This window comes from Chlorocebus sabaeus, chromosome 24, assembly GCF_047675955.1.
Source record: "Chlorocebus sabaeus isolate Y175 chromosome 24, mChlSab1.0.hap1, whole genome shotgun sequence".
In the NCBI taxonomy this organism is placed as follows: domain Eukaryota; kingdom Metazoa; phylum Chordata; class Mammalia; order Primates; family Cercopithecidae; genus Chlorocebus; species Chlorocebus sabaeus.
In genome coordinates, this window is record NC_132927.1 from 28,651,346 (window position 1) to 28,795,524 (window position 144,179).

Sequence of the window (144,179 nt, forward strand, 5' to 3'; positions counted from 1 at the left end):
TATAGATTCAATGCCATCCCCACCAAGCTACCAATGACTTTCTTCACAGAATTGGAAAACACTACTTTAAAATTCATATGGAACCAAAAAAGAGCCCACATTGCCACGACAATCCTAATCCAAAAGAACAAGCTGGAGGCATCACGCTACCTGACTTCAAACTATACTACAAGGCTACAGTAACCAAAACAGCATGGTACTGGTACCAAAGCAGAGATATAGACCAATGGAACAGAACAGAGCCCTCAGAAATAATACCACACATCTACAACCATCTGATCTTTGACAAACCTGACAAAAACAAGAAATGGGGAAAGGATTCCCTATTTATTAACTGGTGCTGGGAAAACTGGTTAGCCATATGTAGAAAGCTGAAACTGGATCCCTTCCTTACACCTTATACAAAAATTAATTCAAGATGGATTAAAGACTTAAATGTCAGACCTAAAAGCATAAAAACCCTAGAAGAAAACCTAGGCAATACCATTCAGGACATAGGCATGGGCAAGGACTTCATGTCTAAAACACCAAAAGCAATGGCAACACAAACCAAAATTGACAAATGGGATCTAATTAAACGAAAGAGTTTCTGCACAGCAAAAGAAACCACCATCAGAGTGAAAAAGCAACCTCCAGAATGGGAGAAAATTTTTGCAATCTACCCATCTGACAAAGGGCTAGTATCCAGAATCTACAAAGAACTTAAACAAATTTACAAGAAAAAAATCAAACAATCCCATCAAAAAGTGGGCAAAGGATATGAACAGACACTTCTCAAAAGAATACATTTATGCAGCCAACAGACACACGAAAAAATGTTCATCATCACTGGTCATCAGAGAAATGCAAATCAAAACCACAATGAGATACCATCTCACACCAGTTAGACTAGCAATCATTAAAAAGTCAGGAAACAACAGGTGCTGGAGAGGATGTGGAGAAATAGAAACACTTTTACACTGTTGGTGGGACTGTAAACTAGTTCAACCATTGTGGAAGACAGTGTGGCAAATCCTCAAGGATCTAGAACCAGAAATACCATTTGTCCCAGCCATCCCATTACTGGGTATATACCCAAAGGATTATAAATCATGCTGCTATAAAGACACATACACATGTATGTTTATTGTGGCACTATTCACAATAGCAAAGACTTGGAGCCAACCCAAATGTCCGTCAATGATAGACTGGATTAAGAAAATGTGGCACATATACACCATGGAATACTATGCAGCCATAAAAAAGGATGAGTTCCTGTCCTTTGCAGGGACATGGATGAAGCTGGAAACCATCATTCTGAGCAAATTATTGCAAGGACAGAAAACCAAACACCGTGTGTTCTCACTCATAGGTGGGAATTGATCAATGAGAACAGGTGGACACAGGGTGGGGAACATCACACACCAGGGCCTGTCGTGGGGTGGGGGGAGGGGGGAGGGATAGCATTAGGAGATATACCTAATGTAAATGACGAGTTAATGGGTGCAGCACACCAACATGGCACATGTATACATATGTAACAAACCTGCACGTTGTACACATGTACCCTAGAACTTAAAGCATTAAAAAAAAAAAAAAAAAAGAAATGGAATGGAATTTGACAGCAGGGAATTGTAACTGGACAGCTTAGCTTCAAACCCTTTTTTAAAATATTTTTTGCCTCTCTCTTGGGTTTCAAGACAGAACCTTGAAGCAAACTGCAGAAGCCTTTTACCCCAGCCTTAAAATAGACTGCACGTCCCTCCCCTTCCCACCCATAGACACTCTTTTCACATTTATTTAACTGTGTATTGGTATCTAATTGTGTGCCTTCTTAAAAGTTCCAGGGGCTAATCTTGAGACACACAGGCCAAGCCCGGAGACTCAGTGGCACAATTCCAAAGACTACGTCTAGCTGGCTAATCAGTAACTCGGCCGTTGTTGAGATGTCTCCAGATATCTCCAGCCCATGATCCAGGTGGACTGGGACCCAAGAGAGCCACCTGAACCAGACACACATTGTACTTAGCCCAATTCTTACATGCCTTCCTCATCAAGTTTTCCCTTTTTAAACCCCTGCCTCCCCCCAACCCTAAAATCAAAACTTTGAACAGGAATCCAGTTACTTCCCCTTTCCTGGTTTCCGCTAATAGTCACTTTCTTTCTACCAGAGCTCCCTCTTGTTAATTGGACTCTGTAAGTGGTGAGCCTCTGCACCTGTGTTTGGTTATAAGCTGAAGCTACAAACTTACAGTAAAAAACAGAGTAATTATATACTTAAGTTACATTTTATGGCAAGCCATATTGTAAATATTTACTCACCATCTGCCTTATGTATCTAAATAAAGGCTATTTGGTAATCCAGCAGTTTCAATGCTTTCAACTCTCAAAGACACTTATATCAACAACTTCCTGCAGTTTTCCCACAAGTTCCTGTTTAAAAGCAATTTGCACTCTGTGTGAAGTATAATTTTAATCAAGGCTGAATCAAAGATATTGGGGCATACAATAATTTATTTCCATATATACAGTCTTAAAACAGTTTACCCATACAATATTAATTTCACTGATTGTATCTCTAAATCAAAGAGTAGTTTACACAAAATTGTGTATCTGCTGTCCTTTTTATTAAGTATATTTCATGTTATGGTTAAGAATACCTAAACATTGATATTATAATTCTCTTTTTTCCTTGGGAGTCTGAAATTTGAATGTAAACCAAAGGAGATACAGAAGTATCAAAATGAGGAGAGTAAAAGCCCTAGACTGCTGAATTTGAATCCAAAGTATCAATATGAATCCAGGACATATTTTATCGTCACTTTATAAATATAGTGTCCCAAAAGTTTTAGGGCAATATTAAGTTTTAAAATGTCAGGAAAACAAATGTTAGGAATTTATAAAACACATCCTTTAAAACAGCAGTCCCCAACCTTTTTGGCACCAGGGACCGGTTTCATGGAAGACAATTTTTCCACGGACAAGGAGCCCAGAGGGATGGTTTCAGGATGAAACTGTTTCACCTCAGACTCAGATAATCAGGCATTAGATTCTCATAAGGAGCACCCAACCTAGATCCCTCGCATGTGCAGTTCACAATAGGGGTCACGCTCCTATGAGAATCTAATGCTGCCACTGATCTGATAGGAGATGGGTCCACAGTCTGGGGGTTGGGAACCTCTGCTTTAAAAGCTCAAGTATTTAAATTTGTTATACTTATTTAATTTTGTGAATTTTGAATAATAAATTTGCATTCTCAATTAGAAGGATTACTGATGAGAAAACAAAGTACCACCTGTGGCCTATCAAGGGGTTTGAATCTGAGTTGGAACAATCCTCTAAATCTAGCTGCCAGGGAAGAGAAGTACCAGAGGACAGAGGAACAGGCTAAGCTTCACTGCGAGTGTGCAGTTGCAAAATCCAGACTGTGAGAAACTACACGTTAAAGCGCCTGGGTTCCTCAACAGATAAATTGTCAGGAAAAGAAAGGGACAGAGTGGAAATCTGTGGATTATGAGCTTAAAAGAAATAAACTTCAAAAATTAGCAAGTCTAAGTTACAGTAGCTAGGGATTCTGGTATGCGGGAAGCAATAGAGGCAATAGAAAGCAAGATATTACTCACAAGTAGATAGACCATTTCTGCTAACATTCTATTGATCAAAACTAGGTCACATGGCCACATCTGTCCAGCTCCAGCCGAGGCCTGTGAATGTCTCTAGCTAGGCAGCCATGTGCCTTGCTAAAATGTGGGGGTTTGATTATCAGAAGAAGAGAGAGTGGATATTGGTGAACAATTATTAATCTCTGCCACTCCCTTAAAAATGGAATACACAAACTAGCACTGTGATTTCTAACTTACACTGTACAGCTTCTCTGAATTATTCTAGAACTTAAACTTGTGCTTGTCTTTACTTGTTATTTGGAAAGTATCTAGAGCCTCTCTTGATTTTCTTTATTTTCTCCCGGACAGCATCAAGAAAGTCAGAATCTCAATCAAGCCAGGGTCTAAATAGAAACGAAGACTCGAAGAAGTAATTTGCATTGAGAGGAGAAAGGAGATATGCAGAGATAGGAGACTACCAGAAAGGGAAGGAGGAGGAAGGAGAAGGTTGTGCCCTGAGGACTCTCCATTCCCATGAGGCCCGGGGTGCTTCCTGCTTTGCATTCTGTGCATATCCCTTAAACACCTTCTTTTTTACTTAAGCATCCTCAGGTGCATTTCCGTGCCTTGCAAACAATCTTCCGGAAGTATATAGCAACCTGTTCTAACATACTTGATCCCAGGTAGAAACAGTTTTATTTCCAGCAGGATTACAGGAACATTGCCTTATTTTGTATAAAAGTCTCCCCCAGGGACCCCCGTTTATAGTGAAAGCTAATTGGCTTAGGTTTGGGTTATATCAAATAAGGTATTTTATGACTAAGTAAAAAATATTTTCATTGTGCTATTTATAGTAATTATGGTTAAATTTCCTTTGTTGTACAGCACTTTACTTTTCTTGGAGTTAATTGCCTTTTTTTTTTTTCATTTTCTTTTTTTTCTATGTACCCATTAATTCATTGATCATTAAACCTTTCAGCAGGACTCAACTGTGAATCCTTTCTTTGCCTCTTGAGACGCTTTTCCCTGCAGCTTTTATCATCTTGCTGCGTTCAGGCGTAGTTTCCCTAGAGGATTTCTGGGTGTTCTTCCCCCATTATTCTGGGAATTCCATTATTGTTTTCTTGTGCCAGATCACCTCTTTCTTGTATCCTATGTCTTCTTTTTGCTTTTTAACCCCTTGTGTTTTTGAGACACATCCTCTATTATCTTCTTGTAAAGGGTGCATGGCAGGTAAAGTTTTTGAAAAATTGGGTGTCTAAGACGTTTTATTCTGCACGCCTTCTTGATCAATAGTTTGGGCAGTATTTCCCTGAATGTTGAAGTCATTTCTTCATTTGCACCTAATTTTCAGTGTTGAAGTCAAGAAGTCAAAATCTGATATAATAAAGTTAACCATTATACTTAGTGATCTAAAATTTCGTAATGATATGCTCTGGTGTGGTCTTTTTTTAGCCATGTTGCTGAGTACTCAGTGGGCTCTTAAATTTGAAAACTTCTATCCTAAAGTTCTGCAGAATTGTCTTGTATTCTTTCTCTGACAGTTTTTTCCCCCTCCATTTTTTCTGTTCTCTCTTACTTTTGTGCCTATAAGACTAATATTAGACCTGCTGGATTGATCTTTAATTTGTTCTTTTCTCTCCTATTGTCCATCAAGTCTTCTTGCTCCACTTCCCATTTAAAGTTGATGTTATCCTCTTTCTTGCTATTTCTGAAAATCCCCTCTTTACATAACGTCTCAATTATTTTATTATAGACAGTATTGCTCTTCTAATCTAAAGTGTTCTTCTGTTGCATTGTCTCTGCTTTCTCTGGGAGGTTTCTTCTTGATTATTTTGTTCTCTATCCTAAATGTTGAAAGATTTTCTCAAATATCTGGATGTCCCATGGATGCTCGGTTATATTTAAGAGTGAAGCATTGGAAAAAAGAGATTGGAATCTCTACGTGCTTGGGCAGAGATTGTCTAAAGGAGAGGGGCTGCTTCCCTGGAGGGTGACATGGGGGGACGCTGCTTTTATTTCAGGGGATCACTATGTGTCAGTGTTTACAGGTCTTTTCTATTCAACCTATGCAAGATGAGATTTTGTGTTGCATTTTAGACATGAATATTTTATAAACTCCATCTCATATTTCACCTACACAACTACAAGGAGGAAGTATCTAGGAAATTTACATGGTAAATACTTAAAACTTTGTAACAAGTATGGTGATAATTAGTGGCTTAATTATAACAAAAACAAGACAAAAAATTCAATTTCCCATGATTAATAAACTTTATAACACAAGTGAACAAACAGCTATCTCTACCAAATAGAACTTTCTGCAGTATACAGTCTCAAGATTATAAATTATAATTGTTGTATTTAGATGTTGCTTGTCATGGAGATTCTCTGCCCTTAGTAAGCAAATATTTAATAGTAAGTATAATTATATTTTCAAAGGTCGGAGCACATGTAAACAAAAAGCCAAACTACAGAGAACTTCACCTGTTTGGCTTCGAATTTTTAACCATCATGTCCTTGATATAATGAAATGTAAGAATCTTTAATTATCCATGTCTCATTAACACCAGGCATTTAACTCAATCCTGATTCTAAAGTACTTGTTTCAACCAAGTTCTTATTTCTCTGTGTGTTGTGTTGTGTTTGTTTGTTTGTTTGTTTTAGAGACGGAGTCTTGCTCTGTCGCCCAGGCTGGAGTGCAGTGGCGTGATCTCAGCTCACTGCAACCTCCACCTCCCGGGTTCAAGCAATACTCCTGCCTCAGCCTCCTGAGTAGCTGGGACTACTGGCGTACACCACCACGCCCAGCTAATTTTTTGTATTTTAGTACAGACGGGGTTTCACCGTGTTGCCCAGGCTGGTCTTGAACTCCTGAGCTCAGGCAATCCACCTGCCTCGGTCTTCCAAAGTGCTGGGATTACAGGTGTGAGCCACTGCGCCCAGCCATCTATGTTTCTTTTTACATACCTGTATGCCTTGTGATCTACTCATTTCCTTTCTTTTTAAGCTAGGCTAAAGTATTTTCAAGTTAATATACTTTTACAGGCCAGTCATCTTCTCCTGGCTGGTGGGACTATGGGAAAGTGGGGGCTAGAGGTGATAAATCTGGCAGTCAACTTTTTTTGTAGCCAAGAGGAGGAGACTAGGAAGGAATCTCACGATTCGATATACAGTCTTTCACTTCATCCGCCTGATCTCATATGGTACCTCACTCCCACTTGCTTGTTTAATTTATTCAGCATCATTATAGTGGAGTTTTGGGAGAGAGCAGATATAAATCTGTGTTCCATATAGTATGTTTAACTGGAAGTTTTGATAGATTTCTTTGGAAATAGCATCTTCACTAGATTATTTGTGGGAGTAAGAAAATGATTCTTGACCTTTCCATTTTTTGGAGATATCTCAAAAGTTCTATATATTGCTTCTGTTTACTTTTCATTGATAAGAATTTATTCAAATGGCTAGATATAGCTGTGAAGGAGGCTGAGAAATGCCAGTCCAGTCTCAATTACACCATCTGTTGATTGGTAAATTAAACAGGATAAAGCCTGTAAAGTACTGAGAATATAACTATACAAGTAGATGTTAGGTAAATTGTAGTCATCATCTATACTTTTGTGCTTGATAATCAGCTAGATTTTCTTTTTTTAAGATGAAGTCTCCCTCTGTCACCCAGGCTGGAATGCAGTGGCGGCATGATCTTGGCTCACTGCAACCTCCATGTCCTGGGTTCAAGCAATTCTCCTGCCTCAGCCTCCTGAGTAGCTGGGATTACAGGTACCACCATGCCTGGCTAATTTTTGTATTTTGAGTAGAGAGGGGATTTCACCATGTTGGCGAGGCTGGTCTCGATCTCCTGACCTCAAGTGATCTGCTCGCCTTGATAATCAGCTAGAATTTTATTTTGGCAGATTAAAGGCAATGATTAGTAATAGTGTCACTAAAGTCCCACCTGGAGACAAACTGGTTTGATAAAACAAGTTCTACATATGCTGATCCTCTCTGGGAAGATTAATATTCACCCAATATTGAAAAAGTCGATCTGTGAGAAAGGTCTGGGAAACCTTCACTCTATTCCAATTAGGGACCCATGCTATAAATTAATAATAGAAATTTTGCTTAATATGAATTTAAAGAAGGGAATTTTCCATAACGTTGAAGCAAAGCATCTCCCTCTAATTCTGATCCTTAGACAGACCAGGGTCAGCACCTGTTTATACCCTTTAACCAAACTCTCCCTAGACTAAGACAGAACAAGAGAGCCCTGAACTCAGTAAAACGCTGTGTTAGTGATGATTTAATGCTCTTCTAGAAATGCCTTTTGAGAGAGGTTCTCTGAATGTTTTATACCAACAGACTTTGACAGACTGAAATCAATCCTGTTTGTTCTTCCTTAGGCAAACATGGGCCTTGTCCTTGTAACTCCAGGGTGGATAAAAACTACTAAGGAGAAACTATCATTCCATAATAAAACTTGGCAAATCTGTCTGTAAAACAGCACCCAGAAAACATACTGCTCCATGCCATGCACAGAAGCCTAACTGGGTTCTCGTTTTGCAGAGCAGCAAAGAACACTTGGTCATCGTCTCATGAGCAGTGACCAAGAAAAGGCACATCAGCACATTTTAGAGCACTACATCTGTCAGTCATGCCAAAATGCTAAGCAGCTTCCGTGGCTGTCTGTCCAGTGCCTAGAATACAGCTTGGCTCAGGATTGCACATAATATTTTTTTGAATAATTTTAAGCTTAGAGAAACCAGGGTGCTATAACGCAGTTGTCACCCAGAAAAGGTGAACTCTAAGACCACAAGTCTTATTTTAAGGTAAACTGAATTGTACTATACTATTTCAAACTACTTTGTTTAAAAATTAGTTTACGCTATCCCATCCCCTGAAGAGAAAGACTTTTATTTAACTTTATTCATCTGTTTTATGTTTTCATTTTCTGCAAATTAATTTTGTACAGCCACTGGAAAATGAACATTGTAGTTCATTTGTTAGTCATTTGCCTTACAAAACATAACAAACTCCTTTGACTTAATTTTTCTATTGAATTGGCCTGTTTGAGGTACCCAACAGAACTAACATGCAATCCACACTGTATTTGGTATTTTAAATCCAAAGCATTTAAAACCCTCCCATATCCTAGGAAAAGCATGGACCAAAAAGAAATGCTCTAGAAAGAGAGCCATTTAGCCAAGGCCAGAGAAGAGAGTCCTTTTCCACCCCTCTATGGGAGTGAAGGTCACAAAGGGACTGAGCAAGATGATGTTTCCGTCCTTCTAAGGCTGTTTTGACAATGGGACTTCATTGCATTTCAAGGGTCAGTTTCACTATATATAGGGATATTGTCCTACTTAGTCGGGGCCCACTTTTGCAAGAAAAAAATACCCTGACACAGTGGCAGGAATCACCACCTCTCTGCCTGAGTTCCTGTTTCTCCTCCAGGATCCCTGAACAGGTGTAGAGGTGCAGTCAAAGCAGGGAACGATGAACTGACCTATTGCCACATACAAGTCTGGGATGTGATGTTTTACTGACATCAACAGTGCCTACACAAACCCCATGGCTTTGCTGGTTGTGTTCTCATAACCAAGCCCAGCATTTGCAGTGTTAATTCTGAGCAGAATGTGAAAAACTTAACCTTTCTTCCCTTGCTTTGTTAGAAATCTTTTGTTTCATCCTTGCGTGGATTTAAATATTTTTCTCAGCCCTCAGGGAAAGTAACTCTCTCAGGATTTTAGGGATGGTGAAGCATTTATGTGCTAAAAACTGGGACTCCTTTGGAGCTATCTTTTCTGAGGGGATGGTACCATATGTGTTCCATTTGCTTCCCTTTACTTCCCTACCCCCTTGCAGTTCGGCATGGCCAAGTGACTTACTTTGGCTGATGAAATGTGAGCAGAATTGATGTGTCACTTCTGGAAGGAAGCATGTAATTGCCGGTACTCAAACTCCAGCCTGCTCTTCCTTTTCTTGGTCTTCAGGACAGCACGTACTGAGAAAAGCTTCCCCAAGCCTGTCATCCTAAGTCACTGTGATGAGCAGAGCCCTCCTGCCAATCCATGTTAGACATGGAAGGGGCAAGACATAAACCTTTGTTACTTTAAATCACTGACATTAAACAAAAAAAAAAAAAAAAAAAAAAAAAAAAAACCTCTATCATAACCTAATTCATTCTAATAGAGGGCTATTAAGGGTACATTAAGGACTACTGTGTATTTGGAGGAGGAAGTGGAATGAGGGCTTTTGTGGATGAGGGAGTAAAGAGAGAAGTGGTTGCCCCAAGGGAGAGGCTGGGGAACATGTTCAAGAGCGGGTCCAAGGGTCCTGGAATGGGCAGCTGGGCTCTCTCTGTCTCTGCAAGTGACTGCAAGTGACTTCCTCTGTCCCTGCAGGTGACTCTCTTTGGTAGTCAGTGGCCAGAGAATGCTGAGGTCAAAAGCAGGATGCTTGCAAGGGAGAATCAGAGAATTGACCTAGTCCAAGAAGCCTGTGCCAAAGAAGCTTCCGGGTTCAGGGGAATGGTCACTGCTAACAATTCTAGGTGCTGGACACAGTCACAGGAAGGTGGATTCATGGTCTGCATTAATCTGGGTCTCTAAGAAGCAGATGCTGTAAGGAGATTAAGATAAGCAAGAGATTTGTTAGCACAATACCAATGAGAAAAAATGGGGAGGGAGCCAGAGCCTGAGGAGGTGGGAAGAACAAGCAGACCACAGTGAGTTCTGAGGCCTCTGAAGGAGAGAGGGAAGGAAGGGAGGGAGGGAAGCCTTCAACTGCTGTGCAGCTCTAGGAAAGTTTCAGCATGACTGATGAGTCCTCGAGCCAAAAATCACCCTTTAGAGGAATCCTGTGTTTCTCATGTCTTAGTATCCTTGCCACAGTTATGATTGGCTGGACTAAGACCCTAGAAAGCATGGCCTGGGGTTAATGCTGTGAGGAATTTCAGATGGCAGCACTGAGACCCTCAGTTAACAATGCTCCCGTGGTAGGAGATCTGAGAGGAGAATTTCCAAAGAAACCACACAGTTGCCTCACCATTCTTTATACCACTTACAAAAGTCTAATAGGAAGAAGATCGCTTATTACCCATAACATGTAGAACATTATCTTGGTGCTAACAATCCTACCATATATTTGTTTCAAGGTTTACAGCTTATCCTGGGCTTTCACATATCTCCTCTCATTTGAAATGGTCAGGGTGGCATTCCCTCCTTTATAAGGGTAGGAATTCTGAAGCTCCCTAGGGCACCTGACCACGCAGAGGGGAGGAGAGTCAAGCACTTGGCCCTTTCACCTTAGTCCAGGGCTCAGTCCACCGTATAATAGAAACACCTGCTGACAGCCAGTGCTCCCAACATGTTTGTCATGTCTTTAAATGAAAATTAACCTTGGCCAGGCACAGTGTCTCACACCTGTAATCCCAGCACTTTGGGAGGCCAAGGTGGGTGGATCACCCGAGGTCAGGAGTTTGAGACCAGCCTGGCCAACATGATGAAACCCCGTCTCTACTAAATATACAAAAATTAGCCTGGCGTGGTGGCGCACACCTGTAATCCCAGCTACTTGGGAGGCTGAGGCAGGAAAATCGCTTGAACCCAGGAGGCAGAGGTTGTGGTGAGCCAAGCATGCACCATTGCACTCCAGCTTGGGCAACAAGAGCGAAACTCCATCTCAAAAAAAAAAAAAAAGAAAAAGAAAAAGAAAATTAATACCAGGCCACTTCCTTAATAGACTGCTCCAGAAAGAAAATACACTTCAAGAAGGCTCCCCCTCTGTTTGTTCTGTCAGTAGAGGTAGCATTTATAGGATGAGAACAAATCAAACATGAAACCGAGGGGTTAATTTGATAAGGTCGGCTTGCCCTGCTTGCTTTTGGTTAATTGTTTTTTAGGTTGTTTCCTCCCCCACCTTTTCCACGAAGCTGAAGGCCACAGTAGCTGAAGGCCTCACTGCTAAATGCCAAACCTTTTTTTTTTTTTTTTTTTTTTTTTTAACACTGTCACCAGGGCTGGAGTGCAATGATGATCATAGTTCTCTGCAGCCCTGAAATCCTGGGCTCAAGCAATCCTCCTGCCTCAGCCTCCTGACTAGCTGGGACCACAGGTGCACACCACCATGCCCAGCTAATTTTCAAAAATTATTTTTTGTAGAGATGAGGTCCCACTATGTTGCCCAGGCTGGTCTCAAGCGATCCTCCCACCATGGCCTCCCAAAATGCTGGGATTGCAGGTACGAGCCACCACGCCCTGCCTGAACACTGAAACTTAACCTTCACTGGCTACTTTACAGATAACACATTTATAGGTCACCATGGTAATGGTTGCTTCAGTTGTTGTTCAGGAACCTGAGCCAGCTCCTGTCCAGTTTAAACCAGTTGAGACCACCGACCCTTCAACTGGGTATGCCCAAGAGGTGGCCTTTGATGTCAGAGGTCCAAAAACTCCAACCTCAGATCATGCTAACACCATCATTGTCTGCACATATGTCTTATGAAATGCCATAAACCCCAACCACACTGTGCAGAACGAATCCGTTACTTCGTTTTTTTCCCACTGCCAATCACATTTCCCCAAGGCTTAGATCATCCCACTTCCCTAACCCTAAGCCTTATCTTTGGGGAGGTGAATTTGAGAGCTGTTCTCCTGCCTCCTTGCTTGGTGCCCTTGCGAACAAATCTTTTCTCTTTTGCAAAACCTGTGTCACAGTGATTGATTTACTGCATGCAGGGAGAATGGACCTGGACGGTTGTAAGGTTTCTTATCTACAAGGAAACTTTTTTTTTTTCTTTTTGAGACGGAGTCTCACTCTGTCACCCAGGCTGGAGTGCAGTGGCACAATCTCGGCTCACTGCAACCTCTGCCGCCCATGTTCAAGCGATTCTTTTGCCTCAGCCTCCTGAGTAGCTGGGACTACAGGCACCTGCTATTGTGCCCGGCTAATTTTTGTATTTTTAGTAGAGATGGGGTTTCACCCTGTTAGCCAGGATGGTCTTGATCTCCTGACCTCGTGATCTGCCTGCCTCAGCCTCCAAAAGTGCTGGGATTACAGGCATGAGCCACCACGCCCGGCCCCCAGGAAAGTCTTTATGAGAGGACTGTCCATGGACTAGAGTCTCTCATTGCCAGAGCAGCCCAGTGTGGCTGCAGGATGGGGGCGGAGAGGCTTCTGGGCTGAGATATCTTCCCTGTAAATGGAGAGATGGTCTGGGTTAGAGATGCAGATTCTGCAGGAAACCCCTCCCAAAGCCATAATACCTTTCTCAGCCTTTCAACAGGCTTGTTTTTGTGGGACTAGACCAGCATATGCTTTTATTTAACATTAATGAAGGTTTTCTTCTTTCCATAAAGAAAGAACTAAAAACAGTGAAACAAGAACTACCCAGACCATGGGAAAAATCCAAATCATAGTTCCACTGCATGAATCGGCACAGCTCAGGAGGGAAGACGAAGATGTAGACTTTGCACAAAGTTTCAGTGTCAAAGAGACCAGGCAGCCCAATAAATGAGCCATGGCAAGTGAAATGAAAATAACTATGAATGCTTCAAGTACCAAGAAAAGAAGAATATAGTATGTCAATTCAAGGATTGTTGATTATATAGAAACCATCTGAAAGTACTGATATTTTCATTGGTTATCAGAAAAACACCCAAGAACAAAGACCTTTTAAATTATGAAATTATCTCCCAGAGGAATAAAATGTGAAACATTTCCATTCCCATAGCACACTTCATCCAACTTCCTTTTAGAGTAGGATGGAAACAAATTGCACTTTAGATCTGTTCATATTTGCTTCCAACAAGAAGAAAATGTTATGGGTCCATAAAACAGCACTGAACCTGACATTTATTTGATACTTAAGAATCACTTATTCAGGGGTAGGAAATTGCTTTCCTTTCATAGTGAAAGCAATTGCCCTGGGTAGTCAAATTGGAAACAACAGGGTATTGGGCTGGAAAAGGGTCCCTAAGTTCTAGTACTGATGGCCACAACTAGGTCACGTTGGGCAGGTCATGCAACCACCCTGTTTCCTTATTTATAAAATAAGAAAGATATTAATGGTTCAAAGTGTTTTTGCTCCTCCAATTGGCCTGGGAGCTTTGAATGAATACAGATGACTGGGACTTTCCCCAGAACTACTGAATCAGAATCTCTGGGAATCTAGATTTTTAAAAAAATATCTCCCTGGTGAAATCACCAGGTAGTCATTCTGTAGACCAGTGTTTTAGGAGCAACTAGACAAGAAGCTCAATTCCGCTCCCCCACCAACAGTTCTGAAATTCTGTGACAGGGAAGAGGTAGGAAGAGAGAGTCAGGGAGAGGCCATTCTTCTATACATAGAGCACCTATGCACATCTGTGTTAGAAATGCAGGGTGCAAAGTGTTGGGATGCAGGCATGAGCTACTGCACCTTGGCCAAGTGCGGTAGCTCACACCTGTAACCCCAGCACTTTGGGAGGCTGAGGCAGGTGGATCACCTGAGGTCAGGAGTTAGAGACCAGCCTGGTCACCATGGTGAAACCCTGTCTCTACTAAAAATACAAAAATTAGCCAGGCATAGTGGGATGCACCTGTAATTCCAGCTACTTGGGAGGCTGAGACAGGAGAATCGCTTGAACCTGAGAGGTGGAGGTTGCAATGAGCCACAATCGCACCACTGCACTCCAGCCTGGGCAACAGAGTGAGACCCCATCTCAAAAAAAGAAAAAAAAGAAGAAGAAGAAAAGAAAAAGAAAAGAATTGCAGAATCAGGAACCTACTGAGTTAGAAACTGTATTTTAACAAGAACCCTATGTGGTTCACAAGCGCTTTAAAGTCAGACAGTCCTACTCTATTCCACATAATCAGGAGTGCGCCTATGTACCTGCGTGCCAACCAATCATTTTCCTACCCAATCTCTGTGGCTTGGCCAACCCAGGAACATATCACAAAGGAAACATTCCCAGGTTTCCTGGGAATTTCAGGTGATATCACTTACTGGCTGCCATTCTCCTGAAAGCATGAGAATTTGGGACATCACCAACTCACTGTAAGTCTCTTATTAAACTTGGCTTAAGTTCCCATGAAGGCAGAAGAATGAGGCCAAAGTGAGAGAGCTAGGCTGTGTGTGTGTGGGCGGGGTGTGTGTGTGTGTGCGCGTGTGTGTGTGATAGAGAGAGAGAGATTACTATTAACGTTCGTGTGTGTGTGTGTGTGTGTGTGTGTGTGTGTGTGTGTGTGTGTGTGTGAGAGAGAGAGAGAGAGAGAGAGAGAGATTAGTATCATTAGCCAGGCAAAATTTTTCCAGAGGAATTCTGGAGGTGAGGATGACAGTCTCAGGGAGAAGGAAATTTTAAATTGTGTTTGACTATTGTTATTTGATTGGAGTAGAGAAAAATAAAATATATTGCAGCTCAAACTTCCTCAGGTGCTTGCTATCCTTACCCACATCCTGTCTTGAGAGTTCATTACCAAATAAAGAGAAAAAACATAACATCCCCACATGGAAAAATATTTATTTTTGCTTTTGGAGAAAAGGGAGCAGTCCAATTTACAAAAAGCCCCTATAGTTGGTCACTTTCTCACAGAAAGCCCTGCTGATCTACTTCCCAGTTTACATAACTTCAGTGCTTTCACAAAGCAGGAGGTGGTCAAGGAATGTGTATTAAATAAGTTCATTTGATACCTGTCTTCATACCAGTTATAATAATGATGCCTACCTCCTCTGCCAGAGAGAAAGCTTCATCTAGTTTTTTGTCCAGTATACCCTCAGCATCTGTTGTGTGGCTCACAGTTGGCTCCCAATAAATACCTGATGGATGAATAACTAAATAAATACTTCTTCTGTATCTCACAAAACATCCAGGATATCATGAGAAAACATTTGATTGACTGCTATTTATTGAAAGCAATGTTTCTGGAAAGTAAAACTTTTCTGGAAACCGCAGTGCTATAAGTCTCCATTGTTTCCCTTTTCAGCTCACTGAGTGACATTTTGCCATTTTCTCAAGCATAAAGCAGCATCAGTAATGTGTATTACTATGGGAAGAATGTTAATAAAATTAGTGAGAATATGAATTAAAAAAAACAACAACCATGGAGCAAAAGAAACCACAGAGCACTAAATGACAATGGTCAGTGAAGGATCATTTCCTGCGGCTCCCCATCCTATGATATATGTGCCAAAATAAAGAAGGGGAAAAGGCCATATTTTAAGATAGAATGTGAAAAAAATAATGACTCAGTAGTATGATTCAAACATAATGCAAGAGGAACTGATTAAAACAAAGGAAACAAAGGTTTTCATTGGTGGACATTATTATACAAAACTGTGCTTAAGCAAGGCTGTCTGATGAGGATGGCAGTACATTGGTTCCAACATGTGGAAAGTCCCCAAAATGCAGGTTAGTCTGCATTAAAGGTTAACGTTCATGCAATGATCAAAATCCCGCAAACAATCAGCTGGGTTTTGTTCTCTTCCCCTCATCAGGACAAGAGTCAAGCATGGGGTGAAGGTGGGGAAAACCAGATATTAAAAGGAATTGACTCTACAGAGGAAACCAGGAATTCAACAGACAGTGACAACACAGTACGAACATCTAGACCAGAGCTAATCTCAAAACAGGGTTTAATGTTTTTCTTTGGAAGCATTCTTCATTCTCTAGTCAGACTCAGATTGAATAAAACAAAACAAAAAAACTTTTTGTCTGACTGGAACTCATTTTGCAATTTAAACATATGTCCTAATTTGGTTCTCAGTAGCAACAGAAAATAAGTTAATTTCTTCTTCATGAGGAAATTCAAGCTAATCCAAATTACAACTAAACCATTCAACTTTTCTTTATTGAATCCATTTTCTATAACCCTTTTGTAAATTCCTGAATTAAGGTTACATTCTGAATCCTATTTAAATCATAAATACCAAAACATATTTAAATGTTTGTATAACTAATGACTTAGGAAAGAAGAGTAAGGAAAAGCATTACAGCATACACAATTAAAAATTATTTACAAAATGTTAAAGTCCACAGAGGGGATTTTGTATTTGTAAGTATATTTTCCAACTAAAGTTATTAACCCTTTGTTTTTCATATATATTGTAATTATTTTTCTCTGTTTGTTTAACTTCCTTGTTTAACTTTCATTACATATTAAAATATTCTCTCAAACTATAAGAAGTTAAAGCACTATAGTCCTGACACAGACGTAGATGAATAGATCAACAGAATAGAATAGAGTCCAAAAAAATCCATTTATACTAAAACTACTGATAAACCATAATGGCACCCAACACCATGAAACTAGTCAATGCCCCTTGGTGCCAATGCCGTAAACTGTGTCCATGAACCCTCACCAAGGCAGGCAGAGTTACTCAAATCCAGACCTCTCAGACCCCCAAATCTACACTCTTTATAAAAATATACTAGAGTCTTCGTTTTGTATCAGCACTATTTAAAACAATTACAGAAGAGGTATTGGAACAGTCTGCTAAAAACTTGAGGAAAAGTAAAGTTAGATTACTCTCTTGTATCATTAAACCTTTTTTAGGTGGACTAAAATCTGAAACATAAAAAAATTAAGTACTATATTAAATATAGAACAGTTTTATAATCTTAAAGTAAATAAGACCATTCTTAGAATGATATCAAGGTCAGACACCATAGAGGAGAACTGACCCGTTTGACAACTTAGATGAAGGAAGACACTATAAAGAAAGTTATACAAACCTAGAGAAACACTTGCAATGTATGTGAAAAACAAAGGGTTAATATCCTCAGTTAGAAAATGCACTAACAAATAAATATGAAAAATATCAACATTTCAATCAAAACTGAAGAAAAGATATGAATAGACATTTCATAAAGAATGAAAATAAATTGCCAAGAAATACATAAAAATATGTCCACTTTCACTTATTAGTGTTATAAAACACAGAAAATAACCAGAGCTAGTGAGAAACTGTGTGCAGGAACAGGCACTCTTGTACACTGCTGATAGATGCATAAATTGATACAAAGAAAGATACATTTCCTTATCCAGGAAATAAAGGAGGTAGATTAAGTCATCTCTAAGATTCTTTCAAGATCTAAACTTCCTAAGGCTCTATATTTCTCTGAGTTGTGTCAATGATGTATTAAAGGATGTAGGAATCAATAAAATATGTTTTTGTAGAAATAAGATATGTTTTCCTCTCCAGTGATTTAAATCTATTTTGAGAATTTATATGATTTATATCATAAACCTTATTGCACTCAACACAAATATGTATCAAGGCAAGCATATGGAAGCACCTGGGGTTTTAGAGTTGTTTTAGTCTGTTCTCACGCTGCTGTAAAGAACTTCCTGAGACTGGGTAATTTATAAAGGATAGAGGTTTAATTGACTCACAGTTCTGTATGGCTGGGGAGGCCACAGGAAACTTATGGATCGTGGTGGAAGGGGAAGGGGAAGCAGGTACCTTCTTCACAGGGTGTCTGCAGACAGAATGAATGAAGGAGGAACTACCAAACACTTAGAAAACCATCAAATTTTGGGTTGGGCTGGTGGCTGATGCCTGTAATCCCAGCACTTTAGGAGGCGGAGCCAGGCAGATAACCTGAGGTCAGGAGTTCAAGACCAGCCTGACCAACATGGAGAAATCCGGACTCTACTAAAAATATAAAATTAGCCAGGCATGGTGGTGCATGCCTGTGATCCCAGCTACTTGGGGGCTGAGGCTGGGAATTGCTTGAGCCCGGGAGACGAAGGTTGCGGTGAGCCAAGACCACACCATTGCATTCCAGCCTGGGCAACAAGAGCAAAACTCCATCGCAAAAAAATAAAATAAAATAAAATAAAAATAAAAAATAAAAGAAAACCATCAAATTTTGTGAGAACTCACTCACTATCACAAAAACAGCATGGGGGAAACTACCCTCATGATCCAGTTACCTCCACCTCGTCTCTCCCTTGACACATGGGGATTATGGGGGATTATAATTCAAGATGAGATTTGAGTGGGAACACAAAGCCTAACCATATCAAGAGTCAACCAGGAATTGACTCTGCAGAAGAAACCAGGAATTCAGCAGACAGTGACAACACAATGTGAACATCTAGACCAGAGCTAAGCACGGGCTGTGGGGGCACATGAGACAGGCATTTAATCCAGGCTTGGTGATAAGGAGTGTCAGAAAGATTCTCCACATCAGCACCATGTGCAAAAGTGAGCCCCTGGAGGGGATGGGGAGTCCTAGGAGCTACTGGGTTCACCAAGGCTGGAGAGGTGGACAGCTAAGAGCCCAGACAGGAAAGAAAAGTTTTATATGTCATCTTAAGGAGCTTGGATGTTATTCTTACAGTAAATGTAAACCACCACAGAAATTTAAGTAGGAAAAAGACCAAATCAGATTTGCGTTTGAGAAAAATCACTCTAGGAGATTCCCATTTCCAGTAAGACCATACGCTGAGAGAGCCAGAAAAGGTTTCACATAAAAAATATGAAAAGGGTAAAAGTTTTAAAAATTAGTTCAAAACCATAATTGATACCACAGAAAAAGAAATTAAATCCTGAGATACCAAACATAGAGGGAACTGAAAATCAGAATGGTGAGTGCCTGAGCAGATGCGACACTCTCTGAATAACAGTAGGAAGTTTTGTCCTCCTTCAAGAACTTAAACTTAACTGACACTCGATGAAGCTTGGGCCTCGGAGGAGCAGGGAGTTAGAGCAAAGACTCTGAAGAGTGACCCCTTCAGTATCTCTTTCCTTCTCAGCTCCTTCAGGACGTCACTCCAGAGGTGCTTCTGTCTCATGCTTACATCATCAATCTGTTTCTCCTACTGGATCATTCCTGACAGCATGCTAATAAGCTGTTATCGCCCCCATCTCAAGAATCCTTTCTTTGATCTCAGTTCCCCTGCCAGCTAACACCCCATTAGTCAGCTCTTCTTTGCAACGAAACTCCTCGAAAAGTTGCCTATACTTAGCACGTCCAATTTCCATCTATTGTCAAGTTTACCAGTGAGCTTCACAATACTATTGGCTAAACTGCAGACCTTATTCACATCTCACCCATTGTTCCATTCATTTTCTTTTTCTGTTCCAGAATTTTATCCAGTTCTCATATTGCATTTACTTGTTATTTTTTCTTACTCTTCTCCAATGTGTGACAGTTCCTTAGTATTTACTTGTCTTTCATGACCTTGACACTGAGATCTGGTCAGCATACGTCAAGTGAAACTTGAAAGTTTCAGGTAGAAGGTTGAATGTGTGTGTGTCTGGAACACATAAGCATATTTGAGAGGTATCAGCATCTGGAGGAGGGTTGAAACCATGGGTCCAGATGGGTCATATAGGAAGGATACCGAGAGCAAAATGAGAAAAGACGAGTTGCTAGAATGGACTACTGAAGGAATGAAGCTGAGAAAGGGTGGCTAGAGAAGTAGGAAAAAAGCTATGGTGGTGTCTTGACAGAATCCAGGAGATGAGAGAACATTAAGAAGAAAACTTGCAACAGTGACAAATACTAGCAAAGTGAAGTCCTCCCTGTTAAAGCCATACAGGCAAATAATCAAGATCAATCTATTCTCCTTGCATATAGTAACTTCAAGGCAGTAAGATTTTATCCTGACAAATTCATTCCTTATTTGTACACTCATTGATATAGTACGGACATTTGTCTCCTCCAAATCTTGTGTTGAAATGTGATCCCCAACATTGCAGGTGGGGCCTAATGGGAGGTGTTTGGGTCATAGAGTCAGAGTCCTGATGAACGGTTTGACGCCATCCTCTCAGTAATTACTGAGTTCTCTATTAGTTTTCATGGGAGCTGACTGTTGAAAAGAGCTTGGCACCTCCCTGCCCTCTCTCTTGCTCCCTCTCTCCCTTTGTGATACAGGGGCTCCCTTTTGTCTTCCATCATGAATAGAAGCGGTCTGAGACCCTCACAAGAAGCAGATGCTGGTGCCATGCTTCTTGTACAGCCTGCAGAACCATGAGCCAAATAAACTTTTCTTTACAAATTACTCAGCCCCAGGTATTCCTTTATAGCAACACAAATAGACTAATACATTCATATTTAGTGAAGACTGACTGTGTGTAGGATCTGTCCCAGCGTCTCTCTTCCCTTCTTTTCTCCTATTGAGACAAATCCAAACTCTCTCTTGGTTGTTTCCTGAGCTTCCAGAAACAAGCATGGACTTGACACATAAACTTATCTTTTGTACTTGGTTAATTCCTAAATCCCCTGGGCTTCCCATTCCATTACGTGTATGTTAAAGTCAAATAGATTTTTGTGAGATTATAACCTTCGGTTTCCTAGATATTATCCCCAGTGTTTTATAATCATTAAAAACATATTAAAAATCCATGTGCTCATTCTTTTGGTTTTCCCATATATAATCTTGTTTCACAATTCTCTAAGTCAACTTTATTTGGTACTCTCTTGGGATCATCTATATACTTTGTAAAGACATTTCCACTGAATCTCATCTAATGCTTTCCTCCCTGGATTAGCACACATGGTCCTAAAGCTCCTTCACTATATTCCTGCATTAATGGCCACCTACTATTAAACACCTACTAGTTGTTCTTTTTTCCATCAAGGAACTTAAATCTTGTAAGAAAGATAAATCATCAGATTAAACAATTGTAACACAATGCAAAATATGCCAAAAGAATGAGCAAAAGACTATGAGACTTTACTAGAGAAGAAATCACCTTTGGCTTGAGCGACCTGAGAGGGCTTGAGGGAAAAGGTGGCATTTAAGTGTGGTCTTAAGTGGAGAGGCCGAGTGCAGTGACTCATGCCAGCAATTCCAGCAGGTTGGGAGGTCAAGGCAGGAGGACTGTTTGAGCCCAGGAGTTTGAGACCAGCCTAGGCAACATTAGTGAGATCCCGTCTCTACAAAAAGGAATTTTAAAAATTAGCTGGACATAGTGGCAGGTGCCTGTGGTCCCAGCTACTTGGGAAACTGAGGTGGAAGGACTGCTTGAGTCCAGTATTTCAAGGCCACAGTGAGCTGTGATCACACCACTGTACTCCAGCCAGGGTAACAGAGCAAGACCCTGTCTCAAAAACAACAACAACAACAACAAAAAGATGTACACGGATTATGACAGGTGAGGTAGGTGAGGATGGAAGGATGGAAGAGTGATGGAGGGGCAATGGTGTGAGCAAGAGCAGCAAGGCAGGAAAGCACAGACAAAGTCTAGAAAGTGATGTGTAGGTATACTTGGTGGAAGACAATGTATCAGAGCCAAGAAGATGGAGAAAATAATGGTAGCTAACTCTGAGCTCTTATTACAAGCCTGGCAGCCTAGAAAGTGCTTTGTATTCATTCATCATGCCATTGAATCGTCACAAAACCCAAAGGGCAGATATCATTCCATTTCCATTTAACAGGTGAGGAAACCAAGGTACAGCAGGATAAAGTGACTTGTCTAACATGGCCCAGATAGGAAGCGGCTGAACCAGGATTTGGACACAGTAAGTGATTTTAGAGCTGTACACTGTGCTGTGTGGCCAGAGAAGGCAGAGGGACTGAATGAACATGGGGCCCAGATCCAGGGAAGCACTGAGTAGTCACGGATATGAAGAGAGGAAAGAGTTTCAAGAAGGCAGAGGTTGTTTTTATTCATAAATCCCTCCAAGAATCCATGGTCCAGGACATAGAAAAACCTTTGAGGGATGAGTAGTTGGCTACTGGAGACCTTCTGGAGAGCACTTTCAGCAAAGCAGTGGTGAAGAAGCCCAACTGCAGAGGATTAAACAGGGAGAGGGTGGGAGAATGGGGTGTGGTGACCAGAAAACCACCTTATCAAAAAGAGAGAGGACAGTAGTGAGAAAAGAGGGATAAACTTATGATTCTTTTTCAGGTTAATGATACTTGGGCTCATTTATATGTAGAGGATAAGTTAGTGGAAATTGTTAGAGAAGAAAGATAGCTGAAGTGACAAAGTACTTTTTGAGGTGGGAGGTAAAGTTATCAAAGATGTGAGAAAGGCTCAGAGCACCACAGAGAGAAAGGAAGACAAGGGGAAGGGAAGGGAGGGCCTGTGAAGATGTATTGTGAGGTCACGAGGCACAGGCTGAAGAAGTCTACTTTGGATGACCAAACGCGGTGGCTCAAGCCTGTAATCCCAGCACTTTGGGAGGCCAAGATGGGCGGATCACGAGGTCAGGAGATTGAGACCATCCTGGCTAACATGGTGAAACCCCGTCTGTACTAAAAGAAATACAAAAAACTAGCTGGGTGAGGTGGCGGGCGCCTGTAGTCCCAGCTACTCAGGAGGTTGAGGCAGGAGAATGGCGTGAACCTGGGAGGCAGAACTTGCAGTGAGCTGAGATCCGGCCACTGCACTCCAGTCTGGGTGACAGAGCAAGACTCCGTCTCAAAAAAAAAAAAAAAAAAGGAAAGAAAGAAGCCATTGCCAGTGCTAAAAGTAGCAGGTTCAGCTGGAGGTAGAGATTTAAGGATTGTAGCACTCATTCACAACAACCTGTGGAAAGTCAACAAAAGTTGTGTTGGGTCTGGCCTGGTATAACCAATGGAGCAGGCTCACACCTCTCTTTATCTAGCTGTGATGCCAGTCCCTGGAGAGCACACCAAGCAACACACTCACCTTGCATGTGCTGCTTTCCAGAACCAGCCCCTTGCACCACAGACAAGGGGAATGAACATCCAGGTGAGATGGAGCAGGGCAGAGAACAAGAAATCTCAACAAGATATAGCACATCCATTAAGGAAAAACAAAACATTATGAGAGAGACAGTTTTCACAGTTAGATGCCCTTTCTCATTTATATGAAAATCTATATTTCATATTTCAGTATATCTAATTAAAAATGCATAATTAAGACCCAGGCATGGTGGCTCATGCCTGTAATCCCAGCACTTTGGGAGGCCAAGGCAGGTAGATCACTTGAGATCAGGAGTTTGAGACCCAGCCCAGACAATATGGTGAAACTCTGTCTCTACTAAAAATACAAAAAAATTAGCAGGGCATGGTGCTGCACACCTGTAGTCCCACCTACTCAGGAGGCTGAGGCACAAGAATCGCTTGAACCTGGGAAGTGGAGGTTGCAGAGAGCTGAGATCTCACCACTGCACTCCAGCCTGAGTAAGAGTGAGACTCTGTCAAAAAAAAAAGCATAATTAAGTGTTCATATTGAATATTTAAAGTATATGTGATATTTAAGTATATCTAATTGAAAATTCCTAATTAGTCTAAAAGGATATGAACTTTAACAAATGTGCAAGTACATGTGCTGTAAGCTACCTACAAATGTCTCCTGAAAATAAACAGTTGAAAAATGCAATGTAGGCATCAGCACTTTTCTCTTTTTCTTTCATATCATTTAACCCAATGTACTCATTCATGGTAAATACTATGTAATTGCAAAGTTGTTTGGGGTTAAATCAAGTTGTGCCCCTTTTAGCCAAAACCTACTGCAGGATTTATTTTTAATTTTTTTGCTGTTATTTGGGGCCTAAGTACCTATTTAAAAACATGATTTAAATAATTTAAAAAGTATTTTAAACAGGTTTATGTCTATTGTGGGTCCAGCTTAAAGGACCACATTAGATGACTTAGTCTTAGTCTTATTTTTAGTTTTAGCAGGGGTTCTAATGATTTGCTAAATCTTCTACTCTCTTTGTTTTCATCATCTTGACACCAAGAACCTTACTGAACATATATGTGGAACTTTGGAGAAAATTTGCCTGAATCACTCTTTGCCATTCAGTCCTGTTCCGAATTATTTAGATATCTAAACATCTTGGGACAGTGATTTTTTTTTTTACAAAATTATTAAACTAGACTTCATTCATCATGATGCCACTGCCATGTCTTTTTGATGGACTAATGCTGCTCTTTTCAATTACTTTGCCTTGTAAGTTTCTCAGAGTTTCAAAACTATAAGTTTTGGGAAGCCATAAGCAATGCTTGAGATTACCATAAGATGTCTACCCATTTCCATTTCCATTTTCCCTGAAAACAACAGTAAGGGGAAGACGTGAAAAACAGGCATCTGCTAGTCCATATATACAACTTTATGTGAGGTGAAAGCACACCCTTTTCTATGGGAAGATGCAGCTCACTGTGGGGATCATGGCTTAGGGAGCAGAGTTATTGGTGTGATTTCAGCCCCCACTAACTCCCTCAGACCATGATAGCTTCATAGAGATTACAAGCCAGCCTCTAGTCAGCTCAGAGTCTGAATGGATTAACACAGATAACTGTTAAATAAAGAGTCCAAAACAAAATTCCTCAGGTTATAATGGGGTTCAGAAAGAAACTATGAACAAGTCCAACCATAACACCCAAAGGGAACTCATCCTTTGAAAAAACAACCAGACACAGGCAAAGAAAGCATGTCAGTCTCAAAGCAATCAGCTTCTCCTTCAATTCATTTACTAAGTTGTGTTTGAAACTCATGTTTTTAATTTCAGAAAATTTTTTTGGGTTACACTTGAATTGCCTTAAGTGCTTTTATTATTGACTTTTGTTAGTTCAAATTACAACCAGTCCCATTCTGTGGCTCTGGTGTGTTAGAGCCTGTTTTAGTTGTTCTTCCTCTCCACTGATGCTTGGCTCTTTGGGTTTGTTATTTCTCTTGGTGCTGCTCATAGAGACTCAGTTTATATATATTCCCTAGCAATCTGTGCTATTTTATAGCAGGCAGCTTCCAGGAGGAACTCATTCTCTGTTCCCTGGTTTTCTCTTGCTCTCCCATGTTAGCAAGGTCTCATGCATCTTCATTTCCTAAGAACCCAAAGAGCCTGGTGATGTTTCTCAGAGTTGATATTACTCATCCCTCAAGGGTCAAGGATTCCTTAAGCCAAGCAATCCCAGACATAAACATCCATGGTTCCTTACTCAAGGCTCTCCTACTGTGGTCTTCAAGCTCTCGTTTGGACCATAGAGAAGGGAGCCCAGCTACAACTTAGTTTTGAAAATGATGAACTATCATTGTCATTATTGCTTTTGTTGTTTCCATTTTATAATGAACTCATTTTAAGCCACAGATCCATTATTTCAATGGCTCCATCTTTTTCACTGTGGACCCCAAAGTACACATTTAACAAAGAAGTCTTCACTGAGCTTTCATTATTACATTTACCACTGATAGACGTGGAAAAGTTAGTACACACAAGCATAAGATCTGAAAAATACATCTACTCAGAATATGAGTAGGGAGTTAACTATTGCCTTGATGGTTTTATTGGATTCTGTGGGCCTACATCACTACAATATGCCATGCGGTAAAACAATTCTCCTACAGCTTTTCTTTGTTGGAACAAGGTGAAACATTTCTTCTTACACTGTGCCATGACATAAGACCTCGGCACCAATGTGATTGTAAAGAGAAGCCAATGGGAACAGTAAAAGGTCACACTGATTACATGAGCCAGAAGAGATTTATATGCATGTTTAAAATTATTTAAATGAATAACATTAAAACTTCTTATGGAATTTGTTCATCTTTGGGGATATGGGGGTTCAAGTTTGAGAAACTTGCAGTGAAGATTGCCCCTAAATGGTCTCTAGCTGTGAGTCTCAGAGCCTACACTCAAAAGCCTTCCTAGTTTTAGAGTAGTTTGCATTCTTTAGAAGAAATATATATGTATTATACTTTTTTTTTTTTTTTTTTTTTTTTTTTTTTTTTTTTTTTTTTTTTTTGAGACAGAGTCTCGCTCTGTCACCTAGGCTGGAGTGCAGTGGCACAATCTCAGCTCACTGCAAGCTCCACCTCCCGGGTTCACGCCATTCTCCCATCTTAGCCTCCCGAGTAGCTGGGACTACAGGAGCCCGCCAGCATGCCCGGCTAATTTTTTGTATTTTTAGTAGAGACGGGGTTTCACTGTGTTAGCCAGGATGGTCTCGATCTCCTGACCTCGTGATCTGCCCACTTCTGCCTCCCAAAGTGCTGGGATTACAGGCGTGAGCCACCGCGCCCAACCAAAAAAAATATTTTTTCATATACCCTTGTGACATGCTACCAGCTCCAGTTCTGTTTTTAGATATTTGCAGTTCACTTTACGGGATTTTTTTCATCAGCATTTTTCTGGAGAAAAAAAATTGAATTGATATGCTAACTTATAACTTTCTTTTCTCAGTATCTTGAAATATTAATTACCTATCTCCTATGCAAATGTTTAAGTACAAGCCTTCCCCAAAGGCTCTAGACTTCAATTTTTTAAAGAGTTGTAATTCTTTTCCTTTTCTTTGGTTTTGTTTCCTCCCATTCCCCCATCTCCTCACTGCTGATTGATGTTTCAAACCTTGGGAAACCTCATTTGGAAAGACAAAAGAGCAGGAGTGAGCTTGACTTACTTGTGGTTTGCAAAGAATACTTTGCTTTTAATCTCATTGTAAATGAACATAAATAGATTCCTAATATTCTTAGTTTCACTGTACCTACTACGTGGTTGGTATGTGCTTCTATCCAGTGAGAAGCAGCTTAATTTTTTTTCAGATCAAAAATCTGTAATAACTTTAGTTCATTTACATTTAATGGTATTCATGATATGTTTGTATATATATCTACCATCTTCCTATTTTTATTGATCCCACTTGTTTTGTGTTTTTCCTTTTTTCCTTCTTTTGAATTTGCACATATGTTATTGCATTTTCTACTTTATTATTATGTATTCTTTTACTCTTACTTAGCAGTTACTCTACAGATGATGACACGCATTCTTTATTACTACGTGGTGTATATTAATATTTTAATCACCTCCTAGACAATGTTAAAACCTCAAAACATCTTAACTCCATTCGCTACCTATCCCCACCCAGTGCCTTTTGTGTTACTGTTGTTATACATTTTAGTTTAACATATTTTTAGGCTACACAAGACATGATTACTATCATTGTATAGAGTGTACATTCATTTGGATTTATCCACATGTTTACTCTTTCTTTCCTGCATCTCTGTTTTTCTGTCTGGGATCATTTTCATTATGCCTGAGGAATTCCTGTTAGTATTCCTTTCAGTGTGAATCTTCTGGTAAATAATTATTTTAGCTTTTATTTGCTGGAAAATGTCCTTGTGTTTTCTCTTACTGGAAGAATATTTTCACTAGGTATAGAATTCCAGGCTGGGCGCGGTGGCTCATGCCTGTAATACCACCACTTTGGGAGGCCGAGGCAGGCAGATCACATGAGGTCAGGAGCTCGAGGCCAGCCCAGCCAACATGGTGAAACCCCATCTCTACTAAAAATACAAAAATTAGCCTGGCATGGTGACACATGCTTATAATTCCAGCTGCTCAGGAGGCTGAGGCAGAATTGCTTGAACCCGGGAGGCAGAGGTTGCAGTGAGCCAAGATTGTGCCATTGCACTCCAACCGGGGCAGCAAGAGCAAAACTCTGCCTCAAAAAAAAAAAGAAAAAAGAAGAAGAAGAAGAAGAACTCCAGGTTGGCACCCTGGGGTATTTCTCAAACCCCTGTCCTCACTCCTAGGATTTAAAAAACTTGCATTCACTGGCAAATTTCTTTTCAGCAGACATCAGTACACTGCTGCTCAGGCAGCTCTGCTATTTCCCCGCTATGGTGTCAGAAATACAGGTGCAAGACCCAGGAAGACTTTGCTTCGGGTTCTCTTAATTTCCCCTGGCTGCATCCCAAAGGCTCTTCCCAGGCTCTCATATACTTCACCTCCCTTTTCTCTTCACTACTTTCCCATTAATCTTCAGTATTGGTGACTTGCAACCCACATATACATTATTCAACAGTTTCTAATTGTTGGAAAGGTATTGAGAAGTAAATGGGTATGTACTTAATTTTTGTGAAAAGAAATTCAAGGTTGAGAAGGGCTTGCTATATTTCAGACTAGATAACTGCATGAGTATTAAGTAATCTGACTTTCCGTCTGATTACTAACTTGATTAGTCAGGGGAAGAAATGCTAGCTAGCTGCTAAAACAAACAAACCATTTATCTCAGAAGCCTAGCCCAGTAGAATTTTACTTTGTACTCACAGAGTTCATCTGAGTTTCCAGTGGGCAGCCTTCCATGTGGAAATCAGGGATGCTGCCTTCTTTAATCTCTGTACCTCTGAGGCCTCCTCTGCATTCAGCCAGCAGAAGAAAGAAGAGAGTAACTGGAGGCTTATGCAAGGCTGCTTTTCACAGGCTGAGTATCTAAGCAGTGCACATCAGTTTCACCCACCTGCATGGGTCAGGACTCAGTCCATGGCCACACCCAACTTTAAGAGAGGCCAGGAAATGTCATCAAGCTATGTGCCCAGGAAAAGGAAGAAACTGGTCTGGCAAGGAGTTAGTCTCTACCATAGTAATTAATAAGAATTCAATCGAAAATCATTGACTTTTTCCAAACCCAGCTCAAGAAGAATTATTTAATGTACACTTAATTTGTGTTCAAATTAACTCAGATATAATAAAAATTAACATAAACTAAATACTGAAGTGTTATTTATTCCTGTTAGTGGTTTTTTTTTTCTCCTTAACATTCATAAAAAGAATAAAACTAATGGCTTTTAAATAGTCCACTATAGACTAGAATTTTCACTACTGTGGATCATTATTCCAAAATCCGCTACATATAGCATTAGGAGCAGCATAACCCCCGGTCTGTCCCAAGTTTTGTTTTTCCATTCCTGCCCTGAGGTCACGAGAAATTAAAGGAACTGTGCTAAGGGACCCTCATACTCACTGCAGTTGTGCTGTCAGCTGTTCTTGGCCAACTGCCACCACCACAACCATCACCGCCACTCTGTCACCTCCTAACAATGCCTAAGGGCCTTCCCCACATTGGCTGCTCCATTCTTCTCCTAATTCTTCATACCCCTGAGATTCCTTATTTTTAAGACAAACTCATCTCTTCCTATTTGCCATTTCTGTTCGATGACCATCTCTCTTTTCACAAAGGTAGGGACCACATTTTCCATGTTCACAGCTCTATCTCCAGTGATATCTGGTAGATTAACAAATGAGGCTATTTGAGATCAGCCAAATAGGTACATCATGTACTTCACTTTTGTATCTCACTTTTCACCTCAAAACATCTGTCTCTATATATAGCATTTTCACATTCATAACTCCTGTCATGGAGATATGGAGATGATCTTTCTATGGCTTATCTTTTTTTTTTTCCTTTCTTTTTCTTTTTTTTTTTTTTTCTTTTTGAGATGGAGTTTCGCTCTTGTCGCCCAGGCTGGAGTGCAATGGTACAATCTCGGCTCACTGTAACCTCCACCTCCCAGATTCAACCAATTCTCCTGTCTCAGCCTCCTGAGTAGCTGGGATTACAGGCACCCGCCACTATGCCCAGCTAGTTTTTGGTATTTTTAGTAGAGACGGGGTTTCAGCAAGTTGGCCAGGCTGGTCTCGAACTTCTGACCTCAGGTGACCTGCCCGCCTCAGCCTCCCAAAGTGCTGGCATTACAGGCGTGAGCCACTGTGCCCGGCCTTATCTCTTTAACATCATGTCCCATCCTAATATCTTTGAGCCTTCCTCCCTCAATCATTTCCTCTTTCTCTTTATGCTCTCCTTTTCCACTGGCTTTTCTTTTTTTTTTCTCATCTAAAACAAGTCTATTTGAAAAGCAAAGTACTTTCACAATATACTGTCATTTCAGCATTTTTGCTTCTAGAACATGAAGGACATAAAGTGCACAAGTATCTAAAAAAGTGTCTGGCTCAGAAAGCACATCAGTAGGTCTTTCATTTCACAGATCAGAAAACTGAAGCTCAGAGATTACAACTATATCCCCATAATCAAAAAGCAGTAAATTATATATAGCCAAGTCTCTCTACCAAATCACAAGACTCACCCAAGAAAAACTAAATGACACATTCATTGTTTAGTTTCTCAAACAAAAGTTGATGCACGTGGTACAGCCACTTCTTTTAAAAACAGTGTGGCAGTTCTTTTGAGAGTTAAACATACACCTAACATGCGATCCAACCATTTCACTCCTAGCTTAGCCAAAAGAAATGAAAGCACATGTCTGTATATTTCTGTAAAGACTTGTACAAAAATGCTCACAGTAGCTTTCTTGTTAACAGCCAAAACTTACGAAGTTCAGTATAGGTCACTAAAGTTGTCTTTTTAAAAGTTTGTGCACATACTTGATATTTGATAGAATTTCTTTCTCAACTGGTTTCAATCAAGTAAAAAGCTCTTCACTTTTACTCAGTAGAAGATGTTATAAAAACTTAACACATCTCCTTCAGTAAATGTCTTTAGGTCATTGAAGGTCATCCCGGGTGGCCCATTGGTGTTTCCTCACAACATTCTGATAAAAACTTCGGCATGACTGGGAGACATCTGAAGAGTCTCTGCCTTGGTAATCATGGAGTCTGAGAAGTCCAATATGCGGACACACTGGAGGACAAGGAAAGCCATTGTTGTATTTCAATCCAAGTTCCAAGGCCTGAGAACCAGGGATAATGGGTGGGCGGGGGTGGGGGGGAATTGGAGAAAGGTCTGGAATTCAAAGGTCCAAGAACCAAGAGCTCCGATGTTGGATGTCCCATGGGAGCGATACTATTTTTTCCTTGTCAGCCCTCAAAATATGAAGTTTTTGACCCATTTTTAAAACATTCATTTTATCCCTCTGCTTCTCAAGCTTTTAATTTCTTTTACACCAAAGTTACATTGCTGCCTCCGTGACACATAACCCATGCACTCCATCTTCTGTGATCTGATAATTACCCTACTCTGCACTCGTAAAGGTCATCAGTGACTCCTTGTTGCCAAATTCAATGATCTTTTCTCAGTTCTCATTTTCCTTGATCACTCTGCAAAATCTGAACTATTGCATGCTGTAGCAGAGACTGCAGGTTGACCACCAAATATCCCATTCTCCCTTTCTTCCTTAACAACACAATTCCAATTTTATTCAAGATGGTAATCTGTCCAACTGAAGGACAACATTCCCCAGTCTCTCTTGCAGTAGAGATGGTCTTACTAAATGTAAGCTGACATGCTTATATTCATTAGGTTAATGCCCACTGCTATAACGAATTCTAAATTCTCATCAGTATAACACAATAGGATATTTTTGCTTGCCTATGTTCAAAATGCATATTCCTGGTCACCAGTAAACATTCCACATTGTCACTCTGGGGTCCAGGATCCTTTAATATATTTCTCCATCATTTTCTAAGACCTCAGAGTCCTCCACATCCAGCTGGCAGATGGGGAAAGAGGATGAACAGCAGCATGTGGGAGAAAAGAACTCAGCTATATGGTGATACATTACTGCAAGGGAGGCTGAAAAATGTAGCTTACGGGACTGCTCAAGAGCAGGAAATGGATTTTGTGAGAAACCAGCTGGTCTCTGCCAGATGGCTAAGGTCGTTCAACTAACGGATTCTAACCCGGCCAGATCTGCAGGCATGATTGGAACAGACCACAGTCACTGCTTCCTGACTGGGTGTATCCTAGGGCAGAAAACCTCACTTGATCAGTCCCTAAAGCCAAAGATCAGTGTTTCCTCTTCACTCTCCACCATAACAAGTGTATTATTCTTAACATCTTCTCTTCTTCTTATTGCTGTGTTAACCCACAAGTTAATTTTCACTTTTCCCAAACAAGAACTCTTCCCAATCACAATCAGACTCATGAGCTTTTACAGCTATGAAAAGTGAAGTTTGAGAAGTAAATACTGAGATAAAGGAATAAATTAATAAGTTGTCCATAAATGTGCAATTTAAAATTCCCAAAGATAAGCAAAATTACAAAATTGGACTGATGTTGGTTATTGTCCACAATAATGTTTTTTACCAAGTACAAAAAAAATACAGATGATGTTGATAAACATGCAGAGATCACAGATCTGTCTCACTGCCCAGATCAACAACTCTCTTGTTAAGTTTAAATCACTCTGTAGAATCTAAATCAAAGTCCTCCCCAGCATTTGCTTACCATGTTTACAGCCTTAGATGAAGTTTGCTGTCTATTCTTGATCCATTGGTTAAAAGTGTCACACCTATAAATTATCCTTCATCCAGCTCAGATTTCTGTCTAGTATGAAGACAATTTAATCTGTATTTAAATTCAAGCTTATCATAGAAACATTTGGACCAGGTAATTTTCTCCTCCTCTCTCTCCAGTTTTATTAACAGTAATGATAATCATTCTTAAAGTTGGACATGTCCAACTCTTCCAATTGTTTATTCTCAAAGCTTTCTTGCTTTTTTAAAAAAGTGTGTTTTTTAAATAATTTATCTTTTATAAAAATTTGCACCAGCTGATGTCATAGAGAAAAACAATCAATTTCAAAAGTCAATTTCAATTATTTACTTTATGTCTTCCTCCAGAGCCACATCCAGGTATATAAAATAATTTTGAGTCCCAGACTTGTATTTGCATACAATTTGTGTTTATTTAACCTGGGCTCTCTGCTTGGTGGTTGAACAGAAGAATACCTTTGCTTCTTAGATAAGATACCAAATTGTTTAACACTCAAAAATAGTCTTTCAGGACATGGACAAATAGTAGAAGGTATTATTGTTGTTCATTCATTCAGTAAACATTTATTGAGAATCTATTGTGTGTCTAGCAGTGTGTGCTGGGACAGAGGGGCACAAAGTTGAATAAGGAATCACCCCTGCCCTTGAGAGACTCACACCCAACATGCAAACAAACACACAACATTATACAGCAAATGCCTGGGGCATTTGAAGGAATCCAAGGGACTGGGTAATGTAGGTTTGGAATGAGGGTGAGGAATTTCTGGGAAGAACCTGAAGAAGATTGCTGAGTGATCAGAGAGATGAAATAAAAATTCAAGACTCTGCTGAGAAAAGGTAAATCAAAAACAGTGACATTGTTTGGATATCTGTGTGCACCAAACCTCATGCTGGAATGTAATCCCCAATGTTGGAGGTGGGGCCTGGTGGGAGGTGAATGGATCATGGGGGCGGATCCCTTATGAATGGTTTAGCACCATCTGCTTGGTGTTGTCCTCAAATAGTGAATAATTTCTCATGAAGTCTGGTTGTTTAAACATGTGTGACACCCTCCCCCCACCCTTGCTCCCACTCTTACCATGTGACGTACCTGCTCCCCCTTCACCTTCCTCCATGAGTAAAAGCTCCCTGAGGCCTCCCCAGAAGCCAAGCAGATGTCGGCACCATACTTCCTGTATAGCCTGCAGAACTATGAGCCAATTAAACCTCTGTTATTTATAAATTACTCAGACTCAGGCATTTTTTTTTTCTTTTTTTAAAATTGTTTAATGTTGTCTGTCACTGTGAAAGTTATTTCTTTATAGCAACATAAGAACAACCTAACACAAACAGTATGAGTAAAACACAAATTAGTATTGGAATGCTGTGGCCTAGGCAGTGGCTTCACTTCCCTGGCTCACCAAAAAGGTGTTCAGGGAGGGTCCTTTAAACCAGAGGTAGGTATAGTGGGCCTTAAGGGCCCACAGCCTCTGAGTCTCAGCTGAGATGCTCACCAGCACTGCCATCAGTACTGGACACTGTAATGTGCCACTCAGATCCCATTCAGGACTAAAAGGCTTATTCCCCACCCTGTGGCACAGTCCTCAGCCATCAGCCCCCACCATGTATTGCCTTGGCTGAGAGAGCTGCAGCACCCAAGGCTCTATGCCCTTCCCCAGGGTAACATGTCCCTAGTCTCTGGCCCATTCAGGGATACAAAAGCCTAGTACCCTTACCTTCAACTCAGCACAACTTTGAGGGGCCTTGTCAGCTTCTGAGTTTCTAGTCAGGTTGGTTAAGGTCTTTCACTGGAACTATCACAACCCAATTTCTCAACTCAATCCTGTTTCTGTTCCTTCTTTTTCACAGGTGTTAATCTCAAAAGCACTTCCTAATAAGTATGCTACATATCCTATCCTCATCTCCATCTCAGAGTCTGCTTTTCTCAGGCAACCAAACCAGACACACCTGCCAACACCTTCTCTTGGAAGCTTATGCAAGCTGCTAGAAAAGCTCAGCAATGAATGAACCCTCACAACTTATGATCAGGTTACAAATGGATTATTCCACCACTTCTTTACTCTCAGGTCATCACCCAAAGACGTTTTCAAAAAATTCATGTTGATCTTTTGAAAGTACATTTTCTCAAATTCCTACACGTACAGAGATCCTGATCCTGATTTACACATGGACAGAAGTCCACACTGCTATGCTACCACTCCACGTCATGGACAGAAGTCCATGTGTAAATCTCAATTTAGCAGCCAAAGATCAAAATGGAAATTCTTGCTAGACAAAAGGTTGGGGAAGCCTGAAAAGCAGGAATAAGAATCAAACAAAAACGAAGATTTTATTAAACTACCTGCAAATAGCAAACAGATGTCAAAATATTTGGGCAGACCACCACAAGACATTGTATGACCACAGAAACACAGGGCACTGACCTGTGGTCTGTCCCTGGTGGTAGTTCTGCCTCTTGACTTCTGAGCAGATAGAGGAAGTTGCAGGGTCCCTCCTTTCTCTCTGACTCTCTGGTCTTCTCTGCAATTCTCTTTCTCCAAGGGAGAGGCTTGGGGAATCCAAAAGACCTGGATGCCATTCGAGACTCATCACATACCAGTTATGTGAACTTAAACAAGTTATTAACCTCTCTGAGTCTCACTTCCTTATGCAAGAAAACTTCTGCAGTGCAGTCAGCAGGAATAAAAACATTAATGAACATCACTTACAGAGCCATGCAGAGCAGGCCACAGCACAGTGCTTAACATTCTCACCTTAGCTGCACACTGGGGAACTTCAAAAAAATACTGAAGCCTGGAGGGCACCCACAAAGAGTCTGATATCATCAGTTTGGGGTGCTGAAGCATCAGAAAGGTTTAAAGCTCTCCAGTGGATTCCAAAGTGCAGCCAAGATTGATAACTGTTGTTCTATGCAGATTATTTTATTTAAGCCAGATACTACCCTAAGAGTTCAGTCCAATTATCCCCCTTCACCCTCCTTCCCTCATTTCTACAGACAAGGGGATTGAGGTTTAGAAAGGTTAGAAGATTATGCAAGGGTACAGAGCTAGCAAGGGTCAAAGCTGAGATTTAAGTTCACACAGCATGACTCCCAGGACCTAACACATTATGGCCACACTGCTACACTACCACTCCATGTCCTGAATGTGAAGAAATGTCTAGCATGGTCTCTAGCATGCAGAACATGCTCCAAATTTGAGAGCTAAGTTTGTTTGTTGTTTTTTAGCATCCCTCCTCTCCATTTCTTGTTCTTCACAATCCCCAGCCCAAAATATCACTTGGAGTTCAGTAGAAGTGAGCAATGGATAAGATTTAGAAGCATAGTTAGAATGGATCTAGAAAAAAAAAAATGTTCTTTTTTCCTTTTTTCGCCTTCCTAAATCCCTACCGTAAGTACACACTTGTTGTATCAGTCTGTTCTCATGCTGCTAATAAAGACATACCTGAGACTGGGTAACTTATAAAGGAAAGAGGTCTAATTGACTCACAGTTCCACATGACTGGGGAGGCCTCACAATAATGGCAGAAGGTGGATGAGGAGCAGTCACATCTTACATGGCGGCAGGCAAGAGAGAACTTGTGTAGGGGAACTTTATTAAAAACCCTTTATAAAACCATCAGTTGTTGTGAGACTTATTCACTATCACAGAACAGCACGGGAAAGACCTGCCCCAATGATTCAATAACATTTCACCAGTTCCCTCCCATGACCACGTGGGAATTATAGGAGCTACAGTTCAAGATGAGATTTGGGTGGGGACAGAACCAAACCATATCACTTGTTTTACATTTAATTTAAAGTCTTTTAAAATAATTATTACAAATATAATATTGAAAATATCAGACTCTAAGGAGACATTTTTCTACCATCCCTTCTCAAGTGTAAATGAATGCTTTCATTTGCCTATGTCAGCTTCTGAGCCTTGTCCATGAGCATCTATGATTTTTATGTTTACATTGCCATAATATAATTATATATTTAAAATAGTCATCCACATGATGTCATATATTTTCAGAAGATTTGTCCTATAACCCAATTAAGCAGCCTGGTACAGCTCTGTAGATAATGGAGGTAATTTTACCATTAACTTAGCCTAAGATATTTTCATTAAAGGTTTCCCTTTTAAGGAAAAAATGTACTTAACCTGGTTACTCTGAAAGCTAATATAAAAATGCATAAGCCTGTAGAGGTCACACAACATGATGTTTGCCTTTCCTTATCTGCTGTATGTCCCTCAGTGCCCACATGCTTCATCCCCCTCACCCCCATGCTTGGCACAGAGCAGGAGTTCAAAAAATATTTGACGCATGAACAAATGATACTTTTCTTGGTTGTACAGTGAAATTACAAAATAGGATTTCTCAGGAACTGGGGCAGAAGACTCCAAAGTTAGGCTTGAGAACAGGGTAGGGTGGACAACAGCAAAGCAGGCAGGAAAGGCAACCGGAAACCCCATCATAAAGGCCAGCTACAGTGCCTGAGAGGAAATGTGTGGTTTCCTGAATTGCACTTGTTCAAAACCTTCAACCTTAAAGCATGACATATGTAAACCTTGTCAAGGACCCACAGCTGGCCCAACAGTCATACTTTGGGGTTGTTTTCTTTAAAAGTTACTTATAATCTTAGGGCTCCTAGGATAAATACAGAGTTGTAAGCCACTGTAACATGAAAATAAAGCTGCAAAGAATTGAAGTAGGTACGCTTCAGAAGAACAACCCATGCAATATTCCTAGAGGAAGGATTCTTAAGCTAGTGTCCATTGGGTCTCCTCTGGGTACCATAGAGGGACTTCAGGAAATGGTGAACAGCCTCAGACTGATGTAAAGTGTATGTGTGTGTCTGTATGTGTGTGTCTGTGTGTGTGTGCATGTGTGTGTGTCTGCCTATGGAGGAGACCACAGCTTTCATCAAATTCTCATGTCTTGTGGTTATAGGGCCTGCTCTTCCTTTCACTTCATTAAGTCAAGTGGGGCTCTTCTAAACCCATTCTTATGTGCTAGGGGCTAGAGATGAGAATGAGAGACAGTAGGTAGAAGACAGGGGAACTAACCCTATAGAAGGCCTTCTATTGAGTCAATATAAGTGAAAGGCTTAGAGAGTGTCCAACCTGCATCAGGGCCAATAAAAATTAGCTCTTATTATTATCAAGTTCAGCATAAGTCCCATATTCCATTAGGTTGAACAATTAACCCAGGGTCACATAGCGAGTTCAGAACTATCTAATTTCAAAGCTTAGATTCTTCTTCTCCACCCTGTGGCCTGAATTACTGGCCAGACTTTCAGTCTGGAGGCAGCCTCTCTTTCTGCCCTTCAGGGTTTCACATCTAAAGCCCAAGGGTCTTGCTCTTTCCCTGAGTCTGTCCATTAGAACAGGCATGAGGCCTAAAACTGAGCCCCTTCAAGCCAAGGCATAATCTACTTGCTTACATAACAAAATCTTAGTCATCCCATTGAGATTCCACACTCAAAGCCAATTTCTCTCACAGGTCATTGGGTGCTAGTTACAGATATAAAATCACGCTTATCTCAATTAACTCCCTTGCCTTTATGATGCAGCCAAGTCAAAGCCCAAACAGGAATAAATTTTTTCTAGTAGTCACAAATCAGAGGCATGAGAAAGCTCTATGCCAAATCCACCATTTTCTGATTTCAAAATCCATGCTAAAAACTGCAGTTAAACATTAGCTACCAAAACACCCTTCTATCAAATGAGAATCATGGTGATTGCATGTATTGAGCACTTTCTATGTGCTTGCTCTTTATGTGTTATTTCTATGCCTCAAAAGAGTCAGGCAGGTCAGATAGATGCTACTGATTGAGAGGATAAGCAAGTCCCACAAGGTCACACACACAGTGAGGAGCAGAACCTGGACTCGAATCCAGGCCTATCTGATGACAGTAACAGTGCTGCTAACCATGCCCTTCCCACCAACTCTCTACAGTCACTGTGATTCATGGTACCCAGAACCAACACTGGCTCTTGGCTTTCCCACAAACCACTGCCCTGAAATCTGGACAACTTCTTGGGAGGAGGAGCCATGGGAACAGGACAGATGAACTCCAAAATAGAAGACCTGGTGAGAGGTCCAGCTCTGCTACTTCTCTAGCTCTGTCACCACGGGCAGATCACTTAACTTTCCAAGGCCTCAGTTTCCTCGCCTACGCAATGGAGATGACCGTGAATGCCCCACATTGCACTGATTTAGAAGAGAGGAGGAGCTAAGGCTTAGGGGCTTTCCAGAACGAGTTATCTTTACCCTTCCTTAACTCGCTAATTCAAGACAACTAGGTGGAAGCCCTTTCTCAGCTTCCCCTCTTCGCTCATCTTCAGAGTTCTTGGCCACCCCAGTTCCACCACCAGCACCCCTCGCACTGCCCTCCTCCCAGGTGGCTGCTGCTTAATTTCCCCTCCATTTCAGTAGTTCTTCTCTTGCCTCGCTAGAAGGGTTGGTGTTGGCTGTTTGGAATTCTGGCTATTTTCCTCCTGCCCCTCCTCGGCACCAGTCTGTCTCTACTGAGAACGCAGCAGCGCATCCGGGCTGAGCTCTTCACTGGCCTGCTCCGCGCTCCTCAATGCCAGCGCCAGGCGCTCACCCTGCAGAGCGTCCCGCCTCTCGAAGAGGGGTGTGACCCACGAGTTTAGATAGGAGGTTCCTGCTGTGGGGAACACCCTGCCGCCCTCAAAGCTTTATCTGTGGTGCAGCCTCTCTGTCCGAACCACGCGCGGAGCTGCCGGGGGCTCCTTAGCACCCGGGCGCCGGGACCCTCGCCCTTCCGCAGCCTTCACTCCAGCCCTCTGCTCCCGCACGCCATGAGGTCGCCCTTCTACCGCTGCCAGAACACCACCTCGGTGGAAAAGGGCAACTCGGCGATGATGGGCGCGGTGCTCTTCAGCACCGGCCTCTTGGGCAACCTGCTGGCCCTGGGGCTGCTGGCGCGCTCGGGGCTGGGGTGGTGCTCCCCGCGTCCACTGCGCCCGCCGCCCTCGGTCTTCTACGTGCTGGTGTGTGGCCTGACGGTCACCGACTTGCTGGGCAAGTGCCTCCTAAGCCCCGTGGTGCTGGCTGCCTACGCTCAGAACCGGAGTCTACGGGTGCTTGCGCCCGCATTGGACAACTCGCTGTGCCAAGCATTCGCCTTCTTCATGTCCTTCTTTGGGCTCTCCTCGACACTGCAACTCCTGGCCATGGCACTGGAGTGCTGGCTCTCCCTAGGGCACCCCTTCTTCTACCGGCGGCACATCACCCTGCGCCGGGGCGCACTGGTGGCCCCGGTGGTGAGCGCCTTCTGCCTGGCTTTCTGTGCGCTACCTTTCCTGGGCTTCGGGAAGTTAGTGCAGTACTGCCCCGGCACCTGGTGCTTTATCCAGATGGTCCACGAGGAGGGCTCGCTGTCGGTGCTGGGGTACTCTGTGCTCTACTCCAGCCTCATGGCGCTGCTGGTCTTCGCCACCGTGCTGTGCAACCTCGGCGCCATGCGCAACCTCTACGCGATGCACCGGCGGCTGCAGCAGCAGCGGCGCTCCTGCACCAGGGACCGTGCCGAGCCGCGTGCGGACGGCAGGGAAGCGTCCGCGCAGCCCCTGGAGGAGCTGGATCACCTTCTGCTGCTGGCACTGATGACCGTGCTCTTCACTATGTGTTCTCTGCCCGTAATTGTGAGTCCCCGGGCCCCGAGGCAGCAGGGCACTGGCACTGTCCGGCCGCGGATGCGGGGCGGGAAGGATGGAGCGGAGTGGGACGGACGCGGCGCCAGGCGAGCTGCGCCCTGGGCAAGGAAGGTTTGTTGCTGAGTTCCCAAAATTGGATTCCCTCCACAGCCCCGAGATATAACTCAGTTTGCGGAGCGAAATGAGGGAAAGTTAGAGAAAGGAAGGGAAAGACTGAGCCTGGCTGTGTCTCCTTAGCCCAGCAAAACCTTCTCCATGTGGCAGAACTCCTTCCTCTCTGCTTCCTTCTGGGGAGATCTCGGGGTAATTTTTGCGCCTTAGGAGGAGCAGAACTTAGTTCCTCCTTGGCAATAGGAGTCCTCTACTTCCCGACGCCTGGGTGATGTTTTATTTTGTTAGACCTGCTCATGACTTCAGTGGTATCAGAAATGGGCGAATGGCATCTGGGAGGATCTTCTCCCTGGTGTTGGCACAGATAGGGAAAAAGAAGTTTAATCCAGCCAGAGTGATTTGCAGGTGCATAGTTTCAATTTAGAAAAACGTGTGCGTAAACTTTGAGGCGCCACGGCTGCTGTTTCTGGTGCTGCATCTGCCAGGGATTATGGCGATGGAGGCCAAGGCTCTTTGTATGTTTTAGCTGCTGGTGTCGTTTTCATAACCTGGCTTGACGGGTTTTGAGTGTATCTTGGCAAGTGAGGTGACACGAAAGCCATTATCTCTGGTTTCAATTTAGTAATGAGGATAGCGATGGAGATGAAATTACCTCCTCGTTCTGAAGGCATTTGTTCCTGGAGTCCCCGCCAAGACACCTGGGAGTAGGTGAGACTTGAGGAAACTTTTTCAGTGTTGCTTCTCTCCTTTCTCCCACCCCCAAGGTACCTGTTCAACAAAAACAACACTAAAAGAAATTCCATTGCCAATCCCATGTTCTCAAAATCCTGAGACTTCTGTGAATAGGAAAGTTGTTAAATTTCTTCTCACAGTGTAGCAATTTTGGATACTACTTTCAATGGTGAATGAAAGGGAAATACAAAGCGATTTTCCTTTAACTGAAGGCCTTACTGTGTGCGGGAAAAGAAGTCTGGGGCATGAGCATGCAGGGATGGGAACAGTATGCCTTCAGAAAAAATGAACACATGAATCTATATCTGTCTAAATATGGACATAGGCACAGATGATATATAGCAGTGGTTTTCAAACTTTAACGTGCTCAAAATCACCAGCAGGGCTTCTAGAAAAAAGATGGCTGGACCCCATTCCCCGGAGTTTCTAATTCAGACATTTTTAAAGAACTTTCATTCTTAACAAGTTCCCAGGTGATATGCAAGCTCAGATTCAGGGTTCACATTTGTAGAATCACACTCTAAAACCGGAGTTGGCAAACCACAGCTCACAGGCCAAATCTATCCTGGCCACTGTTCCATATCTCCCTGGAGTTAAGAATAATTCTTACAAATGAATCTCTGCAATCAGTTTAATAAGGCCCAAGAGCTTTGAGCTTCAATTGAGCCAAGTACTATTTCAAGAAAAATACTGTTCCAAGAAAACATTTTATTCTTCTCCTTAGTAGATATATATTACAAAAAAATTGTATTCAGCCGGACATGGTGGCTCACACCTGTAATCCCAGCACTTTGGGAGGCCAAAGCAGGCAGATCATGAGATCAAGAGATTGAGACCATCCTGGCCAACATGGTGAAACCCTGTCTAAAAATACAAAAATTTGCTGGGCATAGTGGCAGGCGCCTGTAATCCCAGCTACTCGGGAGGCTGAGGCAGGAGAATTGCTTGAACCTGGGAGGCAGGGGTTGCAGTGAGCTGAGATCGCACCACCGCACTCCAGCCTGGGTGACAGAGCAAGACGCCGTCTTAAAAAAAAAAAAAAAAAAAAAAAATTGTACTCAATTATTAATACATTTTGATTTCCATCAAAAAAATGTGGAAATGTGTTTTCTCCCATGTTATATTAGTACCTATCAAATATTTATGATTTTGTCTCTTGGCCCATAAAACCTAAAATAGTTACTATCTGGCCCTTTATAAAATCTTTTAGGAGCTCCTATTATAAAATTGGGGCCTCACTTATCTATGCTGTGATAAAGCAGACAGTAGCCAAATGCATGGAAATTTTGACCTTAGTTTGAATGTTTTAGTTAGACCAATGCAGAAAGCAGCACCATACAGTGGAAAGAACACTGCATTTGGACATGTCTCTAAGGGGACTTGGATCACTCATAGGGTAATGTGAGAATTGAAGGAAATAATGGAGTTGAAAAAGATTTTCTAAAAAACTTGCAAAGTTCCAAATATATTTAATGTTGACAGCATTCTTCACAAGAACCACCATTTTCTAGAAAGGATAAGGGCTTTAGCATCAGACATGGGTTTGAATCAGGCTGCATCACTTACTAGCTATGGTAGCAGCTAATTTACCCTTTCTGACCTCAGTTTCCTCATCTGTAAAATGATTATAACCATACTTGTTCTGTAAGATAGTTCTGTAACTTGTTCAAATCTATAAGATTTGAAATTATATACACAATATATACATTCATCACCTAGCCCAGTGCCTTGCCTCAATAATTAGCATCATTATTATTACTATTTATAACTTCCATGTATTACTGTTGCCTGCTGGACAGAAAAAAAAAAAATCAAGAACTACTATCTTCTCAAGAGATAGTGCTATATGCTAAGGCAGTGGCTCTGAAACTTTTTTTGGTCTAAGGACCCCTTTATACTCTTAAAATTATTAATGACCCAGACAGCTTTTGCTTATGTGAATTAAATCATCAGTGTTTCTCATAATAGAAAATAAAACTAAGAAATTCTAAAAATGTGGTTGCAAAACAAGATAAAATGTACCTCTTGTGTTTTCCATATGTACAAGGAAAATGTGGGGATTTCAAAATGATTTAATGATAGTGAAGTTACAGAGATTATAGCAAGTAAAGTGGAAAAATCCTGTTAAGAGCACAAAAGTACTGAAAACATCTCTGAAAACTCACATGTGTACCTTCAACCTACTACCTTAAAAAGTCTAGAAGACACAACGATACACAACCACATATTCTATTATTTGTGAAAGTGATGTCATCATTTGTTATCTAGCCTCCATAAAATTCACTGTACACCTGTGAGAGAATGAAGGGGAAAAAGGCAAATCATGTTTTTAATGACAGTAGCTTTGACCTACTGGACACATTGAATAGGCATTGGAGATTTTACACTCTTCTAAGTAATGGACCTAGCAATTGTACCTTTATCTGAAGGGGGAGACATGGGTGACAATAAGCTATATGGTTGACTTAAAAAGAAAACACTTTACCTGAGTTTGTTTTCCATTTGCCCCTTTCTCCTCAAAGTGGAGTGTGGCAAAATATAATTCCAACTATTTGAGAATGCTTGATTAGTTGGGATCTAGACAACTAAATGATACTAGCATAATTAAAACAAATTATTTTATTTTCTAGCCAGCATTTATCCACGTCAAATCCATTAGGTTATTTTGACTTTCAAGTCACTGGATTAGTATTCGAAATGTATTGTTCACTGGGGTGTGGTGGCTCACACTTGTAATCCCAGCACTTTGGGAGGCCAAATCAGCAGGATTGTTTGAGCCCAGCCTGGGCAACACAGTGAGACCCTGCCTCAAAAAATAAAAATAAAAATAGTTAGCCAGGCATGGTGACACGTGTGTGTAGTCCCAGCTACTTGGCTGAGGTGGGAGGATTGCTTGGGCCCAGAAGGTCAAGGCTGCATTGAGCCTTGATCATGCCACTGCACTCCAGCCTGGGTGACAAAGTGAGACTCTGTCTAAAAAATAATAATAATAATACACAGGCATTTTTTAAAAGTGCTCAACATCCAGAAAGAATTGGTGTGAGAAGAACGCCCTCTGATGGACATGGGAGGCATTGAAATAATGTTGCTGCCAGCTCCTGGACATCCCTGCCCAGCAGCCCCCTCTGGCGTCTGATGCCCTCTTCTATCCAGTCCACGCACTGTAACACAACAGACCTTGCCCTTTGCTCTTTAAATCTACCTCAGACCCTTTCCCTGGGCCCATCCCTTGCCTGTTATCCCTTACAGGCCTCCAACAGCCTCCTTTGAAACTAGCATCACACCCATTCTTTCTGCTCCCTAAAATAGCATACACCTGAGAGCTGTCTCAAGCACTCAGGGCGTCCTCTGTCTCTTCTCTGACTTCACGGATCCTGACAAGTGATTAAATAGCTTGTACTTATCTTTACCTGGCTTATAGACCTCTCTCTTGTAACACCTAATATATACATGGACATCCTCTCTCATCCATCCCTGCTCCCCCACCAACCTCCAGAACATTGTGGTTTTCTAAGGTAAAAATAATTTGGGTGAAAACAGGTTTTTTTTTGTTTTTTTGAGAGACTGTTTTGCTCTTGTCGCCCAGGCTGGAGTGTAATGGCACAATCTAGGCTCACTGCAACCTCAGCCTCCCGGGTTCAAGCAATTCTTCTGCCTCAGCCTCCCGAGTAGCTGGGATTACAGGCGCCCACCACCACGCCTGGCTGATTTTTGTATTTTTAGTAGGTGTTTCACCATGTCGGCCAGGCTGGTCTCAAACTCCTGACTTCAAATGATCCACCCGCCTCAGCCTCCCAGAGTGCTGGGATTACAGGCATCAGCCACCGTGCCTGGCCTGAAAAAATGTTACATGACTTAGAGAATGCACTGCAAGCTGCCTTTGAAGCTCATGCCATATTCTCTACACTTACACTTTCTTCCTATTGTATCAAACTGGAAATTTGAAAATTCAATCGAGTAAAGTGTTCAGTATTAAAGTGAATTTTAAAAATCATACGCCAACAAACTTTGCATCAAGCTTAATGAAATACAATATTTATGTTATGGAGAAGTTGTTAAGATTCCCTCTGCCACTGCCCGACTTCAGATGGGCGAGGGCATCCAGATTAAACAGCCGAGTCCAATGTAGGGTGTCTTCCTAAGTGCAATAGATTGGAGTGGCTGAGCCCACTGAAATGCTCTATAGAGAAGAAAGTAGAACAGTAAGGAAATGTTTATGGGAAAAATGCATCTTCTCCAGGAGATGCTCTCTGATTGCCTCAAATAGGTCCAGTCTCTTATCCATATCCTTTCTTACTAATGTTGAGTTTGCATGCTTCCTGTTCCATTAGAGTCCATTTATCCTAATATGTATTTAGAATCGTAGGCATAGATAATGTAATGGAAAAAAAAAAACAAAAAGAAGTGGCCAGCCTTAGGCAGAGTGGAAAGCGATAGTTGTACTAGGTCTAGAGATCAGTGTTGACTGAATAGGAGGAAAAGCTGTTGTTTGAGGCATTTTGCAAGGCTCCAAGGAGGCTACAGAGATCCCAGGGAAGATCAGACAATAGGAGTTGGTTGGACCTAGGTAAGGCAGTCTTATATTTTTGTGCATGTTTTTGCCTTCTAGATTGGGGGGAAAAAAAAGAAAAAAAAAAAAAAGGATGTCACCCATGAAAAGGTTAACAATCTGTGCTAAGAAAAAGTAGAGCAATTTACATGAGTTGAACAGTATTTTTTTCCAAGTCATCTCAGGTCTTTTCATTGTCATATTTCCTGTTTCTTCACTTTGATTAAAAGCTTCCATTCTATTGGTGTCTGCGTACATGTGACATTTCACAGGTGTGACTTATTTCTAAGAGAACTAATAGGAGACGATAGGAAGCAGGGAGAAGAAACGAGAATTGAAGAAAGTATGTGCAAGGACGCTAGCTAGAAGGAGACTCTGTATGAAAGCATGGTGACCCTGTTTGTAAAAGAGTCAGCAAATCTTCTTGGCCTGGCAGGGACCTAGAAACTTGAGCCTAGCAGGTAGAATAGCCTTCAGGAACTTAATCAGACTGGGTCTCCGACAAGTTCTCAGCTTCTGCCCCACTTCCCAGGCCGGGCCACACCCCACCTTCCCACGTCCCCACTTGCACCCATCAGCTGCAGTGGCCTTAGCTACTTGTAAATGTACCAAAAACGAGTGTTCCAAGCTAAGCTGCCATGTTCTTACAGAAACTTAGGTGAAGTAAGTGAATTGATTGCTGCCATTAACCTTTCCACATCATAATGGAATGTTTTTCTTCAAAACAGTGTCGCGCTTACTATGGAGCATTTAAGGATATCAAGGAGAAGATCAGGACCTCTGAAGAAGCAGAAGACCTCCGAGCCTTGAGATTTCTATCTGTGATTTCAATTGTGGACCCTTGGATTTTTATCATTTTCAGAACTCCGGTATTTCGGATATTTTTTCACAAAATTTTCGTAAGACCTCTTACATACAGGAACTGGTGCAGCAGTTCCACTCACATGGAATCCAGTCTGTGACGGTGTTTTCCACTCTGTGGTGCGCTGAGGAATATGTCACACGTTCAGTCAAAGAACCATGATTTTAAAAAATCTTACAATTTAAATCCTTAGAAGTTATCTTCCATAACAAAAGCACGTATATGTATTTTCAAAAGCATCTGATATCTTAACAATGTGTTACCATTCTATAGTCATGAACCCCTTCAGTGCATTTTCACTTTGTTGTTAACAGCAACTAAAATTTCATATATTGTCACCAATGTTAAAAGCAATGGTATTGTCCCTACATTTGTACTTGGTGGCCCTGTTCTGTGTGGAGAGGCCTTGAGACCTATGGGTCTTATAAAATATAGTAGAAACACCACTATTTATGATTATGTGATGGGCAGTCTTAAAAAGCATAATTTCTTACCCTATTCATTTTTTGGTGAAACCTGATTCATTGATTTTATATCATCATTGCCCCTGTTTAGTTCATTTCTTTGCCAATTAATCTAAGCATAGCCTGAATTATGATGTTCCTAAAGAAGTGAGGTGGGAAATATGACCAGGTCAGGTGGTTGGAGGGGCTTCCCCAGCCACCATCGGGGAGTACTTGCTGCCTCATGTGGAGACCTGAAGCTATAACTAGACACAGAGCAAGATATGACTATAGCCCACAACCCAAAGAAGCAAAAATTCATTTTTATCTTTTGAAGTCCAGTTTCTTTTGTATTGAGTCAAGGGTGTCAGTAGGAATCAAAATGTGGGGATGAGTTGCAAAATGTTCTTTCAGTTTTTAAAACCTCCGTTTTATAAAAGATTTATCCTATCAGTGGACTCTTTGGTGGAAAGATTTATGCTTCTTTGAAAACCAGTGTGTGACTTACTGTAGAGCCATGTTTACTGTTTGTGTGGCACAGTGGGGCATCTGGCACAGCAAAAAGCCCACCCAGGACTTAGCCTCAGTTGACGATACTAACAATGGCCTTAACATCTACCTTAACGCTACCTATTACAGCCGTTTTCTGCTGTCTGTGGAGACAGTAAGATCTTAGGTTCCAAGATTTTACTTCAAATTACACCTTCAAAACTGCAGCAGAATATAGCTGAAAAGGAGCACAACTGAGCACTTTAACAGTCATTTAAACGTTTACAAGGGTCAGCAACATAATGACCGAAAGGGAAAAGTGGAGGAAACGCAGCTGCAACTGAAGCGGAGACTCTAAACCCAGCTTGCAGGTTAGAGCTTTCACCTTTGGTAAAAGAACAGATCGGGGAGGTTAGAGGGGTTTCAGCATCTCTGGAGTTCCTTTGGATCCAACACTTTCAGGACTCCAAGATGCAAAGCCTACTGCTATGTTTGCGTAGTCTCAAGACCTCCAGCCAGAAGTCCCTTCCAAAGACAAGAGTACTCATGTTTACTTATTTCCAACTTAGCAGCAACCTCATTTGTTTCACTTATGTTTTTTCCCGTATCTCAGAGATAATATAAAGCTGGGTAATTTTTTATGTAATTTTTTGGTATAGCAAAACTGTGAAAAAGCCAAATTAGGATATAAGAATTATGATTTGACAGTATAACATGATGAAAAAAATGCAGTTGTTTTTGAAATTTAACTTCTGTTTGTATCTTCAATGTGTAAGTACATGTGTGTTTTATTGTCAGAGGAAGAATGTTTCTTGTATTCTTTTTTGGAAAGGTGTGTCATGATAATTGTCCAGTTAACTTGAAAAGGCCCCAGATGAATCAATAAACATAATTTTATAATATTTTGAAGAGGAAATTACTTTTCTTTAAATGAAAGAAAAAAGCTTGGTTTTCTTTTGAGCAAACTGTTGCCAGCAATATTTCATTGTCTAGCAGTTTCATAGTGTGAATTTTTATACACTGTCCAATTAACACTTACATTACTTTAAACAAGCTTTCATAGACTTACCTAAGGACTTAGTACTCCTTTTTGTTTTATACAAAATGTAGATATACCATCTGGATGAAGTCCATGTTGAGATAAAACCAACTCTTCCGTAATCTTTGTAGATTTATTCATTAATTCATTAAATAATTGACAGAGACCTTGTGCCAAGCAGCTGATTAGGTGCTGAAGAAAAGAATAAAAATAAGACTTAGTCATAGTTCTTGAGTTGCTCATTGTCCACTGCAGGAGAGAGGAGTGTAAACAGTTAGGATACAGCATAGAAATTCTCCAAGTATTGCGAGTACGCAACACTATTTATTACTATTAGAAGTAGTAATAAATTTACTATTAGAAGAGGAGGCCCAAACTAGGGACCACGTGTAGAGTTGTCAGGAGAACTTCACAGGAAGGAGATGCACTGAAAGTCAAGTATTGAAAACAAGTAGGAATTTTGACACTGATTGAAAACTGAAAAGAACACAAAGAGAAAGTTTACGTAAGATAAAATATATATGGTTAATAAATGTAGACAAATATTCAGCCTAATCAAAGAAATACAAAAATCAAATGAAATTGTATAACGACAACAAACAACAACAACAACAAAAAACCTATGACTCTCAATAACAGAGGTTATTCAGAGAAGAACATTCATGTTCCCCTGGCGAGTTCGTAAATGTGTATACCCTTTCTTGATAGCAACCCGACAGTGTATCAAGAACCTAAAGTGTTCTTTGCTGTTGTTCCAGTCATTCCACTGTAGCATTCTCTTGCAGAAAAAATACACATGAAAATTATGTACTTCTTAATATCTTTCCCTTTCCCCTTTAGATATTGAAACCCTCAAAATTGTCCTGGACAAGCAGCAGTAGCAACACCTGAAACTTACTACAAATGCAAATTCTCCAGCTCCACGTCAGACCTGTTGAATCAGAATCTCTTGGGTGGGGCCAGCAATCTGGGCTTTAATGTGCCCTCCAGGTGATTCTCATGCATGCTAATATTTGAGAACCACTGCTCTACACAAAACAAAACAAAAAAAAAAAAAAAAGAAAAATACCAAAAAAAGACAAGAAAGTATGTGATAGACTGTATGTTTCTCTGACCTCTGATTCTCAGATCCTTTCAGTTGCAGATAATCTCTCAACACCTGAACTTCTACAGTGTTTTTATCTATAATGTTCTCAGCAAAGTTACAGCTTTTAAATATCTTTCAATATTGGAAGCCATTACTGATTATTTCCCAAGTTCAAAGTTCTTATAGCAGTGATGGGACCTGTCTTGCTCACTTGGAGGTAAAGATGCTACCTTCGGCAATGATATTTCTTTGGCCTCCTGCAGACACGTAATTGGGCACTAAGTCTGATGCTGTTCCATTGTGAAAGAAGATAAACTAAAGAGCCTTCGTTTACGAAAATATTGTCAAAGATTATATCTAAAGTGAGCTTTCATTAGGGATTGAGTATTTTCTAGCTCTCTATAGGATAAAAATTTCCATTGAAATACGTAAAGCTATTTTTAAACTTTCACAATTTGACTTTCTTGTATATTTTCAGGAAAATATTATACATTTAATCTTTCTTTCCAGGCATTAAAATCCTTGAGGACTAGACAGTCACCTATTTTTTTCTCATTTCTCCTAGTAATTCACACATATACTGTAGAAGAGCTATAAATATACTATAAATATATTGAATAAAAGGTGTTCTCTCTCATGATAGTCCTAAAATGTACGTCTATTCAATAAGAGGCTGCTGTACGGCTTGGTTAAAGATTCCTCTGTGTCTGATGAAGAATGTTCTCATATCACCATGTAAGGATTTTTCTCTTAGGCCAACCAAAGGTGAAAATAGTACACGTAGGAGAAATATTTTTGCTCTGTATTATTTGCCACTGTTATAGACATTATGTAAGTTAACATGTATGTTTCAATTTTTATCCAGGAAATAGCAACTCATACATGATGAAATTAACAACATAAAAAGTTTGTTAATTAGGCAATCTTAACGTTGTAAAAACAGCTTTGTCTTATTAGAACAGTGTTGAGTGGCCTACTCTTTAATTATTTTCTTCAGTGAGGCTAGGATTGCTGGTCTGGGTGTTCCCAGACTCTAGGTGGAGGAAAGCTGAGCGCGTAGGATGGGTGGTACTATAATTAGGCTTCCTCTCCCTACCATTTCACAATAGCCAAATTCAGTGGAATGAATTAGCAGATTTCACCTGATATCAGTGAGATGAATATTCTAGTCTTCCAGATATTTTTATACAAACTGCACGAACTCAGGAGTAAGTTCAATTTAAAAATATTTGCAATGAAGGTGTTTAGAACCTATCATGCTCTGGTTACAAATACAGAGAGAAGATACAAGCTTTTTTTTCCCCCAACTAAATGCCTCAACCAGAGAAGACAATAAAAATACAGTCAAGTCAAAGCTCAAATGAAAGTATATTTTAGGTAAAGTATAGGGTCCTATGATGATCTTAAACCCAGTAAGCACTTGGAGTCTAATTGGAAACACAAGACAAACTAGAAGTTAAAAATCATGCAATGTAGTGCAAATGTTACAAAGTACTATAGTATGAGTTATAGATTTCAAAACAATAAAGCCCCAAATCGGCGATAATTGATGTTTAAGATTAGTCCAGCAATGCACTGTATAAACACCTGGGCAAACAAAGTTGGTAGCTTGCCAACATCAGTTTCTTATCACTACAAAATAGAATATGGAAACAATAACTGTCATGACACACAATTCATAATGAATTTAGAAAATACTGTTCATTCCCCCCAAATTAAAAAACACCCAGAGTCCCCAATTAGATGACAAAGATAAAGTACAGTGATTTACTGATTATGATTGTGTGAAAGTAAAAAAAATCTTGGGACCCCAAACTCACTAAGCCAAATGGAAACGTCAAGTTAGGAACTGGGTCATGCCAACCTGCATCTCATTTTGGTTCCTAAATAAGATGGCTAAAATACAAAAAGCTACATACCTCCATCACATTTCGCCCACAAGGAAATTCCTTGGAGGCCCCAAGACTTTTACCCTAAAGTGTTGCTGTTAAGATGCATCATGGCAATGTGAATTGATAGCTTTTCTCCACAGGTGTGGGGACATAGGCGAGAACTCAAAGTCATGCCTCTGCCCACCTGAGACAAATGCATATCTGATTGTTTCCTCTGCTCTATCGTCTACATTATCTACATTATGTAAAAATGCAGATTCACTGAGCCAGATAAGGGCATGAATGACTGTTTTCCCCTACCCTCTTCTCACATGAAAATTATGTATTTCTCAATATCCTTCCCTTTCCCCTTTAGATATTGAAACCCTCAAAATCATCTTTGGGGAAAGGAATAGACCTATCTCCCAGGTGTGTATCCTTAACTTTGGCAAATAAACCTCAAAAAATGATTGAGATTTGCCTGGGTCATTTTCCTTGATTGACCACAGAGGGATCCTGAGTGAAGGTGGCCCCAGCCTACAGCAGCTCTCCTATTGGTACCAGTTTGGGCTCTTTATAGCCCAAACCAATAGGACAATTTGTCGAGGTCTGGGACCTCCTCCCTGCAGGAAGTTGGGGCTCTGAGGTTTAAGTTGATGTTTAAAAAAAAAAAAAACTTTTTTTTTTCCTGGGAGTTTTTACTTGCTTCCGTCAAGGAAGGCAAGCTTGTCTGCTTCTTATCAGTGGAGAACAGTCTTCAGCTTGAGCCTCATCACTAGGTAAGGTGCTGAGCTGGGATTCTGTCTTGCAAATTCTCGTTAACAACTGAAGTTACTGTTAACAACCAGCTGGTCTTGATTTCTCCTTACATTTAGAGCACTCAGAAATTGTATAATTTGTGATTGCTGTTCGTTTTGCTTAGATGTCTTGTTTATTTGTTTCTGTCTTGTTAGGTATTTTTGTATGTTTCAGTCCTTCTCTTATTGGATTTGGCCAACTCTAGCTTATGAGTATGGAATTTTCCTCTCCAAAGAAATAAGAGCACGCCCCTCTCAGATGTGCAACGGCTCTAAGTAGGATTTCCTGTCAGAAGAACATACTTAGGGTCTAATCTCAGCTAGCAGGTGCAAACAAGGAGCTCATCTCCCACACCTTGAGCCCCTGACACACAGTGCCAGGTAGCCACCATACTGGTTCAGGGAGTAATGGCCCTGAAAAGCTAGGTCCCCAAGCAGCACACTTTGGATCCAACAAACCCTCCGACTTGGTCAAATCTGAAAGAAAACTCTAAATTATGTGGAAGGAGCCCTTTAAGTTGGCTAAAAGCCCCACAGCTGTGAAACACAAAGTTCTGCCCTTAGAAACTCCAGCCAGGTATATGCAAAAACACTTAGGGTGAATTGTCATGCAAATATTTAATCAAGTGGACCACTATAACTAAGGCAGATTCTAACTTACAGTGGCCTTGATGGGGATCTTCTGAGATGCCCAACTTAGTGTACCTGTGAACTAGGATGCAAAACGCAGGCACAAAAACTAAACAACCAGAATGGGAGAGCTACTTTCAGTGGTACCTAGAGAGGAGCAAATAGGGGGAAGATCGCCTCATGTCCTTACAAGAAGCCAACAAACAACTTAGAGTCCTAACCAAGGACTCTCTAAAGTTCTGTCTCTCTTAAAGAAATCCTCAGAATCCCTTACTTCCCCGTGGCACCTCCCCATGTCTAATTACACCCCCACTTTACCCCTGACCTCTCTGAACTTCCCGGACCAGATCTGTTCCCTCCTTCTCCTGCATGTTTCAATCTAACATCTTCCCTTCCTTATATGCCACTCACTCAACAGAAGGCAGTCGGGAGTCTAACTTCCAAGACCCTACCTCCTGACAATTCCCTAACAGTGCCAGCAGCAGCCTCTCATTTGGAAGATGTGGAAAAGGGGGACCCCGCAGGGCCATCTCTCATGATCACCCTGTTTTGGGAACAACCGGCAACACGTAGGGGAACCCCGGTGATTGTCTACCAGCCCTGTTCAAAGGCTGAATTGCAGGGCATAAAGAATTTCTGGGTCTGCATAAGATCCAATTGGGTTTGCCCAAGAATTTGAATTCATTATCAGAACCTATGACCCAGGCCATTCAGACCTCTAACAGCTGGTACACATGTTGGTCTCGGAAGCTAAAGTTAAGGAATGAATGGAGAAAGTACAGTGGTCAGACCCTGTAGCAGACTTAACCCCTGAAGGCCCAATAGAGCTACAATAACCAGCCCCCAGAAATCGAGAGCACAGGCACAAAGATGCGTAGGAATGAGCAACTGCTCTGTTAAATATCATTTCTTCAATATTCCAAAGGGTTGTGGATTGGAATAAAATCCAGCAATGCCACCAGAACCCAAATGAATCAATTTTAGATTATTTTATACATTTTGACTGAGATAATATGCTCCAAATAATTAACTTACACTCTCTTGCCTGGTTCTTCTGATGAAAACCCTCATGACTATGTTCTGATGACTGACCAACTTCTCGCTCCCAGGACAGCCCTACAAGAGATGCCACTGGATAATGCTGAGATAGAATGGTATACAGATGGGTCTTATTTAAGAGGGGAGGATGGAAATTTTAGAGCAGGATATGCTGTGGTTTCTTTACTAGAGGTAATTGAAGTGGTCCTCTTCCTCAAGCCAAATCAGCTTAAGGAGCCAAATTGATTGCTCTGACTCAAGCTTGTCAATTAGCAAAAGACAAGACTATGAACATACACTGACAGCTGCTAAGCAGTTGGAGTTGCTCATGACTTTGGAATGTGAAAGGAGAGAGGATATTTAACCTCCTCAGGGCAACAACACATAAAAAATGGACAACCAAATATCAGAGCTGTTAGAAACTATTCTCAACCAAAACTTTTGACAATTGTGAAAATCCCAGGTCACTCTACATTGGACACCACTAAAAGTGGAGTTAATTAATTTGCTATTGCTACAGCTAAAAAAGCAGCATTGAAGCCACCAGCCCCAATCCAAAAAATGATCATAAAGCCTGAAACACTTAAAAACATATTGAAGGAAACCTAGAGTGTAGCCCCAACAAAAGAGAAATCCACTTGGAAACAGACAGGGAGACACCTGTCTCCTGAAACTAAAATATTGTATGGACTTAATAATAAGCCATTATTCCAATGGGATGTCAGGTACCCCTGAAGGAATGTGTTAATAACTTGACACATTGGAATCCAGATAAAAGTATATCCTAGTGTAAACAATGTTACTGGAAACCATCCTCCACAGTGGCACAAAAGATTTATTCCCAGTGTGTTATTTGTCCTAAGTATAATCCAGGGAAGCTCCTCCATGAGGCCCAGGGTCATTTTCCCCTTCCAGCTGGACCTTTTGAGATATGGTAGCTTGATTTTATCCAGCTGCCATCCTTTCAAGGTTACATGTCTTCGAATGGTCTGCATGTTTTCCCATTGGGTTGAAGCTTTTCCCTGCAGGCAAGCAACAGCGATGGCAGTTGGAAAACTTTATTACAAAAAATTATTCCACTATGGAGAGTCCACTGTGAACTTCACAGTGATAGAAGAACTCATTTTCCTGGTCAAGTTACTCAAAAATATTTGTGAAATTTGGCCCATAAGTCAACATTTCCATTGTGCCTACCATCCCCAGTCCTCAGAGCTGGTGGAAAGGATCAATGGAATAATTAAAACACAATTGGCTAAGTTCATAAATGGATTTCACCTCTGTTGGCTTAAAGCACTCCCCCTGGTGCTCCTTACCCTCTGGTCCACCTTGGAAAACATCAACTATACCCTTCTGAAATCATAAGAGGAAGGCCCATGTGTATGGGAACCAAAATAACCAACCCAACTTTTTTCAAGGGAGATATATTGCAATATTGTAAGGGACTCATTCATCATCTTTACCAAAGCCAAGATTTGGTAGAGAATTCCTTTCATAGTCCACTCCCTGAAGACAAGGTTTCTGGTTATGATCTGCACCCTGAAGGCTTTGTCTATTGGAAAAGACATTTAATAAAGGACTCCCTTCAACCCCAATGGAAGGAGCCATACCAAGTACTGTTAACTAATCCATGTGCTGCAAAATTAGATGGCATAAACTCATGGATTTACACCTCTCATCTTAAAAAGGTACAACCTTCTGAGTAGACTGTGACTCCTACCAAGGATCTTCACCTGTAGTTCATTAACATTGATATTCAATCCAGGACTAGGAGCAGACGATAACTGTTGTGGACTGCTTAACCCCAAGACACAGGACCAGGCCTGTATACAAAAGAATACCTATGTGTATTGTATAATAACTATTACAATTATTGTCCTAGAGATACTGGAAACTGCTGTCTTGTGCAGAACAGGGCACTTGCTTTGTCTGATTTAATGTCCTTTTAGTAGTTAAAATGAATTTCACAACCTTGCTCCTATTTACCCTATGCCTTTGCACCTTCTTGCCACTGTCACCCATTGTTGCCCATAAGACAAACCTGTTTCTACAATGGGCTCAAGATTATGCAGACAGATTATAAAAGGATGCCTGCTGGATATGCAGACTCATGCCTCTTTCCGGTGGCTCCAGCCTGCCATGGTGGGTATTTCCCTTCCAAGGTCAAGACTAGCTAGAATACCAAACTTTATTACATCACAGAAATGGTCTGGTATCCTTAGTGCTGGCATAACAAAAAACTAAATATATATACTTTGCCCATTAAAAACACTCTTAAGAGCAGGGACATGGGAAAAGATTTTCAAGGGAAAGGGCCAGCTCACCAGCTCTCACTTCAGCATCCCCCCAACTAAAAGAGAAGGTGGCAACCATGCCCCAAACAACAGCCCATTTTCAAAATGGAATAAAGCAGATTTGGAATGGGTTTATCTGGTTCATCCCTTCATTTGGCCAACTCAGCCAAATGCTCCTTTATGCTTGGAATGAAGAAACCACCCCAAGGACCAATGGCCAAACACTACAAGAAATATGGGGTGGATACCTGGAGAAATTGTGTTGTGACCTGGAGAAATTGGTGACAGAAGCTATTGCTTCTAACAGGAATAATAATAATAATAATAATAATAATAATAATAATTTGTGTTGTGTCCTGTTTTTGCTTACAATGTTATTAGAGCATGTCCAGATTAGTCATCAACTGAAAGGGCTAGAATAATGATCGCCCAAAGAGTTGCTCTAATTGAGGAGGCAGTAGCATAGCCTGACCCAGCTTCCAGGTTTGCTTTCCCCTTTGTTGCTATATATCTGGTCTAGGTCCCTATATTTTTAATTTCCTTTTTCCTCCTTTCCTCCCCGTATTTTAATCTTCATGGGATATGACCTCTAAGAATGAGCCTTCCTAGCAAGGTGGGACCTGAATTTCTGGGAGTAAACCATCCTAGCAATGAAGGATCAGCTCAAAAAAAAAAAAAAAAGAAAAAGAAAAAAGCAAGCTAAGACCAGAGATACATTTTCCTTCTAAAATGCTTTCTCCAATGATTTTAAAGAAAAAATGGGGGGTATGTGAAAATAAAATAAATCTTGGGACCCCAAACTCACTAAGCCAAAAGGAAAAGTCAAGCTGGGAACTGGGTCATGCAAACCTGCCTTCCATTCTGTTTCCTAAATAAGGACTACAAGATGAAAAGCTACATACCTCCCTCACAAGGAAATTCCTTGTGGACCCCAAGACCTTCACCCTAAAGCATTTCTGTTAAAGTGCATCATGGCAATGTGAATTGATAGCTTTTCTTCACAGGTGTGGGGAACATAGGACAGAACTCAAAAGTCATCCCTCTGCACACCAGGGACAAATGTGTATCTGATTGTTTCCTCTGCCCTATCATATACATTAATTTTATGTAAAAATGCAGATTCCCTGAGCCAGACCGAGGCAGGAATGACTATTTTCCCCTGACCCTCTCACACGAACATTGTGTATTTCTCAATATCCTGCGCTTTCCCCTTTAAATATTGAAGCCCTCAAAATCATCTTCACAGAAAGGAATAGACCTGTTTCCCAGTCGTGTGTCCTTAACTTTGGCAGATAAACCTCCAAAACTGAATGGGACACACCCTGGCCATTTTCCTTGATTGACAATTGGCACATCCAAAAGAAAAATGACAGCCCCCCGCCCAAACAGCTAAAGATAAAAATGGAACAAAGATTTATACTTCAAATGTGAATACAAAGTAATATTAGGCTAAGCAGACTTTAAGGCAGTAAGTTTTATGGTTAAAAAGTCAATATGTGGTCGGCCCCATGTGTGCAAGTTGCTACAGTGGAAGTCAAAGGGGAAACAACAATTCACAGGAATGAGTACAAAGGCATCAAAAAAAAAAGAAAGAAAGAAAGAAAACTGATTTCATAAACACAGTGATTCTGGTTCTTCAAAGACATTTCCAAGAAAAGTTGCTAAGGAAGATGGATCTAAAACCATATCTAAGAACTTTGAGAAAAGTGTCACAAAATCAGAGGAAAGGGTGTGAAGCAGTTAAAGAATAAGCAACAATAGGACAAAGCACCAAGGAACAAATTCCAGCCAGCAAATAAATTCAACAAGAAGAGAAGACTCCAGCCAGATGGCAAAAGTGGTGAATCAGCAGCCAAGAAACCCAAATGGGACGACTTCAAAAAGAAAAAGAAAGAACTGAAACAAAGCAGGCAACTCAGTGATAAAAGTAACTATGACACTGTTGTGTGGGCAAAGCAGATTTGGAAGACTTTAAGAAGGAAAGACTGTGACAAAGAAAAAAGAGTAAAGTTAATGAATGACTTGCAGAAGTTGATTCAAGGGAAAATTAAACTATTGCATTTTTAGCTAGACGTGTTGGCACATGCCTGTAATCCCAGCTACTCAGGAGGGTGAGGCATGAGAATCCTTGAGCCTGGGAGGCAGAGCTTGCAGTGAGCTGAGACGGTGCCACTGCACTCCAGCTTAGGGGAGAGAGCAAGACTCTGTCTCAAACAAACAAACAAACAAACAATTGCCTTTGCACATGATTCAACTCGTGTGATCCAGTGTTATATTCAGTGTGGTAATGAAGAACAGTCAAAACAGGCTTTTGAAGAATTGGGAGATAATTTGGTTGAATTAAGTAAAGTCAAATACTCCAGAAATATTTTAAAGAAATGTCTCATGTATGGAAGTCAATCACAGATTGCCGAGATAACGAGAAGTTTTAAAGTCCCCGTGAGGAAGATGCTGTGGCAGGCAGAAGCATCAGCCATCGAGGAGGACACATATAATGACAAAACCACTTTGGAGCAGAGGAACACGCTGACGAAAGAGTTCTATGGGAACACATTTCACCTTTACAAGTCAGTCGATCACCCAACTCCAGATAAAATATTAGAGGTACAGCCAGAAAAATTAAGAGCTTATTATGGATGAAATGAAACAGATTCTAACTCCAGTGGCCCAAAAGGAAGCTGTGATTAAGCATTCATTGGTGCATATTCTTGGACTTTTTTTTCTTTTTTTTTTTTTACCTGTGTGCCCCCCAAACTCAGATCAGAAATGATTGAAGTCATCCACAAAGCAGTGGTATACCTGGCACACACACGAGGGCATGGGTGGCCATGCACTTCCTGTGGCATGGCATGCCCAAGGACAGGAAAGTGACTGTGAAAATAATGAAGACTTAAGTTGAAAAAGTGACTGATGGCCAATACTCTCATTTGGCTTTACTGGCGGCATTTGATTGTATTGGTGATACTAAGCTTGTGAAGCAGATAATCATCATATCAGGAATGATCAGTTCATTGCCTAGCTCAGGAAATGACAAACATGAAAGGAAGGTCCTGTTGTATTTACTAAGCCCCAGAGATCTTGTATATCTACTATGAGAAATCATTGAAGTTCTGCAAAAAGGAGATGGAAATGCACACAGTAATAAAGTTATAGAAATCTGCAGATATGAGCTCTCAGAATCCATTTCTCCAGCTTTGTTAAGTTACCTGCAAGAACATGCCCAAGAGGTGGTGCTAGATAAGTCTGCGTGTGTTGGTGTCCTATATTCTGGATCTGCCACTGGAGACGTTCAGTCTGCCATGAATGCCATTGCCAGCTTGGCAGCAGCGGAACTGCAATCTAGTGGCAAGGACCAAGAGCTTCACATTGCAGAACATCCTCCAGGACATCTAGTTCTGAAGTAGTTAATGGAGCAAGATAAAAAGATGAAAGAAAATGGGAGAGAAGGTTGTTTTGCAAAATCATTTGTAAAGCACGTTGGTATGAGGAACTTGAAATCCTGGGTTAGTGTAAATCGAGGTGCCATTATTCTTTCGAGCCTTCTCCAGGTTGTGATCAAGAAGTTGCAAACAAACTCAAAGATGGACTGAAAAGTTTTATTCCTACATTGGAAAAAAAAAAAAAAAAAAGGCACCAACAAAGGAATAGAAACTCTACTTGAAAAATTGGGCTCATGGGTGGAAAGAGTTCAGAGCAAGATGGAATCATTTTTCCCATTCCCTGTTCTGTTTCCCAATGCGGAAAAGAAGGGCTAGGGTCCACCTTACTGGTAATTTGGGTGCTCTGCATATATGTTTCTTCTTTGTGTAAGAATCTATTCGTGAAATTTTTTTTAAATGAAAAAGTCAATATATGGCTATAAGATACAATCAATAGTGAATTTTCAGCATGGAGTTAATTTGACCAAATAACATGGTGATGAAAGTACAAAAGAAAAAGCATTAGAAACATGAGAAATCAAAATGTCACTATTGTCATGGATGATTTTCATGCCCCACCATCAATCAAGGTAGATGAAATAGACAAAAAGACATTGGTTTAAATATATTTATATTTTTGTTTCTACATCATGCAAAACTCATATGGATTTTTATAAAATAAGCAGAATATGTTTATGCTGAACTGTGTTTCAGCATAGGCTGTGATACAGACCTACAATTCTTTGGTGACGCTAAAGGCAGCTCAAGAAAGGCAAGGAATGATCCTTCAAAGCAGCTCAAACTGAGGTTCAACAAGAGGTTCGAGTGGAAGATACCTGCCATATGTAAAATAGCACTGTAGGCAGAGAAAATGAACAGTGTTTCAAACCCAAGCCCCAGACTCGAAATTGTAAGGACAGAATCTCTGAATGTTAAATGTAGATTTGTAATCACACTGCTTTATGCATGCAAGACCCTGTATACTGCCACTCAGGATGAGTACCATCAGGATTCTTTTTCTTTGATAAAGATGAACAATTCTCCAAAACAACACAAGAGAAGCCAGATAGTGAGTTGTATCACTGTGGTAGGCAGCTTCTAAAAGAGCTACCTATGATCCTGGTCTCCAGGTCTCCTGGTATTTATGCCCTTGGGTAATTCTTTCCCTGCAAGCGTGATCTGGACCTACAGACTTGCTTCTAAGGTGTGGAATACAGCAGAAAAACATCTGGAAAGTTTCACCTGAGATCCGGTTACAAATAAGCCTTGGTTGTTTGCTCGCTCTGAGGGAAACCAGCTGCCATGCTGTGAGCTGTATTGTGGAGAGGCTCACATGGCAGAAAATGGAGGGAGGACACTGGCCAACAGACAGCAAGGAATAGAAGCCCTTAGTCCAACAACCCAGGAGGAACCAAATCCTCCAACAACCACATGAATGTTCTTGGAAGAGGATCCTTCCTTCCAAGTACAGTTTTGAGCCGATTGCAGCCCCAGCCAATGTCTTGACTGCAGCCTTATGAGAGACCTGAGCTAGGGGACCCAGCTAAGCTGCACCCAGATTCCTCACCCACAGAAATTGTGAGGTAAGAAAATGTTGTTTCATGCTGCTACATTTTGAGGTAATTTTTTCAGCAGTCATAGATAACTAATATAATTCATTGAATTATAATTAAATTAATGGACATCCCATTATATATGAATCCATAGCATATTTTATTGACAAATATGATACATGAAATATTTATAAGCTCTGATTATATACTAGGCTACAAGAAAAATCTCAATAAATATAAGAGAACAGAAATTAACAGTTTATTTTCTTTGATTAGGAAATACATTTTTACTTAAAACCAAAAAGTCTCTGATTACATGGAAATTTTTCTTCTTTTTGTACGCATTATACATACTAAATTGTGCATACAACATACATATGCAGTTTAAATAGTAATTTTAAAGTAAATATCCATGTAGACATTGTGCAGGTCAAGAAACGGAACATTGCCAGTACCATAAGCCTCCTGTGTGCCTTCCCTGATCACAGTCCCTCCCTCTCACCGAGACAAACCCTGTCCCGACTTTTAAGAAATCATGTCTTTGCTTTTCTTTGTCTTACCCCCATGTGTGCATCATAATATATGTATTTAGTGTCTTTTTCTCAAGCTTAGTAATGTGTCTTAGCTTAGATTCCTCACATGCAGCCTAGGACAAAGAGTCAGGTGCATGTGACCTGTGGAGCTCCTGCTTTCAGGAGAAAAGCAGTGAAAGCAGCAGGACAGGGCAGGGACAGAAGCAAAGCAAGGATGAGGTCTTAGCTCTGCCTGATCTCAAGGGGGGGCTCTGGAGCTTGAATACCACCGCAGTGTTGATCCTACCAAGACACTTATGACAGCCTGTTACTAAGTTTTGGGCCAACGTGTTCCCGGGGGTACCCTGTGAGCCGAGGGCAATTTTCCAGAAAAGCGGCCAGCTCTGAGCCATTAGCAACCATAACTCACAGGGGCTGGGGGCAATGACTTGGAAAAGGAGATCTGGATGGTATTCACCATATAGTATGTTTGTGAGATTCATACTCTTAGTACGTGTAGCTGAGTTCCTATATTTTCATGGCCAAATAGTATTCCATGGTATGAATATATCACATGCTGTCATTGGACATTTGGGATATTTCTAGATTTGCCTACTAGAAACAATGCTGTTTTATGACTCAAGGGGCAAAAAAAAGAAAAGAAAAATAAATAATGCTGTTTTAACTGTTCTTATTATGTCTTGTGTTGGATATGTGTAAGAGTATCTATCTCTAAGGCATACATCTAGGAGTGGAATTGCAGGGTTATAGCACATGTGCATCTTTTATTATATTATAAAAATCGTTTTCCAATTTACACTAACACCAGTGTTGTTTTCATTGTTCTACATCTTTGCTAACACTTGTATTGTTAGACTTTTAGTTTTAGCCATTTTGGTAAGTTTGTAATGGTATTTCATTGAGGTTTTAATGTATTTTTCATATTAATAATGATGATATTGCACAGCTTCTCATACATTTATTGGCAGTTTGGAAATTCTAGTTTATAAAGCTTTTGTTCAAGTCTTTTGCCTTTATAAAAAATACAATGTTTGTTTTTCATATTTATAGATGTCCTAATTACTGTTACTTTGTCAATTTTATGTGTTGGAAAAAAATCTTTTCCCATTCTGTAATGTGTCTTTTCACTCTCTTTTTGATGACTTTTAATGAATAGAAATTTTTATTTTATTAGAATCTAATTTCTTAAACTTTTCTTTTATGGCTAAGCTTTTCATGTTTTATCTGAGAAATGTTTTCTAAACCTAAAATCATGAAATATTTTTCTATACTACTTTATAAAAGCTTTATAGTTTTGCCTTTCACTTTTGAATTTTAACCCACCTATTATTTATTTGGTGTATGGTGTAATATAAATATCCAATTTTGTATTTTTACCATATAAATAACCAATTGTCCAAATATCATTTATCAAAAAGTTAATATTTTCCCCCCTGATCTTAAATATCATCTCTGTCACATATGAAGTTTCCATATTTATATGTTTGTTTCTATTCCATTGGCCTGTTGTCTTACGTATATTAATGCTTCCACCTAGCTCTCTTTGAAGGGGCCCCTTTTAATCTTAGTGCTTTAGTTCCACCATAACCTGTTGGGATTTTCACTGGAATTGCACCGAATCTATTGATTACTTTTATATACTTTTCAATTTATTTATGTGTTTTTCAATGTCTCTTTATAAAAGTTTCAAAATTTTACTGAAGTATAACATGCATACACAGAAATATACAAATTATAAGTAGACAGTGAAATGAATTTTCACAAAGCTAATACACCTAAGTAACCAATACCCAGATTAACCAAAAACAACAAAAACAAACAAAAAAACCCAGAATCCCAAACCCCTCCAAAATCCCCTTTTTAGCTACTAACTTCACCCACAGGAGAGAACCACCTTGAGTTCTAATACAATACATGAATTTTGTCCACTTTTGAACTTTATATAAATGGAATCATTCAGTATATACTTGTTTCCTTTCACTCAGCAGTATGCTTGTGAAATTCGTCCATGTTGTTCAGAGAGTTATATTTTGTTTATTCTCTTTGCTGTAGTGTTCTACTGTATGAATTCCACTGTATGAATTTACCACAACATATTAATCTATCTATTGCAGATGGACATTTGAGTTATTTCTAATTGAACCTATTACAAATAGTAATAAGCAGGCGGTGGCTCACACCTGTAATCCCAGCACTTTGGATCACCTGAGGTCAGGAGTTTGAGAACAGTCTGGCCAACATGGTGAAACCCCGTCTCTACTAAAAATACAAAAAAAAAAAAAGTTAGCCAGGTGTGGTGGTGGGCACCTGTAATCCCAGCTACTCAGGAGGCTGAGGCAGGAGAATCGCTTGAACCCGGGAGGCAGAGGTTGCAGTGAGCTGAGATTGCGCCACTGAACTCCAGCCTGGGCAACAAGTGCGAAACTCTGTCTCAAAAAAAAAAAAAAAAAGAAAAAGATATAGTAATAAGCATCCTTTCACACATCTTTTGGGAACATATATAGGCATTTCTATTAAGGATATAACTGAATGTAATTGCTAGGTCATAAGTTTTGCCCTTAGTAAATACTGCCAAGGGGTCTTCCAAAGTGGATTCAAAGTGGATTGTGTCAGTTCATACTTCCACAGCAATGTATAAAAGGCCGAGTTGATCCGCATGCTCATCAATACTTCCTAATGTCTTTCTAGTTTGGTTTAGCCATTCTGGGGGTATCGAGTGGTATCACATTGTTGCTTTAATGTGCAAATCCCTGATCCATACCTTTTCCTATGTTTATTGTCCTTTGCATATCCCTGTCTGTGAAGGATCTGTCCAAGTCTTTTCTCCACTTCTCTATTCAGTTGTCTGTCTTTTGCTTATTGAATTTCAAGAGTTTCATTATCTGAATCTATTGGGTTCTTGACTTTGTGACACTACATGGCAAAATTTTGCCTAGTGTGGAAATCCAGATGCATCCACATTTATTTGGTTCCTGGAGTTCAAAATGAAAATGTAGATAATGAAGGATACCTGAAGTCACTGTAGGTCTATTCCTGCTGATTCTGACTGATGTTATCTTATTTTCTGGTGAGCTTGGGTATTATGAGAACATATATTCTGGAGATTCTCTAATGCCTAAAATGATGGTGCCTTCCTCCAGAGGGGATTTGCACTCTCCAGGCACCTAGGGTCGGTCCAGGACTTCTTTAACCCAGTTCGGGGCATAGGGTTTTTTGGACCATCCAGTTGAGGTGAATTGGAGTTACAAACTCACACAGACTTCCAGCACGTGCTTGTCACTTCACAGAGATCGGGTTTTTCTTTACTTTCCCTCCTCTGCACTGTTCAACACAAAAGAATTTTTTTTTTCCCTTAAGATCTCCTGGGGGAGTGTTGGAGGGTTAGAGGGTAGAAGTGGGTTTAGGTTTACTTCTAGTTCATTCCTGACCTAAGGAAGGGTGGAGGAAGGTTTCCTATTAGACTCCCCACCTTTGCCGGAATATAAACTTTAATTTCTGAACTTGTGGACCCTGAAAGAATAAAAACAATAAAATCCAGCTTTCCTTCATTGACATATGTCCTCAGAGGCAAAAGCAACTTCTGTGTTCTGAGACAGGGTCTGGCTCTGTCTGCCAGACTGGAATGCAGTGGCACGATCTTGGCCTAATGTGACCCCCGCCTCCTGGGCTCAAGCTATCCTCCATCAGCCTGCTGAGTAGCTAGGACCACAGGCTGTGCCACCACACCCAGGTAATTTTTTGTAGATATGGGGTTTCACCAGTTGCTCAGGCTGGTCTCGAACTCCTGAGCCCAAGTGATCTGCCTGCCTCAGCCTCCCAAAGTGCTGGGATTACAGGCATGAACCACCACCCAGCTGCAACTTCTGCATCCTGCTTTTCCCTCTCGATTCTCATTGCCATTTAGATTTTGTCATGATAAATCCTATCTTATCACCTTTCTCATGCTTTTCAGACTTTTCAAATCTTTGCAGCATTTTTCTAACTGGTGGATTAATCTGAATAGTTTACTGACTACATTACCTAAAACATAACTTCTTTAAGTTTGCAGACTGTCAAATAATTATGGAAATGGGCAGGGAATCTCTTAAATGAAATGACTAAAAGTATTTAGTAAAAAGTTGAAGCAAGATCAGTTCATATAAAACTGTACAAGATACAGTCAATCCTATAATTTAGAGGTAAATCATAGCAATAAGTACTTTTCTTGTTCTTGTTTTTGTTTGCTTCTTTGGAAACAGGGTCTCTCTCTGTCACCCAGGCTGGAGTGCAGTGGCACGATTATAGCTCACTACAGCCTCAAATTTCTGGCCTCTCACGATCCTCCTACCTCAGTCTCCTGAGGAGCTGGGACTACAGGCACATGCCACCATGCCCAGCTAAGTTTTCGTATTTCTTATAAAGACACGGTTTCACCATGTTGCCCAGGCTGGTCTCAGATTCCTGGGCTCAAGCAGTCCACCAGCCTAGTGCTCCCAAAGTGGTGGGATTACAGGCACGAACCACTGTGCCTGGCTGGGACAAGTAATTTTCAAGGTCAGCTTCCCAGAGCCTCACAAGAGTAGGGCACATGAAATGGGATGGCAGGGCATCACATCAGGAGGGGTCCAACATTTCCCCATCTGGTCACCCACAGCAGCTCCATCTATACTGATACCTAGACTTGGCCAAAAATTCCACACAGAACAGATAAGCATTACGAATTGTGTCAAGGGTCCCCAAGACCACCCCTGGTTTCAAGGCTTCTCTAGACGGACTTGCAGGACTCAGCGTACAGTTGCACTCATGGCTACGATTGATTACAGGGAAAGGATACAAAGCAAAAAAAAACCAAAGGGAAGAATCACATGGAATGAAGTCAGGAGGAAGCCAGATGCAGACTTCCTAGAGGCTTCTCCCATCAGAGGCACAGGGATGTGCTTCCTTCTTCAGCAACAAGGTGACAATATGGGTGAAGTGTTACCTATCAGGGATGCTCACTAGAGACTCGGTGCCCGAGGCTTTTTGGGGAGTTGGTGGTATAGGCAGCCTATGCCTGGCACATACCAAAATTTCAAATTCCTAGACAAATAGCAGCTGTTCAGCATACACTATGTTGTGTGCACAAAGCAATCCCAACACAGCAAACCACGCTTATCATGTAAGAAATGGTGGGAACCCTCCAAAAATCCAGGTTACCAGATGCCAACCATGGGCAACCTTGCAAGCAGGCCTTTCTAAAAATAGCAGTCTCAGGTCTGCTGTGGTGTCTCTTTACTACACACACAAGAAGAAATATATCATTTAAAACTGATCTTGTATAACTATAAAACATAAAGGAATTATCTGATAAACTATTAAAATATATAAGAGCTTATAAATATGATAATATAGAGTCAACAATATGTTTATATACTAGCAGTAACATATACAAACCAACAAACAGAAGGTCCTATATGCAATAGCAACTAAAACATATGTAATGCCTGGAAATAATCTTAACAAGACATGTAGTGACAACATGAAGTAAAAACACAATTATATGAAGAAATATAAAATAAAACTTGAAAAAGTAACCAGATGATTATTCCTGATTAGGAAGACTGGATATAAAAATGATGTTCAAAATTAATTTATAGGTCTAATGGAACCACAATCAAAATCTCTGCTGCTTTGAGTTCTTTCTTTAAAAGAAAAACATAGGTTTTGGGGGGTTTTGCCTACTTTGACAAAATGATCTCAAAGTTCACTCAGAGAATAAAAAAGGAAGAAAATTCAGAAAAAAAAATAGTTGTTAGAAGGTGAGTCTCATTCTGTTTTAATCATCTTACAATGATATAATTAAAACAATGTGGTAATTGTACAAAGAATAGCCTAAATCAATGAAAAAGTTAAGTCCAAATATGGTCTTAGTATATGAATAACAAAGAATGCCTCACAAATCGATGAGGAAGACAAAAGTTAGTCAATATGATTTAGGAACAACTGTTTGACAATTTGGAGCACATTCATCTAAACCCTAATTTTTTTTTAAAGAAAGCCAATCATGTCTGATCTTTTTATTACTACAAATAGCCATTATTAAATATAATTAAAACTAAGTGTGTTTGGCTTTGGAAAGGTTATAGTTACATTAGTATTTGCTACTCCTATATGTCAAAAAAAAGTAGGTAAAATAAAAGGGCAGACAGGCCTGGGAAAAATATTGCAAAGAGTTAATATATGTTATATTAATAAAATATACATTCACATATTGCTTAATGACAATACACATTCTGAGAAATGTGTGATTAAGCAGTTTGTGGTGAGAACTTCATACCCTGTATTTACACAAACCTAGATGGTACAGCCTACTGCACACCTAGGCTATGTGGTATGGCTTATTGCTCCCGGACTGCCAACCAGTACAGCATGTTACTATATTGAAAACTGTAGGCAATTGTAACACAGTGGTAAGCATTTGTGTATTTAACATATCTAAACATAGAAAAGTTACAGTAAAAATATAGTATTAAAGGAAAAAATGGTGTACCTGTGTGCGACACTTACCATGAATGGACCTTGTAGGATTGAAATTTGCTCTGGATGAGACAGTGAGTGGGTGGTGAGTGAAGGTGAAGGCCTAGGACATTACTATACACTACTGTAGACTTTATAAACACTGTACACTTACATTAAATTTATTTTTATTTAAAAATAGGGTTTTTTTCTTTGATAATAAATTAACTTTGGCTTACTGTACGGCCACCACCATATATGCAGTCCATTGTTGACAGAAATGGCTTTATGCAGGACATGGCTGTATTGTATCTTTATATGGAGCAGAGGTGATAGTAGAAAGTATTTTGTCCAGGCCATGTGGCCTTGGATAAGTCCTTTAGCTTCTCTAAACCTCAATTTCCTTCCTTCTTGCAGGTTGTGGCAAGGCATAAATATACATAAAGCTCTTGACATATATTCTACTTATTATTGTTGACTGACAAATGATAGCTAATTAGTAGTGGTGGCAGTGGTAATATACTTGTAATGATAGTAAGAGCTCACATAACTAAGAAAGCATTGTCCCCAAAGATAAATGCATTAAAAACATGAACAGAGAATTCTCAAAGGAGGAAATAAAACTCATAAACTTGGAAAAATGTTTGACCTCACCCACAAAGTTCAAATTAAAACCATGAAATGGCATTTTTTGGCCCACGAAATTATCAAAACATTTTTTAAAAAGTAGTACCCAGTGCTGGGAGGGTGTGTTGAAATCAATATTTTCATACATTTCTGGCGATTTATAAATTAGCACAACTCTGTTAGGAAGTAATGTGGAAATATGTGCTGTCATTTCCCCAAAAGATCATATTCTCTGATTTAGTAATTTCAAGGCTGAGATTTACTCCTAGGAACAGACCCCAAACATAAAAGTGCTACATGCATACAAATATTAAGTGTAGTTGTTCTTGAATAATTAAAAACAATCTAGCTGTCCAGCAGTAGGAGAAATTACTACAAATTACTCAGTAGATATGATAAATAGAATGTTACTCAGAAAATATAAGTAGTAAGGCCGGGTGCAGTGGTTCACACCTGTAATCCTAGCACTTTGGAATGCCAAGGTGGGCAGATTGCTTGAGCTCAGGAGTTCAAGACCAGGCTGAGCAAAATGGTGATACCCCATCTCTACTAAAATACAAAAAATTAGCAGTGCATGGCTAATTTTTTATGTCCGGGCGCCTGTAATCCCAGCCACTTCGGAGGCTGAGGTGGGAGAATTGCTTGAACCCAGGAGGCAGAGGTTGCAGTGAGCCGAGATCGTGTCACTGCACTCCAGCCTGGGTGACAGAGTGAGACTCTGTCTCAAAAACAAACAAACAAACAAGAAGTAGTCCAGGCGCAGTGGCTTATGCCTATAATCCCAGCACTTAGGGAGGCCGAGGTGGGCAGATTGTTTGAGGCCAGGAGTCAAGACCAGCCTGGGTAACATTAGCAAAACCCCGTCACTACCAAAAATACAAAAAATTAACCAGGCATGGTGGCAAGCACCTGTGGTCTCAGCTACTCAGGAGGCTGAGGTGGGAGGATCGGTTGAGCCCAGGAGGCAAAGGTTGCAGTGAGCCAAGATTGAACCACTGTACTCCAGCCTGGGTGACAGAATGAGACCCTGTCTCGAAAAACAGTTAAAAAATTAAAAAGAAAATGCAATGTGAGAAAATAAAACAGGAAGCAGGATTTTATGTGTATTGTGTAGCAGACAAAAGTGGAAAGACATATTTCAATTTAGAAACTAATATTAAAATGTATGCTTATAGAGAATTACTACTTTTATAATATATAAATTAGAGTTAATGAAAATTAGATTTTGATAATTATTTCCACATGATCTCTTTCTTCTTTAAATGACACCAAAATTTAACCTCAAAATCTTGGCACTGACAGCCCTGAGTTTTTTTATATTGCTCCTCTAGAGGGAGCACAAGTGCTTGAAATACTTCATAACCATAACGATCTGTTTCACAATAGTCAAGAATTTTAGAACAGCAAGAAAACACAGTAATCTACTGCAGTTTATCAGTAGTGTAGTCTGGTGTAGATAATCTAGTCTTAGATACAGAAGACGACCTCTAGCTATAAATAATTTATTTTCTATTATTAGCGCTGCTTTTAAGTGACATCAATTTTCTTGCAATGAGTATATCATCTTTTTGAGTTGAAGTTCCCAGTAGAGATGAAAATGGTGAAAAGGAAAAGAAAATCAAGGATGCAAGCTACTCTCAAAGTCCTAATATTATTGACATGGAATTATGGTTTAATAACTTTTCCTTGAACTTCCAAAGAAAAGTGCTATCAGCCCATTTAATTTTTTGCTTGTTTGTTGTTTGTTTGTAGTTGGTATCCTATTAATGCTGAGTTCCACAGAGCACCAAGAAAAGGAAAGGGAAGAATTTGTATCTTTAATGCATTAGTTAATTTGACTAGGTGTCTACCCAGGCAGGGCAACTCTGATCAAGGATTCAATGTGTCTCTTGCTATGCCAATTGCAAAAGGAGATGGGGTTTCACTTTGGACGGTCCTCAGGGTCAGCCACTTTCTAGCTCTGAGTCCGCTCTAAATGTTCTCAAGTTTGTTCAATTTGAATTTCAAAAACCCTAATTAAGGTGCATAATTTCCTTCTCGTAACCCAGTTTTGCCACAAAGCTACATGGAATCAGGAGCAAAATGAACAACCATAGCTTCTTCACAAGTACTTATTCCTCCTTCCATCTTTATACACTCAGACAACAACAAAGGCAATAAAAGATGGGGATGATAGGAACCTGAGAACTCTTTTTTCTTCTGACCTGAACAATGACCATCTTTTCAAATAACATAACAAGTCCTAAGAGAACAGCAGATGAACTATTTCTCATGGAAGCTAGAGGTAGAAATGCCCATAAAACTTTTCTATTTAAGGAAGGCTTGCTCAGGAATCTCATTTCCTCTATTGGGTGTAGTCTGACAGATGAGATAAAAGGCCAGGATCCTGCAGGACCATCCCCGCCGTGGAGCCCTTGCCCAAAACGAAGGTGCTGAGCTTCACTCCCTGCCTGTCAGGACATCTTCATTCATCTTCTTTGCACTTTCAAACTACTACTACTACTACTACTACTACTTAGTATTGTAATTATTTTTAATTATTTAAAAGGATGTGAGCATTGTAAAAAGTTACCCTCCAAAAGCCCAAAACCCCTGCTAATGTAACTTAAGGTTCTCCAGCTTTCCATGTCAATACATTTTCATCTTATCTAATATCTAGCCCATATTCAAATTTCCACAATTTGTTCCCAAAGTGTCCCTTATAGCTAATTTGTTCAATCCACAGCCCAATCCAGGAGCATGCATTGCTTCTGGGTGAAATGTCCTTTGAGTCTCTTAATCGAGCCCAGTTTCTCTTCTTCTTCCTCCTTTTTTTGTTTTGCAACAGAGTCTTGCTCTATCACGCAGGCTGGAGTGTTGTGGTACAATCACAGCTCACTGCAACCTCAAACTCCTGGACTCAATCGATCCTCCTGCTTCAGCTTCCCAAGTAGCTGGGACTATAGGTGGGCACCACCATGCCTGGCTATTTTTTTGTATTTTTAAATAGAGATAGGGTTTTTGCCATGTTGCCCAGGCTGGTCTCAAACTCCTGGGCTCAAGCAATCCACCCACCTGAGTCTCCCAAAGTACTGGGTTTACAGGCATGAGCCACTGCACCTAGCCCTGTCTTTCTTCTTTTTAATGACTCTGACTTGTTGAAGAGCCTACCAGGACAGTTTTCCTAATTCCTGACTTTGTCTGCTTGCCATTTACCATGGCATTCAACTTGTTTCTCAACTGCTGAAGTTTACATCTGAAGTTAAAACTAAATACGATGAATTCAAGTTAATTTTTAACTTGATGGTGGTATACTTCACACTGCATCTTCATCATATTAGAGAAGATAAATATTAATTGCTTGCTAAGATTCATCCCTGGGTTAGGGTAATAGTCTAAGCCTTTTATTGAGTGACAGAATGTTGATTTTTAAATTCTGTCCTTCTACATTCTTGGCAAGAATTCTTCTGAAAATAGAACTTTCTCTTTCAGTTGGAGCTATTTGGTTACTCTAAGATACATTCCTTACATAAAGGTTAGATAAATGCTTAATTCTTTCTTTAGTTACCAGTTGTCAAAGTAAGAAGTCAATTATCAAGCCATCTCAAATGATGGCTTATGAGTTCTCTCTTTGGCTTTCTTTTTTTTTAGTATCCCTACAGAAACATAGATTTTTAAAATTTAGTGTGATTCAATTCATTAAATGTTCTTTTTGATGTTCAAACTGTTGCAAATTTGGGTAAGTGTGGGCTCCCAATTTGGACATACTTTTTATTTTTATTTTCCATTAAAAATATTTTTAGCATTTCTTTTGTATTTGTCTGCTTATTTATTTTTGTGCATGAATGAGTTCTTTAGTGGTGATTTCTGAGATTTTGGTGCACCCATCACCCAAGCAGTGTACACTGTATCCAGTGTGTAGTCTTTTATCCCTTACCCCACTCCCACATTTCCCCTAGTCCCCAAAGTCCATTGTATCATTCTTAGGCCTTTGCATTAGACATACTTTTTAACTTAGATTTTACAGATAATTTTAAATTTTCCTTCCTCTGGCCATTATCTCAGTCCCCAATTTATGCTTAATATTTTTTGTTAATGTTCTTCTCTGTCATTGGATTTAGAAATACTCTTAGACTATATATCTGTGTATGTTTTGTCTACTATAAAAAAGTTCCACTTTTTAATTTTCAGGTTTATAATTCACATGCATAAAAGTATCCTTATTTGCCAAGTCAGTGATTTGTTGTCCATTTTCTTATCAGTTTTCAAAACTTTATTGTTGTCTCTTCTCTGACAACAATATGGCCTCGTGGAGAGATAGGCAGGAGCCAGGGCATGAAGAGTCTTGTATGCCAAGTTGGAGAATTCAGACTTTCACCTGAAGGCGATCAAGAGACAATGAACAGGCATTGCAGGGGAGTATCATGATCAGATCTCCTTTTTGGAATGATCAGGTGATCAGGCTATAATATGGAGTATTTCACAGATGTGAACAGGAGTAGAGGCTGGAAATCCAGTGAGAGACCTAACCTGCAGTGATTCAAGTAACTAGATCTAAGAAAGTAGCAGTGGGTATACAGAGAAGTGAACAGCTCTCAATGTATTTAGAAGTAGTCAGAAGGGCCGGATGCCATGGCTCATGCCCATAATCCCAGCACTTTTGGAGGCCAAGGCAGGAGGACTGCTCAAGCCCAGGAGGTCGAGGCTGCAGTAAGCTGTGAACGTGCTACTGTACTCCAGCCTGAGTGACAGAGAGAGGCCTTGAATAAATAAACAAACAAATAAAAAATAATTACCAACAGGATTTGGTGATTATTTAGATGTAGAGGCCAAGGAAGAGGAAAGAGTCAAGGATGACTCCAGGTTTCGAGCTTGGGCAACTGCGTGGGCAATGATGCCATCCACTGAGATCTAGAACAATGGATGTGAAACCAGCTTCACAAGGAAGTGTAGCATGCTGCCTTTATAAATGCCAAGTTCCACTACGTTGTATCCTCATTGACATATTAATGAGCACATTTTCCCAGTGAATGCACTTTTCTATTCCAGGAAGTAATACACATCATTTCTACTGGAAATCGTCAACATTCCCTCTTTTTTCTTCCACAACCTCCTCATCCTGCGCTACCAGTTCCAGCAAACTCCCTGCACCTGTGCCCACATACACTGGCTTCCATCCTGCTTCAGTGGAAGAAAGGCACCTGCTGCTCTTCACGGCACTCCTCTACTTGTGCCCTACATCCCTCTCGTGTTCTCAAGGTGTCTGCACCGGCAAGTACACTTTTTCTCTTCTGTATCATCTTTTTCTCCCTCCCTTGAGGATGATTTCCATCTATATGCTATTATCCATTTTAAAAAGCAAACTTCTCTTGACCTCATGGCCCCTCCAGCTACCACTAAATTTTTCAACACTCTCAAAGCTCTTCAAACTCATTCATATTGTTGTTTTCATTCCTAGCTTTACTTTCTCACCTTTTATTTCTCCCCCGTTCTGTTCCTTAGCTTCTCTCTATTCAGGTTTTTATTCCCACCATTCTACAGAAAGAGCTCTCAGCAGGGTCCCCAATGTAGGTACATTCCACAAAAGTCAAGGCCAGATATCTGCACTCGTCTTATTAGACCTTCCAGCAGCACTGGCCAAGTCTCCCATTCCCTCCTTCATTCATTCAACACATCTATATTGAGCACTTACTTTATGCCAGGCACTGTTTTAATCCTTGTAGATACAACAATCAATTAAAAAGACAAAGATTCCTGCCCTCTGGAGATTTATATCCCAGCAGGGAGAAACAGTTCACAAGCAAAAAACAGTAAATAACTAAATTACATGGTATGTTAGCAGGCAGTAAGGGCTATGGGAAGGAGAAAACATAGAACTCAGCAATAGGCTGGAAGAGTTTCCCTTTTAGCACATAATTATCCCTATAACGAAACACACCGTCTGTGACAATATTTGATATCAAGCCAAATTACAGAATATGTCTCTACATCCTCACATAATAAAAAGGAATCAGATTTTCATCTGCTATCTTTCTGAAGTACTCTCCTCTCCCCTAATTCTCCTGGATTTGATGTGAGGACGCTGGAGAAAACACAGAAGAAACAGTTGAAACTCGAGAAGGGGGAGTGGGGATTTAGTATTTCCCATTGTGATACTATGTATTGGATGCTGGGGGCAGGCAACAGAAATGGAAGTGGCAAACGTCCAGGGTATAAGCTGACTCCTTTTTTGCCCTTTTTCCAATTATGTCAAGTGATAGCTATTTTCTCACAGTGGAGAGTGAGTCAGAAACTCAAAGTATGATAAATGGTCCAGGAGGGAAATTTTCTGTGGGTTAATACTTTTTGTTTTCATGTGAAAGAAAATAAAGCTATTGTGTAAATATCATAATTATGGTAAGTATTGATTTTCTACTAGGAATGGCAGATTGTTTACAAAAACGACTGCAATCATTCCTTCGTCGCTGTATGCACACTGCTCCCATCAAGAGGTAGTCTGTTTCCCCCTCCTTTTATCCAGTCAGGCCTTGGGACTTACGTTGATTAGCAGAATGTGGTGGAAGTGATGGTGTGAAACTTCCACATCTGGGCCTTACAGCATTCACTTTCGCCCTTTTGGAACACTGTGCCACCATAGGAGCCGGCCCAAGCTAACATGCTGGGAAATGAGACAAGCCCTGCCGACTGAGGCGTCCCAGACAAACCAGTCCGCAGTCAAGCCACCAGAAGACTGCAGCCACAAGAATAAGTCCATACAAGACCAGCACAAGAACCTCCTAGCTGAGTCCAACCCAGCATAATTGACCCACTGAACATAAAACCATAAAATGGACTGTTTCAAACCACTCAATTTTGAAGCGAGCCTGTTATACAGAAATAGGTAACTGATATACTAGGTATTAAATATTTATTATTTATTAAAATGATAATCGTTTTAACATTGAGCATTGATCTTTTAATAAGTAGAATTTGAATAAGTAATTTTAATGTTTATGAAAAGAGGTAACAGTGAAGAGTACATACTGGAACTTTTTTTTCAATAAAAAGTCCAGTAGTGGCCAGGCGTGGTGGCTCATGCCTATAATTCCAGCACTTTGGGAGGCCGAGGTGGGTGGATCATGAGGTCAGGAGATCGAGACCATCCTGGCTAACACAGTGAAACCCCGTCTCTACTAAAAAATACAAAAAATTAGCCGGGCGTGGTGGCAGGTGCCTGTAGTCCCAGCTACTTAGGAGGCTGAGGCAGGAGAACGGCGTGAACCCGGAAGGCAGAACTTGCAGTGAGCCGAGATCGCCCCACAACGCTCCAGCCTGGGCAACAGAGCAAGACTCTGTTTCAAAAAAAAAAAAAAGTGCACTAGCCCTATATCTTGAAATAAGTGTTTATTTTTATAAAAATTAACCACATTATCCATAGTGTTTCATGACTCACTTCATCCACTCGACATTGTAGATATCTACCCATGTCAATACATGCAGAGCTATATTTTTTAAAAGTTGCATAATATTCCATTGAACAGATACACATAATATATTTGTATAACTCCCTTTTGACTGACAGCTGGGCTAGTTCCCAATGTTAATGTATTATAGATAATACTGAAAGGAACTTCTTTTTTTTTTTTTTTTTTTTTTTTTTTTTGAGACGGAGTCTTGCTCTGTCACCCAGGCTGGAGTGCAGTGGCCAGATCTCAGCTCACTGCAAGCTCCGCTTCCCGGGTCTACGCCATTCTCCTGCCTCAGCCTCCCGAGTAGCTGGGACTACAGGCGCCCACCACCTCGCCCGGCTAGTTTTTTGTATTTTTTTAGTAGAGACGGGGTTTCACCGTGTTAGTCAGGCTGGTCTCGATCTCCTGACCTTGTGATCCGCCTGTCTCGGCCTCCCAAAGGGAACTTCTTTATACTTACAACTTTGAATACTTACTCTTTCAGCCTTGGTTTTCTCATCTGTAAAATGGAGATATATCTGACCCCTCCTATAGAATTGTTATAAAGATTAATGACACTTTGGGATGCTGAAGCAGGAGGACTGCTTGAGGCCAGGAGTTTGAGACTAGCCTGGGCAACACAGTGAGACCCCGTCTATACAAAACTAAAAAATTAGCGAGGTATGATAGTGCACATCTGTAGTCCCAGCTACTCAGGTGGTTGAGGTGGGAGGATGGCTTGAGCCCAGAAGTTCAAGGCTACAATGAGTTATGATTGTGCTACTTCACTCCAGCCTGGGTGACAAAATGAGACTCTATCTCTAAAAAAAGAAATAAATAAGATGAATGAAATAATGCATATGAAGCCCTTAGCAGTTTGGGGAATGTAACAAGCCCTTAATAAACTGTGGTTTTGTCATCATTATTATTATAAGCTTCTTTAGGGCCCAGACCATGTCAGCATGGTCCCTCAGGGCCTGGCACATAATAAGTGCTCAATATTAAAATAGCTAACACCTGCTAAATGCTTTCTATGGGCCAGGCCCTGGGTTCAACTGCAACCTATGAAGTATTGCAGGTACTGCTATTATCCCCATATTACAGATAAGGAAATGGAGGCACATAGAAGTGAGGTAACTTGCTGAAGAACAGAGCTAAAATTTGATTTCATAGCAATCTGACTCCAAAGCCCATGCTCTTAAAACTATACCATGCTGCCTCAGTAAATATATCCCCAGTAAATATAGAAATCAATATGATAGATTTCTAGAAATGCAACTTTTGGGTCTCAGGACATACATTTTTTAAGACTTTTCAAACATATATGTAACGTAAGTTATTATAATGTTAAGTTTTTGAAAAGCAGTAAATAAAATTTTATATGCAATGTTATCATAACTATGAAAAACAATGCATCGAAGAAAAGTGGAAGGAAACCCATCAAAATGTTAAGAGTTACCATTTCTGAAGGACAATTCATGGGTGACTTTTTTCCTTCTATTTTTAAAAAATTTTCTATAATGAGTTGTTACTTTATAAGAACAAACTAAATAACCATAGCCTTGCTTTTGGTGTTATATGTGTTGTTCTACCTCACAGTTCATTCTGTTCTTGAAAGCAAACCTCTCTAAGAAAAAGAATTTTCATGATTAAATGGCATTCTGTATCCTCTGTCAATCTTAGAAAGGAAATTAGGGTCACAGGAAATCTGCCTTCCTAACATGAGCATGGTAACTTGTTTGATCTAACTCCTGGCACTAATAAGGAGTGTTGTAGATTTACCTGTCTGGTATTTCCTGACTGAGGACAAGAGAACTGTTGTACTCTTGCATCCATTTGTAAAGCCCTTTTTATTGACTCAGGGTTTTGCGAAGACTTTATCAAATTGTTTCTCAAACAATCCTGTGAGGTTGTAGTGTGTTCCACTGAACCTTGGATACACATACACACCTACATGAAAGCAAATGTAGCCAGATAATAATTCGACATATTAACCTCTGTACTTTTTTGCCCAGTACTTGCTGCTACTCCAGAGCTTTCCCCAGTTTTAGCAGCAGCTAGAGTGTTCTCTGCTTACTCCCTCGGAGAAAGAACAATATAACAGACCTTGAAGAACACAGGTATCAATTCTTGGCTTATGACTTTCAAAAGCCTAGGCTTAGAGGAGACCCAGATGACAGAAAATGAAGAATAGCAAAGTTTCACCACGTCTCCCCCCATCTAATTCCTCAGCCAGTGAAGGAGAGAGGGTGAAGCTCAAGAGAACAAGGAGAGCTTAGATATTAATACAGAGTTTCTTGAAAAAGTGGTCCTGTACTCCCAAATCTCAGAGAAGTTTCAGGGATCTGACATCGTAGAAAACCTATGCCTCACTTGGGTATAAACAGGGAGAGCAGGAGGAAACAATAATTCTCTAAGCCTTACACGGTATGGAAATAGTGAGAATATTTCCCATGAGCGCAGAAGTAATGAGGACATGGAAAGAAATTACTAGTTGTCAAGTTCACTCTTCTGCCAACTCCAACCTGCTGTAAATTTTAATTCTGGGATTTCCTTTGCATTCTTTTTAGAGTTTCCATTTCTCTACTGAGATTCCCTACTTGTCCATTGACAATTTCTCTAATTCTTTGAACATATTTATTAAATTCAAAATCCAGGTTATCTGGAAGTCGGTTTCTATTGACTTTTTTTTTTTTTTTTTTTACATTTTGGTGGACTAGTTACCACCTTTAGGAAAGAGGAACTTCCTGGCAATGCTAGTGTCAGAACTGGATTAAGCAATGACATTCAGGGATGACAATAATCTAATGTCAAAGTAGTTGCTTGAGGTGAAGGAAGGTATTATTTTGATAGAAACGACGCATAATGTGTAATGATTTCCAATCTTCAAGTAAACATGACAGTTGTAAAACCCTTGTAAAAAGTGTAAGGATAGTATCTCCAATCCTCTTGATTGGCTTCAAACACCTGACATGACCTGCCCACTCATTAAAGAGTAGAACTGGAAGAGAATTTAAATCATTAACATCTAAGTCCCCGCCTTCTACCAAGTATGAAGACCATGTCCTCCAATGATGACAATTTTTTTCTAAACAATAATCAACTTTCTTGCATTCTAATATAAAGGTAATACATACTTACAGAAAAATCAACCAAAACAGACAGGTATAAGGAAGAAAGTACCATTTAATTACTATTAATATTTTGTTGAACATCCTTATAGATGCTGTTCTATGCAAATCCTTATGCATATAAATATTGCACTCACACTGTCACCAACAACGGACCCATTTCTCTATGTTTTTGATCATACTGGATGTGCGCAATCTTTCCAAACTTTACCATCAAACAAAAAGTAAGACTTAAATTTTGTTGAGTGATTTGGTTCTTGTGCTGAGGATAAGGATCTTGCCATGTACTTCTTTCTGGCTTTTAATGGGCAGTATGTGCAATATATAGTGGCCTGGAGCATAAATAAGATGGTTTGGCTACCATACTCCCAGATATATTGCACTAACTCTGTGTGTCCTTGAGTAAGCCACTTCATCTTTCAATGCCTCCATTTCTTCACATGCAAATGAAGGATTTGGAATAGGCATTCTTGAGCTTCTTCTCTGGCTATCAGTAGGGGAGTGATGGGGAATGCACCATGAAGATCTGCAGTAGGCCCCTTTGGATGACTAACTCGATAGCCATGCCCAGTTCCTCTCCCTTCCCTGCTTCTACTCTAGAAGAGGCTGGAAAAACTCAGCAGCCCCTCTGTAGGCCTTTTTTGGAGTTAAGGGATGACAATGTGCCCAAATTCTGGCCAAAAAGACAGAGGGAAGTCTATCTAGATGCTTCTAGAAAGTCTTTTGCTTTCCTGATGGAAGAAACAGGCACGAGAGAGCGAGCTCACTGGCACTGTCTCTCCTTTGCCCCTGGCTTCCAAGTAGACTTGATGTCTAGACCTGTAGGACAGTGTGTTGGGTTTGCATTGTGTTGGTATAAGCAGCATCTGTTATCCAGAATCCTCCCATAGTTCCAGCATTGGCCACAAGGGAAATATTGCATGAGATCTGAGAGGCAGCAGCCAAGCAGCAGCCATGGTTTTTATGCTGTAAAGGACAACACAAGGTGTAAGGAGCATTGGCAGTTCTCACACATTGTCACTGACCTGCTGCCTCACCTTGCTGGCATGAGCAGGAGCAAGCCTCACATTTCCTCCTGCTCCCACCAGATCACCTCCTATGGCTTCTTAAAGTCCTAAGCCAAGTGCATCTGTAGCTTGGTAAAGGGTGCCAGCATGTTTTGCAGGACACCTGTATTATTGAGGCTGGAGGTAGTGAGAGACACCTGTAGATCCAGTCTGTCCTAAAGGACTTCAGTCGCTCATGAATTCCAGTTTGTTCTCACAGATTCCAGTCTGTTCCTGCTATCATCCACATCCAACTTTCTACTCTGACTGCAATCCTGGCTGACCTATAGTGACTTCAGACTCAACACTAGAACCAAAGATAACAAACAGCCATGCCAGGACTCCTCCACCAGGTCTCATCCTGCAAGGTCTAGGGCAGCACTGTCCAGTAGAACTTTCTGTGATGATGGAAGTGTTTTATACCTGAGCTGCCCAGTATGATAGCCACAAGTCACATGTGGCTATTGAGCATTTGAAATGTACCTAGTGCCACAGAGGAGCTAAGTTGTTACACTTATTTAATGTTAATTAATTTAAATTTAAATAGCCAGATGTGGCTAGTAGCTACAATATTGGTCCAGGCAGGCCTAGTGCCTAATAATAAATTCCATGTTTCTTAAATCACTCGTAGTGGCTCTGTTTCTCTGGTTGAATCCTGACTGATAGAGGCAGCAGCTGCTAGCTACATGGGAAAAGCATGGAGACACAAAGCCAGCATTACTAGGAATCACAGGGCTAGAGGAAGAAGCAGCCTGGCTCCTGGAAGTTCAACCAGCTTACAACCTTTGAACTTCTTAGTGAGAAAAAAAATAGACCCCCAGTGGGCAGTGAACTACAACTGTGTGCTTCCAATAAATCCTGCCTCTTTTCTTGGTGGCTTCTACTTCCTGCCGTGAAGTGGTGTAGACCTTGTCTCGAATACTACAGGACACAGATGGTGTTCTTAGAACTCAATTTGAAAAAAATATATATATATTCATGCATGCATAGGAATCATAAAATATAAATTTAAACTCATCTTTTGAACGAGGAAAGTAACATCAATACAACTATGAACAAGAATTGTTAGCTTTCTGCCCAAGCAATTCTCCTTTCCTTCATGTTTATCTTTGCTTTCTCTTGAAGAATGACCTAGAGGAAGTAACCCACCTTCCACAGTCCTTTGAGTTCATGGATACACAAATGAACACTATGAACTTTAGACTTTAAGAAATGTGTATTAGTCAGGGTTTTCCAGAGAAACAGAGCTAGTGGGATGGATATATAGAGAGATATTTATTATAAAGTATCAACTCATGCAATTATGGAGGCTGAGAAGTCCAACAATCTGTCATGTACAAATTGGCGACCCAGTAAAGCTGGTGATAAAGTTTGAAGGTCTGAGAGTTGAAGAGCCAATGGTGTAGATTCCAGTCCTGGTCTGAAGGCCTGAAAACCATGAGTGCCAACAGCAGAAGATCAATGTCCCAACTCATGCAGTGAGGCAGAAAGTGAATTCCACCTTCCCCCACCTTTTTAGTTCTATTCAAGCCCTAATGGATTGGATGAAGCCCACCAACACTGAGGAGGGCATGTGCTTTACTCAGTCCATCAACTCAAACACTAATCTCCTCCAGAAACACTTTCACAGACATACCCTGCCATCAAGTTTAACCAGCTACCTGGGCAGCCCATGGCCTAGTCAAGTCCACACATAAAATTAACCATCACATAGTGCTCCCCACATACAATGGCCCCACAAACACAAACTAAACAATTAGCAAAGTTATATGGTTCAATTCTAGAATTGAGGGTGTTAATCTGTTTTCTGTTAAGAAACTCTAGGCTCTATGTAAACTGAAACTGTATCAAGATGTTGACATTAAAATTAGAAATGGGAAGAAGTAGCTTTTAAACCACAACATTAATTGGGGGTAACTGACAAGCAAGATTAGACTTGCACTTAAAGGAACAAATGTGATGATCCAGTTGCTATGTAGTGACAGCAAACTTATCAACCCTCCTACTTAGCACTACTCAGCAATCTAGCAACACGGAACATAGCAGAACTGCTAAACCAAACACACACACACACACACACACACACACACACACACACACACACGTATTCTGTCCAAACGCCAGAAGCAATTAAAAGGAGTAATTTGAACAAGTAATGCTGAGCAGCACAGCAATTAATAGGATACCGGCCCCCCAAGATTTATAGGGTCCACTCTAGTCTTCCTCTTGTCACATACCTTACCACAGGTGAGACACCCTCAGGGCACTACTCACCCAGACCTCATTCACCCTCCATTCTAGACCATCTTCCAGGTACCTGAGATCATGAAATTTCCTGCTCAAATATTGGTCCCATAACTTGCTTCCAGAGCTTGATCAGGCATCTTCATTAGGTCCATCCAATCAAGGGTCAACTGCATGTTTGAGGTACATATTCCCAGGACCGAGGTGGCTTTTGGGAGAGAGCTTGGTTATCAAGAAGTATACTGGCCACATATTTCTGTGTAAGACTCCTTGTGGTGCAACACTGAGTCAGGGGTTAGGAAGACAAGGGGGCAGGGGCCTGGGGGAGGATCTTCAATTGCACTCTTGCTCTAGTATTCATAAAAACCAGGGGCCAGCCTGCCACCAGGTACCCATCCAAAGAAAAGCTAGAGACAAATACATAGGAAAGGTTCAATAGTAGGTTTTTGTTGTGAGGGGCCTTATGAAAATTAAAAAGGTATAAAAATATTTGGAAATAAGCACTGTGCAAATTTAGTGAATCTAAAAATCCCTTATTTAATAGTAAAACTGCAGTGCAGAATGCTATAAACCAGACTCATAGTGTTTTCCTATTAAGAAATACTTCTAATTTAAGTTTGATGTTTCCCCATTGCTTGGGGTGAGATGGGGGGAAAGTTGGAGTAGGGGAATAGTCAGAGATGGAGGCAAAGATTGGTGATAAGTTGTTACTGACCTGCAGAGTTTACAGCTTGAAAGAAAAACTGTAGGAGTTAAGATCCTCTTTCCTAGGAATCCATGCCATAAGAAGTTTAGGGATTGAGGTAGTGGCTGCTGATATGTGAAAACAGGCCTGTAAACTTTGCAAGTGACCCAGTAAATTACGCTTGTCCTAGTGGGACCCCCCCCCCCCCCACTCCACATTTCAATCTCCAGGCCAGAATCATCAAAGTTGGCAAAAAATATTCATGGAGAGTAAGCAGGCTATAGCAAGATAGGTTCTTCAGCAGGCAATTTGCTTCCTCCCACGTGATGACTGTCTTTCTTGCCAGTTCCCTAGGCAGATCAGACCCTTCACTTCCCAGTTGGCCTCCCTTCCCCAAGTGAATGTGATTTCTTACAGAACACAATTAGCCATGTTGTCTGCCAAACTGGATTTTGTTTTGTTTTAAGTATCAGCTCATTTTCACGACTATGCAATTATGACAATATGTGGTAGGAAACCATTACTGTCAGCTACAGTCTGAAACTGGCCACTTACCAATACACTTTGCCAGGAACGAGTCTTTCTGGAGGGATACTACATGGTTAACAGAACACGTAAAGATAAACGGCTAAACAAAATATCAACATTTTCTTACAGAGCTGAGCTTAAGGACAGAACAGTGATGTGCAATGGTTTTCATGTATCCACAAACACAATTCTGTACAATTACAAGACACATTCCTTTTTTTTTTTTTTTTTTTCTTTGATGGTTGCTTAACCAAGTGGTTATCCATTATGCTGTTGACATAGGAAAAGGTGAAATGCTAGTAACCGAATCAAAGGGGCAGTGCAACAGGCCGCTCGGTGGTGCTCATTGCGTGGTTTGGTTCCTTGGATGGACACACTTGCTTTACACTTCCTCCCAATTTTTGTCCCAACCTCTTAGTGTATCTTCCTGGGAATGGTAAAAAACAAAGCAAAACATTTTGGTCTTACTTCAAGCTGCCTTTGGACTGTTATTCCCTTGTCCTGCTCATTTCATGGGATTGGATTCTCCTAACTTCATTGTTTGGTGAGTCTCTTTGCTTTGCTCTTTGCCCCGATCTTCTGTGCATTCTGCGCCGACCCCGCAAGTGCTCCCGCACTCCGTCCCAGCCCGCTGCTGGGGCTTAACGCTTCCCAGCCGAGGTCAGACTGCCGTGCGAGAAATGCCTCTCCGGCCGGTTGAGGACAGCTCCAGTACACCGGCAACACGCGCGCTTCTGCCCAGTGCCGCGCCCGGCGGGTGTTCAGACGCCTTCTCTCCATCCCCGCCGGCGCGCCCCAGGGACTCGGAACGCCCCCGCCAGTGTGACGCGTCCTGCCTCCACGGCAGCTCGCGGACACTTGCACTTGCAAGGTCTGGCCAGCGCTCCTGGGCCCGCCCCCCGACGGTGTGGGGGCGGAGACGACGGCTCCCCTAGGCTCTGGCTCCCGGCCTTGGCCTGCGCGGGTAGGCGCTGGAGCCTCGAGCGCCGCTCGGATGCAGCAACCGAGCCGCCACTCGGCGCGCGGCGGGAGACCCAGGGCAAGCCGCCGTCGGCGCGTTGGGTGCGGGAAGGGGGCTCTGGATTTCCGTCCGTCCCGTTTTTCCTCTGAGTCTCGGAACGCTCCGGCTCTCAGACTGTCTTCCTCCCAGGTAAAGACCGGGAGAGGAGGGCACATCTCTTTTCCAGGCACCCCACCATGGGCAATGCCTCCAATGACTCCCGGCCTGAGGACTGCGAGACGCGACAGTGGCTTCCCCCGGGCGAAAGCCCAGCCATCAGCTCCGTGATGTTCTCGGCCGGGGTGCTGGGGAACCTCATAGCACTGGCGCTGCTGGCGCGCCGCTGGCGGGGGGACGCGGGGTGCAGCGCTGGCCGCAGGAGCTCCCTCTCCCTGTTCCACGTGCTGGTGACCGAGCTGGTGTTCACCGACCTGCTCGGGACCTGCCTCATCAGCCCGGTGGTACTAGCTTCGTACGCGCGGAACCAGACCCTGGTGGCACTGGCGCCCGAAAGCCGCGCGTGCACCTACTTCGCTTTCGCCATGACCTTCTTCAGCCTGGCCACGATGCTCATGCTCTTCGCCATGGCCCTGGAGCGCTACCTCTCGATCGGGCACCCCTACTTCTACCAGCGCCGCGTCTCGCGCTCCGGGGGCCTGGCGGTGCTGCCCGCCATCTATGCCGTCTCCCTGCTCTTCTGCTCGCTGCCGCTGCTGGACTACGGGCAGTACGTCCAGTACTGCCCCGGGACCTGGTGCTTCATCCGGCACGGGCGGACCGTTTACCTGCAGCTGTACGCCACCCTGCTGCTGCTTCTCATCGTCGCGGTGCTCGCCTGCAATTTCAGTGTCATTCTCAACCTCATCCGCATGCACCGCCGAAGTCGGAGAAGCCGCTGCGGACCTTCCTTGGGCAGTGGCCGGGGCGGCCCCGGGGCCCGCAGGAGAGGGGAAAGGGTGTCCATGGCGGAGGAGACGGACCACCTCATTCTCCTGGCTATTATGACTATCACCTTCGCCGTCTGCTCCTTGCCTTTCACGGTAAGTCACTCCCTTCCTTTCCACAGCCCGGCTCTGCTCAGCCTTCTCATGCTCTCCCCTGACGCCTCCACCCTTTCCACCACCCTACAAACTTTTTGCAACTTGTAAAAATATGTCCTAATTTGTAAAGATCTGTAGCCTTCCCCACTCGCTTCTCCTCCTCTTTAACCCACTTCCTTCCTCCCTCAATCCTGGCTTATGGGCGTTGCTAGGCTAGAGTTTCATATACAGTAATACAGACCGTCCGAAAGGGAGTCCTGGGCCTCAGCTAAGCCAGCCAATCTCCTCATCCTAGCCCTGTGCGGTGTCCCTTTCTCGCCGTTGCCTATCTTGGCTTAGTAATTGAGAAAGAGGCAGCCCCTTCCACCTTAGGATGGCTGTCACTGTTCCAACCTGATGACCTGGAGCTGCAGTTTGCTGCCCTGTACCTCTCATCCACTGTTCTCCACTAGTTCTCCATGCTTGCCTTCTGTTCCTGCCAGGGCAAAATGTAGTACCACACCCGTAACATTCCAGCTGCCATTGAAAATGGTCCCAGATGAGAAAGGTCCCTGATGCAGAAATTTAGAGCATTTGTTATTTGTCCTAAAAGTCCAACAAACATCAGTTTATAGGTTTCCCAATTTATATATTTGAATGTAACTCTTTGTGGCCATGAAAGTTTATAAAGCCATAATGATAACTAGAGGAAATACTTGGAGGAACACTTTGCTAAGCATTTGTAATATCTTGCAAAACACCCTCTTAATGTCACCGTCAGAAATACACACAGGTGTCCTTCAGCTTACATTCATGAACTTGGGCACAAAGCTACATGCAGGAATGGCTGGTCCATCTCAGGAAGGGAAGAGTGGGGCTACCTGGGGGACTGAAGGACAAGAGATCAAGTCCTGGCATCATGCTGCCTTGATGTGGGGCAACTTTAGCAGTTAGTTTATGGTAACTGCTAAATGATATGAGGCTGTGAGTTCAAGTCTCCTGAAGTGTAACCTTTTAGCTGAGGCTGGAATATTTCCGAGAATGTGCTGGCCTCTTACAGGGGCTAGGAATTGGGAGCTGTGGCAACTCCACTTCCTAATCTTCAGAAGAGCTAGACTGCTGCTGCAGCATCAAAGCAGTTAATAGTGACTTCCACCTGCCACAATCTTGGAGAAAATAAAAGAGATGGGCAGGGCCTACTATTAACAGGTCTGACCTGTAAAAGCTGGAGAAGAAGTAACTTTATCCTATCTCCTGCCTCCATTACTACTTCTTGTATCTTCATGTGCTCATCCTCAGGGATGGGAAGGGACACAGGGTCCCAAAAGCCTGAATATGATTCTCTCCTCCCCAGCCCAGTTAACTCCCTTTCTTGGCTATGCTCTCTTCTCCCTGGTCCCCACTGTCCTCACCCTTCTACCCCATCCTCTGTCAGGGCAGAAACTGTTCTGAATTGGTTGCTTTGAGGGAATGAGATGGAATATTCAAAGACGCCCTCTTATAAAATGAAGTCGGACTGTAGTAGGCTGCATCTCCCATACCACTCTGAGCAGGGGAGTTTATGCAACAGAAACGCTGTGATATAGAAACCCACATGGCTTACATGCTTTTGATTTATTTTACTAGTAGGAGCTTTTGATGATGTTAGGAGCTAAATCAGCTTTTGAAGGTCAAGACTAGGATGCAGAACATACATCTATGAAAGGAAGCATTTCAAGTTCCACTAAACAGCTTTGCATTCAGCTCGGAGATCAGAAAGTATTCCTGAAAGACTGTCTTAGGGTGGTGAGAATTAAGATATCAGTTCTTAGGGTTTTATCTGTCATTTGTGAGTATATTTATAAAAATATCCCCCACCATCAGCTACTTAAACAGCCTGGGAATGGGTTTGTGGTGGTAACGCACTTGTGAAAATGATTTTTAGTCTCTTTCCTACATGAGCAAGAGGAAAAAGGTCTCCTCTTTGACTATGACTGACCCATTGCCTAAACTGTATTTTTTTAAAATAAAGGCAGTGGTTTCCAACAGGTTGCCCTGTTTTCATGTAAATAGGCCTTTTACCATGAGAACTCCATCACTGCCGTATGTTTCTGTAAATTCAAATACATGTGTGTGGATATAGATATAGATATAGAAATTGTTTTCCCTCCCTCAGTTAATATTAGGCCAAGGGCTGCTCCAGAGTTGCCAGATAGAAGGGGCTTAGCAACAGAAGTCTGGCTAAAAGGTGTTGAGAGAGTAGGAGCTTTGCTTTGAAGCTGTGTTTTTATTTCTATTTCCTGTTTATGGCTTAGGGTGGCCAGATGGAGACTGTGAAGGCGCTTTTGCTCCCCCAAGCCACCCCTAAGCATTGACACTATCAGCAAATTCCTTTTGCTTCTGCATATATTCATGGCAAAGACTCCCAAAGAGCCGGAGAAAAACCTAGTGTGAAAGTAATCAGAAAGCCAGCCTCCCTGACTTCCGTTCTTGGAACTACCATGACACCATATCCAGATGAACTCGACACAAAATGGAAATGTGAAGTATTGTCACCTCTTAATAAGAAAATTTATATTGACCACTGATGGCTTTTATTTTGTCAATAGATTATTGGGAATAATTGCTAGTATATTTCACTTACATAGCACTTTAAGCTTTACGAAATGCTGTACTATCTTGATTTTAAGTTATTTCTTGAAGGGCTTATCTGAAAATTCAAGTTCATGGCTACTGTTTGGTTCATACATTCCACTGTTCAGAATCCTTGGCATGTGCCTCCAGGGGAAGTTGCTTTTTCCTCCAAGTCCTTTTCTTCTACTTGGCCTACACTAAAATTGTGGTCAGAAGTGGCCTATGCCAATCTCACACCTGAAGCAGGAATCATTTCCACATGTCCTAACAGGGGGCTCTAGAAGCAAAGGTTTATGGTTGCCTTCAGAAGTGTTTCTGCTTCTCTAATGGAGTGCACGTGATCTGATAGAAATACAGTGTGAACCACAAATGCAAGCCACAAACAGAATTTTAAATTTTCTAGTAGTCATATAACAAAAAGTAAAAAGAAACAGAGAAAATTAATTGAATTATATACTTTATTTAACCCAATATATCTAAAATATTATCAATTCAAAATATTCGTTATGTAAAATAATTATTAATAAGCTGTTCCAAGTAAGTTTCTTCTTTGTATCCCAGAAAATAGTAGCAGTCTACTTTATCTCTTCCCACTCCTTCCTCAGGATAACAAGCTGCTTTCTACGTCCCTCAAAAGTGGACCAAACCACTGGTAACAAGGAGGACAGCTGTACCCAGTGGGACACCAGTCTATTCCACAGCACTCCAGTAGTGGACAGAGGAAGGGAATGGGGGAATTCAGAAACCTGGAACTACTAATGTCAGCCATTGTCCCAAGGTTTGGGCAGGTTGGAATTACTGCTTCCTCCAAAGATGCCAGTCTAGGGCTTCCAAAATTTTGGAAGTAAAACTGTAAATTTTTTTTAAAGGCCCAGTCCCTTTAAGTGAAGTCCAATTCAACCTCATATATCATTATTATCAACCACAAAATAAGACTTTTGAATGCTAACTTTTGCATTAACCCATTATCTTCACAACATCATAGGAAATAGTATGATGATTTCTATTGTACAGACGAGGCAAATGACTCACCCTGTGTCCCACAGCTAATGGGTGGTCGAATTGGGATTCAAAGCTAGTCAGTTTAAGCACTGAGCCAATTAACCTAACCACAACACTATCCAAGAGAAAGTACTCATTTCAGGGCTAACAGATGAGAAGATTAACTAAGATTTCATAAAAGAGCTGTGAGACTGTCATAAATATCTGGACACTTTGCCTCTTAATTCCAACGAGTTAGCTTTAAAAATAAAATGGCAAGGACCTTTTTCTTCATGTCAGCTCAAGGGAGCTGAGCCAGGACCAACTATGTGGTTCCCTTTCTTTTTTCCACAGACCTATGAAACAAAAAGCTGAGACTCAGATTCTAGGAGATTGGCTAATGTAAATGCTGGTCTAAATTAAGAAATAATGAGATTATCCCTCACGTAAAATCTTTCATCAGAACAAATAAAACCTCTCTTAAATGATCAAAAACCATGTGGTGTTTGGGAAATGACATTGTTTTGGCTGCCCAATATGAAATTCTGCATGGAACCAACAACATATTCCAAACTGTTTATTCACTAAAGGGATATTGTATAAATTAATAAATTCCTCCTTATGTTAATCAGCTATTGCCATCATTTTACAGAGATAAATAGAAACTCTCTTCCTGAAATGGAACAGAACACAGGAAATATATGAGATCTCTATTCTTGCCTCAGATACTGGTTGTGTTTTCATATCCAACTCATATCAAGCCCCTTTCTCGCCACTTTTCTAATTGTGGATAGCTTCTGGCCATTTTAAACTGTTTTCCACATGCCATGAGGATAAAGTGCTTAGGCATTTTTATTCAGTTCTAAAATTTCAAGAGTAAACCATTGACTCATACTAAAAGTTCTCCAATTTTAGAAGTTATTTAGGGTTATAACTTCTGGGTAAATCTGATTAGTGGAAATCTGATCTTGGCAATACAAAACAAACTCCAGTAAACAGTACTAGAGTTTCTTGTTCATTTGTGGTACTCATTATGTAAAATATAACATGAATGGGGGTTGAAAAGCTGATATGACATTGGTAGATTACATACATGCAAAATAAAACATTTCTGGTAGGAATGAAAAAGAACTCCAGACATCTCTAAGTATAACCACAATCAACTTTGCCTGGTGATAGTTTAAGTTAATGTCCATAAACAACTGGAAGGCCCTTTATCATTTAAACATCATTAATGATGTGTTTGGGGATAGATGAGACAGTTTTAATATGCATGATCTTTTAAGAGAAAGTTCCTCTATATGAGTGTTTTCACTTGACGTCTTTTCTCCTTTGCCATTTGATATTATGAATAGTAATTTGAATAAAGACACAATTACACTGGTTTTAAAAATGTAAACAGAAAGAACCTTATTTCTTTCCCCAAAAGAAAATTTGTGCATCATGTCCACACCTTTGGTCAAGTGGGTCCTCACTGCTATCTCAGATGGTTTAGGCCAGGTTCTCAGCTTAAAGAGAAACAGCTTCTGGAGATGGTATATTTCTTCTTTGGCATATCAAAAACCAATCACAGTATTAAGTTTAAAAAAAGAATAGAAATGGTGAGACAGTGTTTCGGGAAGGCGATCAACAGGTCTCTTTCCAGCTAGAGGCTTAAGACCCAGTTAATCTGCAACTTGGTCTGCTCAGTTGGCTTCTCCTGACCTATTTTGAAGTTTCTGACCCTCTACTCCCTGTCCTTATCTTGAGCTCAAATCCATTGTGCCTCAGTTTACATTATCAAGGTATACTAAGCTCCATTTTTCTGAGAATATTTTGCTACCTAAAACTGCCCCTAACAGAAAACTAAACCTACGAACCTTGCAGCTGGGACATATATGTGATGGGAAGGGCCAGGGATCTGGTAAGTACATTTAGAAAAGGCTGAAAGTTCCTCTAGAGCAGGGTCCATAACCTGTGCTGCATGGAAAGTGCATGCATTTTCTGCCTGAAATCATTTGCAAAAATGTTTATATGAGTTTATGTTTATATGTTTGTATGAGTCATGGGTAGATGGTGCGTAGTGTCCATCAGTTTGTCAAAGAGTTAAGAGCCACCATCTTGGAATAAATAGGCCCAGAGGTCTAAACCTTAGCATTTGCTCTTTTTTTTGTTTCCAGTTCTGAGAAGCACAGAGCAAAGGACACTCTAGTCCTGCAGCCACATGGATCTGGTTTTTCCTACTGAAAGAAAATAGGCTTCTGTTTCCCTCTACCACAAAGCACCTGTGATTCGGGCAAAAGAATTTCATTAAAGCATCATATACCTCAAAAATAATCTCCGCACAAAATGTTTTTTTAAAAGAATAAATTAGGCAAACTCTATAGTCAGGACATCTTAGTGTCTTTCAGAAGGCAGATAACCATATAACAATCTATGCTTGCAATTTAACTGTGGAAAAGTGTGGAGGAAAAAGAAGTCCCAGTGAAAGCTAAGTAGCTACTTAGCAATAGCCATGGCTTTTCAGTCCATAAACAGGAACCATGATATCCATAAACCTTTGTGACATCTTTGAAGAGAAATCCCCTCCAAACCCATAATGTGATCAGACATTTGTGAATTTCATGCGAAGCTTTACATTACAGGCTTTTTATATAGATGGCAGCAGAGTGTGTAGCGGTTAAAAGCAAAGTGTGGTGTTCCATGGATTCAGTTTGACTCCACATTTTCTCTAGTTACCCAGACTGTAATTCTATGCAAAGTAATTGATCTTCTAAACCTTCATTTCCTTCTAACATGGGAATAATAATACTTTGTAGGTTTGTGTAAATATTAAACAAAATATGCCTTATAAATTGCTTGGCACCATGCCTAACACACAGTAGGTGTTTAATAAATGTTAGCTGCTATCTCTAGGGGATTCCATTTCCAAGGGAAAATCAGATTGTATATTAATGATCAGGAAATGAATTCTGAAAGCTCAAAGTCTTTTGTTTGATTGACCAGGCCTAAGTGGGCCTTTTGTTTTTAAGTGTGATAAATGAATAATTTTAAACGATTCCAGGTTTTAGATAAGGTTCTAAAGGGATGTCTCACACCCTGGCTGCACATTAAAATTACCTGGAGGAGTTTGCAAACCTTGATACCCATGGCTCAGCCTAGACTAATTAAGTCAGAGTCTCTGGGTTCTGGGGGAACCCACCCCCAATATTTCGGCATAGGTTCTATTTTCCCTAAGTGTTGGCCGGCTGAGAAATAAAGAGAAAGAGTACGAAGAGAGGAATTTTACAGCTGGGCCACCGGGGGTGACATCACATATTGATAGGACCATGATGCCGACCTGAGCTGCAAAACCAGCAAGTTTTTATTAAGGATTTCAAAAGGGGAGGGGGTGCAAGAACAGGGAGTAGGTCACAAAGATCACATGCTTCAAAGGGCAAAAAGGAGAACAAAGATCACATGCTTCTGAGGAAACAGGACAAGGGCAAAATCAAAAACTCCTGATAAGGGTCCAAGAAAGATCACAAGGCAAAGGGCAAAAGCAGAATTACTGATAAGGGTCTATGTTCAGTGGTGCACATATTGTCTTGATAAACATCATAAACAACAGAAAACAGGGTTCGAGAGCAGAGAACCAGTCTGACCTCAAATACCAGGGTGGGTTTTTTTCCCCACCCTAATAAACCTGAGGGTACTGCAGGAGATGAGGGTGTATTTCAGTCCTTATCTCAACTGCATAAAACAGACTCACCCAGCACAGCCGTTTACAGACCTCCCCCCTGGAATGCATTCCTTCCCCAGGGTATTAATTATTAATATTCCTTGCTAGGAAAATAATTTAGTAATATCTTCCCTACTTGCATGTCCATTTATAGGCTCTCTGCAAGAAGAAAAAAATGGCTCTATTTTGCCTGACCCTGCAGGCAGTCAGACCTTATGGTTGTCTTCCCTTGTTCCCTGAAAAATCACTGTTATTCTGTTCTTTTTCAGGATGCACCGATTTCATATTGTTCAAACACACATGTTTTACAATCAATTTGTACAGTTAACACAAATATCATAGTGGTCCTGAGGTGACGTACATCCTCAACTTATGAAGATAACAGGATTAAGAGATTAAAGTAAGACAGGTGTAAGAAATTATAAGAGTATTATTTAAGAACTGATGAATGTCCATGAAATAGTCACAATTTATGTTCCTCTGCCGCGGCTCCAGCCAGTCCCTCTGTTCAGGGTCCCTGACTTCCCACAACATCTGGGGAAGGGAGAAATGCCTCAGAATATTTTTATGTATGTATGTGTGTATGTATGTATTTATTTATTTTGAGACACAGTCTGTCACCCAGGCTGAAGTGCAGTGGTGCGATCTCAGCTCACTGCAACCTCCACCTCCTAGGTTCAAGCAATCCTTCCCCTCAGCCTCCCAAGTAGCTGGGATTATAGGTGCCCACCACCACGCCTGGGTAATTTTTGTATTTTTTAGTAGAGATGGAGTTTCACCATGTTGGCCAGGCTAGTCTTGAACTTCTGACCTCAGGTGACCTGCCTGCCTCAGCCTCCCAAAGTGCTGGGATTACAGGTATGAGCCACTGTGCCCAACCTATTTTTAAAGCTCCTCAGGTGATTTAAATGATCAGCCAAATAAAAAGCCCTCATTTCCTCTAAAATTCTGAACCCATTTTGTAGTTGCATTAAAGATTGAAAAGTAATTCAAAAGAATAGTATCTGGTCAGTGCCAAAATGAAGTTTTCTATGGGAAGCTGCTTCTATACATGACAATGCTAAAATAGCACTTATTCTCATCTGTGCCACTTTGTAAATGTCACAACAAGCCTTCTTAACAAAGCCCTGTAGAGGGAGCCTGCCCTAAGGAATTAAAATTCACTGATTCGTTGGGATTAGCACTTGGTATTTTTCTCATATATTGGTAGTGCACACAAAAAGATGGATAACTTCTACCAACCTCTGAAACTGAATTGCTGAATATCACTGACATATTATTAATTATCTTATATCCTTTGTGACATCCTTTAATTCAAAACTCAGGACTGGCTGGAGGGAGAGGAGAATGGGCAGTTATTGTTTAATGGGTACAGAGTTTCAATTTGAGATGATTAAAATAATTCTGGAGATCGTAGTGATGGTTGCTGTTCCTTGTGCTTCTATGTGGATGCAGTCAAGTGCATCCACAAGAGGAGACACAGGAGATGTTCAGGAAAACACAGACATGGCAGATCGCTCAGGGCCACATGAAAAAGCATCGGTTTCAGTCAGGAGGCAGAGGGGCAGGAGGGTGGGGAGGATCTGGGCCAAGACTTTATTGGAGTTTCCACAAGAAAGGCAGAGCAGGGTAAACAGTTTAGGGTTGGTTAGGTGGAATAATTTCAGCAGGCTCTAAGCTATAGGGGTGGTCCCTAGTTGCCTGATACCTGGCACTGGAATGATTAAAGCAGAAGAATAAATATTTCCTCTGGGTGTATGGGCTAGATAGAAGAGTTCTGGCCCTGGATAGGTTAGTCTGTGTATCACAGATATGCTCCCAGCCTAACTCTTTGCTGTCTCTACAAATTAGCTAGCCCCTAGAGGGGCAGTCTCTCCCAGCCAAGAAGAATTTAAGATGTCAAAACATAATATGCAGAAAAGTGAAAATATAAAAAATATGATTGCATCACAATGTAAATGTATTTAATGTACAGCTGAAAATGGCAAAATGCTAAATTTTATGTTATATTTATTTTACCACAACTTTTTAAAATCCCAGTATCCGTAAGATCAAAAATATAGTAATCTAGGCAAAAGATAAGAACCAAAAGAAAAAAATGGGGAGGTAGAACACAAAACTTACATCAAGAATTTTGAGGGTCACTGAAGTATGTCTCTTCTCCAAGTATAAAGAAGGAACTGGCTGGGCGCGGTGACTCACGCCTGTAATCCCAGCACTTCGGGAGGCCAAGGCAGGCAGATCTTGAGGTCAGGAGTTCGAGACCAGCCTGTCCAACAGGGTGAAACCCCGTCTCTACTGAAAATACAAAAATTAGCCAGGCGTGGTGGTGGGTGCCTGTAATCACAGCTACTCAGGAGGCTGAGGCAGGAGAATCACTTGAATCCAGGAGGCAAAGGTTGCAGTGAGCCGAGATCACACCACTGCACTCCAGCCTGGGTGACAGAGTGAGATTTCATCTCAAAAAAAAAAAAAAAAAAAAAAAAAAAAAAAAAAAAAAAACAGCTGTCTTCTACAAAATATTGGTCACCTCCCAAAATGCAAATTTTAAGCAATTCTCAAAATTACCCAGCATAGTAGATGAAAAGGAAAGGAAACAGTACAGAATTGCTTCATCCTCTACAACCGTTTTTCACTTCTTATTATTCTGTCACGCTCTAAAGACATTCAGGAACTCTGATGTGGGTTATTCTCCCCTGAAAACCTGACTCATCTTAATGTGTGAAGCTGCAACACCAGAGGCTATGCCTTTTCTGCACTTCTCTACTGGCCAATTCAGTGTGAGTATGTTCTCTGGCTAAACTAGATCATCAATTCAGCTGCAGGCCCTTTCTACAGGAGTGCTCAGTTATGCATCACATGCACACGTGTGTGTGCATATGTAATCACGAATGTGTTTTAATCTATAGACCTATGTGCATCATTATCCTGAATTTCTTACCTCCAAATCACTCCTTTCACACACCAGCCTGTATAGTTTTCATCCAAAATAGTTTAACTGACAGGAAAACTATTGCTCCATTGCATCTCCTCACCTAGCTTTCCCCTTCTCTCTGTAATCTGGGAAACCTACCATCAATTCTTTTTCCTCACTCATCTGCCAAATCTTTTCTCCATTCCCTATGCCAAGATTCTCCAGTATAAACACCTATGGCTGCCAAACCTTCCTGCCCTTGTCCTAACGTAAACAAACGGAAGATGACTACCCTTTGCCCTCTCTGCAATTTGCTTTGTATATCCAGTTGCCAGATGCCTGTGGAGTAAGTACTAGGAGAAAGGAAACAAAATGCTCCTTCTTCTGCAGAAAGGGAGCGAAGAAAAGAGGGGCTTGGTCTCTAAAGCCATTGGTAAGAAAGACCCTGGAGCCTTATAAAGCACTGGTTTTAAATGACTAGGTGTGATCTACCTTTGTTTTCCTCTTTTATGTGAATTTTGTGGCAGTGTGATCTTTATCAAGATGCACTATTCCATTCCTTCCAACCTGCCCAAACATTTGTGTTGCTCCCTAAGTATCTAAGAAATTGTTTGAGAGCTGGTAGAGCGGTTTGGTCCACATGTAAAGATGTGTCAGCTTTCCAGTGTTTGGGACATTGTTCTGGGGCCTTTGCTAATACAGGCCTGCATGTAGCACACAGTGAGCACTGCACTGCCATCAAGAGAGTTGGAATTTGCATCCTGATTTGGCCACTAATCAGCTCTGGGTACTTAAGTAAATTATCTCATTTTCTATACCCCAGTGTCTGCATTTGTAAAATGGAGATAATAACAATGAACACTGTGGAGCACTTATGATGTGAGCACTGATGTAAGTAGCTTACACACATCACTTCCTATCATCCTTTCAGCAACTCTGTGAAGTGGGTGTGTTATTATCATCACCCATTTTAAAGATGTCAAAACTGAGGAAGAAAGGTGCATTATTAATATCTTGCCATTGGTCCCAAAATATATACAGAGCTAGGATTCAAACCCAGTCCAATGGCCAGAACTCATACTCCCCCTGAGGGTGTTCCATTGCAGACCCTGTCTCACTGAATTGCGATCATTCGATTTAGTATTTGGAAGTAAATGTAACATGTTATTAATTTTCCTGAAGTTCACTTCCCTATCTGTAAAAAAGAGACAATCTCTAAGTTTCAGAGTTTCTCTAAGGAGTAGAGATAAAGCAGAGTTAGTACCCAGAACAATTCATGACACATATATTAGGTTATTGATACATTGGAGCTACTAATATTATCATTATTATTTATATTATTAAAAGATTCTATTCTAGGTGACAAGAAAAGTTTATTTCTGTCCATTCCCAATGACACCAGAACATTGTGCATAGTGTTAATGTTAATTGCATTCCACAGAAAGCATGCTTTCATTGAGTTCAAAGGGAAAAAATACATTCATTATGTTACAGTTTATATGAGGAAGAAAGGTGAGATTCCCACCACCCACCTTTCGTTCCCCCCCACTACCACAGACAAAACATGGTTTTGCTTTTAAATCTCAAGACATAACATAGGATCTAAGCCTGTCTACTGCTATGATGTAAAACTAACATCATTTTTCCTCTTTGCTTCTTACAGATTTTTGCATATATGAATGAAACCTCTTCCAGAAAGGAAAAGTGGGACCTCCAAGCTCTTAGGTTTTTATCAATTAATTCAATAATTGACCCTTGGGTCTTTGCCATCCTTAGGCCTCCTGTTCTGAGACTAATGCGTTCAGTCCTCTGTTGTCGGATTTCATTAAGAACACAAGATACGATACAAACTTCCTGTTCTACACAGTCAGATGCCAGTAAACAGGCTGACCTTTGAGGTCAGTAGTTTAAAAGTTCTTAGTTATATAGCATCTGGAAGATCATTTTGAAATTGTTCCTTGGAGAAATGAAAACTGTGTGTAAACAAAATGAAGCTGCCCTAATAAAAAGGAGTAAACAGACATTTAAGCTGTGGTCAAGGCTACAGACCTGCTGACAAGGCACTTCATGTAAAGTGTCAGAAGGAGCTACAAAACCTACCCTCAATGAGCATGGTACTTGGCCTTTGGAGGAACAATCAGCTGCACTGAAGATCCAGTTGCCTTTTGATTTAAGCTTTCCTGTTGAATGACAAAGCATGTGGTTTTGTAATTTGTTTGAAACCCCAAATAGTGACTGTATTTTCTATTTTAATCTTGCTACTACTGTTATAAACGTATAGTGTACAGCCAGACCAGATGAAGCTTCATATGTATGTAGTCTCTAGGAAGTCGATATGTGGAAGCAACCAAGCCTGCTGTCTTGTGATCACTTAGTGAACACTTTATTTGAACAATGAAGTTGAAAATCATAGGCACCGTTTACAGTGATGTTTGTGTATGTGGGAGTCACCACAGTACTATTCTTACAAGAGTGGACTCAGTCGGTTAACATCAGTTTTGTTTACTCATCCTCCTGGAAATACAGGTCAAGTTGTCAGGTTATTTATTTTATAACGTCCATATGCTAATAGTGATCAAAAAGACTTTAGGAATGGTTCTCTCAACAAGAAATAATAGAAATGTCTCAAGACAGTTAATTCTCATTAATACTCTTTATTTATCCTATTTCTGGGGGAGGATATACGTGGCCATGTAGGAAGCCAGATATTAGGATTAAAAACTGAAAATTTTGGTTCATTCTTCAGATATACTGGAACGCTTTTAATGTTGATATCAGGGCCATGAGTAAAATAGACTTTATAAGACGACTGTGTTGTACCAAAATTCATCTGTCTATATTTTATTTAGGGAACATGGTTTGACTCATCTTATATGGGAAACCATGTAGCAGTGAGTCATATCTTAATATATTTCTAAATGTTTGGCATGTAAATGTAAACTCAGCATCAAAATATTTCAGTGAATTTGCACTGTTTAATCAGAGTTACTGTATAAACTCATCTGAAATGTTACAAAAATAAACTATAAAACAAAAATTTGAAAATGGAATAGTATTTTATGAAGTCCCTCAAATAACATTTTGCAATTAATATAAACATAGTACCGTTTAAATGAGATCAAAGTGGAAAAATTATATTTAATTTGGCAGATTCGTAAAATGTGGTTGCCAGGTTTTAAAAGTGTGGTTGCAAATTAGAGTTTAAAATATTCATTATAATACTTGGTATTAGAAGATATTTTTTTCCTCCAGTTTTTACCCTTCCAGTATGATCCCTAAATTAGTAGAACCATCTTATTTTTTATATAGTGTTATTATTGGATAGCCACTCCTAAAAAAAAAAAAAAAAGAAGAAGAAGAGAGAGTTGCTTGTTTTTTCCAAAGTCTCATTGAGTTGTTTACCAAAACTATTTCCTTTAAGCAGTTATCGAACTAGACGATCACTTAGAATGATTTCAAACCAATCTAGGCATCAGTGTATTTTGATACAAACAATCTACGTCAAATCAGCTCTTAAGAAGAATAAATAAGTGGTTTGCTTTTCTACAAATTTAAACAAGCCAGGCAAAATTTAACTAAAATCTCGACATATAAATAAATCTTCCCTGTCCACCAGGCATTCTAAAGTTAAGAAATTATTCTAAATGGGACTAATTAGGCCCATGGGTAATTCCTAAACATAAAATTCTGAAGTTGCTTTGAATCTAGAAGATTGATTCCTTTTATCAGATGACTTGTTTTTCTCCAGATGAAAATGTCAACTACAATTTTTCACCCCACCTTACCCCTCCCCCTAAAATCCCAGAATAATGCCTGAGAACTGAAAATAAAAACACAAAATTGGACATAATATCACTAGCAGGAACAAAATGATTCACTCTGGAGGCCAAAATATAAGAATTTAAGCCACTTATTTAAGCACTGGTATAGTTCTAGAACTTTGTTTTCCTCATGTACTCCTGTTCCATGCACTGTGCTGGTATTTCATTTACACCAAAATATATGTAGAAAGAGTTGAAAGTAAAAATCCTCTGTAATAGTCATTACCTCCTATTAATGGCAATTTAAAGGTAACTTAGAAAAAAAATTACTAAAATTAGCTATGTAAATATTCCCTTTCTAAAAATCTTACCACATCAGACATACCTGTTTAAGTTACTGATTCATTATCAAGTTAAATAAAACAATAGAATTTACTTAGCCTGATATATTAAAGAACTGAATTGTGATAAAAGAAGATCTAGACTTTATTCTTTGCCCCCAGTAGTCAGAATGAAAAGGGAGAAAGAAACTATAGTTGGGATTCCCTGCAGCATGCCAGCCCTAGTAAGTTTAGGTGTTCGGATATGGGATGGACCAAGCTGTCTGCTCTGAGCTGAGTTGTTCCTCAGTGGTTCAGTGTGGCCCTGGTCATCTTTTCCAAGAAAGCACTGAAAAATTCTGGTACGAAATTGTGGCCTTGAATCTCCAAAAATCTGATTGGGATCTGAGTTTTCTTAGAAGGTATAAGATGACTCTGGAAGACCTGCATCACAAAGTGGGTTGGACCCGCGACAACCCAGAGCAAGACCGAAACTCTGGAAACCACTCCAACTCCAAATCATGATGCTTGCAGAGGCCTCGAACCCTGAGGAAGGAGGCAAAACTGATTCACATCACTACACGCCCATGTAATTCAGTTACACTTCGGCATCTCTGTCTCCTCAGCGTCAGTGCGCTTTGAGAGAGGGATTGTCCTAATGCTAATGGCAGGTCAGCTCTGATCTGAACCAAGAAATAACAACACATTCCAGTTTAGAATTTGGTGACTTTGAAAGGCAAGGGAAGACAATTAGCTCTCACTTAGGCAGAGTTTTGTTTATTTCACTTAGCTTAAGCCAAATCTAATGGTTTTTGGAACTTGGGAGGAGCCACTACTTGAGCCATTTACAGAGAGAGATGCATTCCTCTCTATAAATGATTATTTCATTCATGTTGACTTGCAATGCCTACTCTTACTTGCTCTGTTACAACCTGAATATTTGAAGCCTCTCTTCTGCCTTCATCAAACACTCACTCCATTGGCTTTCCTCTCAATCACCTAACAGCACTATAATTGATTTTTAAATTTACAAGTCATTTTGATGACCTAAAATACATTCTATGGAAAGAAATATTATTTTAGCAATTCACAAAAGCTACATTTTAATTTATACATGGACCAAGGCCATGTATTGGGCATTACTTATTTCAGAAAATTACTTTTTTTCCCCCCGGCAGCTTTTGTGTTACTATACAAAAAAATTAAGTGCATTTTCTCGAATGATATATTTTTATTTCTTATGAAATGTATGTACTATTTAAGGTCAATTTTAGTAGTTTAATTCTGTGATCCATGTATTTCATGGCACATGATAAATCCTAATAAGGTTAGGTATTAGTATCATCTTAGATGCCCATTCAGTGGCCCCTCTGACCTCTTTACACACACCTGGCTCTTATTTCTGATTCTCAGTGGTGGTGGTGGGTGCTAGGGGTGATGCTATATATTTATTAACTCTGAGTAACTGTCAAGAAAAATGACAATACACAAATGGGATGAATTTGCATCTCATAGAATGCAGTGAAGATTGGTACACATGGGAGAATGTAGAGGACCGAGTAAGTATAAAAGAAAGAGGAGGCCAGGCGCGGTGGCTCACGCCTGTAATCCCAGCACTTTGGGAGGCCGAGGTGGATGGATCATAAGGTCAGGAGATCAAGACCATCCTGGCTAACACAGTGAAACCCCATCTCTACTAAAAATACAAAAAATTAGCCAGGCATGGTGGCGGATGCCTGTAGTCCCAGTTACTCAGGAGGCTGAGGTGGGAGAATGGCGTGAACCCAGGAGGCGGAGCTTGCAGTGAACCAAGATCGCACCACTGCACTCCAGCTTGGGCAAGAGTGAGACTCCATCTCAAAAAAAAAAAAAAAAACAAAAACAGAGGAACAAGAGAGACAGAAAGACAACAGGGCATATGACACCTCACCATTTTGGTGCCCTCCTCCAGATCTTATCCAAGTTATCAATGCCCATCTAAAAACAGTGGGCCAGAACCAAACACCAGTAATTCTAAACCAGTCTTACCAATACTGAATGCTGATATTTCAGTTCCTGGCTTAATCTGGATATTATGTTTCTATTAATGCAGCCTGGGATTACAAAGCTATCTAGAAACCAGGTTGTATCTTTGAAACCTCCGACAGAGAGAAGAAGCAACAGCATTCCAGTTTACATAGAGGAAAACTGGGTGTGCAGGGGCCAAGTGAGTTGGTCACTAGAGACATCCTCATAAGATACCCTTATGATTATGGTGCTGATCTTGCCAACCTGAGACCACACAGCCATTTTGTTTCTCTCTTGTCTCTTATCTCTTGCTTTTGGATTGGCTGTGTACACTAGGGATGGGGAGCTTTGGGCTTGTCTGTTGAACCTGGTCTTTTGGGTTAATAATTTTGCCCCTGAGATTATGTGGAACTAGATGCCAGTGCCCTACCCCAGAGAACAGGAGTTCTCTTGAAGTGGAACTCACTGCTTTGAGTTACCAAACATTTTTACTACAGTTAATTGGCAATACTCATCTCAGTCCTAACAGTGTGCCTGACAGATCATGATAAATAAAAGGTTTAACAATTCAACAGTGGCACAAGCAAACCTTTGAAGACATAGTGGAGCCTTTTATAGCTCTTACAGAGCTCGTCAGTGTGGCCACATTGTGAAGTGTTCAGAGAACAAGCCAAAAAGCCCTAGGCTTTTGAAAATCCAATGTTAACTTTTTATGTTTTTAAAAATAAATGGCCTCATGTCCCCATAGGATGAAAGGTATGATAACCAAAACACTGTGGGCTGCATGTTGTGGTGTACTACTCTCTGACCTGTAAAAATAATTTTTTTCTGGTATGAGTAGGTATTCCGATAAAAGAAGAGCAAGCCTAATTGTAAACTAGAGACTTGACTCTCTTGACTACCTTTTATGGTGATGGGGGAGCTGGACACCCACTCTGAGAGGAAACACTTTCAGATGTTCACATCTTTCCATGACATGCCAGTCTGGAAAACTAAGGAGAGTGAAGAGTCAGATTCCTGTCTTCTACAAACTTCTTCTGTGTTTTCAATGAAGTTATAGTAAACTACAATGGCTGCAAAGAAATATTAAGTGGGGAAACAAAATTATCCTGTTATCAGTGTTAAAGGCTTTTTTGAATAATAAGGACTTTCTTTTGTTTCTCTATTTGAGCACATTAAAATGCTACTAACTGGAATCCTTCATAGCAGGAATTTTGGATTAAGAGACAAATCACGTGGGGGGAAAAAGCCTGATAACTTTATTTTTAAACTAACACACTGAAAGGTTAAGTGAGAATCGTGACACTGGGATTGGAATGCAGACGTCTAATCAGGGAATCTTCCATCTAGATGAACTTTCCATTGCCCAGGCCACCCCTATCTGCTCTCTTCCCTTGCTCATTGACTCCAACCACACTGGCCACCATGCTGGGCCAGGAGCACACCCAGCAAGCTCCCATCTCAGGATCACTGCCCTGGCTGTTATCTCTGCCTGCAACAAATGCTCTTCCTCCAGGCAGCCCTGGCTCACTTTCCTCACCTTCTTGAACATTTTGCCCCAGAGATGCCTCCTCAGTAAGGCCATTATTGAACTCTCTTCCTAAAACTACACACCCCTGCTCTCCCCATTCGCTTTGCCCTCCTCTATCATTTCCCCATATGAGTGACCTTAGACATACCTCAAGATTGACTTTTTATATAATACTCATGGTCTGTCGCCCCCGAGTAGAATGTGAGTCCCAAGGACAGATATTGCTGTCCGTTTTGATGTCTAATGTTACGGTATCTCACACTTGCCAAGTGTCCTATACATGTAGAATTGTATCTTACACATTTCAAGGTCTTTTTCTATTTTTTATTTACTCAGTGTGTTAACAGCAGTGAGGGTGTGTGGGTCTGCAGCAACTTGACTTTTGCCTCCCAGGAGGAAAGAATTTGGCTGAGGGCAATAAAGCAGAGAGAGAGAATGAGGCAGTTTTAGAGCAGGAGTGAAAGTTTATTAAAAAGTTATAAAGCAGGAACGAAAGGAAGTCAAGCACACTTGGTTGAGGGCCAAGCAGGTGACTTGAGAGATCCAAGCATGCTGTTCGGCCCTTGACTTGGGGTTTTATACATTGACATAGTTCCAGGGTCTCTGTTTCTCCTCCCTTGATTTTTCCCTTGGGGTGGGCTGTCCGCTTGCACAGTGGCCTGCCAGCACTTGGGAGGGGCCACATGCAAGGTGGGTACTGAAGTTGTGCGCATGATCATTTGAGGCACTTTTCCCTTATCAGTCATGTGTTCCAAAAGGAGGGTCATATACCAGTTAAACTCCACCCTTTTGCCTCTTAGTGCATGTGCTTTGGCCTGCTCACCCAACTCCCAAGATCTTATAGGGAAGGTGCTCATCACCACTTTCAGCTGTTTTCTATCTATTGAGATGCAGCCTTTCCCTGGCAACAGCTGCAACCAATTACTATTTTAAAGAGACAGTTTAACAACCAACTGACTATCACCTGATGGCTGCCTGACATTCCTGGGGTAGGGGACTCTCCTGTCCAGCTCATGTCTGCCTAGCTACCTACTCTAACAAGTATATTCTTCTAAAGATATTTTGAAAATGATCCCATACCATGTTTTGAATGTAGTAAATCTCATTTAGTCTTCAAAACAACACTGTAAGGCAGGCACTCTCCCCATTCTACAGATGACAAAACATATTCAAAATTAAGCAAATAGCTCAAGATCACACAGCTTTTCAGGGAAAGTTTAAAAATTAAACTATTTTCTGGCCAGGCACGGTGGCTCACGCCTGTAATCCTAACATTTTGGGAAGCTGAGATGGGCGAATCGCGAGGTCAGGAGATTGAGACCATCCTGGCTAACATAGTGAAACCCTGTCTCAACTAAAAATACAAAAAATTAGCCAGGCATAGTGGCACATGCCTGTGATCCCAGCTACTTGGTAGGCTGAGGCAGGAGAATCACTTGAACCCGGGTGGTGGAGGTTGCAGTGAGCTGAGATTGTGCCACTGCACTCCAGCCTGGGCAACAGAGCGAGAGTCCATCTAAAAAAAAAAAAATTAAACTATTTTCTGATTTCAAGCCAGGGATCATTCTACTGACCCTACATAATGGAGATCTATAATGGCCCTCTATTTCCAACTCTATTCCCCTGGAAGGAAAATCCCATTGGCATGGCCCTGGCCTATCACCACCATATTTGCAGTATCTAGGATTATGTCTGGTATGTAGTAGGTGTTCATAAATATTTGTTGAATGAACGCATGGCTAATGTCAAGGATACGATCTCTGTCAACCTCTGAAAGACTTCATCTTCCTCCTGTTTTCTTCCCCTCCTGTCTGAACAACTCAATGTGAAGAGCTTTGGGTGGGGCAGACTAAGGCAGGCTTCTGCAGCTGGGGGTGTGAGAGCCCACACAGGGGCCTGGAGTGGAGTATTGAAGCTCAGACGGGGTGAGGATGGGGGTGCTGCTGTGCAGAGTGTGGACTGGGGAGAGTGTCACACAGAAAGGCAGCCTACAGTGGGCATCAGCGTCCAAAGCAGATAAGAAGGTTATTCACACAGGAGGTGTGACATGGTGTGGGGCACTGGAACCCAAAAGGGAGGGAGTAGGTGCCCTGGTATTGGGTTGTGGGGCCTGAACAGATTGAGGCAGAGGAGGGTGTCCATTCAGAGGAGCAGCCTTGCATGGACAAACAGAGCCCAGGCGCCTGGGGAGGCTGTCCACATGGGGTGAACAGCTGTAGGGAGGCAGAGCCTGACTGAGAGGATGGGGCACCCTTGCAAGGGGATGGCCTAGTGATGGGGTTTAGGAACCTGAGTGGGGTGAGACAGGCATGCACTTGTGGGATGGCCTGGCAGGAGCTGTCAGAACCCAAGCAAGGTGTGCATGGCCTCCACGTGGGGTGAGTCAGGGACTCAGATTGGGGACTGACAGCTTGAGCAGGAAGAGGGAGGTGTGGGGAGGGGAAGATGCTGGGGATGGGAGATTGGTTACATACAGAGGGATTTATCAAATAAACAAATATATTAAAAATAACAAAAAACAGTTTAGTCACTGTTAGAGAAAAATGAAGAGAGAGAAAACTGGAATGAATGCTGTGGTGTTGGATTGGAACTGGGATATTGTGTCAGCTCATATTTTTCAACATATAGAGATAAATATGGAAATAAATTCATATGTAAATATGTGTGAGTGTGTGTGTGTGTGTGTATCTGTGTGTATCCTCTAGCTCTGTCCACTGAGAATAGCTGGGATTAGCAACCTCTTCCCCATCCAATAGCAATGAGCACACCTAGCTCATAGGTCTTGATTTCTAAATACTATTTTCCTCTAAAAGGAACCAGGGCTCTTCTGAGAAATGGCTAACTTCAAAACTGGGGCACGGAAAGTATAAAGCAAGCCTGGAACATCTTAATTATAAGGAAGTGCTCAAGGAATGAGAGAGCCACTTCACAAGAACACAGAAGCCAGTTTGAAAGGGGATTCCCACTGACCAAACTGGGGACAATTTGAGCATCAACATATATAATGATAATAATAGATTATGACCCCTTGAAAAAAAATAGGAAACAATGATTCCACACAGATAAAAACAAATTTAAAAATGAAAGTTTAATGAGAAACAGGCAACTTATAAAGTTTCAAAGTACCTGACCATAAAATAACCATTAATTACAAAGGGAAAGAATAACTTTACAGTAAGAAATCCTGACAGACCCTAATGTAATCAGGAGACCAAAGTAAACTATCATCGGTGACAGAACCAATTAAATTGTAAGCCAGAAGACAAACTGCAATAAGAATACAGTGTCACTTCTGGGATATTTCTTCTTGTCGAAGAAGTACCTGAAAGAAGTAGCCTAACCCTAATCATGGAGAAATACCAGACAAACCCAAATTGAAGGATTTCTACAAAATGACTGGTTTGTAATCTTCAGAAGAGTCAAAGTCATGAAAGTTAAGACAAGAGTGATGAACTATTCCAGACTGAAAAAAACTAATGGGACAGGACAACCAACTGCAACAGGGGAATCAGAACTTGATTCTGTTGCCATAAAGAGCATTATTGGGACAACTGGCAACACTTACTAGGTCTTGAGGAATAGATGTAGTAATGCATCAAGGTTAACTCCCTGATTGTGGTTATTAAATTGTGATTACATAGGAAAATGTCCTTAGAAACACACCATGAGGTCCTGAGGAATGATGATGCACCATGTCCACAACTGAATCTCAAAGAATTCAGGGGAAAAAAGTTACGTGTACTGTGCTCCTAATGTTTCTGTGAGTTTATGATTGTTTCGATACTCAAAACAATTACAAAATAGAACAGTAGGCAAACTCCCTTCAAAAGAAAGCAAACCAAAAAAGGGCCATACTGTTTGCACATAGACATACATTAACAATGTAAACTAAAATCAATCTAATTCCTATCACTCTAATCTTTCCTCATATATTTTGTTTTTGAGTTGTGAATGAAGATGCATATATGAAACGAATATCAAAACTAAATGCCAATGATAGCTATCTTGCTGGTTGGAGAATGAGGTGGTCCACAAAGCTGCCATCTATCTGTCTATCTGTCTATCTATCTATCTATCTATCTATCTATCTATCTATCTATCTACCATCCATCCATTTATTTATTTATTTAGCGACAAAGTCTCACTCTGTTGCCCAGGCTGGAGTGCAGTGGTGCAATCTTGGCTCACTGCAACCTCCGCCTCCTGGGTTCAAGAGATTCTTCTGCCTCAGCTTCCCAAGTAGCTGGGACAACAGGTGTGCACCACCACGCCCAGCTAATTTTTGTATTTTTAGTACAGACGGGGTTTCACCATGTTGGCCAAGATGGTCTCAATCTCTTGACCTCTTGATCAGCCCACCTCAGCCTCCAAAAGTGCTGGGATTATAAGTATGAGCCACTGTGCCCAGCCAAAGCTGCTCTTTATAAGACTGTTATCAACTTGCTCACCAACAAGTCAGACTAAGCATTTATATGACACAAAAGGAATTTATATACTTATCACTCTGTTCCCATTAGAGAGAAATAAACCAAACACATTTACAACTATGAACTGTTATTTAAAGGTACATGACTTATTTTGGAAAAATAATGCAGTTATTTCAGCATTAAGTTAATGATAATTTTAGATATCATATGAAAAAATAATTCTGTGCAAAAGAAAACAGTAGTCTACCCACCAGAGGTCTAGCCCACATTGTGATTATTTGAATTTGTGGGCTTTTGCAGCTTCCTCAGAATAATGAGTTCATTCTTAACTACAGAATAGCTGCACTTCAACCTTCTTGTTACTCACTTCAACCTACACAGATGCAACAAGGTTTTGAATCTCACAAATGGAGATTTATTGTTCTTAAAGATGAATTTCCGTAAGTCCTTTCCCATAATGAAATTTCCATTGAACTTTCCATGCATTTCCATAAGAGCAATAAGGAAATCTGCTCACTTCTCCTGTCAATCATAAATCTGTACTCAAAAGCATGGAAGGATTGTGTTTACTCTGCAGACTGTGCACTAGGATACCCAGGGGAGGGAGCACTGTCAGGAAATTAGTCAGAAGTACTGCCCCATCCACTTAGTGCTAATCTCCTCCCCAGCCCATCCTCCACCCTGTTGTAGGGGCATTGCCCTTGGAAGCAGAATAGCATAGTAGTTGGTATAAAGTTTGAACTTTGAGGTTAGACAGACCTCATTTCAAACCCTAACTCTGTCACTTGCTGTGTAACCTTGAATAAGTTACTTAGATTTTCTAAGCCCGTTTTTTCACCTTCTTCATGAGGGCAGTAGCTGCCCACCTCATAGGATTTCTGCAAAAAGTCAAATGATAATAAAATCATACCAAAAAACTCACAAAAGGTGTATGAAATACTTAATGTCTGGTACACAGTATGAGCTTTAAAAATGCCAGTTATTATTATCATTTATTGATATTTTAAAATGAGAATCTGATCATGTTTTTAGGATCCCATACTTCTAGTGTACTGATTTCCAATCCTCTGCTACTCAAACTTTTCTCATCATGAGGGCCCTACACACACACACACACCACCACCAACAACAACACTACCAAAACTAACAACAGCACCACCAACAACAACACAAGCAATATAACAATACTACCAATACTAGCAACACTACCACTAACACCAACAACACTACCAATGCTAACAACAGCACTAATGACAACACTAGACTTACTACCAATATAACAACACTACCAATACTAACAATAGCAACACTACCAATACTAACAACAACAATACTAACACTAACACCACCAACACTACCAGTACAAACAAGAGCACCATCAACACTACCAATATAACACTACCAATACTAACAACAACAGCATGACCAACAACTACCAGTACTAACCACAACAGCAACACCACCAATACTAACAACACTACCAATACTAACACTCACCAACACTACTAACAGTACCACCAACACACTACCAATACTAACAAAAAACTACCAATACCAACAACACTAACCCCAACACCAACACCACCAACAAAACTACCACCACCACCACCAGCACTACAAATACCAACAACAACAATAATACCAACACCCTCACCCACCCACCACCCCTCCCAACATCATCATCACCATATTTATGTTTGCCTGATGACTGTGACAGACGTTACCAACAAGTCTGAAGTTGACTGGAGAGCCTGATGAACCCACTGAAGCCAGAGGTGTTGCAGCTGCTTGAACCTATGTTGTGTTCACAGCAAGAAATCCCCAAAGAAGTAGCGACTGGAGTGACTGCCCCACCTGTCTCCATCCATCCAAAGACATTCGGAGGCATTCATGTATTTTCCCCCAGGTAGTCTCACTGCTGGCTCTCCCATTTTGTTCAGGTCTCTGCTCAATGTCACCTCCACAGATAAGTCTTTCCTGGTCTATATAAATATAAAATCACTCAATAAAATATTTTTATTACTTTCTTTCCCCTTCCCCTCAGTCTGTTTATTTTTCTTTCTATCACCCTTCTCACTAGCTGGCAATATAGTATCTGTGTCATCATCTGTGAGTGTGTGTGTGTATATGTATTGTCTTTCTTTACACATAGAAGAAAAGTATTTATCATGGCAAGGCCTTTGTCTGTTTTTTTTATTTTTATTTTTTTTTGCTATTAGAACAATACCTCATCTAGTGGGTGCTTGATAAATATTTTTGAGTAAACAAATACATGAATCAATCAACCAATCAATCAAACTGTCAACCAGCAGTTTAGGGACAAATAACAATAACATTTAGTTGAGGTCAAAGGTCTTGCAAAAATGAAATATTCCCATGTTTGCTACAGGGAAATTTACAAAGAAAAGAAGATGACTTCAATACAGTTCATGCAAAAAAAAAAAAAAAAAAAAATTCCCCAAAGCAGCCTTCACTACAAAGCTCTTAACACACACTTATAAAAGCATATATTTCTGTGTTATTTATTTCCTGTTTATTTTCATAACCGAGTTTTTTCTCATAAAATAGGTTTTCAGGAACAGAACCCCACTCTTTAACACTGCACCTATAGGACTTCGCAGTCCAATGTGTGTCTGTTGTCCAGGAACCAATTCATTCCTAAGTCATCAGTTTCCCCACATCATTGGATTTCCATCATCCCCAGAGTTAAGATCCAAGCTCCCTGGTGGTCAGACAACGGGGGGCTGGTTCCACTCACTTTCCCATCTCATTTCAGGTAACACCTGCTGCCTCCCCTCACTGCTGAGATACTTCCAGTTTCCCCTCTCCGTGCCTGGGTTCCTGCTGCCCCTCAGACTGCAGCACCTCCATTTCCCTGTCCTGCTATGTACTTAACCATTCTTAAGTCTCTGAGGAAGGTATTCCTGACCTGCACTTCCTACCATGACCATAATGAAAATCAAACAAATTCAATATTGTGATCAATAATATGTTTGCAACCCTTTGCTAAAACCGTTCAGAGCAAGTAAAGCTAACATAATGGCCCTGCTTTTCCTCTGAAGCTGTGTATTCACTGAAGACATATCTTTAAAATGTTTTCTTCATAATATTCTCAAACAATTCACCCTATTCCCTATCCACTGTAGATCCTGAGATTCTAATTGTGATAATATAATATGCATCTCTCCCAATACCTGTAGAAGTATACCATGATCCAAGCATGTAAAATAAATTAAACACAGGTAGAAAAATAGCCTTAGACTAATGATATTTCCCTCTGCAGATAATCTTACAAACAATACCCAGTTTTTAAGAAATGGCAAAAAAAATAAAGCAAAACAAAACTTAACACTGATTTAGTCGGGCATATCTCTGTCAACTCATTCTATCAACTTTTAACTCAGCAAAAACTCTAAATAAGGAAGCCCAGTTTGGTCAGTCACAAAATTATATATTATTTCATGAAGATTTTCAGAGTATAAGTGATATCTCAGAAATAATGGTGTTATATTTAAATACATCATTTTACATGAAATTTTCTCAAGGCAAAACAAAATAAAATGGATATCTGATAAGCATTTGCATTTCTTATGCCAAAAAACAATACCCCAGGGGCTAAAACTAGAAGCTACAGTTTGAGTTTCCTAAGAATTCAAGATAAAATCTCAAATAGTGACATAAATAATAAACTCGGCCAGATATGTTGGATTAATAAACTTTTTAGTAGGCTTCCACTTTAAATGTTGATCCCAAAGTCTTGTTTTACGTTCAGACATTTATTTCGAGTGAAGAATTTTGAACTAAGAATAATGACCAATGTGGGCATCTAGCTTTGGCTGAAAATTAAACACAAAAGAAAAATTAGCAAATACACACATAAGAGAACTTGTGCTTTGATTGTGAAGTGGTCATTATGACTATATATGGCGTTTCCACTGAGAGGATTCTTCTCCGGAAATGAAAGTGTTGATTGAAAGGTTTCTTCTTCAGACCTAGCTTTGGAAAGTCCTTTGAAAATCAAATACACTTGTGGAAATATTTTGGTTTTTTTTTTTTTTTTCTTTTTTCCTGAGATGGAGTCTCGCCCTATTGCCAAGGCTGGAGTGCAGTGGCATGACCTTAGCTCACTGCAACCTCCACCTCCCGGGTTCAAGTGATTCTTGCACCTCAGCCTCTGGAGTAGCTGGGATTACAGGCGTGCACTACCACACCCGGCCAATTTTTGTATTTTTAGTAGAGATGGGGTTTCTCCATGTTGGCCAGGCTGGTCTTGAACTCCTGGCCTCAAGTGATCCGCCCGCCTCAGCCTCTCAAAGTGCTGGGATTAGAGGCATGAGCCACTGCGCCTGACCCAGTTGTATTTTTCGTATCCTATGTACTTCCAGAAAGGATTTCAGGAAAGTTATAATGGTAAGTCACCTATGCAACACAATAATCATGTACAATTATGTATTTCTATTTATATATATGAACTAAATGAAAATAAACTACCGTTTCCTTAATACCGCATTGCCTATCTTTTGTGTTGATGATATGACAGACCTTTGTTATCTAATCTCAATAAGAAGAGAAAAAAGACTCAACTGCTAACTATGAGGCATTCCAGAAAATGTAATGGACAATGTCCAATAGTGGAACAAAAGAAACAGTCTTCAAATGTAGCCTTAATCAATAGACCTTTATTAAAATTTTAAACTTGGCCCAGTTCAGGTATTCTGTATACACAGACAAGACAATATGATATATATAAGATACTTTCTGACTATCTAGCAAGACAACAATCATGGTGGCTTTTTATTGTCGATACAGTTAAGCTACAACTGTTTTCCAGTGCTTCCTTTTTTTCATGGTTTTGGGTTCAGGTTGGCCACAAGAAAAATTTTTGCCAGAATTAGAAGGCAGAAGTAAAGCCTCGGCCATGTTTAAGCTCTGAAGGGCGATGTTAGTTCAGGTAACACTGTGGCTCATACACATTGTTGTATTTGCTGGCTCATCTTGTTGGCATGGGGAGGCCATGGCTAGCCCCCAGATCCCCATCTCCTCCCAGATCTCCATGGGACAGCAGCCTGGCCCACTGTACTTCCAGCAAGAGCTAGGCTGCTTTCTTCAGCTTTTTTGAATCCTGTGCCAGGTTCATGTGCTGTTCCAAGTGAGTGCACCAGGTCTTCTGAAGGTCACTCACATCATCAAGGGGGTGGTGGGAGCCCAAGAAAAGATATCCTAAATAACTATCCTAGATATCCTAGGCTGATAAAAGAGATCCTAGAAAAAGATCACCCTATCATTGAGATTTATTTGGCTTCTGGCTTCCTTCAAAGATATTTTTAGTTTCATGCCATAAACAGGGCATGTAAGGGTGAGTCTACCCTCTTTCCCAAGAAGGCTGTCTTTTAGGCCAAGGAAAACAAATGGTAAAAAGGTTGGGGAACATTCTAGAAAGATCTTTATAGAACTGACAGAGTAAAAGAAGTGGTTAGGTTTCATGGTTTGGACAGGCTATCCCCAGAACAGTACACATTGTTTCTTTACTGACAATAGGAAAAACAAAACAAAACAAAAAAAACCCCACACATATATACCTACAAAGCTAGTTGACCAGAACAAGAAGGAAATACCCTAGAAAATGCTTTATTCTATTGGCCTGGAAACCTAACTAATGAAGTGAGACAAGAAACAGGAACACATATGAGAGTTAGAAAGGAAGACACATTGTTTGTAAATAATGATTGTCTGCATGGAAAATCCACTGGGCACTTTAAGCAAATGATTGGAATAATTTTTTTTTAAGTTCAGCAAGTTTGCTGGAAACATCAACTTGGAAAAACCTGTAGTGTTCCTACACACAATGACAAATGAGAAAATATAATTTTAAAAAAATTTTACCATAAACAGCAAAAATTACAAAGTAGCTTGGAATAAATATATCAAAAGATGTGAAAGATCTTTATGGAGAAAATTACACTACTTTATTGAAAGGCATAGAAGACTGACCAAATGTACAGTTACATTACTTTCATGAATGGAAGACCCAATAATATACAAATATCAATTCCCACCAAATTTATCTACAACATCCATGCAATTCCAATCAAGATTTTTTGTGGATTTGTGTGTGTGTGTGTAACTTAAAGTTATTCTAAATCCACGCAGACAAGTAAAACGACCAAGTATATTAGTTTCCTATTGCTGCTGCAACAAATTTCCACAAACTTAGTGACTTAACATTTATCATCTCAGTGTTTCGAAGGGCAGGAGTTCACAATGAGACCTGCAGGGCTAACATCAAGGTGTTGGCCCAAGCTGTGCTCCTTCCAGAGGCTTAAGGTGAGAACTTCCCTTTGCCTTTTCCAGAACAGAATTAAAAACAAACATCATACGATTATCTCAATACATGTAGAAAAAGCATTCAATAATATGCAGCATCCTTTTATGACAAAAATCCTCAAGAAACTAGGCATAGAAGGAGCATACCTGAAAACAATGAAAGCCATCTGTGACAGACCCACAGCCAATGTCATGCTGAATGGAGAAGAGTTAAAAGCATTACCCCTGAAAAGTGGAACAAGACAGAGATGCTCACTTATACCACTTCCATTCAACACAGTACTGGAAGTCCTAGCCAGAGCAATCAGGCAAGAGAAAGAAATAAAGGGCATGCAAATTGGAAAAGAGGAAATCAAACTATCACTGTTTCCCAATTACATGATAATATACATAGAAAATCCTAAAGACTCCTCCAAAAAAACTCCTAGATTTGATAAATGAATTCAGTGAAGTCACAGGTTACAAAATCAATGTACGCAAATCAGTAGCAGTGCTATACACAACAATGACCAAGTTGAGAATCAAATCAAGAACTCAATCGCTTTTACAAAAGCTTCAAAAAAGTAAAATACCCTGTAATATACTTAACCAAGGAGGTGAAGGAGAACTACAAAACACTATTGAAAGAAATCACAGATGATACAAATAAATGGAAATACATCCCATGCTCATAGACTGGAAGAATCAATATTGTGAAAATAACCATACTACCAATTCCTATCAAAATACCAATATCATTTCTTATAGAATTAGAAAAAAAAACTCCAAACTTTCATATGGAACCAAAAAAGAGGCCAAATAGCCAAAGAAATCCTAAGCAAAAAGAGCAAAGCTGGAGTCTTTTCCAGCTTTTAGAGGCTGCTTGCATTCCTTGGCTCATGGCCACATCACTCTGACCTCTGATTCCATCATCTTATCTTCTTCTCTGATTCTGACACTTCTCCCTTTTTCTCATAAAGACCCTTCTGATTACATTGAGTCTGCCTGGATAAATCGAGGATTATCTCTCTATCTCAAGATCTTTAACTTAATTATATCTGAAAAGTCCTTTTTGCATGCAAAACGGAAAGGTTCTAGCGATTAGGATGGGACCTCTTTGAAGGAGGGTCATTACTCTGTCTGCCACACGAAGATAATTTTGAAGAAGAACCAGGAGAGGGTCCTTGCCATACTAGATACTAAGACTTATGATAAATTTCTAGTAATTAAAATCAGGTAGTATTGGAAGAGGCATAAGTAAACAGAACCCAGAAAAGGGCTATCATATATGGGAACTTGGTATATGACATAGGTAGTTTTACAAATTTGGAGGGAAAGCCAATAAACACTGTTAAGACAATTAGTTTTCCATGTAGGAAAAAAGAATGAGCTCCCTAACTCATCATATATATAAAAATCAATTCCAGATAAATTGTGTAGACATAAAGGTAAGGAAAATATTAAAATACTGACAAATAACTTTATGACCTTAAGTAGAGAAAAATTTCCTATATAGACCCCCAAAGCACAAATGATAAATTGTATACATAAAAATGTAATACTATTCCACAATAAAAGACACCATGCATAAAATAAAAAGACAAGCCACAACCTAAAACATGTTTGCCATCCATGTGACCAAAACCAAACCATTAATATTGAAAACATAGAAACAATGTCTATAAATCTATAAGGCGGTCCAGTTATATAACAATTAAAATAGATCAGAGTCCTAAATCTAAGAGCTAAAACCATAAAAAATCTTAGGAATAAAATAGAGGTAAATCATCATGACCTTGGATTTGCCAGTGGTTTCTTAGATAAGACATCAAAAGTACAAGCAACGAAAGAAAAAAAAGATAAGTTGCACTTCATAGAAATTAGAAACTTTTAGGCATGAGAAAACACTATCAAGAAAATAAAATGGCAACCTATAGAATGGAAGAAATATTTGCAAATTACATATTTGATAAGGGTCTAAGATCTAGAATATATAAAGGGCACTTGTAACTCATCAATGGAAAAATGAATAACTCATTTAAAAATAGCAAGGACTTGAACAGACATTTCCCTAAAGAAGATATACAAATTGCTAACAGGTACATGAGAAGATGATCAATATCATAAGCCATTAGGGAAGTGCAAATCAAAACTGTGATGAGATACCACTTCACATTCAATTGCAATTGTGATAACACTTTTTTAAATGGAAAATTAGTGTTGGTAAAGTTATGGAGATATTGGAACTTTCATAAATTGCTGATAGAAATGCAAAATAGTGTAGCTGCTGTAGAAGACATTTTGGGTGTTTCTCTAAAAACTAAACATAGAATTACCACATGACTCAGCAATTCCATACCCCCCAAAATTGAACAGAGACTCAAACAGATACTTTTAAACCAATGTTTATCAAACTACTATGAAAGGTGGAAACAACCCAAATGTCATTAACTGATAAATGGATAAATAAAATGTGCTACATATATATTACATATACACATAATATGTGTAAATATTATGCATATTATGTATAGACACACACACCCCAATATTATTCAGCCATAAAAGGGAATGAAGTACTGATACACACCACAATATGGATGAACCTTGAAAACATTATACTAAGTGAAAAAAGCCAGGCAAAAATAACCATATAGTGTATGGATCCATTTATGTGAAATATAATGAGTCAGCAAATGTATAGAGCTAACAGCTTAGTGGTTTCCAGGATCAGAGGTGGGAAGAGAATGGGGAGTAACTGCTTAATGGATATGGGTTCCCTTTTTGAGTGATGAGAAGTTTGAGTGATGATGGTTGTACTGCCAAATATCACCAATGGTAAATTTTATGCTATCTATATTTTAACACAATAAAAAAGCACAGGTGATAAACTGGATACATCAAAATGTAATACTCCTACACATTAAAAGACACCATAAATGATGTAAAAAAGATAAACCACAAATTCTTAAAGACCACTGCCACCCATGTAGCCAAAAAAGCATACAAGATTATAAAGTGAGCGTCTATAGTTCTTTAAGAAAATACAAATCACACAATGAAAAAATGAGCCAAGGATAAGATCAGACAACTTATAGAAGAAAGAACCTAAATGTCCAAGAAAAACAAATATGAGAATATGTTCAACCTCATTAGTAATTGAGAAAACGCAAATGAAAACATATTTTGCACCCTATTAGACAAGAATCACACATCAGATAAAAATGAATGGGTAAACTAGATCTAAATACTTTCTTATGGATAAGAAAGGTGAAAACAACCCAAATGTTCATTAACTGATGAATGCATAAATAAAATGTGCTACACATATATTACATATACACATAATATACACTCAAAAACAATGTCAAGCTTAAAAAGTTAAGTTTCAGCTCATTTGTAGAATAAACAGACATTTGTGTAAAGTTTAAAAACACATAAACAGAAGCAAATATTTTTTTGAATACAGACATCTATAGTAAAGGTACAAAAACTCAGGACAGATACCCAGTAACTTCCTGATGACAGCTGTCTCTGGGGATGGAGAGACAGGAACAGAGTAAGGGTGGCACAAAAGAGGAGTTGTCCCTTATTTTCATTTCTTAAAAACAAAGTAAAACAAACAAACAAACATCTGCAATCCCAGCACTTTGTGAGGCCAAGGTGGGAGGATCACTTGAGCCCAGGGGATTGAGGCTGCAGTGAGCAATGATCACGTCACTGCACTCCAGCCTGGGCGACAGAGCAAGACTCCATCTATTTTAAAAAAAAAAAAAAAAGAAAGAAAGAAAGAAAAAAAACCTGAAGCAAATAAAACACATTGTTGATATTTGTTAATTCTAAACAGTGGGCACCTATGCCTTTATTGTACACTTTCCATGCTTTCTGTGAGTCTGAATTTTTTTAGAGTTAAAAAACTAATAGTCTATTAATGTGGAAAAATAAAATAAGACACAAGTCTGCAAAGATGAAGTATATAAATGTGTAAATTTTGCTACGGTGAGAAAATTGACTAAACATGTGTATGTGTGTGAGAGAGAGAAGAAGAGAGAGAATGGAAGATATTTCATGCATCGAAAACTGCCAAGTTGGGTTTATTTGAAGAGACCTCATAATGACAACTTTGGGGACACTCCCTAGTCAGGGATCTCTGGATAGGGCAGTGCTCAGAGACTTGGACATTTGCTCAGGACAGTGCATGCTGCAATCGACTCAGGGCACTTTCTGTTGCTTCTCTGTAGAAGCCAGCCAAGCAACAAAATTCAGAACAAAACTGCTACCCACTTCTGGCTCATCCAATATTTTTTACAGTCTATGGGTTCATGTTATGTGCTTATTGGCTTAAATCTGATATAAGCCATAATATTACAGGTTGGATCATCGTTTTTTAGACTATGTTTGCCATTCTAATCACAACTGGGAAAAAAGTGATCCCCGGCCCATTTGCTTTTGAGGCTCTTGCCTGACACCAGCTCATGTTTTCTGAAGAATACCAAAAGGAAAATGTTACCACCATTCACTTATTTAACAAATGATCTGCTGTTGATTTTCTGGGCTGCAGATTCTGTGTTAACATTTAAACAGCCACATGGAAATGACAACTTATTGACAAAGTTGGCTAAGAGGTTCCATGGTTCCACAGTTCAGATCTCTAAGTATGAGTCCACATTGCCTGCTTGCTCAGCACACAGGAATGCTTAATTTACGTGGTACTTTTTAAAGTAATAAACACTCCTTTCTAATGCAGGGCTAACTTGCAGAAGCCTGACTTAATATTCTTGGGGTTTTTTAACCATATCACAGGAGATAAGGCAGGGAATTCTTTTCCTAAGAATCACTGCAAATTTGTAAATATTGTATGTCAGTAAATATGGCATTAAGATGGAATTTCTGTTTGGTAAGATTCGTGACTGTTATTTTCACAGCATGTTGTGACATAGGAAGAGCATACTTATTTTTTAAGCAGAGCACACAATAAAACGTATAATCCTTTCCCAAATCTCATTATTCAAAATTTTCTAGAACACAGCCTCCTTTGTTAGAATATAACCTTGTGGGCAGGGACTTTATCCTATTTATTTAGTATACAGGTTGTATCTAGTTAGCATCTGTTGTGAATAGTGCAAACACCAGATAATTACATGGATTATGGACTGCATTATCGAACCAAGAATCAAGATGTATGCCCTATCTTTTGCTCTTAAAAGATGGTATGAGAAAAACAAACAAAAAAAATGGAATTAAAATATTAGGATTCTAATAACTCCCCAATCAAGAAAACTGTGTTTTTGCACATGAAGAAATAAGTGTGGTCACTGTGACTGTGGAAAAATATATAATCTCACACTAAGAACAGTAATGTAAACAGCACATGAACAATTACCTGTAAATCTCTAGAAAGCAAATCTTTATATTGAAGGACAAGAACCAAGATATTAACATTTAGGGGCACACACACACACAAAACAGGAAATATAATGTGGTATGGCCTTGCCCCTTGGGTTTGACTGGGCAGCCAAAGGGAAAACCCCTGACCCAAGCTGTCCTGGGCACATTCTCTTTCTGGTATTTGGAAATGGAGCCGAGAAAGCTGAGTCAGAATCTATGTGTGTGACAGTCCCTGCCGTGTGTAAGCTTGGGCATTCTGGGGAGGCCATGTTTTGCTCTGTGAACTAAAGGGCAGAAAAAGCCATTCAGTAAAGAGAAACAAAGGAGATGAATGTTGTATAATTTCCTGTTGCTGCTGTAACAAATTACCACAAACTTAATGGCTTAAAACATACAGATGTATGATCTTACAGTGCTGGAAGTCAGAAATCTAAAGTTGGCTGGCCGTTTGTATTCTTTCAGAGGTTATAGAGGAAATTCTACTTCCCGGCTTTTTCCATCTGAGGCTGCCTGAATTCCTTGGCTTATGGCTACATCACTCCACTCTGCTTCCACTGGTCACATCTTCTCTGACTCTGACCTTCTTACCCACTTCTAAGGACTCTTGTAATTACACTGAGATCACCTGGATAATCCCAAATAAATTCTCCATCTCAAGATATTTAATTTAATTCCACCTGCAAGGTCCCTTTTGCTATGTAGAGTAGCATTTTACAAGTTCCAGGGATTAGGACACCTTATGTGTGGTGGGGGACGGGGGGTCATTATTTGCCTACCATAAAAGTTCAAGGAGGAACGGTGATGACAGGTTCCAATAAAATAAAAAGTTCCAATAGCAAGCCATTCCTGCATTTCTGCTCTTGGATGCCATGACACACTCTTATACTCCTGTAAGAAGCCTTTTGGGCAACAGCTGCCTGAGTGCTCTATTGACATGAATTCTCAAGACTTACTGGAACGTCATGATGAGTGAATGAATGTCTGCCAGGGCACCAAACAAGGAGAGCTATCTCATATGTGTCACAAATTCACCATCCTTGCTCAGGATTAGAAGTTGTAGAATTAGTATGGCTGTGTAAAGAATCATTTTGTTCATTATAAAAAGGGGGCTTAAACTATGAACATTTAAATCCTTGTTAATAGTACCAGAACCTTAATTAAGGGCTATTTGCCTTAGGAGACTGTAATCTCAGGAGCTGAGAGTAGGTAGGCCACATTTTACCATGCACCAGATGCATAGCACTTAGAAAAAAATCAACTTGATGATTTTGCTATGTAACACCTCTCCCATTGAACAGAACAGTTGCTGTTCGGGGTCCCTAATCACAAACCTTTGAACAAAACAGTTGCTGTTCAGAATCACTGATCACGGACCTTAGGATTGCATCATATGGCTCCTCTTAAGTAGCATGGCCACAGCCAGGAGGCAATCTATCTCACTAGGCAAAACATTTTTCTTTGTCAGAGCATTTTCTCACAAGAGAAGGCCACTGGTTTCAGCAACCCAAAGTTTTCTTTCTGCCAGTTTTGTTTAGTGCCCTGTGCCAGGAGCTCACTTTTGCCTGTATCCTTGGCTCAATTTAATAGGGAATTCTGCCCTGACTGACACTTAATAACCTCAGTAACCGCTAGCTCCAGTGTTCTCAGTGACTTCATAGTGCTGAAATTACATCGCCACATTCACACCAGCCAGAAACAAAGATAAGCCCAAGATGGGACAGAATTCATGAGGAGCTGAAGGGTGAGCTGGAGGGTACAGCTACATTTTTTAAGCAGCATCAAGAACTCAATCTGTCTCTCAGAATCAGTGACAGCACTTAAAAGGAGAGGAGCTAGACTAAATAACTCACCAGGCAGACCTCCTCCGTTTAACTGCCTTGAAGTTTTCCCTTCCTGAATAATTCTTTCCTCTCTGAAGATTTAAGGAGGCACATGTGATCTAATCCCCCGCACTGTAGCTTCTAAACCCTGTAGAATGAGTGTTTACAAAGTAGGATCTTTTACTAGATATTGTAAAAGAGATGTCTGTGTGTGTGTGTTGCCAAGAAATTAAAATCCAGTCTTTGCCAAGCAGCATAAATATACTTGGCAGAATCCAGAGGCTCAGTAGCAGAGATAAAAGTAATTGTTCCCTTCAGCCAATTGCTCACACTTATTACAAAACATTTATCTTCCCCCAGGGTGGATTTTCTCCCCTGATGCAGTCTGGCCCAGGAAGACATCATCCTCCGCCCTGGAGAGTCCATGAGATGCTCAGGGCCACATCAGTACATTTCTATGCAATTCCAGATAGGTACAACCCACAGAGCACAATTATTGACCTAAAACATTTCATCTCTCAGGGATGTGATATTTTCCCCTCCAGTAATGATCAACTTTTAAGAAAGACATTTATATTTTAACTATGTCATTCTTTCCAGTGCTTTAAAATCTGATTTGATTTTCTTCAGCTCTCTGGGCTTTATATAAATGTCAGTAAACTGAATGGGCTGTCAACACTTAGATTAATGATTGGCTAACAGGAGATTTCTTAGTTTTACATTCAGTGAAGCAACTCAGGGACTGCAAGCGCTGTGGTGCTTTTACGATTTTTCCCTTAACCCTTCTATGCCCCTAAAGACATATCACCCTGGGAGAAAAACAACCACAGTGGTCTGATTCTGAGTAAAACCCCTCTGTTCTTCCTTTTCCTGCAAGGTATGCCCCAAACCAACTAATTATCAGAAAACTAAAATGTTGAAACACTCAAATTTAAACTGGTTAAAACTTTTCAACACGATTTGAAGGTCAAAACAAGTCTAACATTTCAACAAAAACTTGTGCCATCATCAGTAACTAATATTTAATAATACTTGGCAGTGAATTCAATTTACTCTGTGTACTTGACAGCACTATAGCTGTATTTCTTCTTAAAATAGCCTCTAAAACGTTTCAAATAACTCAATTACTCATTTGTTTAGAACTATAGTTGTTTGTGTACTTATCTTACTTTTCTCTTGAATTGTGTGTTCCTGGAAGGGAAACACTTCAAAGCATTGCACAAGGAAACCAAACATGCATCAGACATAATCCCTGTTGTTCAGGAGGTGAGGAAAACACAAGAGATGAGATCCTTACACAAACAGCCATCCCCATCTTCTAATGGTCCTCTTCTGTTTCTCCTTGCACCCCACTGCTACACTTGCAAAAAACATAAACATTGCTTATTATTTATTAAGTGGCTCTTTTCAAAAACTTCTACAAAAAAAGCTGTCCCTCCAGATCCTTCTGAAAAAGAGTAATTCACATTATAAATCATTCCTATAAATCATCATAATAACATATAATAAGGTTACTATTTGGGATTTTTTGAGCAGAAAGGTAGAGTAGAAAAAGGAAAGAAGGAAGTCTCTCTTCAGAGAATGACTAAAGTAAGCCATTTGGCAATGTTGTTAACATTGTAGCTCACATTTTATATAAAAGCTGGACACTACAGATTTTAGATTATAAATCATTTTTAAAAATCAAACATCCTGGGGAAATGTTTTTAATACATTAATAATATTATTGTCAAGGTATTTTCCCACAAAACCAGAAATAAAAAAGTATAAGAGTCGAGTGCGGTGGCTCATGCCTGTAATCCCAGCACTTTGGGAGGCTGAGATGGGTGGGATCACCTGAGGTCAGGAGTTCGAGACCAGCCTGACCAACATGGAGAAACCCTGTCTCTACTAAAAATATAAAAATTACCTGGGCGTGGTGGTGCATGGCTGTAATCCCAGCTACTTGGGAGGCTGAAGCAGGAGAATCACTTGAACCCGGAAGGCAGAGATTGTGGTGAGCCAAGATCACATCATTACACTACAACCTGGATAACAAGAGCGAAACTCTGTCTCCAAAAAAAAAAAAAAAAAAAAAAAAGAGTATAAGATGCATGGTTTTGCACATTTCATGGCCTGACAAGTAGTTACACAAACCAGAATTTCTTTTAATAAACCAAGAAAGTCAAATTTACTCCAGGAATAAAAGGAAGATGCAAACAAGTCAAAATCTATCACTAAGATTTTTAGATAATAAAGACACTTAACAGTAACCATCTTCCACCTTCTTTAGCAAACTTAGTAAAACAAAACTTGGATTTATACAAACAATAACCTATGAAGGGCCTTGATAATATATGAAGTGAGGCTGGGTGCAGTGGCTTACACCTGTAATGCCAGCACTTTGGGAAGCCAAGGCAGAAGGATCGCTTCAGCCCAGGAGTTCGAGACCAGACTGGGCAATGTGGTGAAACTCTGTCTCTATAAAAAAAAATACAAAAATTAGCCAGGCATAGTGGTGTGTGCCTATAGTCCTAGTTACTTGGGAGGCTGAGGTGGGAGGATCGCTTAAGCTGGGAGGTTGAGGCTGCAGTGAGCCATGATTGTGCCACTGCACTCCAGCTTGGGTGACAAGGAGAGACCTCATCTCTCTTTCTTTCACTGTGTGTGTGTGTGTGTAGTGAAATTTAAGTATCTAACTTTTCTAGTTCTACTAAGCAGTTTATAAACGTAATTTTAGGATTACATGTGCTAAGTAAAGTAAAGTACATCATAACAGAAAACAGCCGCCCTTATGAGTAAAACACAGATCTTCCAAGATTTTAGCAAAAAAGAAAAGTCCCCAGGAAGTCATTCCAGAATGGGAGTCTGCTAAGGTTTTCCTCATGTTGATTCCCACTGAAGCTCTGACTCAAGAATAAACACTCTTCCCTATCCCCTCCCTGCCCCATCCCCTAGTTCCCTTTGACCCATTTAATATTTTCTTTTAGACTTATAAACGCATATACTTGTGTTGCTTTTCATTTGGTAGTGGTTTGTGCTTGATATTTTTTAAGACTTAACTAAATAAAAGAGAACATAAGAAATAATTATGGAAAATCAAAACTCTAAAAACAGGCACAATTCCAAAGTACATATTTCTGATCCTAAAATAATCTCCTCTAACCCTAAAGGACCAGTAATTCTTTGCAGTCACCTTACCCAGCTTCCATCTTTTCCAGTTCCCTGCATTTCTCAAGTTAGCTGAGAATTCTTGGAATCTATACTAATAAGAACCAATCTTAGCAAATAGTTCTTAGACACAAAATTTGACCCTTTCCTTTTGTTTCCTTTCTTTAAATTCCCTTCACCCGTAAGCCTCCACTGAAGCCCAGTTTCCCATTTGAGAAACACAACTGATTAATGGGGACATGGTGATTAGAATAATGAATTATCCACTTCTTTCTAACCCAAAAGTTACAAGTTCAGTCCACCTTCGGAGAAGGCTATGATTCAGTGGCAAGTCACTAAATATACAGCCAACTGTGTGATATCCCTAAACTGGACAACAGCCATTGCATACACACAATGTTATGTGTTACTCCACACTACTGGCTTTGGAGGCCATGGAACTCAGGAGGACTCAGCCTGCTCAGGTCTTATCCACAAACCATCCCCAACAGCTGAATAAAAGGAAGACAAATCCCCTCAAGACTGCAGGAATGGAAGACATAAGCACTGGATGAGAAGAAAGTCATAGGGCTGACTATTTGAACAGCAAAGCACTTATGGGAGGAAGTCATCGGGAAATGAAAGTCAGATTAACAGCCCAGGACAAACTGGAAATTGACTACAAGTTTATGACTCAACGTGGAATGCTACCAAGTTTTTTTCATGGACGTTTATTCATGTCTGAAACATAAACTAGCGAGAAAAAAATCCAACAACAAAAAAATAGCAACAGACTCCCAGTAATTAGAATAATTTCTAGATTTCTGCTTTTTGTAGAAAAACTACAGTTTGACAGTAATATTGTGAGGAAGACAGCAGAAGCCAAAGATTTGTGGGTGGTCTTTTTTTTTTTTTTTTTTTTTTAGACGGAGTCTCCCTCTGTCACCCAGGCTGGAGTGCAGTGGCGCGATCTCGAGTCACTGCAAGCTCCGCCTCCCGGGTTCACGTCATTCTCCTGCCTCAGCCTCCCAAGTAACTGGGACTACAGGCACTGGGTGAGTGGTCATTTTTTCAGATGGGTTCTCTTTTCTCTTTTTTGTTGGTGTCCCATCCATTCTCCCTCAGCATTCACCTCATCGTAAACTCCCAGCACTTGTGGCTTCCACTTTACAGCTTTCTTCCTCGTCATGGAGTTAGCCACACTACAAGTCAAGCCACAAGTGTGAGAGTGCATCACCCTGAGTAATCCTCAGTCCAATGTGAGATGAGTAGTTGGTAGATAAATACTCTAACTTCTTCACTCCTCGATTGGTATAACTTTGAGGCCGGTTCTACACTGGATCCCAGGGTTCCCCAGGGGATTGAGCCCTGCCTGCCCACAGTGGTAACCCGATAACACACCCTTCAGAGGCTGCCTTCCCCTTCTCATCTTACTTCTCCAGGTCCCCATTGGTGTTTCCTGGGATCATTTCCCTCCCCAAATTACTCATACCCAAATCTTTAGAGTTTGTTTCTGGGGGGACCCAAATTAAGACAGGGTCTTGGCTGACCCTTGTCCCACTGAGCCAAACATGAATGTCATGGCAAATCCATGTAATACCATGAAACAAGTTCCTAGGTACAGCAGTCCAGATGTGCTTCTGTTCAATCATCTCACATCTGGCATCATGAAGGCTCAGTGGGATGGGTAAAGGTAGACTGGTGCCAATGTAACCAAAGAATCAAGTTATGAAGATTATGTAAACATTGATTCTGAACAGCATTAGCGAGTGTGTGAGAAAACAGGCATTCTCACTCAACCTTCATTGAAGTGGGAAACGTTACAATTCTTTGAAGGCACTATCTATCAAAACTTTGAATGTGTGTATAGACTTTGGCCCCCAAACTCCTCTTTTAGGAATTTATTCTGTAGAAATACTTGTACATGTATGTCTAGGAATTTTCATCATAGCATATTTAAAATAACAAAACAATGTCCACCAAAAGGAGACTGAATAAATTGTGGCGCATTCATATAATGGAATAATTCATAGCCTTTTAAAAAATGAGATAAACCTATATGTACTGAGATAGAATATCTCTAAGATACATTATAAAAATGAAAAAGTAAACTATAAAACATAGTCTCTTTTTGTCTTAAAAAATGGTTTGTAAAGTAAATCGGAACATATAGAAAGACATATTGTTTTTTAGACAGGGAGACTCAACATGATAAAGATGTCAGTTTCAAGTTATTTCATAAATGCAATGCAATCTTAGTAATTAAAAAAATAACATCAGGTTTCTTTTCTGGAGCTAGACAAATTAATCCTAAACTTCATGCTAAAAATAAATAAATAAGCATGCAAGAATAGCTAGGAGAGACCTGAAAAGAATGAGTAATTGTTGGGGGTGGGACAGGGATAAAGAGGAGAGGCTAGTCTCTATCTGTTATTTAAATATGTAATAGAAGTCTCTGTAGTTCAGCTGTATGGTACTGGTTGAATAGACTATGGCATGAATGAGAGACAGACCAACAGAACAATAGAAATTACAAAAATAGAGCCAAATCGGGAAACTTAATAAAAGAGATAGGTGGCATTTTAAATCAGTGGGTAAAAGATGGGTTTTAACACATTCTTTTTAATTAACAAAATTTTTAATTAAAAACATTTGAAATGAATAGACATTTAAACAAAGATACAAGCAGATTCATACATTCCAAGTGAATCAGGTATCTGAATGTACAAAATGAGACCATTTTAGTATTAAAATAAATCATGGATTAATTTATTTAAAACCTGAGAGTGGAGAAACCCCCTACCTAGAACTCGATACCCAGACTCCATAAAGTTAAAATGCTTTCACATGGCAAAAAGTCTCATAAGCAAAGACAAAAGACAAATTGGAAAAATATTTGCAGTGTTTATCATGGAGCTAAACTCTCTCACACATAAAGAGCCCCTAAAGATTGTGAAGAAAAAGACCAACAATCTGACAGAAAACTCAAAAAATGTCTAAATACTTTATAGAAAAGTAAAAGCAAATGCTCTTTAACATATAAAAAACTTCAACCTCATTCATACTAAGAAAAATGAAAATCAAAATTTAAGGAGCTATTATTTCTCTACCAACAGATGACAAAAAATCCAAAATCTACATCTGTTCCCAGGCTATGGAGAAATAAGCACTCTTACACACTGTTGGTGGAAATGTATAATTGTAAAACCCCAATGGAGGGGAATTTATCAATTCCACAAAAAATGTATGTTATATAAATATATACATAAATTACATATTTTTATATATAACTATATACATAAATTGTATATTGTGTATATATAAATATATACATAAATTATTTATTTATATATAAAAATATGGCCAGGCGCAGTGGCTCACGCCTGTAATCCCAACACTTTGGGAGGCGAAGGCGGGTGGATCACGAGGTCAGGAGATCGAGACCATCCTGGCTAACATGGTGAAACCCCGTCTCCACTAAAAACTACAAAAAAATTAGCCAGGCCTGGTGGTGGGCACCTGTAGTCCCAGCTACTGCGGAGGCTGAGGCAGGAGAATGGCATGAATCCAGGAGGCGGAGCTTGCAGTGAGCCGAGATCGCGCCTCTGCACTCCAGCCTGGGCGACAGAGGGAGACTCCGTCTCAGAAAAAAAAGAATAAATAAATAAAATAAAAATATTAAAATATATACATAAATTATTTATATAAATATATACATAAATTATATATACATAAATTATATACTTTATATATACATAAATTATATTTATATGTAAATAAATTATATTTATATGTAACTATATACATAAATTATTTCTTTATATGTAACTATATACATAAATTATTTCTTTATATGTAAATATATACATACATTATTCCTTTATATATAAATATATACATAAATTTATATAGATACATAAATTTATATATATATTACCCCTTGACCTAGTCATCCCACTTTTAGAAATCTAGCCCAAACAAATATGTACATTTTTATATATATATATACACACACACACCCACACACACACACACACACAGAAGACTATTTATTGTGACAATATAACAGCAAAAGATTGGAATCAACCCATTTATAGTCTATCCATCAATAGCATACTGGTTAAAAAAAACTCTTATGCATCCACATAGTAGAATTTATGCAGCTATAAAAAATATTAAGGCAGTGCTCTATATATTGATATAGAATGATCTTCAGGATACATTATTAAATTACTTTTAAGGCAGTGTTGAATAATATGAATAGTATGCTTGTTTTTTAGGTAAGAAAGAGGAATACAAATACTTGTTCCTCATGACAACGTTGTGGTCAACAATGAACCCATATACAATAGTGGCCTCATACAGTTATAATGGAGCTGCCCTGAACAGCTGTCATATTTTTGCTGTAACTTTTCCATTTAGATATGTTTAGATCGCAAATACTTGTCATTGTGTTAAAACTGCCTACAGTATTGAGTACAGTAACATGTAGTACAGGTTTATGGCCTTGGAGCAATAGGCTATACCATATTGCTGAAGTGTGTATCATCTAGGTTTGTGTGAATACACTCTATGATGTTCAAACTATGATGACATCTCCTAATAATACTTATATTTTCAAAATATAAACACTGAAAGGTTAAATAAAAAACTAAATAAAATGGTTATGTGGCCGGGTGCGTTGGCTCACGCCTGTAATCCCAGCACTTTGGGAGGTCAAGGCAGGCAGATCACGAGGTCAAGAGATCAAGACCATCCTGGCCAACATGGTGAAACCACATCTCTACTAAAAATACAAAAATTATCTGGGCGTAGGGCACGCGCCTGTAGTCCCAGCTAATCAGGAGGCTGAGGCAAGAGAATCACTTGAACCCAGGAGGTAAAGGTTGCAGTGAGCCAAGATTGTGCCACTGCACTCTAGCCACCTAGCAACAGAGCGAGACTCCATCTCAAAAAAAATTTTGTTTCCATCTGACCATTGAATAGTTCAATAACAATGAGCACCTGCAACACACAGAACTTAGTCTCTAGATGCCATCCCCACCCCTGAAGGGAACAAAGACACTAAGGAGGATTCCTTGGAGGAATGACTAGTTCTAGGTTTGCAAAGAATAAAAGAAAATGTACGATATGAGCTTGAGAAATCTTTTTGTGCCAGAGAGTAATGAATGCTTTAAAGCACAGTTGTACATATAAAGGACAAAGAAGCTAGCTTGAATGAGCTCTCCACAATCAACTCAAGAATGGGAAGGAATTCAGACAGTAAGTGAAATCACATTACATATTTAAAAATCCAAGAGTTTATGATGATACTCAAAAAAGAGAAAGCCCTCCAAAAAATTCTGTGTCCACTGGAAATAGCTTGTTCAAAAGCTCTCTATTTCTATAATGGTAATTAAAGGGAAAGAATTAGGCATTTATTATGCCTTTTCTATCTAAATTATATTTCAAAGCATCCACACAGCTAGCCCTAATTGATGTCAGAGAGTGCCTCATTACATAATCCTTTCAGATGATAAGTGCTGAAGAAATTATAAAATTCAAAAACATCTATTTTACGATCTCTGATGAAATAATTGATTCAGGCCACAGTCATCAACAGATGCTAAAATCCTAGAAAAAAAGGTTAATGGGGGAACTAGATATTTGCAGGATGCCAAGCACTGATTACTTGTTGTTTGTAAGGGGAAAAGGAAAACTCTGTATTGAAGAGACCGTGCTGTCACCCCTGAACACACTGATAATCCTGACCACACTAGCAGTGGGACAATGAGACACTGTGCCTCCTCAAGTGATACGATCTGAAGAACATGAGATCTTGCCGAAGTATTCTTGCCAAAAAGTTAATCCTGAATCTAAGCGGCTATGAAAGGGTACTTTCCACAGTTGTAAGAAAGCAACTAATCATGAAAAAGGAAACTGAAAATGGATTCTATATTAGGTGGGGAAATTATTGTCAATTTTGTTAGACGCAGTTAGAAAAATGAGCTTTTTTTCTTCTTGGAGCTGTGTACTGAAGTATTTGGGGGATGAAATGTCATGATATCCAGGAATTGCTTTAAATGCTTCAGAAAAAAACAGATGAAATATGGCAAATATTAATCACTATTAAGTTTAGGGGATAGTTGCTCTCTTAGAGAGCCCATTACAAAAGAGAGTCCATCCTGTGAATATATGTTGAAAACTTTTAAAAAATAAAAATACCTTCTAAAAACTATATTTTAATGTATTCCATTTTTTATTCTTAAATAATGATATATGAGATATATGAGATTTGTCTATGTATAGAGAAAGTTTTACTTTCACTCACTCATTCATTAATCAATACATACATGCTATGACTGGTGCTGCTTCTCATGACAGGAGCAGACACAGTCCAGGCCCTCATGAGCCCACATCAGAGCAGAGGAAGTAAACATTAAACTAGTTATGAAAATTAATTGTTTAACTGCAGTTGTGATGAGACCTTACAGGAGAAGTCCAGGCTGTAAAGACAGCATCTAATAAGAAGAGATCTGGCCTGGCTGGTGAAGTGATGGACAAGCCAAATGCAAGGCAAATATATTGTTCTCCCAAATGCAATGGAATCTTAGGATCTCACGAAGAGAAAGTGGCTGAATTATTGGTAGCAAGAGAGGACTTACAGGTTAGGGGCTGGAGCCAGCTTCCAGACGGTCCCAGAGGCCAGTCAGGTGAGAACAGGGCACGGTATCTGTAGGGACCTACACAGAGGACTTGTCATGTGTTAATCTAGCAGGAACACTGACTCCTTACCAAGCCCGACCAGATACAAGAGGTTGGGCAGGGAGAGAAGCAGGTTAGGGTCTTCCTGCCTGGAATCAGCTGAACTCCATTTGTAGAGGGAGAGAGCTGAAGTCCAGCTGGGGAAAGCTGCGGAAGAGCTGAGCCGGGGAAATCAGGCAGGGCTCATCCAAGCACACAGAAACTTGGACGATAGGTCAGACTCCAGTTTGTTTACAAACAACAGTACATTACTTGAATTCCCCAAAGTAATTCTCTGGAGGAGTATTAACTCGAAGTCTCTCCAGATTGCAAACTTCTCTCAGAGGAATAATAACACATTTTGTCTCTTCCATCCAAGGAGATATAGAATTGTCTCTAGAGTTTGGCTTGGTATCCTTTCTGAAATAGTCAAGGTAACATGACTTTCTATTTCCTTACCCTTTACAGATAGAACAAATGTGGTGAGTCTAAAGAGACTATACCGAGTGGTAATTTTTTTAAAAACATGAAATATTTTAAGTACATGGAGAAGTACAGAGAGTAATATGCAAAATACCTTGCCTACCACTCAGAATTGAAAATACATGTATAGTATGGTTTTGTGCCTCTTTAAACAACTTTTACAATAAATTACCCAAGTCTTATCATACTATAAAGTATCAATTTACAAATTGTTTTGCCACTAAATACTGTTTTTTCAAGATTCATAAATGTAGATCTAGTTTATTTCACTTTAATTATTTGTTATACTCCATCATGAGAATATACTACAATCTATTAATCCATTTTTCTTACTGGCAGGCATTTTAAAATTGTAAACTTTGAAATATTAGAGGTCACACTGCTGCAGTAAACATCTTTGTGTGCTACTGTAGGTGAATATGTGCAAGTGTTTCTCTAACATTTATACCAGGAAGGGAATTCCTGTGTCCCTACATTTTTATCTAAATATGATTCTGGCCTCCTGAGGTGCAGAACATATCTTTAAACTGCTTTGAAGTTGGAGATGATGGAGAAATTCAGCAGGATTGTTGATGGACAATATCACCTTATGGAATAATTAATATACACTTATTTATAGGGTATTTTGCTTTATATAATTACATTGCTTTATTTATTTATTATAATTTTGTTAATCAGTTAATGACCATATTGGATATTATAATTTACTAGCACAAATAACTTGCATTATAAGTTTCTTTTTTTTTTTTTTAAGACAGAGTCTGGCTCTGTTGCCCAGGCTGGAGTGCAGTGGCACGATCTCGGCTCACTGCAAGCTCCGCCTCCTGGGTTCACGCCATTCTCCTGCCTCAGCCTCCCAAGTAGCTATGACTACAGGTGCCCGCCACCACGCCCGGCTAATTTTTTGTATTTTTAGTAGAGACGGGGTTTCACCATGTTAGCCAGGATGGTCTCAATCTCCTGACCTCATGATCCGCCCGCCTTGGCCTCCCAAAGTGCTCGGATTACAGGCCTGAGCCACCATGCCCAGCTATAAGTTTCTTTTTTGTTAGAATATACTCTCCTCATCCTAGACTATCTAGTAAGCAAGTCTTAGATCTTCTGGAGAAATCCTAGAATCATACCTTCCTCCCATCTTTTATAACCCAAGGACTATTTTTCCATCAAACTGTATATACATTAATTAGTTTTCTCATCTTATTATAATAAGAACTGCTCAATCCAAGTTTTGGATCTTTAGAAAATAACCAGTGTTGCTACACTGTTTATCTAATTTTAGCTATGAACCAAAAATCTTAATATTTTAGCTATCCTATGATCTCTTCAAGGATATCTACTTAAATGGCACCACTAGTCTACCACCCAGCTCACCTGCAAAATCTAAACTTCTGAACCAATAAATATGACTTTATTAACATATTCAAATATTTTTAACTATTTCTACTTGTAAATCATACATCCTCTAGAAAGACATGAGAGAAAAGAAAAGGAGCAAAGTATATCCAAGATTTGTGCAAATTATGAATTGATGAAGTTCTCTAATGACTTTTCATGGCTAGATTTCCATTTTTCCTCTTTATCAGCATTTTATTTTCCATCCACAATGGAGATAATGCAATGACTTTCATTCACATTTGCTTAGGGGTGATGTGAAAGCTGGTATGTAGCTTTAGTCAACTTTAAAATGTCAAATTTATTGAGTTGATTTAATTCAGTTAGTTACAACAAATCAGGTTATCTTGACTGAGACCACCATTAGATGGTATTATCTGGCCAAAAAAAAAAAAAAAGTAGAGCTAACCTTTAGCCAAACATAGCAGGAATCAATAGAGTCTGTTTTTCCTCCCTGAACTCATAGGTATCCTGTAAACTTCAGCTGACCTGGTATCATTCCAGAATGGGCCAGAAATCCTGGGTTCTCCCCAAGTCTGAGTAGTTCTGTTTAAGCTGCATCAGAAGGAAGCAACCCACAATTTGTACTTCAGGACCAATAACTATTAAATCGAAGGAATAAGTTCTGGAGGCTATAGTGATAAAAGAAGGGAAACTTGTTTAGCTTTATAGCAACTTTTCATTCCTGTGAAGATATGTGCATCTTGAAGTTCATTTCAAAAGTACAAAGGCACAGCTCCAAAAACAATAATATAAACCAGATGTTCATATTGTTAATCTCACCAGATGGAAACAAACGTTTATTTTTTCTCAGAAGATAGTGTACGTTTTGGAGCACTCCCTAAAGATGACACTTACATGTGGTCGGGTTTGAGGGGCAAGACTGTAGGTGGGAGAATATTGTATTGCTAATTTGCACTTCAATTGAATCCCACCAGGTAAGACCCACTGGCTTGGGCAAATGCTGTGGTACTATCCACCATCTCCATTAACAGGGCAGCCTCAGAGATCTAAGTCCAGATCCAATAACAGCTAATGGTTTTTAGCACTTACTGTGTGCCCAGGCACTGTTCTACGTCCTTTCACTTGTATTTATTCATCTAATCTTCCACAACCTCATGAGGTAGATGCTATGGTTTTTTTTCTTTTCTTTGAGACAGAGTCTCACTCTGTCACCCAGGCTGAAGTGCAGTGCCACAATCTCAGCTCACTGCAACCTCCCCTTCCTGGGTTCAAGCAATGCTCTTGCCTCAGCCTCCCCGGTAGCTGGGATTACAAGTATGTGCCACCGTGCCAGTCTTATTTTTGTATTTTTAGCAAAGACGGGGTTTCACCATGTTGGCCAGGCTGGTCTCAAACTCCTGACCTCTAGTGATCCACCCTCCTTGACCTCCCAAAGTGCTGGGATTACAGGCGTGAGCCACTGTGCCCAGTCGAGGTAGATGCTATTATATCCTCATTTTACAAATGAAGAAGTTGAGACACAGAGAGATTAAGTAACTTGTCCAAGTTACACAGCTCCAGAGCTTGTGCTCTGAAGTGCCTGGGTAGGAGTGTCCAATGGAGAGAATACAGTCATGGGTTCTTGGTTTCTGTTTCTGGTCAGGCCAATAAATCTCCTTCCTCATCCCATTTTACCACTATGACTAGAGACAGAAACTAAAAACCATCGCTTCAGGCTGCTAAAAGCCCCAAATAAAACAAAACAAAACAAAATAGCAACAAAATAAGGCAGGTTGGACAAGCTTGCTAGACCACAGCACATATTTTGCAAAGCTCCAAGACGGCCAGTCAGCTACAAGTTGACTGAGGTCTAAAGCTCTCGGTGACTGGATCCCTTAGAGAATTATTCTAGGATTTGAGACCCCACTGCCAGACTCAAAATCCAGAGGGAAAGACAAAACCAAGAGTGGGACCTGCCATTCACTCTGAAGTGGCCATGAAAAAGTCCTGGCCTTTGGAGACTCTCAAAATCAAAGCTGTTTTGGAGCCAGATCAGGCTTCCTGGGTTTTTTCCCCAGCTATAATTTCATAAAATTCATTAATAGTTCTTCAAATGTTAATAGTTTCACTATAATTAAGGTTAGGGGAGATCTCCTGGTCAAGTCAATTTGAAAAAAATAACATTCTGTTCAAGATACATAATGAATCATAATTAACGTGAATCTATTAAAGGTTTATAGATGTCTTGCAGTAAAGAAACGTGTTTAATGTTGTTTAAGTTAGCATTTCCCAAACTTGCACCCCTTAACATATCATGGAATATCATCTGGGACTAGCGCTCCAGAATGAAGTTGATCAGTGGCATCTCAAGACAGGGGTGGAAAGGTATAGATGCTCTCTGGTCTGCCATGTCTTAAAAACATTCCACAAAACCCGTTACAGCCCCTATATCCCCGCTCCCTGGGCCTGGCACCAGGAGGGCCTTCTCCTCTGAAAAAATTGGCAGGGTGAGGGCTCTGAGACTGGCATTGCATAATCCCAGGCCTAGGCTCAGCCTCCTAAATCCCATTGGACTTTTCTATCCAACAGCTTGGTGTGTGGCCCTAAGCAACTTGAAAATGAGCCTTTCAGTTCTGATCCACAAACCAGGGGGCAAGACATTTTGTTTGGATTTTCAGATCTTTGGCAACCTTCCATATAAGTGGTTCCTCAATAAGCAATGAATCACGAACATCCATTATGGACAGGAGCAACTGGGTAATAATAGAACAGACACATGCTGTCCTTACGGCTTTTTCTTCAAAAGAGGGGGAGCTAAACTGAATTAAGTTCGTTCCCACAGTATGTTCTCAGTGTTTCTTCGGGTATGAGAAACCTGGAAATTACAAAGCAAGCCAAAAATGAATTGCTCTTTGGTTAAGTCACACAACTAATTGTTAAATTCCTCTGCTACCAAACACAGCATTCCCAGTCTATCAAAGATCACCAAACCAGGCAGTAGCCACCCTACAAATATATTATCTACTGTTCCATCCAACCAAGGATCTCAGAGCTTTTTAAAAGTGCAAACTGATTAGGACATTCATCTTACTGGAACAGAACTGTTCACAGGCTAGCGCTGTTGTCTTAGGACATCATTCTTTGCTAGGGAAGGTGGAAATTAGGACTGACTTTTATAGCTGCTATAGTGCTCATGAAGATCGTTAATGACACTTTGTGTTTGTTAAGGTGGAGTTATCAATACATGAAAACTTCTTATTAGATTGTGACAATAATGACCTAAAGCTGTTATTATAACAAGTGAAAACCGTACAATGAAAGGGAGGATAGCTATGTGGCCTTGAAGTGGTTTCTGTATTTCCATGGCTTTAGTTTCCTCATATAAAAAGAGGATTGAAGAAGAAACTCATTAAACTTCTTTTAAGCTCTGAATTTCTATGAATATATCATAGCCTGGTATAAAATTTGAAATATCCCATGATGTAGAATTACATAATTTGTACGGAACTTTTCATGTGTGTTTGCCTTAACTCCTCAGAGGAATGGTAGGCTCCTCAAGGGCAGAGCTGGTACTGCCTTTTCCCATACCTCTTTGTTGAGTGGCTTATACTAAGTCTGTTCTGTTCTCTACTAAGCCTCCAGGCATAGCACCATGGCTGGCCCGTCACTGGTGCTCAATAAATACTTGTTGACCAGCTAACATAAGAAGAAGCACAATTCTGCCTTCACTATGCCACTGAAACTTCTCACCCAGAATCCATTAACCTCCTAATATTCCAGCCAAACAGCCTCCTCTTGGTCCTCATTAATCTTGACCTGTCTAGAACTTGGGATACCATAGAATTCAATCTTCTGCTTTTTTCTTAGCCTTCTGTACATGTCTCAAGGGGTTTGACTACCGATAGCTCTTTTAAGGAAAACAGCCTTTTCTGAAGATGTGGGCCGGACTTCTTCCATCACATTTTATAGCCCCTGAACCCTCAGCCACAGCATTGATCATCAGGTGGTTTCCTGATCCCAGGTGCCTGGCTTGGAGTTCAATTTCCTGAAGTCTTTGGTTGAGAGTTGCCTGCACTACAGGCATGAAAAAGTCTAGGCTTTTGGCTAGCAAGTGGAGAAATAGAGAGGAACTGGCCCAGACATTCACCAACAATATCGACAGGTCAAACATGATATCAGGGTCAGCAGGAGGGCCACACTGGAGCAAAGTCAGGAAATCAGGAAACTCTTTGAACAACACCAGGTACCCTCCACATGCTTAGTCCTGCCAATCAAAAGTAGCAGGGAGACTAAAGGGTAGTAGTGACAAGGTGGCTGCCAGGGCCTGCTATGTTGGCCTAGTCCATCTACTCAGTCTTCATGAACACAAGGCAGTGGGTGGGTAGACATGCAGTATTATCAGAACACTTTCTAATTCTACATCCCTGTGACTTGAAGATGAGATACAAACCAAGTGTAATAAGAGAAGAGTAACTGTAATTCTTTCTTATCCTGTGGATTAGATGGGACATAAGGGAGAGGAAGGCAGCTGTTTATGCTTAGTGGGTACTTTAAATTTTACATTTTCATGTGATCAGGAAAGGGACAAAGTGGTCTGATGATTCATTTTACAATAATGCTTATTAGGAGTTATTAGGCATTAAGTGCACAACAAGTATAATCACACTTAATTCTCACAGTAGTTATATGGGGTAAGCATCATTCTTCCAATTTTGCAGGAAACCAAGGCTTAGAGAAGTTTATTACTTTCTCAAGTTAGCTGGAATTTGGATCCAAGTTTCCCACGCCCCTAAACACTCTCTGACAGTGCGTCTCAACATTCGATAGACATGTGCTGGTCATCTACTCTGGAAAAAGCACCATTTTGGAGCTATGGAAATTAAAAATATGAACTAGACATAGTTCCTGTGCTCAAAGAGTAGTTCATGATTCGGTAAGATAATTAGAGTCTAGTCAAACTGGTGTAGTACAAAGGAGAATTGAGTGCCATAAGAAACTGAAACATCTATAGCAGTTGAAGACGGAGGTCAGAGTGACTTGTGTAAGTACAGGTAATAGAGAAGAAAAGCACAAGATGGACATAAGAAACACTGAATGATCCAGAACTGCCAGAGATGAGAAAGCTTAAAAGGAGGCAGGAGGAAGTGCCGTTAGAATGGTAGTTTGGGGCAGATGAAGGATTCTAAATTTCCAGCCTTGATTTAGTTATATTCGCTCTGGAGAACAGCTGATGTTTTCCAGCAGGAGGATGCTATAGAAGAAGTCTGAAAGTGGTCTGCTGTGAGGGTTGGAAGTGGATCAGCTTGAGTGAGGAAGGACACTAAAGAGGCTGGAAACTATAGAGGCTGAGAATCCAGCCAAGAGGTAGAGAGCTGATGAGGGAAGGAGCAGTGAGACCAGAGGAAAGAGGATGGGTGAGAGGTGAGAGTGGCTAGGGTTGGCAAACAAACAACTGTGGGGCATAAGTGGGAAAAGAAGTAAATGGAATCCCGCAGGTGATTCGAAAGATGATGGTATGATCGTCGGTAATGATCCTGAGAAAGGAACTGAAGAGGAAGAATGTTTAAAGGGAAGGTGATGAGTTCAAGATACTTTGAATATACCAACTGGGAAGTGTCCTCAAGAAGCCCAAGGGCAAGCATCTGACAGGAATTGGAAGTGTAGGATAGGTGATAAGGAGATCGGTCATGACTGAATAAAGAAATGGATGTGTCACATGCATGAAGACTTGAAGCCATAGAGTACCAAAGGAAAGAAATCATTCACTGATCAATGAACCTGAATGAGCTCTTACTCTGTAGGCGTGAAGGATGCAATGGTGATAGGAGCCCTGCTTTCATGAAATTTACCTTCCGGAATGTGGACCAAAAAGAACAAAGCCAAATGCAGAATTTTAGGGGACGTTTATTCTTAGAGGATGAATGGAGAGGAATAGCAAGACAGGTAACAGAGAGAATACCATGTCTTAAATGCCAAAGGGGATATGTTCCAATAAAAAAGGGTAAAATGTTGCAGAGGGAATTAGTTTGTTATAACTATTCCATAAACATTTATCCCTTGAACCTTCTGAACGTGGAGATGCAGCAGAAGACCAGGAAGAGTTCATTATTGGGAAGCTTATGTTCCAATAGAAGGAAGCCAAGGTAAGCAAATTAAACACAAAAAATATACATTGTCATAACATAGTAAGTAAGTAAACAAAATGAAGCAATGAGAAGCTGAGGACTGGGGAAGGCCTCTTTCTCTAGGGCTGCCAGGTGAGACCTCTTAAGGAAGAGATATTGAACTGAGACCTGAGGATGGTCTCAGTTCTTGCAGAGCAGTGAAAGAGTGTTCCAGGAAAAAAGAACAAGTACAAAAGTACAGAAGTCACAAAAGGTTATTAGAGCAACAGAAGGAAGGCCAGTGTGGCTGTAGCCTACTGAGCAGGTAGAAGACTGGTAAGAAATGAGACTGGAAAACGCTACTGCCAGTGGTTTAGCAGAGAGAGGCTATGTCTGGGCCTTGGTTGGTGACAGAAGACATAAGGAAAGGGCCAGATATGAAGTAGAACTGATAGAATTTCTTGATAGATTAACTATGGGAGATGAAGGAAAAGGAGAACCAAAGGTAACTCTGAGATTCTTTGCTTGAGTCAGGTAGGAGGTGATGCCATTCATGTGGATGTGAAAGACTGAGGGAGAAAAACATTGGAGGGATAAAGAGGTCCATCTTACACATGTAAAGTTTAGATGCCTAAGTGAATATTATTTGGATTGCTAAATAAAAATAATGGTTTTTTGGCAATAAGGAGGCCACTGGTTTCCAGGCAGAGGTGTGGCTCATGGTAGTTCCAGAATCATATCCTTTTAGCCACTTCCCTGACAGCTCCAACAGAAAGTCTCTCTGAAGGATTCCATTGGTTTGGCTTGGGCCCAGTACCCAGCCCTGGGGTATTCACCATGCCAGTGGACTCCCAAGACTGGATCTTACCTGTTACCTTCACATTCTAGTGGCTGGTGGGCAGTGGGGCCCAGGGAAGGCATGCAGGGTTCATTTTCAGAAAGAATGTAAAAGACACACCACAGAGATAATAAAAATAACCACAACAAGCAGGGAAGTTTGCCTGTGGGAATTGCCTTGTGGCAACTTTTTTTCTGGTGTCCTCTCTACTAAAACCTTAGCACAATCTGTATTTTGTTTCATTAGAGACAAAAATTACAGTGAGAAATTGTAGTGGTATGTGGACATCTTTTGCCAAAATAGGCTCACTTTGATGATGCAGCCAATTGGCACTCCTAAGTTATTTCTGTTCAGAGTCCAGAAATGCTGAATAATAAATTGGCTGTTTGATCTAAGTGTTCATTCATTTCCTCGTTAAACAAGTATATCTTAGGTACTTAATATGTGCTAGGAGATGTGGGGTATATACAGATGTATAAGACAAATCCTTTAATCCCGTGGGAGAGATTAGACATCAATACAAACAGTAATACGAAAGAGAGTGGGTTAAGTGTCATTTGAAACAAAGTCCTCATTAGGAACCTGACTGTGATATCTTAAGGAGGAGGTGGTACTTACATAGAGAGAAAGATCCAAGAGAAGAGGATTTGCCAAAGCATAGAGACAGGAAGTTCAAGGTGGTATTGTAGAATGGCCAAAACATCAGTTGAGCCATATTCTAAATTTGCATTGCAAGTAATAGAATATAGGGGTTGGAAGCATTAGAGGTGTGGAGATGAGGAGAGGTCAAGAGGTCACCACACCTGCTCTGTGCATGAGCATAGAGAAGAGAGAAGATGGCAGCACTAGAGAAGAAAGCATGGATGGAAAAAAAGGTATGGAGGGAGGAATGTTTGGCTGGACCAAGGGTGGAAGGTAAAGAGGACTTTCGGAGAAGAAGGAAAAAGTGACTGAAGTTTTAAGCCGAGTCAACAGGAAGCTCTGGTGGTTGGGGAAGGAATGGCCAGTTGGTTTTGGATATAGCTGAGCGAGTCTGAGGTGTAAGAGGGACAGACTGGAGTAGATTTTCAGCAGTGGGTTGGGCATATGGAATTGGAACCTGAAAAGTCATGTGGACTGGAGACAAAGCTTTGGGCAGTATTAGCTGGCAGGTGAGCTTTGAAAGTGTGGCAGCAGAAGAGATTCCTGGGCAGAAAGTGTGGAGGGGAGGGTTGAGGTCAGAACCTTAGGAAATCAGGACAGTGAGGAGTCAGAGCCATAATCTGAGGAAAGATCAGAGAATAAAGGAGGAAAATGTGATCATGACAAAAGCTAAGGCATGATCCAGCAAATCTTTCATGTGGATGAACCGGTTTTCAGAGAAACAGTTACCTTGTGGCAAACGGAAAACACATCTTTATCCTACCACAACTCACAGGAGGAGATCCTTAGGCTAAGTAGAGATGTGCTGTGCTACCAGTTAAGGAAGATTTGGCACTTTTGTTTGGAAGTGCGTTTGCCAAATGAGTTAAATATGTCCCTGTCTCACAAAGTGGGCAGTTTTCTCACAAAGTGCCTCTGTAGGCACGAAGGATGCAATGCAATGGTGACAGGGGCCCTGATTTAATGAAATTTACCTTCAGGAACGTGGATCAGAAAGAACAAAGCCAAATGCAGAGTTTTAGAGGACATTTATTCTTAGAGAATGAATGAAGAGGATGAGCAAGACAGGTGACAGACAGAATACTATGTCTGGCAGGGTCTGGACGGCTTTGGGGCTTCCTTCTGGACCCTTCTCAGGAGTCCTTCTCTACCTGGTAGAGTGGGACTTGGAAATAAGGGAACCAAGGAAGCCTTAGATTCAAAAAAGGAGGTTCACATAGAGGCAGATTGGAGGGGTGGATTATTTAAGGAAAAGGATGATTTTGTGGTAGGGGAATTATAAAACCCCATCTAGAAGACTCTTCTCTCTGTGTTTTACTAGGAAAAGGGAAAGAATTAGAAATGGAAATTAAAAGGGGAACTAAGATATGAAAACAGTGATGTTTTCAGATATTCAAGCTAGTAAATGCTATTCCGTCATCCAGAAACTTGCACATTACATTATATGTGAATTGCCTGCTTTCAAAAAGAACTGAAAGTCACTTACTTCTAATTTTAAAAATAATGCATGCTGGACTTTGAAAGTATGAAAACACAAAAGAAAGTGCAAAAAAATCAGGTTACCACTAATTCCTAATCCAGAAATAAACTTAGCCTGAAAAATTCTACCTTGGAATTGGACAATTAGGCTATTTCTAATCTTTTACTATTTCAAGCAATATTATAATGAACATCTTTGTGCATTTTTTAATATTTGTCTGAATATTATCTTACTATGAATTCCTTTAAATGGAATTGTGGGGTGAGAGGAGAAGCACACTTTTTAAAACATTCGATAAATATTGCCAAATTACTCACAAATGATTATACAAATTCGGTACTCCAGCAGCAATGCAACAGTGTCTATTTCCCCTACTTCTCATCAAATCTTTTATATTACTTTGTATTTCACTACGTGCATAGTTGGTCGAATTTTTTCCTAAATGTTAACCTCTGGTATTTCTTATTTTGTGAATTGCTTGTTCTGTACTTTGCCCATTTTTTTGGAATATTCATCTTTTTTTCATATAGTTTGTTACTTGCATGGATAACGATATAATTTATGTGCATATACATTTCAAATGTCTTAATCACAATTTTCTACCTTCTCATGTTTGACTTAATTTTATAGTTTTTATAATGTACAGAAACATTAAATTTTTTCACTAAATACAGTCAAATATGTTAATCTTTTATGGTTTCTGCTATGCATGTTATGCTTAGAAAAACTTTCCCACAACAAAATTGATAAATAATCACTTATATTTTCCTATAGTTTTTTGGCAGTCACATATATGTATGTATGTATTAAAAAATTTTATTTTCAATAGGTTTTGGGGGAACAGGTGGTGTTTGTTTACATGAATAACTTATTTAGTGGTGATTTATGAGATTTTTGTGCACCCGTCACCCGAGCAGTGTACACTGTACCCAGTGTGTAGTCTTTTATCCCTCGCCACCCACCACCCTTTCCCGAGTCTTCAAAGGTCATTATGTCATTCTTAGGCCTTTGCATCCTCATAGCTTATGTCCCACATACTAATGAGAACATATGATGTTTAGTTTTTCATTCTTCAGTTATTTCACTTAGAATAATAGTCTCCAATTCCATCCAGGTTGCTGTGAATGACATTATTTTGCTCCTTTTTATGGCTGAGTAGTATTCCATTGTATATATATAAACCACATTTTCTTTATCCGCTCATTGATTGATGGGCATTTGGGATGGTTCCATGTTTTTGCAGTTGTAAATTGTGCTGCTATAAACAGGTGTGTGCAAGTGCCTTTTTCATATAATGACTTATTTTCCTCTGGATAGATACCCAGTAGTGGGATTGCTGGATCAAATGGTAGATCTACTTTTTTTTTTTTTTTTTGAGATGGAGTCTCGCTCTGTCACCTAGGCTGGAGTGAAGTGGCACAATCTCAGCTCACTGCAATCTCTGCCTCCCATGTTCAAGCAATTCTACTGCCTCAGCCTCCTGAGTTGCTGGAATTACAGGCACATGCCACCATGCCCAGATAACTTTTGTATTGTTAGAAGAGACAGAGTTTCACCACATTGGCCAGACTGGTCTTGAACTCCTGATCTCAAGTGATCCGCCTGCCTCAGCCTCCCAAAGTGCTGGGATTACAGGCATGTGCCACCATGCCCAGCCTACTTTTAGTTCTTTAAGGAATCTCCATACTGTTTTCCATAGTGGTTGTACTAGTTTACATTCCCACCAACAGTGTAAAAGTGTTCTCTTTTCACCACATTCATGCCAACATCTACTATTTTTTAATTTTTTTATTGTGGCCATTCTTGCAGGAGTGGTATCGCATTGTGGTTTTGATTTGCATTTCCCTGATCATTAGCGATGTTGAGCTTTTGTTGGCCATTTATATATCTTCTTTTGAGAATTGTTTATTTT

At 40.2% G+C, this 144,179-nt stretch overlaps 2 protein-coding genes and 1 pseudogene across 3 annotated transcripts; all 3 read left to right on the plus strand.

The window, feature by feature from the left end:
* Positions 1-39,182: 39,182 nt before the first annotated feature.
* Positions 39,183-48,329, plus strand: PTGDR (prostaglandin D2 receptor). The gene is made up of 2 exons (XM_007986695.3): positions 39,183-40,152; positions 46,285-48,329. Exons 1-2 carry the CDS (start codon positions 39,307-39,309, stop codon positions 46,516-46,518), a joined length of 1,080 nt encoding a protein of 359 aa, XP_007984886.1. The 5' UTR covers positions 39,183-39,306; the 3' UTR covers positions 46,519-48,329.
* Positions 48,330-57,336: 9,007 nt separating this feature from the next.
* LOC103228989 (pumilio homolog 3-like) lies at positions 57,337-59,858 on the plus strand (annotated as a pseudogene).
* Positions 59,859-83,092: 23,234 nt separating this feature from the next.
* Positions 83,093-99,013, plus strand: PTGER2 (prostaglandin E receptor 2). Of its 2 annotated transcripts, none has more exons than XM_073010993.1 (2): positions 83,093-85,789; positions 95,726-97,736. In XM_073010993.1, the coding sequence occupies exons 1-2, from the start codon at positions 84,947-84,949 to the stop codon at positions 95,768-95,770; spliced, it is 888 nt and encodes a 295-aa protein (XP_072867094.1). In that variant the 5' UTR covers positions 83,093-84,946; the 3' UTR covers positions 95,771-97,736. The 2 variants fall into 2 exon arrangements, with proteins under 2 accessions (XP_072867094.1, XP_007984887.1); XM_007986696.3 differs by having other exon boundaries at positions 83,095-85,789; positions 97,640-99,013.
* The last annotated feature ends 45,166 nt before the right edge of the window (positions 99,014-144,179 follow it).

What these genes read in the sequence shown, in the direction of transcription:
- PTGDR (XM_007986695.3), top strand. Translation starts at nt 39,307, where the DNA reads ATGAGGTCGCCCTTCTACCGCTGCCAGAACACCACCTCGGTGGAAAAG. An exon ending in TGTGTTCTCTGCCCGTAATT is followed by an intron (nt 40,153 to 46,284) that starts GTGAGTCCCCGG and finishes TCTTCAAAACAG; the next exon opens with TGTCGCGCTTACTATGGAGC.
- PTGER2 (XM_007986696.3), top strand. Translation starts at nt 84,947, where the DNA reads ATGGGCAATGCCTCCAATGACTCCCGGCCTGAGGACTGCGAGACGCGA. An exon ending in TCTGCTCCTTGCCTTTCACG is followed by an intron (nt 85,790 to 97,639) that starts GTAAGTCACTCC and finishes TGCTTCTTACAG; the next exon opens with ATTTTTGCATATATGAATGA.